At 40.6% G+C, this 144,179-nt stretch overlaps 1 protein-coding gene across 5 annotated transcripts; it reads right to left on the reverse strand.

Moving 5' to 3' along the window:
* Positions 1–24,083: 24,083 nt before the first annotated feature.
* On the reverse strand, positions 24,084–104,387 carry SHCBP1 (SHC binding and spindle associated 1). Of its 5 annotated transcripts, XR_006211952.1 has the most exons (20): positions 104,261–104,387; positions 101,473–101,640; positions 101,176–101,291; positions 99,549–99,757; positions 94,438–94,530; positions 91,245–91,478; positions 90,986–91,154; positions 90,557–90,677; positions 87,679–87,810; positions 86,921–87,039; positions 81,283–81,369; positions 80,762–80,903; positions 52,305–52,415; positions 51,998–52,197; positions 51,038–51,092; positions 40,048–40,101; positions 35,648–35,803; positions 27,327–27,410; positions 25,078–25,327; positions 24,084–24,418 (listed from the first exon to the last, which is right to left on the reverse strand). XR_006211952.1 is itself a non-coding variant. In XM_042969706.1 (16 exons), the coding sequence occupies exons 1-16, from the start codon at positions 104,367–104,369 to the stop codon at positions 35,785–35,787; spliced, it is 1,938 nt and encodes a 645-aa protein (XP_042825640.1). In that variant the 5' UTR covers positions 104,370–104,387; the 3' UTR covers positions 35,663–35,784. The 5 variants fall into 5 exon arrangements, 4 of the variants coding, with proteins under 4 accessions (XP_042825640.1, XP_042825639.1, XP_042825641.1 ...); XM_042969706.1 differs by lacking the exons at positions 24,084–24,418; positions 25,078–25,327; positions 27,327–27,410; positions 51,998–52,197 and having other exon boundaries at positions 35,663–35,803; XM_042969705.1 differs by lacking the exons at positions 24,084–24,418; positions 25,078–25,327; positions 27,327–27,410; positions 35,648–35,803; positions 40,048–40,101 and adding an exon at positions 48,877–49,292.
* Between the last annotated feature and the right edge of the window lie 39,792 nt (positions 104,388–144,179).

A 144,179-nucleotide genomic window follows, 5' to 3' on the forward strand; every position in this document is an offset into this window, starting at 1 on the left:
AGTGTCTATTCATGTTTTCTGCCCATTTCTTCACTGGGTTATTTGTTTTTCAGGTGTGGAGTTTGGTGAGCTCTTTATAGATTTTGGATACTAGCCCTTTGTCCGATATGTCATTTGCAAATATCTTTTCCCATTCCGTTGGTTGCCTTTTAGTTTTGTTGATTGTCTCCTTTGCAGTGCAGAAGCTTTTTATCTTCATGAGGTCCCAATCGTTCATTTTTGCTTTTAATTCACCTGTCTTTGGAGATGTGTCAAGTAAAAAATTGCTGTGGCTGAGGTCAGAGAGGTTTTTTTCCTGTTTCTCCTCTAGGGTTTTGATGGTTTCCTGTCTCACATTCCTGTCTCACATCCTTTATCCATTTTGAGTTTATTTTTGTGAATGGTGTGAGAAGGTGGTCTAGTTTCAACCTTCTGCATGTTGCTGTCCAGTTCTCCCAGCACCATTTGTTAAAGAGACTGTCTTTTTTCCATTGGATGTTCTTTCCGGCTTTGTCAAAGATGAGTTGGCCATGCGGTTGTGGGTCTAGTTCTGGGGTTTCTATTCTATCCCATTGGTCTATGTGTCTGTTTTGTGCCACCATGCTGTCTTGATGACAGCTTTGTAGTAGAGGGTAAAGTCTGGGATTGTGATGCCTCCTGCTTTGGTCTTCTTCTTCAAAATTACTTTGGCTATTCGGGGCCTTTTGTGGTTCCATATGAATTTTAGGATTGCTTGTTCTAGTTTCGAGAAGAATGCTGGTGCAATTTTGATTGGGATTGCATTGAATGTGTAGATAGCTTTGGGTAGTATTGACATTTTGACATATTTATTCTTCCAATCCATGAGCACGGAATGTTTTTCCATTTCTTTATATCTTCTTCAAATACATTCATAAGCTTTGTATAGTTTTCAGCATACAGATCTTTTACATCTTTGGTTAGATTTATTCCTAGGTATTTTATGCTTCTTGGTGCAATTGTGAATGGCATCAGTTTCTTTATTTGTCTTTCTGTTGCTTCATTGTTAGTGTATAAGAATGCAACTGATTTCTGTACATTGATTTTGTATCCTGCAACTTTGCTGAATTCATGTATCATTTATAGCAGACTTTTGGTGGAGTCTATCGGATTTTCCATGTATAGTATCATGTCATCTGCAAAAAGTGAAAGCTTGACTTCATCTTTGCCAATTTTGATGCCTTTGATTTCCTTTTGTTGTCTGATTGCTGATGCTAGAACTTCCAACACTATGTTAAACAACAGCAGTGAGAGTCGGCATCCCTGTCGTGTTCCTGATCTCAGGGGGAAAGCACTCAGTTTTTCCCCACTGAGGATGATGTTAGCTGTGGGCTTTTCATAAATGGCTTTTATTATGTTTAAGTATGTTCCTTCTATCCCAACTTTCTCAAGGGTTTTTATTAAGAAAGGGTGCTGGATTTTGTCAAAGGCCTTTTCTGCATCGATTGACAGGATCATATGGTTCTTATCTTTTCTTTTATTAATGTGATGTATCACGTTGATTGATTTGCGAATGTTGAACCAGCCCTGCATCCCAGGAATGAATCCCACTTGATCATGGTGAATAATTCTTTTTATATGCCGTTGAATTCGATTTGCTAGTACCTTATGGAGAATTTTTGCATCCATATTCATCAGGGATATTGGCCTGTAGTTTGCTTTTTTTTTCTGGGTTTCTGTCTGGTTTGGGAATCAAAATAATACTGGCTTCATAGAATGAGTCTGGAAGTTTTCCTTCCCTTTCTATTTCTTGGAAGAGCTTGAGAAGGAAAGGTATTATCTCTGCTTTAAACGTCTGGTAGAACTCCCCTGGGAAGCCATCTGGTCCTGGACTCTTGTTTGTTGGGAGATTTTTGATGACTGATTCAATTTTTTCCCTGGTTATGGGTCTGTTCAAGCTTTCTATTTCCTCCTGATTGAGTTTTGGAAGCGTATGGGTGTTTAGGAATTTGTCCATTTCTTCCAGGTTGTCCAGTTGGTGGCATATAATTTTTCATAGTATTCCCTGATAATTGCTTGCATTTCTGAGGGATTGGTTGTAATAATTCCATTTTCATTCATGATTTTATCCATTTGGGTCATCTCCCTTTTCTTTTTGAGAAGCCTGGCTGGAGGTTTGTCAATTTTGTTTATTTTTTCAAAAAACCAACTCCTGGTTTCATTGATCTGCTCTACAGCTTTTTTAGATTCTATATTGTTTATTTCTGCTCTGATCTTTATTATTTCTCTTCTTCTGCTGGGTTTGGGGTGTCTTTGCTGTTCTGCTTCTATTTCCTTTAGGTGTGCTGTTAGATTTTGTATTTGGAATTATTCTTGTTTCTTGAGATAGGCCTGGATTGCAATGTATTTTCCTCTCAGGACTGCCTTCACTGCATCCCAAAGCTTTTGGATTCTTGTATTTTCATTTTCATTTGTTTCCATATAATTTTTAATTTCTTCTCTAATTGCCTGGTTGACCCATTCATTCTTTAGTAGGGTGTTCTTTCATGGCCATGCTTTTGGAGGTTTTCCAAACTTTTTCCTGTGGTTGATTTCAAGCTTCATAGCATGTGGTCCGAAAGTATGCATGGTATGGTCTCAATTCTTGTATACTTATGAAGGGCTGTTTTGTGATCCAGTATGTGATCTATCTTGGAGAATGTTCCATGTGCACTTGAGAAGAAAGTATATTCTGTTGCTTTGGGATGCAGAGTTCTAAATATATCTGTCAAGTCCGTCTGATCCAATGTATCATTCAGGGTCCTTGTTTCTATATTGACCATGTGTCTAGATGATCTATCCATTGTTTTAAGTGGGGTATTAAAGTCCCCTGAAATTACCACATTCTTGTCAATAAGGTTGCTTATGTTTGTGAGTTGAGTGAGTTGGGTGTTTTATATATTTGGGGGCTCCCGTATTTGGCGCATAGACATTTATAATTGTTATTTCTTCTTGATGGATAGACCCTGTAATTATTTTATATTGCCCTTCTTCATCTCTTGTTACAACTTTTAATTTAAAGTCTAGTTTGTCTGATATAAGTATGGCTACTCCAGCTTTCTTTTGACTTCCAGTAGCATGATAAAAAGTTCTCCTTCCCTTCACTCTCAATCTAAGGTGTCCCCAGGCCTAAAATGAGTCTCTTGTAGACAGCAAATAGATGGGTCCTGTTTTTTTATCCATTCTTATACCCTATGTCTTTTGGTTGGCGCATTTAGTCCATTTACATTCAGTTTTATTATAGAAAGATATGGGTTTAGAATCACTGTGATGTCTGTAGGTTTCATGCTTGTAGCAATGTCTCAGGTACTTTGTCTCACAGGATCCCCCTTAGGATCTCTTGTAGGGCTTGTTTAGTGCTGAATTCCTTCAGTTTTTGTTTGGGAAGACCTTTATCTCTCCTTCTATTCTAAATGACAGACTTGCTGGATAAAGGATTCTCGGCTGCATATTTTTTCTGTTCATCCCATTGAAGATCTCCTGCCATTCCTTTCTGGCCTGCCAAGTTTCAGTAGAGAGATCGGTCACGAGTCATATAGGTCTCCCTTTATATGTTAGAGCACATTTATCTCTAGCTGCTTTCAGAATTTTCTCTTTATACTTTCTATTTTGCCAGTTTCACTACAATATGTCATGCGGAAGATCGATTCAAGTTGTGTCTGAAGGGAGTTCTCTGTGCCTCTTGGATTCCAATGCCTTTTTCCTTCCCCAGATCAGGGAAGTTCTCAGCTATTATTTCTTCAAGTACCCCTTCAGCACCTTTCCCTCTCTCTTCCTCCTCTGGAATACCAATTATGCGTAGATTATTTATCTTTAGTGCATCACTTAGTTCTCTAATTTTCCCCTCATACTCCTGGATTTTTTTATCTCTCTTTTTCTCAGCTTCTTCTTTTTCCATAATTTTATCTTCTAGCTCCCCTATTCTCTCCTCTGCCTCTTCAATCTGAGCTGTGGTCATCTCCATTTTATTTTGCAGTTCATTGATAGCATTTTTTAGCTCCTCCTGGCTGTTCCTTAGTCTCTTGATCTCTGTAGCAAGAGATTCTCTGCTGTACTTTATACTGTTTTCAAGCCCAGCGATTAATTTTATGACTATTATTCTAAATTCACTTTCTGTTATATTGTTTAAATCGTTTTTGATCAGTTCGTTAGCTGTTGTTATTTCCTGGAGGTTTTTTTGAGGGGAATTCTTCCGTTTCTTCATTTTGGATAGTCCCTGGAGTGATGCAGAACTGCAGGGCACTTACCCTGTGCTGTCTTGAATAACTTGTGTTGGTGGGCGGGGCTGCAGTCAGACCTGCTGTCTGCCCCCAGCCCACCGCTGGAGCCACAGTCAGACTGGTGTGTACCTTCTCTTCTCCTCTCCTAGGGCCGGGATTCACTGTGAGGTGGCGTGGACCATCTGGGCTGCTTGCACATTGCCAGGCTTGTGGTGCTGGGGATCTGGCATATTAGCTGGGGTGGATCAGAAAAGTGCACAGGGGTAGGAGGGGCAGGCTTAGCTCGCTTTTCCTTCAGAAGTCCACTTCGGGAGGGACTCTGCAGCACCGGGAGGGAGTCAGACCTGCCGCTGGAGGGTTGGATCCCCAGAAGCACAGCGTTGGGTGTTTGCACAGTGCAATTTCCCTCACAGGAACCGGTTCCCTTTGGGATTTTGGCTGGTGGATGGGCGAGGGAGATGGCGCTGGCAAGCGCCTTTGTTCCCCTCCAAGCTGTGTTCTGTTGTCCGGGGCTGAACTCTCCCTCCCATTTTCCTCCAGCCCTCCTGCTCGCTGAGCAGAGCTGTTAACTTATAACCTTCCAGATGTTAAGTCCCGCTTGCTGTCAGAACACATTCCGTCCAGCCCCTCCACTTTTGCAAGCCAGACTCCGGGGCTCTGCTTGGCCATCAGGCTGTCCCTCTGCCCCAGCTCCCTCCTGCCAGTCCGTTTAGCGTGCACCACATCTCACCCTTCCTACCCTCTTCTGTGGGCCTCTTGTCTATGCTTGGCTCCAGAGAATCCATTCTGCTAGTCTTTTGGTGGTTTTCTGGGTTATTTAGGCAGGTGTGGGTGGAATCTAAGTGATCAGCAGGACACGGTGAGCCCAGCGTCCTCCTACGCCACCATCTTCCTCAAGATTTTTTCTTTATCACTATTTTGCAAGTTTAATTACAGTATGCCTTGGGTGTCAGCCTGCTTTGCTGATTTTGATGGGAGTTCTCTGTGCCTTCTGGATGTCTATGTCCTTCCCCAGATTAGGGAGGTTTTCAGCTATTATTTCTTCAAATAAATTTTCTGCCTCCCTTTCTCTCTCTTCTCTTGGGACTCCTATGATATGAATGTTATTATGTTTGACAGACTCATTGAATTCCCTAAGTCTATTCTCTCTGCCAGTCCAGAGCTGACCCTCTTCTCCTTGCTTTTTCCCTAGTTACCAGTCTAGACTCTTTACTTCATGGGAGGTTATTTTAGAAAAATAATTCTATTTTCTCTCTTTTATTCAGCTTGATTACTTTCCTTTACTCTGTGTTCTAAGTTGCTAATTCGTTTGTCTGCTTCTAGCCTGCTGTTCATCATATCAAGCCTGTTTCCAATTTCATTTATTGCCTTCTCATTTCTGATTGATTCTTTTTTAACTTTTTTATTTCTGTGATGAGGGTCTAACTGATGTCTTCTATTCTTTTATCAAGCCCAGCAAGTATCCTTATGATTATTGCTTTAAATTCTCCATAAGGCATGCTACTTATATCTGTTTTGCTTAGATTTCTGGCCATGGCCATATCTTGTTCTTTCATTTGGGATAAATTCCTCTGTCTTGGCATTTTTTCTAAGTGTCTGCCTTCTTCTGTGTGCTAGAAAAGCCAGTTATGTCATGGAAGTAATGGCCTTATGAAGAAGAGGTCATGCAGTGTCCAGGGCATGGTGAATAAGAGGGAATTTGGATGCAGAGAAACACCTGAGTTGTGTGGGCACAGAGGGCAGACCTTTGAGGACACAGTGAGAAGGTGGCCACCTGGACTTCTTGGAGCTGCTCATGATGGCTAAAGATACATAAGAGGCAGGTGATGCCAATGGACACACCCTGTTAGCTCTTCCAGGAGGAGAATTAACAACTTTAAGTCAGTCCCTCAATGGGAAGGGTGAAGGATTCAGCTTTATTTTTTAAATTTCCAATGGTCTTTATTTTCATCTTTGACAATAATGGCAGTACTTTTGCACAGGGTGTTGAACGGATTAAATGAAATAATGTGCATGAAGCCCTAAGCACAGTGCCCCAAACAGGTAGGTCTTCTATAAGTGTTAGCTATAAGCCTGGAACATTGTAGGATCTCCAAAAATATGTATTGAATAAATGGAAGTACTTTTTTTGCACTTCACATGCATTATCTCATTTGAGTCTCAATTTAAAAAGTAATAATATAAACAGATTTTAAAGATAGGAAAATGGGTTCAGAAGTCAAAATGGCTTGCCCAAGATCACACATGTATCAGGTGCTGATCCAGGGTTCAAACCTGTATCTTCAGGCTCCACTTAACTTTGGAGGTAATCCCAAGAATCAATGAAGGGGTGGGGAAGTGAAACATGGAAGGGAGAAACCAAGTAGGTAACAGTGAGCTGATCACCACTACGGTGAAGGGGACCCTAGGAAGAACGCCATGGGACACAATTTGGAATTATCCTACCAAAGACCAAGGAATCTGGGGAATTCATTCCCCCTCATTTTGAACCCCTAAACGCCTAAGGGTTGCTTTGCTAAGATCTCAGCCTTTCTGCTTCCCTTTCCATGGGCTGAACCCCATACACCATAGGCTATGGGTATCTGGCCAGAGAAAGTGCTCAGAGATTCAAGTGTTCATGGTAGGTATGTATGGAAACTGTTCACCAACCATACATATGTCTTCTTTCATGGCCAGGGGATATAGGTAGGGAATTGGCATTATCTGATAAAATGTGAGCTCCTGAGGACAGAGCCTATATCCACCTCATCTAGCACAAGGGTGGTCATTAGCCCTAGATGTGTGTTTGAATGGATTGATAGAAAGAACTTAGTAGAAAACTGGATATGCAGAGATATCTGGGATTGAAGGAAGTTTAAAATGGAGACTCAAGGCCCAGACAGACAAAATTCACTGTCTTTATAATTTTGAGACAATTTGCTACACAGAGAGAGAGAGAGACCCTCCAAAGGTGAAGGGGAAACCAAGCCTCAACACAGAGAAAAACTCCATGCTGTTGCCACCTCCAAGACCATATTTTGATTAGGATTCTTTCATGGCATTGTTTGCATAAATCATATTAAATACATTCTTTGCTAAATGGCTGCTGTGTGCCAGGATGGCCAGCTGTGCCAAGACAGCTGCTAAATTAGAATGATCTTAAATCAATTGCAGATACTTAAATATTTGCAGCTCTGAAGTCCCCCAGCCACACCTCTTCTTTCCTCCTTCCACTAGCCTCATTTTAATACTGCTTTTTATTTATTTTTTTTAAAAATTGTAATATTTATTTATTTTTGAGAGACATAACATGAGTGGGAGAGGGGCAGAGAGAGAGGGGGAGACACAGAATCTGAGTCAGATTCCAGGCTCTGAGCTGTCAGCAGAGAGCCCAACACAGGGCTCAAACCCACGAACCGTGAGATCATGACCTGGGTCAAAGTTGGACACTTTGACTGAGCCACCCACGTGCCCCTATCCTGCTTTTTAAAACCAGTTTTGAGGGTGGGGGATGTTTGGACTTCAGAGCCCAGGGACAGAGAGCAGGGCTGTACATTTGGGGTCAGCCACACACTCAAAACAAGTTGGATCTTGGCTTGGGAAAGATGACAGGAAAATGAGCTAAAGGATTCTCTTGTGTGGGGTGTGGAATGTCACAGCAGCACAGGCCCTGGGGGTGGGGGAGGGACCCAGACCTGTAGATTTCCATTTTTTTTCTCACCTCAGGGCCCTGAGCTCAAACACAACCTTAAGCAAAACATAAACAAATGCACCAACATGCTGAAAAGGAAAAGTGATTATGTTTGTTTTCAAGAAAAGCTGCCAGCCAGCTTCTCAAGCTAATGAAAAAAAGTCTTTCTGTTTTTGAGAAGTCGCTTAAGTGGCCCCTTCAAGGGGAGGGAAGATGAGGCCCTGAGGAAACGTGTAATAGGATATTTGGCCCACTGTCTCCAGGGAAAAGGAGGTAGGGAGATGGAGGGCAAACTCACAAAAGGGCAAAGGGAGGAAAAGCATTAAGACTGACCTTCCATTTAGAGTTCTGACAGGATGAGGACCCTTGAGATAATTAAGATGTCCCTTCCTGAGCCTATGGGTGACAAAAGGCCTCTGGGTTCCAGAAAATAACTTCCCATGAAGTAAAGAGTCCAGACTGGTAACTATGGAAAAAGCAAGGAGAAGAGGGTCAGCTCTGGAATGGCAGGCAATGGAGGGCCACATGATTACTGTTTGCTCTCTAAGGGAAATAAGCAGTGACTAGCGAAGACTCTCATCTTCTTGGCCCTTGGACTCCAAAGCCAAGGCATCAGGGTAAGGGTGTCAGGGAGCCCTGGGTTTCCTGCTAGACAGATAATCAGAAAAGTTGGTGAAAGGGCTGCACCTGTATCTCAGGCTGGTGGGTATGCTAAACAGATGCAAGGTAAGTTGTTCCAGCAGAAGCAGACTTTGCCAAGGTTAAAGTTAATGGTGGACAACTTTGTTCTAAAGGTCAGGCAATGGCCGCTCCCTGGCTCTGACCATGTCACTGTCATAGCCCCTGAAATTACACTTTGTAGAAAAAGACTCTTCCTCTGGAGAAAAGCTGGAGAGGCTCCCCTATCCCAAGGTAGAATGCTTAATAGCTCCAATTCTTCCCCCTTGTTGTGTCCACCTTTGCAATTTAATCTGCTATGCACAGAAAGTAATTCCCCACCCAGCCTCAGTCATGTGATTTATTTTGGCTGAGATATTGGCAAACATGACCTACGTGAAAGCACTTGCAAAGTAGGGCTCTCTTTCTGGGCTCTGGTGTCCCTGTGAGAAGGGTGAGCACAGGCTAGCCTGCTGGTGCCAGGAGAAGGAACAGAGACACATGGAGCATAGATGCCCAGGCTAGAGCAAAGTGCCAGCAGTATGAATTACAGTAATAAATGACTTTTTTTTAGTCACTGACTTGTGTGGTGCTTCATTATGTAGAATTTCTGTTGCGATAGCTGATATGGAAATTCAAGAAAGAATAGGCAGACCAGTCAGTGCTCCTCAGAGAAGCTGCCACCTCTTTCCCAGTCTGAAATAATGAGCTATTCTCCCAGCAGTTGACAACCACTTCCAAGGTAAAAACATCAGAAGGGCATCTCCTGGGCTCCACCCTTACCTCCACTTCTCTCATTTCTTCCCCTCTTCCCCTACAAGGAGCCCAAGCCCCACCAGGATCCCATTGGGAATGTGCACATGCACACACACACACACACACACACACACTTACACTCACACAGTACACTTCTGTCCTTAAAGTCCCTGGCATCCCAAGGACTAGGCTGAAAACACAGCTTCTTCCTCAAGGACATTGCAGTGGAAGAAAATAGAAAAGATCCTAAGAGTCTGATTTCCTTGATTATGGGTATGTTAGTTGTTCTCCTGAAGGCAGAGCTGAGGCAAGGACTTGGGTATGGTAGGTTTCTTTAGGATTATATTCCAGGAAGCTGGAGTGAGGGAAGAGAGGGAGGCAGAAATGGAGAGAAACAGCTGGCAATGGTATTGGACTGGTTACCACTGTGGGCAACCGAGGCTTACCCTGCTGGGGACTCTCTGGGAAGCTGTAGGGTGTGCACTTCAGAATTGTCTCTCCAAAGAATGAAAGGCTGGGCATTTATCCAGGCACTGCTTCCCCACTGAGGACTGGTGTCCCTGGTCTATTAACAACCCTCCTCCTTACCCCCTGCAATCCCACCCTGCACTGCCTTCAAGGGTTGAGTAAGTGAAAAGTTTAGAGAAAGCTCTGAGGCAGAGCAGCTGAAGCACTAGATGAGAGGCAAGAAGGTTGTAGCCTATCGCCAAAGGCAGAGGGAGGGCAAGGAGACAGTGTGGGACCAACTGGGTCTGTTACACAGAAGCTCTATGATCCAGGTAGATTAGCTCTGCACATTGATCTCACTGGATCCTCATAAACCTGAAAGGAGGTCAGGGTCATGAACATCATCTTACACCCAAAGCCAGCAAGTTGGTAGAGATATCAGGATCCAAACTCCAGTTTGTTATGTTCCAAATCCATTGATCTTACCCTAGTCCTGGAGTAGCTTCCCCATTAGCTAATTAATTCATTTAACAAATATTTGTTATGGTCCATGGACCACTGGTAGGCGGTGGGGAGGGTTGCCAGGTACAGCTGCTCAGTTTGTGCACTGTGCAAGAACACTGTATCTAAGAGAACACCAGTCACATCATAAATAGCATATAGTATATTTGCTATAATAACTTTCTAGCAGATGGTAATAAAGTACCTTGTTCTAACAAATTAGTGTACTAAAATAATTTTCCTATAGATATATCAATCATCCTTACAAAGGGTACTTTGCACCCTTTGGGCTGTGGCAGCACTGTGTACAGGGAGTACCATGAAAGGTAAAACAGACAATGCCCCCCACCCTCATGGATCTTATAGATTAGCCAGAGAGACAGATGTCAAATAAATAAACACATCACAATTTGTATTCATGCATATATTTATAAATGCTGTAAGTGGAAAAACATATTGACAGACCTTGTTCAGAAAGGCTTTCCCTGAGGGCAGAGGAGCCAAGATGGTGGAAAAGCATGGAAGATTTTTTTGCAGCTAGCATCCATGAAATACAGTCAGATCAACACTAAACCATCCTACACACCTAGAAAACTGATTTGAGGATTAGCACAACAATCTGCACAACCTGAACCACAGAACTCAGCAGGTATGGGGCACATCCAGGTGAACTGGGAGACAGAGAAGCTGCAAGGCAGACTGTTTTTGCTTGTGGAGAGAGAACAGAGACCAGTGGGGGGGGAGTAATATGGGAAAAACACCCCTCCCCCAAAAAGAAGAGTAGCTGGAGAGACAGTGGAAAAGTGGGAACAGCTGCAGAGACTGAAAAAAAAAGGGAGAAGGAGAAAGGAGAGGGTTTAAATTCCATTAAGACTCTATAAACAGAGGGAGTGCACAGTCTGAAACTCCACAGCTCGATAACTGGCAGTGCTCTGGTGAGAAGGGCAAATCCCCAAGAGTAGAATGAAGTCCAGAGAGTTCTCAGGCCACATGGGGAGAGGCGGTTCCGCTGCTGGGAGGACATTTCGTAGAGTCCATGTGGCCACCCCAGCAGACCCCAGAGGTCCCAGCAGATCCCAGAGAATAACCACATTCGCTGGTGCTGGAACAAGGTCATTAAGGTTGAAGCCTGGTTCCAGATATGTGTTGTGATTTTCCATAATTCCTGAAATGCTTCTGCTACATGATTGTGTGAACTTTTTCTGGGGTGGGCTGGCACCCAGCCACAGTCTCTGGGCATCGGCAGTAGCACACAGTCCCTCAGAAGTGAGGGTCAGAAAACACAGCTGCATCTGAGATAAAACTCAGGAGGGAGGTGTCACCTGACAGCCTGATGGCTTGGTCACAGACAGTGTAGACTCAGGGAGTAGACAGAAGCCAGATACAGAGGACAGGTGCATGATTGTTGACTGAGAAGAACAGAGTTCCAATACTGGAGACTGGGTAGCTGGGTGACACCATTTTCACCCCTCTCATGCACGTGAATACACACCTACAAGCGCCACAATCCACCCCTGTAAGCTAAGCAGCACCATCTAGTGGAGAATGGAGCCGTTACACTAAGCCCTGCCCAACTGGGCCAAACTCGCTCTTCAGGAACACCACAAGTCTCTCTACCTGCTTATTTTATGGATTATAAAGTGCTTCATAGTTTGACTTTTAGGGGAACACAATGTAATTTCAATCATATTTCAGTCTGTTTGCTGGTCCATCTATTCAATTTCTTTTTTCTTTTTCTTTTTTGTTTCTTTTCTTGAATACAGAAAGAGAAAAAATTTATTTTTATTTCCTGTTTTTACTAAAACTATTTTTCTTTAATTTTTTTCTACTATATTTTTTACTTCTTTGTAAATTCTTCAAATTCTATTTTACTTCCACCATTTCATTTTATTCTATTTCATTGTATTCATTTTTTCAAAATTTAAAACGTTTTCCTCCCCCCCCCCACCTTTTTTCTCTAATCTATCAAGCCTCTTGCAACACCCAGACCAAAACATACCTAGGATCCAGCATCATTTATTTGATATTTGTGTGTGTGTGTATGTGTGTGTTGTTTTTAATTTTTTAATTTTAATTTTTTTACCTTATTAATTCCTTTTCTTCCTTCAAAATGATGAAATGAAGGAATTCACCCCAAAAGAACAGAGCAGAGGAAATGACATCCAGGAACTTAATCAACACATATACAAGCAAGATGTCTGAACCAGAATTTAGAATCACGATAATAAGAATACTACCTGGGGTTGAAAATAGATTAGAATCCCTTTCTGTGGAGATAAAAGAAGCAAAAGCTAGTCAGGATGAAATAAAAAATATTAACTGAGCTGCAATCTCGAATGGATGCCATGGCAGCAAGGATGGATGAGGCAGAGCAGTGAATCAGCGATATAGAGGACAAACTTATGGAGAATAACGAAGCAGAAAAAAAGAGGGAGACTAAGGCAAAGAGCACAATTTAAGAATTAGAGACATCAGTGACTCATTAAAAAGGAACACCAGAATCATAGGGGTCCCAGAATATGAAGTGAGAGAAAAGGAGGCAGAAGGGTAATTTGAGCAAATCATAGCAGAAAACTTTACTAACCTGGGGAAAGACACAGACATCAAATCCAGGAAGCACAGAGGACTCCCATTAGGTTCAACAAAAACCGGCCATCAACAAGGCATATCATAGTCAAATTCACAAAATACTCAGGCAAGGAAAGAATCATGAAAGCAGCAAGGGGGGGAAAAAAGTCCTTAACCTACAAGGGAAGACAGATCAGGTTTGCAGAAAACCTAGCCACAGAAACTTGGCAGGTGAGAAAGGAGTAGCAGGATATATATATATTCAATGTGCTGAATTGGAAAAATATGCAGCCAAGAATTCTTTATCCAGCAAGGTTGTCATTCAAAATAGAAGAAATTAAAAAAAGTTTCCCAAACAAAAATTAAAGGAGTTTATGACCACTAAACAACCCCTGCAAGAAATTTTAAGGGGGACTCTCTACGGGGAGAAAAGAAGAGGGAAAAAAAAAGACCAAAAGCAACAAAGACAAGAAAGGACCAGAGAACACCACCAGAAACTCCAACTCTACAAGAAATATAATGGCAATAAACTCATACCTTTCAGTACTCACTCTAAAGGTCAATGGACTAAATACACCAATCAAAAGACATAGGGTAATAGAATGGATAAGAAAACAAGATCCATCTATATGCTGTTTACAAGAGACCCACTTTAGACCTAAAGACACCTTCAGATTGAAAGTAAGGGGATGGAGAACCACTTATCATGCCAACAAAAGAGAGCTGGAGTAGCCATACTTATATCAGACAATCTAGACTTTAAAATAAAGACTGCAACAAGACATGAAAAAGATATTATATCATATTTAAAGGGTCTATCCACCAAGAAGACCTAACAATTGCAAACATTTATGCTCCAAATGTGATAGCAGCTAAATATATAAATCAATTAATCACAAATATAAAGAAACTCATCAATAGTAATACCATAATAGTAGGAGACTTCAACACCCCACTCACAGCAATGGACAGATCATCTAATCAAAAAATCAACAAGGAAACAATGGCTTTGAATGAAACACCAGACCTGATGGACTTAACAGATATATTGAGAACATTTCATCCTAAAGCAGCGGGATACATATTCTTCTCCAGTGCACATGGAACGTTCTCCAGAACAGATCACATACTGGGACACAAATCAGCCCTCAACAAGTACAAAAGGTTCGAGATCATAACATTCATATTTTCAGACCACAACGCTATGAAACTTGAAATCAACCACAAGAAAAAATATGGAAAGATAACAAATACTTGGAGACTAAAGGACATCCTAACAAAGAATGAATGGGCTAACCAAGAAGTTAAAGAGGAAATTAAAAAGTACATGGAAGCTAATGAAATGATAACACAACAGCCCAAAACCTCTGGGACACAGCAAAGACAGGCATAAGAAGGAAGTATATAGCAATCCAGGCCTTTCTAAAGCAGGAAAAAATGCCTCAGATACACAACCTAACCTTACACCGTAAAGAGCTGGAAAAAGAACAGCAAATAAAACCCAAAAACAACAGAATACAGTAAATAATAAAGATTAGAGCAGAAATCAATGCTATTGAAACCAAAAACCAAAAACAAACAAACAAAAAACAGTAGAACAGATCAATGAAACCAGAAGCTGGTTCTGTGAAAGAATTAACAAAATTGATAAACCACAAGCCAGTTTAATCAAAAAGAAAAAGGAAAGGACCCAAATAAATAAAATCACGAAAGAAAGGGGAGAGATCACAACCAATATAGCAAAAATACGAACAATAATAAGAGAATATTATGAGCATTTATATGCCAATAAAATGGGATATCTGGAAGAAATGGAAAAATTCTTAGAAACATATACACTACCAAAACTGAAACACAATGAAATAGAACATTTGAACAGATCCATAACCAGTAAAGAAATCGAATTAGTAATAAAAAAAAATCTCCCAAAAAAACAAGAGTCCAGGGCCACATGGCTTTCCAGGGGAATTCTACCAAACATTCAAGGAAGAGTTAACACCTATTCTCTTGAAGTTGTTCCAAAAAATAGAAATGGAAGGAAAACTTCCAAACTCTATGAAGCCCACATTACCTTAATTCCAAAATCAGACAAAGACCCCACTAAAAAAGAGAACCATAGACCAGTTTCCCTGATGAGCATGGATGTGAAAATCCTCAACAACATATTAGCCAACTGGATCCAACAATACATTTAAAAAAAATTATTCACCATGACCAAGTGGGATTTGTACCTGGGATGCAGGGCTGGTTCAATATCTACAAAACAATCAATGTGATTCATCACATCAATAAAAGAAAGGACAAGAACCATATGATCCTCTCAATAGATGCAGAGAAAGCATTTGACAAAACGCAACATCCTTTCTTGATAAAAACCCTCAAGAAAATAGGGATAGAAAGAACATACCTCAAGATCATAAAAGCCATATATGAAAGACCCAATGCTAATATCACCCTCAATGGGGAAAAACTGAGAGCTTTCCCGCTAAGGTCATGAAGAAGACAGGGTTGTCCACTCTCACCACTGTTATTTAATATAGTATTGGAAGTCTTAGCCTCTGCAATCAGACAACACAAAGAAATAAAAGGCACCCAAATCTGCAAGGAGGAGGTCAAACTTTCACTCTTCGCAGATGACATGATATTCTATATGGAAAACCCAAAAGATTCCACGAAAAAACTGCTAGAACTGATCCATGAATTCAGCAAAGTTGCAGGATATAAAATCAATGCACAGAAATCGGTTGCATTCCTGTACACCAATAATGAAGCAATGGAAAGGGAAATCAAGGAATCAATCACATTTAGAATTGCAACAAAAACCATAAAATACCTAGGAATAAATCTAACGAAAGAGGTGAAAATCTATACACTGAAAACTATAGAAAGCTTATGAAAGCAATTGAAGAAGACACAAAAAAACGGAAAAAGATTCCATGTTCCTGGATAAGAAGAAAAAATATTGTTAAAATGTTGATACTATCCAAAGTAATCTACATATTCAATGCAATACCTATCAAAATAACACCATCATTCTTCACATATCTGTAACAAACAATCCTAAAATTTGTATGGAACCAGAAAAGACCCCGCATAGCCAAAGCAATCTTGAAAAAAAAAAAAAAAACAAAAAAACAAAACAAAGCAGGAAGCATCAGAATCCCAGACTTCAAGATGTATTACAAAGCTTTAATCATCAAGACAGTTTGGTACTGGCACAAAAAACAGACACATATATCAATGGAACAGAATAGAAAACCCAGAAATGGACCAACAAACGTATAGCCAACTAATCTTTGACAAAGCAGGAAAGAATATCCAATGGAATAGGGGCGCCTGGGTGGCTCAGTCGGTTATGTGTCCGACTTCAGCTCAAGTCATGATCTCACAGTCCATGGGTTCGAGCCCCGCATCAGGTTCTGTGCTGACAGCTCAGAGTCTGGAGCCTGCTTTGGATTCTGTGTCTCTCTCTCTGCTCCACCCCTGCTCTCTCGCTCTCTCGCTCTCTCTCTCTCAAAAATAAATGAACATTAAATTTTTCTAAAAAAAGAATATCCAATGGAATAAAGTCTTTTCAGCAAGTGGTGCTGGGAAAACTGGACAGAGACATACAGAAGAATGAACCTGGACCACTTTTTTACACCATACACAAAAATAAACTCAAAATGGATGAAAGACCTCAATGTAAGACAGGAAGCCATCAAAATCCTTGAGGAGAAAGCAGGCAAAAACCTCTTTGATCATGGCTGCAGCAAATTCTTACTCAACACATCTCCAGAGGCAAGGGAAACCAAAGCAAAAATGAACTATTGGGACCTCGACAAAATAAAAAGCTTCTGCACAGTGAAGGAAACAATCAACAAAACTAAAAGGCAACCGATGAAATGAGAGAAGATATTTACAAACGACATACCAGATAAAGGGTTAGTATCCAAAATCTATAAAGAACTTATCAAACTCAACACGTAAACAACAAATAATCCAGTGAAGAAATGGGCAAAAGACATGAATAGACATTTCTCCAAAGAAGACATCCAAATGGTAGAGGCGCCTGGGAGGCTCAGTTGGTTGAGCATCCGACTTCAGCTCAGGTCATGATCTCACAGTTTGTGAGTTTGAGCCCCGCGTCGGGCTCTTTGCTGATGGCTCAGAGCCTGGAGCCTGCTTCGGATTCTGTGTCTCCCTCTCTCTCTGCCCCTCCCCCACTTGTGCTCTGTCTCTCAAAAATAAATAAATGTAAAAAAATTTTAAAAATTAAAAATAAATTTAAAGAAGACATCCAGATGGCCAACTGATGCATGAAAAAATGCTCAATATCACTCATCATCAAGGAAATACAAATCAAAACCACAATGAGATACCACCTCACACCTTTCAGAATGGCTAACATTAACAACTCAGGCAACAACAGACGTTAGCGAGGATGAGGAGAAAGAGGATCTCTTTTGCACTGCTGGTGGGAATGCAAACTGGTGCAGCCACTCTGGAAAACAGTACGGAGGTTCCTGAAAAAGTTAAAAATAGAACTACCCTATGACCCAGCAATTACACTACTAGGTATTTATCCAAGGGATACAGGTATGCTGTTTCAAAGGAGCACATGTACCCCCATGTTTATAGCAGCACTATCAACAATAGCCAAAGTATAGAAAGAGCCCAAATGTCCATCGATGGATGAATGGATGAATGGATAATATGTGGCATATATATATACAATGGAATATTACTCGGCAATCAAAAAGAATGAAATCTTGCCAATTGAAACTACTTGGATGGAACTAGAGGGTATTTTGCTAAGCGAAATCAGTCAGTCAGAGAAAGACAAATATCATATGACTTCACCCAAGGACTGTAAGACACAGAACAGATGAACATAAGGGAAGGGAAACAAAAATAATATAAAAACAGAGAGGGGGACAAAACGTAAGAGACTCTTCAATATGGAGAACAAACAGAGTGTTACTGGAGAGGTTGTGGGAGGGGGGATGGGATAAATGGGTAAGGGGCATTAAGGAATCTACTCCTGAAATCTTTGTTGCACTATATGCTGACTAACTTGGATGTAAATTTTTAAAAATAAACAAAATTGAAAAGAAAAGAAAGACAGTCTTGCCAACTGTGGTGTCAGCTTTCCGGAACATGCTGAAGGCTGTAAAACCATTGAATCACAACATGGTGAGAAACTCAACCAGGGAGACCACATCCTCAGGTGATAAATCTACTTCCAGCCCTGGATTTTTTGGGGGGTTTTGTTTTTAACATTTATTTATTTTTGAGAGACAGTGAAAGTGTGTGAGCAGGGGAGGGGCAGAGAGAGAGGGAGATGCAAAATCCAAAGCAGACTCCAGGCTCTGAGCTGTCAGCACAGAGCTGGACACATGGCTCAAACCCAAAACCGTGAGATCATGACCTGAGCTGCAGTCGGACACTTAACTTACTGAGCCACCCAGGCACCCCTGGATTTTTTGTTTTTTGAGAACACTGTATTCAGAGTTGAGTCTGGAAAACTCCCCTTGCAATACTGAGATGCACTGCATGCCCAAATAACACCAGTAGCAGAGCACCAGGTACATACCATTCCTCAATCACTAGTGGCCAGTTCCATGACAGGTCTTACATTTCTCAAGCTCAGAACCAATGAGAGAAGGGAGGTTTGGGAGGCTGAGTAATTTTCTAGGATTACACAGTGAGCTAGGGTTCAAGGTGAAATGTTCACTTCGTAGGCTCTGTCCAGCAGGTAAACTCTTAGGTAAGCACTGTGTCCCTTCATGCCTCTCCTAAATTCAGACATACTGAACTCCTCCTGCTTCATATTGCAGGTCCTGTCTCATTCTTCTCTTTATTCCATCCTAAATCCTTCCTATTATCCTTGATGGTGGCTTTTTCACCTCATCACATGCATGTAATGATGGCCTCCCCTTCTTCTCTCATAATTTGCCCCCCTCTCTTCAGTGCAAAGGTCTCTACTAAGAAATATTCCCTGATCTTATGGGATTGGACTGTCAATTTAGCTCCACATGTGACTGTGTGTACATGCATATACATCTGAAGTAACATGCCCCTTTTTCATGAAATCAAACTCAAAGAAGTCACACAAATGCAAATCCAGTGAGGATCACAAAGAAATCTCCATGAAATCAGAAAATGCAATTATTACTTAGATGGAGTATTCCTAAGACATTAGGACCTTAGGCCTGATTTCCACTCTCCTACCTTATGGATGTTTGAGACATCAATCCTAATGAGATAAATGTAGGACACTATCATTATGGAACATAGAATCTCCTTGAGACTTTGAGACCAAATAGCAGCTGACAAAGTCAGTAGCTAATACTAATTATTGCAGAGAACAGCAGTAACAGACAAAGGAACTGTGATACTCATAAAGAAATATTCCTTATGAATATTCAAGGCCTTCTTTTAAGAAGAATTAGACACATGGTGCCTGATTGAATGAAAAGGCAACCAGTGTTTTCAGCAGATCAGAATGTACAAATATGGCAGCTGATATTGACATTGAGGCCACATGGCAAAAAACAGCATGGCAAAACCTTTCCTAGGAAGACTAGGAAGCTCCAAAAGAGCACTTGGATTTGGAAATTGGTTGGACTCATCTAGGTGAAATTTCCCAGTTTGACAAGAGTAAAGACTCTATAGCCAGATGGCCTGAGTTTGAATCCTGCCCCACCACTGACAAACTATGTGACATTTAGCAATCACTCAACTTCTCTATGCCTCAGGTTTTTTTTTTATCTCTTAAAAGGGGAATAATCATCGTGTGTGTCTCAAGATCTTTATGAGGATTAAATAAGGTAATATAAAATGTGCTTACATAGTCACAGAACATAGGAAACATTCTATACATAATTTATGCCCATTGTTTCATTTCATTCTTACAAGGACCCTATGAGGTTGATATTGTTATTAGTCTCCCAGTTTCCTCATCTCCAGAGTAGGATGAGAAGTAAACTATAAGTAGTAGAGCTGGGATTTCAACCTAGATCACACCACATCTGTTCCTGGAGCTAATGGTTGCCAAGCCTCATTAAATTGGCAGATTTTTGGCTTGTTCCCTAAAGTCAACCCTCCACCATTGTGTGTGTGTGTGTGTGTGTGTGTGTGTGTGCATGTGCATGTGTGTGCTCATGCATGCATGCACTTGTTTGCATGTGCTATTGACTTCACTTCCTTCAACAAATGTTAACTGGACATCTACTATTTGCCAGCACTGTTCTAGGTACTTAGAATCTACCAGTGAAAAAAACACGAATAAAGAATCCAACCTTTACATTGGTGCTTACATTCTAGCAGTGAAATAATCAATAAATATAATAAATTAATATTAGATGACAAATACAGGGTTGGGGACTGCCAATGAGACTTCACCAATTGCCACTTCCCCAAATCAAAAGAGTCCCCACAATATGTGGCAACACCAAGCAGTCATTTTCATGTCTGTCCATAACAAGGTAAGGAGTATCAACCAAAGTGATCGAAGGTGACAGCAGATGGTGTGTGAGGGAGGCAGCTTGATGATGTGGCAGGAGCCAGCAGGCCTGAGTTTAAGCATTGCCTCTGCCAAAACTCCTTTCCATTGCCCTCATTTCTAAAGTCGATGCCGGCTCTGACACTCCACCACCTATCACTCTCCTGTAACTGTTACAGCCTCTGAGTGTTTTCTGTGTGCCAGATGTCAAACTGAATGCTAGACCCTTAGACTCTAACTCAGTGTAGAAGATGCAATCCCACTGTCTTATTTGATCTGGACATCAAGCAACAAGTCTATTTTCAGAAATTAACATTCATGGGACTTGCTATTCAAATTGAATGGAGTAAACCCTGCAGGATAAACATCCATGTCCATGGCCCTGGAGCAACCTGATGCCTCTTGAGAAAGTATGGTCACACAGCTGTGTCTCCACTGTCCTCAGTGCCTTCAGCATGGTGTGCCCAGGAAGTACTCCACAGTGCTGCACATACAAAGCCCTGTGCACTCCACTGGGCCAGCATGTAAGGGACTTTTCAAAGCCAGTTTTAGCAATAAGCATCATGGCATTGTGTGCATTTCATACAGTATCAGGGTCTGTAAACACCTTCATGTGCACCCAATGTGTACCCACTGGTAGACTTGGAGAGGCACAGCTGTGACTGCTTCCCCTTTATGAAACAATGCCAACAATGGTGTGCATGGGGACACCACTCCCCAAAACCTTGACCTTACACACATGCATGTGTACAGTTGCTCACACTTGCATATACATGTGGCACACATCTTCTTTGAGGGAAATTCTCAACAAATCCCTACTACCTCCTACCATCAATGAAATATAGCCCTCACTACTAAGAGTTGTGGAATCTCAGTATGCTGTGAAACATGGGGAAATGTGTAGAAATTGAATATTATTGTGGTGTGTAATTTAGAATGATCTTATGATTCATTAAGCCTTCAAAACTTAAAGAGATGTTTATTTTCAACCCCATGTAAAAATTAAGCAGTTAACACACCCTTCAACCACCCTTTTTCATGAGCAGGATGGCACTGCTAATCAGTGCACTTAGCTTTCACCTCTGGGGTGAATTAAATCCATCTTCAGTCATAATAGACTTAAGCTTAACGGCTTCAATCCAGTCACTTCGGAGATGGGCCTGCACACACAAGGAGGTCTCCATGAGGTGGCAGGGAGGTTACCACAGGAAGGAATTAGGGTGCGGGGATGAAGGGGCCCTCTGGGGCTGGCACCAAGCCCTCAAGTGGCCTTGATCTAGACAGGACAACAACTGTTAGGGCTTATAGGGGCACTGACTGGGCTCTCCACCATGTCATCATTACATTAATGCCCTTCTTTTGAGCTAGAGGTCTCTTCAAAAACCCAGCACTCCTGTAGCTTCCTCAATTTTCCTCCTCTTGCTTCCTAGACTGGCAGCCACTGAAGATTTGGCTTATTTGTCTAGTTTGTAGTGTCTTGGTCACCTTTGAGGGAAGGCATTTCTGGACAACACAGATGCCATCCCTGGGTGGGGAGCTGGGAGGTCCACATGGATAAGCTTCCCTGTTGCAGCGCAGTCAAGCACTGCTTTAAAAGAAGGAGGCGTTATCCAATTTTCATGATGAAAACGCAGTTTCCGGTGACTATGGCTGCCTCTTAACCCACATCAGTACATTTGTGTCTGAAAGGCCTAGGTCATTACAGGCAGCATGCTGCCCTGTTTATGGAAGACCTGGAACCACCAGCTCAGGGGCTTCAGCTGCTGGAAGAGACAATGGTCCCATAAGTGGATCATGGGACTGGAGAGTGGGTGGGAGCAAGGTTCTGAGCCACTGGTTCAAACGCAGAATCTCTGGGGGAGAGGAAGCCACACAGGGAAACTTTCAGCCATGAACATGACTCTGACCTATCTCTGCCCTACTGCTCCAGGTTCTCTGTCCTCATCCCTCAGCTCCCTCATCAGCTTCCTGAATGTTGCCCTTGTCTCAGTCTCTTTCCACACCCCAGAGCATTCTTCCTAAAACACTTTTTCACCTAGCACTGCCTGACTAAAAACTTCTGTGGCTTTCCTTGCCACTCAGACTAACCCCACAGTCCTTGGCTCCCACTCCCTTATGCTCATGGGACTTCCAGCCTCCGTGAACTTACCAGTGCTCCTACTTAAAACATTCTGCCATTTGCTCTCCACCTGGTCATGGCCCAGATCCAGGTCCACCTTCTCCATGAAGCCTTCTGTATCTCCCTTCATATCTCCTGTTCACAGCAATGGCCACCTGCACCATTCCCTTTTTCCTATATCTTGATAACACTTCTTCTGGTAACATGCTGTGTTATCATCTTCCTTTAACTCTAAAACTATCTGAAAATGGGGTGTGGCTTAACCACCACAGTGGGCCAGGCAGAATTGTGACCCAGTTGTGATTGCCTATCTACAGACATCAAAATTGAAGAAAAGGTGACCATGCTTGGAAGAAAATCCCAGACATGCTGCTCACTGAGGCTGTTCATAGCACCCAGCACAAGAATGTGTAGAAAAACACAGATATCAAAGACTCTCATCAAAATACAACTCAGAAATTTCAGGTTCTGAACACAAAGAAGTTTGTGAAGTATTTTAACCAATTTATTTTGCTTATATTTTCTTATCTGTGTGTGTGAAAAATAGCACAGGATGAAAAATATCTATATCTAAATAAATCTCTTCTCAATAATGTAAGAACTCTTCCCAATATGGGCACAAGAAAAATTCCAAGTGATAACAAAGCATTATGTCACAGGTTAAATGTATTCTTTCTTCCACAAAATAATGGTGCATTCTACAATCTCAGGAGTTCTCTGAAGAGAGCTGTAGGTTTCAGCACTTCTGAGCTGGTCTGAAAGGGACCCTACAGACCATCAGCCACTGGAGGAACAGCAGTAAGACACTGGCTATTTCTCTTCTTCCCATCCTCTATTGTTTCTGGAGACAAAAGAAGCCCCTGAAATTTCCTCAAATAAAGCAATGTCATTTAATTCTTCAAGCCCAGGGTGAAAGGAAGAAAGAGTTTGGACACCTTTACCAGAGTTGTTCCCTGGGCCTTCTTCCAGGGACTTTCCAAGAGACGCTCTCAGAGAAGAAAAAAGTAGACAATGCGTCTGACCCCTCACTAATAGAAGAGGACCCGTCTGCTTTCTTCTGCCGCTGACATGTTGGGGATTCTGACAGCTCATCACTAGGGAGGAGATGGATTCAGGCTGCCATGGTGCCCCACACCACAGATGTGTCCAGATGTGTCTCTGCTAATTAGTGTCATGAGCAGGCAGGGATGTGAGCACCTCTGGAGACAAGCCTCTCCCTCCTACATGTATCACACTTTTCTGCCATGCAGAGGAGCAGCTAGACACCAGTTCCAGCAAAATGAGCCAAGTGGTCAGGCCCAGGGACACCACAGGAAGGTGGGGATCTGGTTGCTAGAGGAGATCACTGGCATGCCTCAGATACAAGAGCTTCAGTGGGAGGCTATGCAGGGCAGGGCCAAGATTATTACTCAGGTCTCCCCTGTCCTTAAAACAGGGCCACCCAGCCCTTCACTCCATGTCAGGAAAGTCTTATGGGGAAAAGGAGACCAAAGGAAGACAGCATTCTGGAGCTGGAGCTGGAGCCTGCTGTTCACAGAAGACCACAAGTCATGCCTCAGGTAATGGCACCAGCCCCCTAGGACAGCACACAGTTCATTCCAACACCAGATAAACAGAAACCAATGTTGTTAGAGAAGAACAAAGGGAGGCAACATCCACTTTTACTTGGGATAGTCAGGGAGGAATTTCGATGTGAAGAGAACAGGATGAGGAGACAGGGTTTTCCAAGTGAATCACACAGCACAGTCAAGGCCAGCAGTAGGTAGCCTCACAGAGGTTTCCTCCAGCCCAGTGCCACCTGAGGGAGTCCTACAGATGCACTAGGTCTTTGGGAAAACAGTAAGATGGGGAGACCAAATGGAGACCATGTTTATTTAGCAGCTACAGGTCATCTCAAAGCCTTCTGCTGGAATGCTTCCCATGACACACATCATTCTTCCAGAAAGTTCTCCTTCATGTGGATTGGCAAAAATGTTAAGTCTTGCCTCCAGGAGTTGTCAGACACATGGGGCCATTTCCTAGAATAAAAACAGAATAAGTACAAAACATAGTGGTATATTTGTTTATTTTATTTTAACCTTTTATATGAAATATTTTCAAATATATAAATATCAAATAGAATAATGAACCCCTGGGTACCCATTACTTGGCTGTAATAATTATCAACATTTTCCCAGCCCTGTTTCATCTATTTTTCCCACTTCACCACCTTGAGGTATATTTAAAATACAGCCAACAAAGAGATTTTTTAGGATCAAAAACTGTAATAAAGCTGGAGCTCACAAGCTAATTACAGAATTTGTTAAAATGCATATTAATTCACAGTGTGCCACAGGCAGTGCAATGTGAGAAAAGGACATAGATTTGAGTTGCTCAATAAACATATCTTCCTTCCCCACTAGAGTGTGCAAGCAGCTCAGCTGGAAAAGCTCTTCTGGGACATGACCCTCTTGGGGCTCAGAGTGGGCCCTGCTGGTATAGCCCCCGGGGTTAAGGAGAGGGTCTCAAGCACAGCCAGGACAATGCTAGGGCAGGAAGGACTGAGATATGGCCTAGTGGCTGTGGCAGCAGCAATGTTGAGAGAAAAGGAGCAGTGTCTGTCACAACATTAAGAAGGCTCATGGGCTGTCACTGAAAAACTTCTCACCTCTTCCCATCCCTCCCCACCCTGACCCACCTGTCTTAGTGGTTTGAAGCTTGGTTATTAGAATTAATGCATCAATGGAGTCCTTTCATCCAGAGGCCTGAAGACACTGGTGTAGCAACAAAAAAGAACTGTAACAGCCTCATTTGTTTTTCTTTCTTCTGTTTTGAAGGGAAATTTTTTTTTCTTTAGGAGTGATTATTACCAGCTTAGTGAAATATCTTCTTTAATCTTAAGATCTGACAAACTCCTGCAGGTGGGTATTTCCATGTTCTCTGTCTTCCTGGAAGCAATTAACGGTTTAAGCTAAGCTAATTTCCTACTTATTCTTTTCACTCTATCACTCTTCATGGATTCACACAGACCCAACATTGTCTAATTAGAGAATTTAAAATAGCATCAGAGGCTAATGAAACTAATATGTTGTAAAATGCAGGTGAAAAATCAGAGCAGCCTTCAGAGGTGGGGCTGGCTTTGAGGTGGGTTTTCAGGGCTCGTTGCCATCTTGTCCCTCCTAGAAGCAGCCAGTACCAAAGAAAACCAGCTCCAAACAGAAAGAGTAGATGATATGAGGCCTTGGAGCCAGATGTACATGGCACTCACCCCATGGCCTCCTCCTACAGACTCATCCAAGGCCCATTGTCCCTCCTCAGGCCCACTGCCCTTAGGGTAAAGTCCACACTCTCATCCTTGGTATCTTGGCCCTTCCTGCCAATGTAACCTCATTGCAATCTATCTTTGCCTTGTTTTCAAGGTTCCAACCATACTGGGCCTATCTCTGTGCCTTGAGCATGCCAAGCTCGTTGGTGCTTTGAGCATGCCTTTCCTCATCGCTTTTTTCAAGTTTTTCAATACACTCCCCCCACCCTTTGGTTGACTCCTTCTCTGTTAGGTCTTGGCTACAATGACACCCCTTGAACAGGCCATCTGCCAGCTGAGCTAAATCAACCTCCTCTTTGGTCATTCTCTATCTTACCTCATGTTTTTCTCATAGCACTCACCTCCATCTCAATATCTGTGTGTTCATACATGTTCTATGTCTTCCCACTAAAAGTGGAAGCTCCATCACAGAAGAAACATGTCAATCTCCTAGATGGTTTTTTAAAATTTTTATGTTTATTTATTTATTTTTGAGAGATAGAGAGAGGGAAGGGCAGGGAAAGAGGGACAGAATCCCAAGCAGGCTCTGCACTGTCAGCACAGAGCCCAATGCGGAACTTAAATTCATGAACTGTGAGATCATGACCTGAGCAGAAATCTAGAATTGGACTCTCAACTAGTTGAGCCACACAGGCACCCCACTCCCAGATGGTTTTAGCCCCAACACTGGTATGGAGAAGGCACTTGATGATAATGTGTCAACTGACTGACTGAATGAAAAGAACTAATAGGTAATGCCATTCTTCCAGGTGCTCAAGGAAGCCTTTCAGTCCCCCTTGACTCTTTCTTTTTGTCTCCATACAACCATCTCATTGGTTGTGTTAATAACATTTGGCTGTAGCTTTAAATTTCTTTTAATGTTTTTATTTATGTTTGAGACAGAGAAAGACAGAGCATGAGCAGAGGAGGGGCAGAGAGAGAGGGAGACATAGAATCTGAAGCAGGCTCCAGTCTCTGAGCTGTCAGCACAGAGCCCGACCTGGGGCTTGAACTCACAGAGTGTGAGATCATGACCTGAGCTGAAGTAGGACACTTAACCGACTGAGCCACCCAGGTGCCCCATTTGGCTCTAGCTTTAAAACTTACTCTGCGTCTGGCTACATTTATCCCCTCCAGATCTGTGGCCTAGGCCATGACCCTTGATCTATCATTTTGTTAATAATCCCTCACTGATCTCCCAGCCTTGGCAGTCATGGGGTCTCCACACAGCAGCTGCAGGGGAGCTCCTAGAACATAGACCACACCATGTCACTCCCTGCTCTCAACCCTCTGTTGGCTTCCCTTCATTCTTACATGGACATCCAAAGTCCTTAACCAGGCCTGGAGGCCCTGTATGATCCGACACCTGCCTGATGTTCTGATTCATTTCCTCCTCAGCTCACTGGCTCTGCTTCAGCCATGCTAGCCTCCCTGCTCCCCAGTGTCTTGTGCCTGTCATTCCCTCAGCCTCACAAAGCCTTGTCCAAGATAACCACACCTTCTTTCCAGTATCTGCTCAAATGTCAGCTTATTAGGCAGGCCTTCACTGGTTACCTTCTGTTAAAAGCAAACTCCCCATCACCCCCATTTTCAGCCAATTTATTCTGCCTCATCTTTCATCATCTGACATATTCTACACTTACTTGTTTATTTGTAGTACTTCTCCCAACAGCATGTGAGCTCTGTGAGAACAGACACTTTGTCTTGCACTGCTGTATCCCCAGTACCTAGAATAGTACATAGTAGGCACACAATAAACACATGTTGATGACCAGGCTTGTTTGCTTTGCATTCCTTGATTGACTACAACCTTCACAAGGCCATCAGTCAACATACTTACAATGTGCCTCAAGCCTGTCTCAGAGAAAACTCCTCCATCCAGTTACATGGTCCTCTCCAGTGTCATCCCAGTTTTGTCCCCACTTTTCCCCTAAAGGGTCAGCGGGAGGGGAGGCTTCTGGGTGTCATTTCTGGAGTTTGATCTATCTTTCTAATACCTCACAGTTTACAGCACTGTCCATTAATTCTGGACATGTTCAAGTATGCCAGGCTTTTCAGCACTTACCATAATTTATGCCTGACTCTGTGCCTTGAAGATTCCAAATTTCTCCAGTTTTATATATCAGATAGGAACTATAGAGTTCCTTAAGGCAGAGCCATAATCTATCAGTCAGAAAATGTAAGATGAGTAGAACAAGGGCTTACAAACTTATGCTCTGCTCCACAGTTAAGAATTCCATAGTCAGGCAAAACTGGGAAGTGCTGCATATAATAGACCCTTAAACAGGTGTGCATTTGTACAGTACACCCATATCAGACATCGACACACATGTGTTCAACTTACTGTTGAGACCTGTAAAGTGTTCATCACTGTCTTTTATGGCCATTCAGGTGGCTGGCACCCTTGGAATGTGCCAACTTATTTACTATGGTCTCTAGTTCTGCCATTACTCCATGATCCAATACACATATTTGACCCATATGGTTTATCAAAATGCAAGCAGGTAATGGTGTGCAAAAGATGTCAAATACAAGTTTTACAGATTCTAGAGGGCTTTCAGGGGATGGTCAATTCAACAAGATAACAGTCAGCAGGAAAGTAGGGATAGCCAGTCATTTCAATTTATGAAGGGTCACATGGCATAACATGACATGGCATATTAGGAAGGTCCAGGGGAGAAATTATGGCCAGAGCATGTCTGTTCCTCAGGGAATTTGGAAAGGAATTTAAAAAGGGAAGAGGGCAGAAGTCAAACTCATCTCTATAGGGACTGGACTATAATAACCCTTATGCTGGCAAGTTCTTTAAAGTTCACCTTTCAATGAATCCATCACCACTTCTAAAGGGAATTCCCCTCACATCTCCAACTTGCAGACCCACAGAACACATCTGACATCCCTTGACAGAGAAGCCTCTTTATCTCACCTAAGGAAGGAACCTTTTTTTATAGAACCCCCTATTCACCTCTCCTATCATGACCACAGAGGAGTTCCAAAACAGAGTTTGGCAAATTATGGCTCATTCACCAAATCCAACCTCTGTCTGTTTCCTAAATACAGTTTTATGGAACACAGACACACTCATTCCTTTATGTATTATCAGTGGCGGCTTCCATGCTACAACAGCAGAGTTGAGTAGACATACTATCTGGTCCATAAAGCCTAAAATATTTAACATTTAACCCTTTATAGAGAAAAATGTGCCAACCCTTATTCTAAAGCAACTAGCAACTCAGCAAAAGGATATAATACCATTGTGAAAAAACACAGAGCCAAACAGGGCTTCTGTCTAGTCCACTGTCTCCATAGCTGACATACCAAGAAGAGGGAGGAAAGCACTCAAAGGAGAGCATTGTTGTAGCACAGCATCCCCTGAGCCCCTGAGCACACACCTCTAGAATCCAAAGTTGCTTCTTTCAAATATTCTCTGCCAGCAGATTTTTATGGCCAAACAAGGCAAATTGAACATTTCCTCCAAGGCAGATCTCAAGCATAGATAGATGGGAAGTTGGTAAATAAGCTCCTTCAGTCCTCAGTCGGAGTACCTTGGAAGTGCTTCCAAAATATTCCCCTTTTGCTTAAACTAATTCAAGTTGGGTTCTATTCTTTGCAACTTAAGAATCCTGACTAATCTCAGTAGGCTGCTGTACAGCAACTTCTCCATGTAGGGACCTGGGGACCAAGATGACCAGGTATCCAGTAGAGAGTCACTGGGGGTTCAAGGGTTCTGCTGGGACAGAAACCCCAGGAAGGACCTTTGAGCACTCTGTAGTCAATATGCCATGGCTCAAGAGAGAGCAACACTAGCTTCCCCACTTCTGCCACTCGACCAGAAGACCCCAGTGTTCATGACTTCTGGAGGCCACCCCATAAATGACTTATCAAGTCCTTCAGGGCCCCACATGACCCGGCCTCTGCCTCTCTCCAAGTTCATCTCCTTGCCATCCTCTTCCCTTATAACTCTCTGGCCACACTGTCCTCCTTCCATTTCCTTGTCCAGTCAAGACTTTTCCCTCCTGGGTATCTTTGCAGTTGCTCTTCCCTCTACCTGCAACACTTCTCTGAGATTTTTGTGTGACTGACACCTCTGGCCATTCAATGCTCAACAAAAATACCACATTCTCAGAAAGGACTTCCCTGACTACTCCATCTAAAGTGGGCTTCTCCCTCCTGCCCCTTCACACTTGATCACATCACCCAGTTTTGTTTCCTACTTAGCACTTGCTACTGTGAAATTATCTTGTTTATATATTTATTTATATTATCAGTCTCTCTCTCTCTCTCTCTCTCTCTCTCTCTTTCTCTCTCTTTCTGAGCTTATGCCCCAGAAGAGAAGGGGCTTGTCTATTATTTACTACTGTTTTCCCAGCATCAGGAAAGCACATTGTATATGGTACATAAATATTTGTTGGGTAGATGTGTGAATGAATAAAAGGATGGAAGGAAGGAAGGAAGGAAGGAAGGAAGGAAGGAAGGAAGAAGAAAATAGGGTTAATTCCTCTCCAGAATTGCCCAGATCTTGCAGCTTGAGGCTTGGTCACCACTTGAGGCAGATATGTTTTCCCATGGAATAAGTACCAGTTAGAAATGTGTTAGGCTGCAAAGTCCAACTATAATAGCTAAAAGATAAGCAATTGTTTTTCTCAGTAATAAGAAATCTAATGATAGAAAATTACTGGCACTAGTTCAGCTATTTAATGATGACATCGGAGACCCAGGCTCATTTTCATTTCATCATCTTTAGAATGGTGGCTCTCTCCTATGTGTGTCTTGCCTCTTGGTGACAGGATGGCTGCTGTAGCAAAAACATCATACTCACATTAAGGCAAAAAGGGAGAGAAGGGGCAATACCAACCTTACTGTCTTATCCTTTCAGGAAAGCAAAAGTTTTTCCTGAAATTTCCCCCCAAACATCCACAGGATTTTCAATTATATCTCATTAGACAGAACCAGATCACATGACCTGGATGCAAGGGAGTTTGGAAAAGTGACTACATACCCCTTCAGCCTCTATAGCAGAGAAGCAGGTGAGCAGAGATAGGAACAGTTATTCTAATGAACCAAATTCTGGTGTTGCCCACTGAGCATTATCTCCAGGAGCCATGACAACTGAAAGAGGAAGGACAGGATGCACCCAGTACCCACAAGTATCAAGAAGTGTTAACCAGGCCACCAGAGAAAAGTTTCCTTCCCCTGTTCCAGCCAAATCAGCAACTCCCAATGCAATGAGTGTTGTTAAGACAATGATTTGGGAAAACGCATCCCTGGAGAACTGAAAGTGACTCACTCTCATGTTAATTTGTGGATTTCACAATTGAATTAAATGAGATAGAATAAGAATGATGTAAAAATGTCATTTTTTAAGAAAGTTTAAATAACTCACTACATTTAGTCATGAAGTTGTTTTAAGCTGTTAGATTATTTCCAGACTAGGCAAAAGAAACAAGCCTGGGAGATTTGCCTGGTGTGTTAACACATATTATTTACCCCGAGATGACATTTTAACAGCAAGGGAAACATGAGCAGCCTCCCAACCCTTGCACACGTTTTGCCACATGCTGCTCTGAACACATAAATCCTGGCTTTGTCAACAATAATGAGGCCCAGAGAGCAAGCACCTGCTGAGGTCCTTAAACTTTTCCTGAGAAAAATATACATAATTAAGGAATCGTGAGCACTCACCTCTGATTTATTATTAAAACAACACACCTTGGGCTGCATTTACACCCTCACTCATTGGAGTTAAACAGACAAATGATTAAATATCAACCTCACAGGGAGTCTCCCAACATGCTCTGCTTCAGTTTTCTGCTTTGATCCCACCTGTTCTCAGAGAAAGAAAGAGAGAAATTGAGCAGCACCACAGCACACACAGGGAGTGGCTTCCATGAAGCTGGATCCCTCTCTGCCTTCCATTGTCCCCAGCTTTTATGAAAAGAGTTCATAGTTAATAGTGCTGACCCTGGGGTCTAGACCTGGGTTCAAATACCATCTCTACTAGCTAAACCTGTGTGCTTTCCACTCTCTGAGGCCTGGGCTCCTTACTTGTAAAATGAGGTGGATAATGATTCCTGCCTCATAGGGTTGCAATGAGGATTTGGTATAACTCTGGACACAGTTTCTGGCATATAGTAATTGCTCATGGTCACAAGATGGCTGCCACCGTTCAAACATCACATCTACATTCGTGGCAGGAAAGGAGAGCAGAGGTGACATCAACCTCATCTATCTGATTGAAACCTCCCCCCATTAGCAGCAGAAACTGTGACTAGCTTTTCTATATGGGAATATAGTGTCAGGGATGACACACAGATGTCATCATCTACATCATCTTCTACATCATTTCTTCTGAATCACCCACTTTGAGGATCTTATTCCTCAACCTACTCCCTTTTGCAGGAAGCATTTCCTGATCATTGAGAACTCAGTACCACATCAGCTTCAGTGGGAACCAATGGAGAGCATCTTCAAATTATCATCTCTGTGGAAAGAGAGAGGCTGGAGGTAGCCAGCAGCACATAACCTTTTTCCCTAGGGCTTTTAAAGGAAATGTGTTCATATGATGTGTATTAGACTGTCATGAAAAGACACTAGGGGAACAGCATGAAAGCAAGCCCATGGAGGTGGCCGTCAAGGAGCAGTGCCTTTTCATGAGTCTCTCTTCATCGAGGAAGGAAGAAGGTCCTACTTTTCCCCTGATGTTAGAGGCAGGGTTGATGTTGGCAGCTAGAAAGCCTGGAAAAGCATCAGGAAAGCTGTAGACTACAGCACAGCTCCTGACAGAAAAGGCTCCGGTGATATATACTGCGGTGAGGATTCTTCATCAGAGGCTTCTTGATCACTCACTGGGGGCTCAGTATTGGTGGAAGACAGTGAAGAGGTTTGAGGCTGACCCTGGAAGGCTTGTTGCCTCTCCAGTGTGAGAGAAGGTAAGCAGTTTTAGAGTTGGCAGGGCCCAGGGTGGCCTCCATGGACTGGGAGTTAGTGAGGGCTGCTAGGAAAAGGAGGGCCTTGGCAGAAAAGCATTCAAAAGGTGGGGGGAGGGGCAAAAATACAGAGGTTAACATGAGCAGAGTGGGCTCATAACACTGTGTTTCCTCAATTCTAGGATGACATTAATTTTTGGATGAGCTTCCCGAATGTATATTAAATGAACATAACTATATGACACATCCTGATCTCCGCAACACCATGATGTGGGGGAAATGTGGGGCATAGAATTGCGAGCTGCCACCTTGCATCAGCTTCTTGTTCCCATGATTGGTGCAGATGTGTTCTAATGTCTTTCACCAGCATCCTACGAAGAAGGTGCTGTTGCCAATTCTGTTTTCCAGATGAGCAGGCTGGAGATCAGAGCCTCAGGGATTTGGCCAAGTTCTACCATAGGCCTTACTGCTGCAATGCCTGGCACAGCTTATGGGTGAGGTGCTGCAAATGGGGCAGGTCCAGGTGGGTGAAGGAGGGGAGTCACCATGGCCTAGGCCCCCATCATTGCTTGCCTGTTTTACCATCCTCCATTCAGCAATCAGAGTAATCTGCCTTCCCTTTGCCCTGGAATGGGTGTCTGGGCCACCCCTCCTCTCTTTCTCTTTCTCTCTCTCTCTCTATCTCTCCATCTCTGTTTCTCTCTCTGTCTCTCTCTCTTCCAGCTACACTGACCTCATTCTTGTTCCTTGGAACACCAGAAAACACCTAGTTCTTTCTTGCCCCAGGCCTCATCCCCTGCTCTTCTCCACCTGAAAAGGCACTTCTCTCCCAGATAGCCACAGTCTTAGCTCCTCTCATCACTCAACACTGGCCTCAGAAAGGCCTCTCACCTTCCAATCACAGTAACACCAGTCTGGTTTATTTCCTTTATAACACTCTGAGATTTTTTCACTTTATTTTTGTTTATTTGTTTCTTGTCTCCCCATTAGAATGTGAGCTCTCTGACAGCAGGACTTGTGTCTGTTTTGATCACTGGTATATCATTTGTGTTTCTGAATGAATGAATGCACCCCACCCATAGGGATGATGTGCCCTCCCTTTATTTTTTTTCGATATATGAAGTTTATTATCAAATTGATTTCCATACAACACCCAGTGCTCATCCCAAAAGGTGCCCTCCTCAATACCCATCACCCACCCTCTCCTCCCTCCCACCCTCCATCAACCCTCAGTTTGTTCTCAGCTTTTAAGAGTCTCTTATGCTTTGGCTTTCTTCCATTCTAACCTCTTTTTTTTCCTTCCCCTCCCCCATGGGTTTCTGTTAAGTTTCTCAGGATCCACATAAGAGTGAAACCATATGGTATCTGTCTTTCTCTGTATGGCTTATTTCACTTAGCATAACACTCTCCAGTTCCATCCATGTTGCACAAACGTATGGCCAACTAATCTTTGACAAAGCAGGAAAGAATATCCAATGGAAAAAAGACAGTCTCTTTAACAAATGGTGCTGGGAGAACTGGACAGCAACATGCAGAAGGTTGAAACTAGACCACTTTCTCACACCATTCACAAAAATAAACTCAAAATGGATAAAGGACCTGAATGTGAGACAGGAAACCATCAAAACCCTAGAGGAGAAAGCAGGAAAAGACCTCTCTGACCTCAGCCGCAGCAATTTCTTACTTGACACATCCCCAAAGGCAAGGGAATTAAAAGCAAAAATGAACTACTGGGATCTTATGAAGATAAAAGGCTTCTGCACAGCAAAGGAAACAACCAACAAAACTAAAAGGCAACCAACGGAATGGGAAAAGATATTTGCTGATGTGCCCTGCCTTTAAACAAGATGACCAAACCTGGGTGTCCGTTGGGAACTAAAGCAGAAGAACATAAGGCTGAGTGGTGTCTCAAGACTCTTTCCAGCCTGGGCAGGTTGCCCACCTCTAAGCTCCTCTTCCATCCAGAAACAAGCCACTTCCCCTCATGCTTCTTCCCATGCTCAGCTGCATTATCCCAGGGCTTTCTCACATTATCCTGGAGCTTCTTCTGCAGCTGTTCTGTTCTGCAACTTCAGACCTTATTGCACCTAATGCTTATCTCATCCTTGTCTTAATAAGGGTGAAGCTCAAGTGCCTCTCCATGTCCCTGTTTGTTTTCCCAGCCTGAAGTCAGATTATTGACATGCTTTGGCATCACAAGGTAGCTCCACCTTTCTGCCATTATTTCTAGCAGCAATACTTCCAGTACCTTTTTCAGTAGAAGGTCATTGGGAGGACTAGTGTCCATTTAGGCCATTGGTTAATATGTGCTTAGAGAGGCCTGGCCCTGCCTCACTGCGTAGAAGAGAAGATTCAGTCCTGTCTCAGAGAACTCCCAGTCTCCTTTAGAAAACCAAGACTTGTGCTTGCACAACCACAGGGATTCATCCAGAATCATGTCATTGTCAGGGCTAAATTGTGTATTTCAAACAGTAAGTGCCTAAAGAGTACAGAAGTCATTGTGGACTGGAATGGTCAAGGAGGGCTTCCTGGCAGAGGCAGGGGAACACTGAGCCTCACCCTTCATAGACACAGAGGGATAGCAATATTAGGAGGGGCAGAGCATAGCTTAAGTCTTACTGATATTGAGTTTTTTCCAACTTGCCTGTGGGATTTTTTTGTTTTATTATCTAAGAAATCTTGCAACTTCTACACTTGAACAATGTCTTAAGTAAGAGCTTACATTTTCAATTAATGTCTCTAGAATCAACTACTCTTGAAAGGACTGTCATGCTTCCATAAACCCTTCCCAGCTTTGAGGAGTTGGGGGAGATGGGCAGGAACATACCCCCACTCTTATGGTTTAACTGACCCCTGAGGATGGGTGGGGTTTGTATAAAAAGGAGGAGAGAGGAGTGCTTTCCAGGGAAAGGGAGTAAGTGAAATTCTGTAGATGGAAATGCATAAGAAATCTGTGAGAATCCTAGAGAAAATAAATGGAGGCAGCAATTCTTATCCATTAAGGAACAAATCAGAGGTGCCAGACAAGGGACCCTTACCAGTGCAGCTGCATTGTTCCGCAGCTTCTTTCTCTGCTTCCTCTGCATTCTCAGAGATTCTTCCCTGAGATTATTACTCACTGTGACTATAGACAAAAACTTTAATATGCATACGATACTTGGTAACTTTCATTTCATCATATCTTCATAATATCCCTATGAAGAAGCAGAACATGGTAGGTACATTAGTCCCCATCTCTAAGTGAGGAAACTGAGGCTTAGAAAAGTTAAATTAAATGATTTGCCTGATGTCACACAACCAGTGAAAGCACCAGAGCCCCCTGGCATTCTTATCTCCCAACCATCTTGCTATTTTCCCTGTGGAGACTTCATCCTGCTATTCCAACTTTAGTCATAATGAGTGTACACACTGAATTCAAGTGTCAGACTGATAATATAATCCTTTTATGTAGTGTTTTCCCATTACAGAGTGATATTACCTTGCCTTTTCATATTCCATTTTCCCCGAAAGTTGTATCATTAACTAAAGAATATGTTCTGACTTATCCAATAAAGTGTTTAACCTTTTTTAATGTTTTATTGATTCTCAAAGCTTTGGTTCCACCAGAAAATCCTGATTGCTACATTAACAACCTCATTGATATTCTTTTAACAGACCCTCTGCAATGTGAGAGGCAGTGTGAGAAAGATGGGGCTCCCAACGATCCGTTAATCAATGAGCTAATCTTGCATCCACCTTATGCACATTGCAGGAAAATGGGTAATGAGAAATAAGGGCTACACAAAGGTCCCATTGGGGGTGGTAACATCCAAGCCCAGACAGCCTGCTGCCAGAGCATGAAGCAAGGGTCCCTTTGGAGTCAGAGGAACAAGGAAAAATTTTTTCTTCAGCCTGCTCCCTTCAATCCCTTGTAACCAATGTGATCCTTGCAAAGCCAAATTGGACTCTTCAAGGGCAACCATGCACCACTGGACAGCTTTAAGCAGAATTGAGATATAAAGTCCAATTCTTTAGTGAGGCATACATTTCCTCCTGATCTGGCCTCTGCGCTATGCCAGTTTCATCTTTCACCTTGTGCCTCTCAGAAATCTATATTGCAGCTATGCCCAACTACTAGGACTAAGGTAAAGCAAGTGAGGCACTAGGCTCAGGGGCAAAATTGAAAGAAACAGCAAAAATCTCAGTAAATAAGAAAAATAATATTTTAATGCAATATGTTTAAAAATCAAAATTAATACAAGAAATTCATATTGAACAAAATATCAAAAGTTCAAATGAAGACAAAATCTTCCCTGTATTTGCATAACCCTGCCTTACTCACCCCCTCCTAATTCCAGACCCATCTTCTCCTTCTAGTTTTCCAAACACACTGTGCACTTTCTGACTTTCTGGACTTTGCCTGTGCCATTTTCTATACCAAGAAGACTCTTCCCTGTAAATAATCTTTCAGATATCAGCTTTGGTATCGGCTTTTCCAGGCAAGTTTTCTGTGATGTTCGTAATGATTGTACCATCCAGTCATACACACAAGCCTGGGACTGATACCCCCACAATGTGCCTCATGAACAACTTCCGTAGTATTTATCACACTCCACTATTATTGCCTGTCTCCCTGTCCAGCTTATAAGCTCCATGAAGGTGGAGGCTGGCTCATGGTCACCACTCTTCCCATGACTGGTGGTTGTGGTTGGGACTATGGCTGTGGTGGTTTCTCCTTTCCAGGCTGCCGGGAGATAGGCACCAAGCCAAGCTGAGTCAACATGCAAACATGTGTCCACATGCAAACATGTGTCCTGCTGAGGTGGGAAACTCACACTGGCTGCTGGTTCCCTCACCTGAAACCACATCTCTTCCAGGGATGCCATGAGGTGGAGGTCAATGGATCTGAAACACTAAAAGAAAAACTGCAAGAAACACCCAGGAAAATCAGGAAGGGTCAGGGTCCTGATTTTCAGGGGAAACAGCTGCCCAAATGTCCAAGAATCACTTTCAGGGGACAGTTGGAAGAAAGCTCTTTTTTCACCCCAGCATTTCACTGGACTGTCAATGCCTATCCCTTTGATCTGGCTAGGATGATTTTTGTCTTGCAGTTGTATGACAAGACAGTGACACCATTGGAGCCTGGCTGGGTAGTAGGAGATAAAACCAGATGTAGGTAGACCAACAGGCTTGTGTGTTCCCCACCTCTTCCTACTCCTCAGGTTTAGGTGATTAGAGCAAGGAAGACAGCTCTAGGAACAGAACAGGGCCCACAGCAAAAGTACTAAGACTGTTATCTAGGGAATGGAATAAGATGGGGGTCAGAGAAAGAATGGAGCTGCTGAGCCTGGACACTAACACCTGAATCTTGTTCCCACAGCACTGCCCCTCCCCCATCAATCCCCTTCTTCTGGTCCTTTTCTTCTCTCACTACTCTCCTTCCTAAATTCACCAGAAGGGACATGAACTAGGGCTTGGGATTTAGCCCAGTGTATACTCCTCGGTATACATTTAGCATCCAAAGTAGCTAATTACCCCAGGAGAATGTGAACTCTGAGTGGAAAAATAATGAGACATTTGAGGAGTCTCATTCTGTGAAAGAAGAACATCACACCCAACAACCTTTACTCTACAGAACAAAAATTTATAAGCATAATAAATTCAAAGATATATGAGAGGCAGTTGACAAAGCAATTATAAGTAATACCTAATTAGAAATACTGAAAATGAAAATTGTAATAATAGAAATATAGAGTTCCATAGATGAGTTATAGCAGAATGGATATAGCTAAAAAATAAATTAGTGAATTGGTAGGTCATATAGAATTTTTCTACTCAAAAAATATGATCCATTGACTAGCAGCAGCAACATCATCTAGGAACTTGTTAGAAATGCAAATTCTCAGACCTTTCCCAGATCTATCCAAATCTGAACGCACATGTTAACAAGATTCCTGGGTGATCTGTATGTTCGCCAAAGTCTGAGAAGTGCTGACATGGTTCTCAACACCGGCTGCACACTGGAGTTCTCTAAGAGATTTAAAAGTACCCACCACCAGGGGCACCTGCGTAGCTCAGCTGGTTAAGCATCTGTCTCTTGATTTTGGTTCAGATTACAATCTCACAGTTGTGAGATCAATTCCCACATTGGGCTCAGTGCTGCACATGGAACCCACCTAGGATTCTACCTCTCTCTCTTTGTCTCTCTCTCTCTCTTTCTGCCCTCCCTTTCTTGCACTCTCTCTCTCTCTCTCTCTAAAATAAATAAGCAATAACAACAAAAAAAGTACCCACCAGAGAGCTTCATTTGATTAGTTTGAGGCATGCATTTGTGAAAGCTCACAGAAGATTCTAATGTGTAGCCAAATTTGAGGAACATTGACTTAGAGAAGCCCTCTCAGGAAAAAGAGAGTATTAAAACAATGTAAAATGTGAGAGATATGGTACACAGAACCGGAAAGATCAACATGCATATAATTGAAGTCCTACATGGAAAGACACAAGAGAAAGGAAGAAATGGTTTTTGAAAATAATGAATGAGAAATTCCAAAATTAAAAGAAATATTCAGGACCTCAGGTTGATATGTTGAAAGAGTGCAAAAGGGATAGATTTTTTAAAAAAAGATTCCCATGCAAAAATATATTGATATTTGGGAACATTAGGGATAAAGAGCAGCCTTTAAAAGATGTAGCGTGAAAAGTAGATCATTCAAATATGAACAATAATAAGACAGTAACACTCAAATGTAATTCCAGTGTTTTCATCCACCCAAAGTGATGAAAGAAAAAAATTTTGAACTCAGAATTTTATATCTAGTTCAACTAGCACTTACACATGATAACAAAGTAAGATACCCACAGCCATACAAGCTGCAGACCAACTTTGAAATGCTGTGTCAGTTCAGGTTCATGGCTGAAACACACAAAGCAGAGCTGGATGCACAGGCCATGTACAGAAATACCCTGGAAAGGTGGAGGGGTGGTAGTAGGGAATGGAGGAGAAGCCCTACTGATTTTCCTTGTTGCCTCAGACCCCAGGCTGACAGCACAGTGCTATCACTGATCCTGACTTTGTGGAAATGTTTGATATTTTGTTCATCATGAATTTTTTTCATTAATTTTAATGCTTTAAATATCATATTAAAATATTATCTGTCCTTGCTGAGTTTTTTGAAACCCCTTTACATTTTGCAACCCCAGGTGAGTGACTCACTCCACCCAACTCACCCTAATCTGCTACTAACCTACTCCTACTACTATCCAGCTGTCTCAAAGCCTCCAGGTCTCTGGGAATGGGATATCTGCAAAACTGCCTCAGCTCATCAGTGCCTCCAGACCCAACCATCCAAGGTAAGGTGTTTCTTCCCGCATGAAATCAAAAACCAGGCCACCACTCACTTGGTAGCCCCATCCCCAGCCGGCCAGCAGAGCACCACAGAACGTGGGCTGGAATACTAACCACTCTGAAGATTGAAATTCAGCTTGAGAACTTTGTGGTTGGAGAGGGCTCCTGCTGCAAGAAGGGAATATGACAGATGGCATAAGATATTACAGTAATTTTACTGACAAAGCACTAAGAGTATCACAAAAGAAGTTCAAAATCAATTCATCTGCTTCCCAGCAGAAGCAAGTCTAACAGGCAGTGAAGCATAATCTTGATAATATAGTTGTTCCAAAAGAAGAAGGAATTAACCAGGCTACCCTAAATGTGTTTGTATGACATTTTTTTGTTTGTTTCTGTTACCCTGATAAGGACTTAAAATCCCATTTGTATGGAAATAAACTAAGCTCCAAAGTTATCTTCCTGTTCTGGGACATTAGCTCAGGAGGTTTGCCATGAACTCTTCTCTAGCTAAATAGGATCTTAGGCTTCGACCCTGCAGAGTTTCAGCTTTTGTTGTTAAAGAAAAAATGCACCCTTGTTCTGTTAAATAACAAAAATTCAATCAAGTAAATTTTAAAGATCCGGCTGACTTTATTAAGAAATTCACGAATTAGGCAACATCCCATGAGGGGAGCTCCAAAGGGCTACAGAAAGAGAAAGGTTTTTAAAGGCAGGAAAGTAAGTCATACACAGAAAAATGATTATTTCAGGTGTGGTCACTTATTTATGTTGGGAACAAAAGAGTCTTACTAGGTGGATTGCCCCATCTTCCTTTGGGGGATGGAGAAGCCATGCGAAAGATTACCTTACTGGTGCTGACCAGAAAATTCATAACTGGCTAGTTAAGTCTGCATTTCTGGGGGAGGTTGAAACTGCAGTTAAGTTAGGTATTAAGCCCCAGTTTGGTGACTTGGCCTAAGTGACCCCATTTTGGGCACAGGGTTTTCTTTTCAACAATTCCAACCACTGCAACTATGTCTCTTTTAGGGGCTGTATCCATTAAGGTTCTTTGATGGCAAACAAAGAAAACTGACTCTGAGCAACCCAACATCCTTCTTATAAGTTCTTTCTCTATTTGAATTAAAGAAAGAATCAGCTGAGCTAGAGAACCAGGTTTAATTGGAACAGGAACCATGCAGTGTGTTGCATAGATAGGAAAGGGCTGGGGTAGGTGGTATGGAATAGTTGACAGGTTTGTCAGAGTTCATTCATTCCAACAACAGACCCCCAACTGATTACTTCACTCAGGATTCAAAGTCTCCAAAAAACTAATCTAATTGTCCATGTTTGGGTCATGTGCCCACAATATTTGACAATCCCAAGACTGCACTCAGTGAGTGAGGAAAATTTCCCAGTAGAGATATGAAGGTGCTGTGACTGAAAGAAGGGGGAGTGGGTGCTTGGTGAGCAACCATAGAGGAGCAAAGTCTTCTCAGAAATCAAAGGCACACTGTTAAACACATTGAAGTTCCAGTGTTTCCCTAGCACTTTCTAACAATATATGAAAGGTTTGAAAAATGCACTTCACACAGTTCCTGATACATAATAAACAAATCATTATTATTACTTTCATCATCATCATCATCATCATCAACAACAACCAATATTTATTATTTGAGCTATCTGGCCAAGACTTCATAAAAGTGAGATTTTCTGGTGGACCAGGGAGGGCATCTGAAATGGCTTGGTTTTTTTTTTTTTTTTTTTTCAGTGGAAGAAATAAAGAGGTGGGTTATCACTGGCAAATGCTTCTGAAGAGTCCTGGCCTCCTGCTACAGCCCAAAATTCATTGTCTATGCTACTCCAGGTCCATGTTTCCATTAGGCACAGTGGGCACACTGTCCAGGGTCCACAAGACTGTTAATAGGCACACAAAATGTTTTTAAGTCAGAAGAAAAAAACATGAACTTTTAAGTTTAAGAAAATGTATAATATTATGTATATGTATAATACATAATATTGTCTCTTTATCTCAAGTTTTTATTTAAATTCTAGTTAGTACACATATATATTTGTCTTTGTACCAACATAGTTGTTAAATATAATAATGAAAGTCATAGAGCAGCTCTGAGTCACCCCCCACCACATCAAAATTTGTATGCTTTGTGGAGGAAATCTAGGGCCACTTTCTTTCCATTCATGACCAAGAATCTTCCTCCATCCCACACTAGATCTTTCTAAATCATTCTTAATACTTTACTGAGTATGGGGCTGAAAATGTTCATAGATCTCATATTCTTTATTTAATAAACAGATTCATTAACTATCTAGTACAGGCCAGATACTCTGAAAACTACTGGAACACAGTTGTGGCAAGGTAGACGTATTCTTTGTGTTCATGGGGATTAAAGTCTAATTGGAGAAATATGTAACCAAAGTGCTCATCTTACCTGGCTATAATTACCTGGTTACTAGGGGTATATATATCCATATCTAAGGGTTTTTTTATTTTATTTTTAGGTAATCTCTACACCCAATGTGGGGCTTGAATTTACAATCCTGAGATCAAGAGTCATATGTTCTACCAACTGAGCCAGTCAGGCACCCCGCTATATCGAAGATTTTTTTGTGATGCTCATCATAGCACACATAACCTACCCCCGAACTTCACAGTTCCCAAATCCTCACCTTAATGCCCCCATTAATTCCTTTTATAAGAATCTTCATTCCAACAGGTCTAGAATACAGTCTTTCTCATTAGGACATCATAAGTATAGAGGAAAGGATGGATGGATGGATGGATGGATGTTTGGATGAATAGGTGAAAGAAGGGAGGATAAAAAATGAAAGGCAACAAGAACAGATGATCAATGGAAGGACAGATGGATTGATAAATGTATGGAAGTTTGACTTCAGGGATGAATAAGTGGATGGAGAGAGGAAGGAAGGATTAAATTAAGGAAAAGAGGAATGGAGGGATAAGTGGACAGATGTGTTACTAAAAAATTATATAGAAATACAGGAAAAATGGATGCAGAGGGTTGAATGGGTGAGTGGTATAAGGATAAATGAATGTATGGATGAGTGGATATAGTGATTAGTGATATGCAAATAAATAAATGAGATTGAGGGATAGATAGAATAATTGAGGAAGAAAAAGATTGAAGTAGGAAAGTTTGAACAGATGTTTGGAAAGAAACATAGCTAGATGAATAGGTGGGTGAATGCAAAGTGGATACACTGATGACCAGGAACACAGATGAGTAGACAAATCAAGGCATGGCTAAAGTAGTAGAGGCAGGGATGTACGGAGCTTCATTTGATGGAGGGAATGATAGATTTGTGAGTGTATCAATTAATGAGTGGATTGCATGAATATCTGGATCAATGGATGATGAATTGATAAATTAAAATTCAAGTTACAAGTGGTAAGAGAGAATAAGCATATACTAAAAGACATTGTATGTAACTTAATACAATAGAATGTGGCACACAGAGTGTCATGTTACAGGCTAGCCTGATATTGCTTCTAACTGGGGATGTTAGTGTCAGAAGGCATCTGAGGTAACAAACTGTGTGAAACCTTGAAAGGTGACATCAGTTTGGACTGCAGTCACACATGAAGGCTTTATGGGGAGGTTGGCACATTCGTCAAAGTGAACAAAACATTGAGCTGAAATGGGGTGGGAAGGCCCCACCTCTTCCTCCTCAAGTGAGGAAGTGCCCCCCTCCTCTCTGCTTCTCTGAGACCATTTGTCTCTGCCATTTGTCCCTATCAGTGATAAATTATTTGTTGTTGTTGTTAATTAAATTAAAAAAAAAATGTGGAATGGGAAGACATTCTGCAAATTCTCAGGTACTCCTTTTAGCTGTGGCACTTCTGCATATATTCATTCAATTAGCTACATATTTTAGAAGGGCCTCCTCTGTGCCAGGCCCTTCCATGTGGGAGACAGAAAAGAATTGGAGAATTACTGTCCTCTATCAAGTCCCAGAGCCTCCACCACTTTCCAGGCACATGACCCTAGGCATGTTTCTTAACTCATGTAATCCCCACAGCAATGCTACAAAATAAGTACTGTTATTATCCCTATTTTAAAGATGAGGAAACTGAGGCACAATGAAGTTAATTCATATAAAGGACATATGTCAGGCACTGTTATAAGTATTCAAAACCATTATTCATTTTCCATACCCTGCGGTAGATTGCAAAAATGGCCACAGTTCTTCACCACTCCCTGCCCCCATGCCTTTGCAATGCCATTTAACAGCCACTTCCGTCAAAAGACATTCTATTTCCCCACCTCTTAAAGCTGGGCTGACTGGCAACTGCCATAGGACAACAGAATGTGGCAGACATGATGTGTCAGTTTTGAGCCTAGGCCTTAAGAGACAGTGCGAGTTTCCTGTGTCTTGGACCTTGATGCTGCCATGTGAACAAACCCAAGCTAGTCTGCTAGAGGATGAGGGACCATGTGGCACAGCTACCCCAGTCACTCCAGCTGAAGCTAGACAACTTTTGGACATGTGAGTGAAGCCACTCAGTCTCCAGATGACCCCCAACTGACCACAGAACCTGAGCAAGCCCAGGGGAGATTTGCTAAGCTTACCCCTGATCTGCAGAACTGCCCAGTTGACCCCTAGGCTCAAGCAAGAGTCATGGTTGTTGTTTCAAGTCACTGAGATTGGGGTGGTTTAAAGGGTATAGTAGGGACTCCCAAAGACCATATAAGTTTGAAAAGGACACATACTCAAAAAGGCCAAGATATAAAGATGTAGGAGCACAAAGAAGTAAGGATGGATCTCTTCTCACCAGAGCAGGGGGGCCAGTGCATTCCTGGTAGAGATAGTATTGGGATCAGGCCTTGAGGGAGAGTGGTGTCTGTAAGGCATCCCCACTCCTAATGGCACAGCAACTAAAGCCTAAATCCCAAAAGTCCACCCAAGAGCTTCAGACTCATGGGTGAGTCAGACTCCCTCCCAGTCACAGGCACCAAAAAGTCTCAAGAGGGTGTCAAGCTGGTCAGGACAAGGAGCACCACACCTCCACTTGGGTGGCCTTGAGACCAGATTACTGGACACCCAGACACAACCCAAAATGTCTAGCCAGGAGCCAAGTCCTCCTACCTCCCTGCTCCCCTGTGCAGACTTCGTGGCCCTCCCTTCCCATACTCCATTAGCATTCCTAATAGATCCTGTCAAGAGCCATGCAGCTCCAACTCAGGGAAATGTTCAAAACCATGTTCAATACCAAAATGAGACAAGAGAAACCATGATTAATTCACAAGGAAGCAACTGGCTTTAGAGACGAGATGAAGCAGGCAAGAAGACAAGGGGTGTCTGTCAGCAGCAGTTACTTCCAATGAGCAGCTTCACACATAGTACCTGCTGGCTCACAGGGGAAGCAGTGTGAACTGACCATCAGGCCAGCAACTACAGAGGGAACCAGGCATTATCTCCAAACTGGCTTTGATCAAAAAGTTATACATGCTCACAGTTTAAGACTCAGGAACTTTACAAGATTTACTAAAAAATAACAGCCTTATGCCTCTCTAACCCAAATACCCCCAACTCCCAGAAGCAACCACTCTCAACTGTTTCTACTGATCTATTTGATATTACCTAGATATCTCTGAAATATCAAGAAGGAGCCATACGTGTGCTTTTAGCTCTCGGCATCATTTATTTTCTTTCCAATGTAGTGAAAACAATGCTGTTTGCTTCCTATTAGAGGCTTTCCTGAGATATCTTCTGATCCCTACCTGTCAGGTCTATTTAAGGTCAAGGCACTAGCATGCTGATTGGAAGCTCAATCACATGGTAAGACTTACCAACTGTAGGACAACCAAGCAGTCAGTCCACTAAAGAACTTCCAATGTCAGTATCTCTGAAGAAGTGACAAAAAAGAGACCCTAAAGAAGTTTCCTTTAAACTCCTGCCCATAGCATTACAGGCCTGGCAGTCAGCAACCTGGAAGCTGAGTGGGAGAAGAAGCTATTATAGAAATATTCAAAATGATACCGTTTTTACTACAGCACACCTGTGTCTATAGTGCATGATATCTTCCCCATCTCAGGCCAGAGACCATCTGTTTTATCTTCTCTGAGAAAAAAAAATCTTCTCCTTCCCACCCGTGTGGGAAGACCAATCACCAACACCATGGAATGGAAGAGGATTTCCCATTCTAACTGCTTCTAAAATAGATTTTCTGCTTTTTCAAGCATTGTCTTTACCTCCACCTCCAGAGATACCTGAAAGTGACAATTTCTGAGCTTTTTCCTGGATCTTCAGTGTAATTCAGGCTGCTTCTGACCAGAGACTGCTTAAGCCAGCAGTCAGGAAACCCAAATCAGTTACCACTTGTCTCCGTGCTTTTCAAAATGTGTATATTTTTGTTTCATTTCCCTTTTACTTTGTTTTTCTAAACTTATATCTTTTTTTAACTCTTGCTTTTTGTTTACTCTCAAAACTTGACTAACATGCCAATGAATGTATATGTTCTGTCAGCCATCTCTACCTAGAACCTAAACTGACCTTCAACCCTAAGAAATCTCAGCCCTGAGTTAACAAGGAGACTCAGAGAACACCTTACTCCCCTGCTAGTCTCCTGAAACCAACCAAATATCCTCCCCCATGGAACTACAGACAGGAGGAAAGGTCCCACAGCACCAGGGACACAACACCTTTCCAACACATCACCTGTTGTGATTAACACATCAGCTATTGTTTCAGACTGGGCAGCCCCAGTCCCTTTCTGCAGTTGTGTATGTGACCCAGGCCTAACCAGTCGTAACATCTCATTACCCAGGGCAGTGATTGCCCCAGAAGTGGAGAGGTAATTCAACCTAGACCAATCAGAGTCCTTTCCTAGGTACAGAGTCAAAGAGAAGAAGTACTGGAGAAAAGAAAACTTCTGAGATGAAAAGATGTTGACTTGGAGCTGCCAGAGGCTACCTTTCCCACCACATAGAAACCATCTGTCTGTAGTGAGAAACAATCAAGCCACACTGAGATGTGTGTGAGAGACAGAGACTGAGCACAAGATGGAAACATCGAGAATGATGATAACAAACAGAATGGGAAGAGAAAGAGAAATGGGCATTTCTGGAATAAGATGGAAGGAATTCTGTAACATGGACATGCAAACTAGTAACTGATGTTTGTAGGTGAGAAGCAGTGGGAGAAGTGTCAAATGAGCTAAAGACAGTAGCGTCCCAATAACTGGCTCATGGGGGTGTCAGCACCAGTGAGGGAAAGAGAAATGGGAGGCCCAAGACTGTGGAGTTCACAGAGAAGCCATAGAACCAAAAAGGAAGAAAAGAATTATCTGAGCCCAGTGTAGGTGTCTTTCATCCCAGCATCTTTGTCTCCATTACCAAATTAAAAAAAACAAACAAACAAAAATCTGTCATGTGTTCATTGTAAGCTTAATTCAATCTTTCTCAAGAAAGGATGTAACAAGGAATAGAAAATATCCATGCTATGCGTGACTTTTCTAATGTGTTCACCTGGACAGTAGTGACAGTCTCACCTCCTGACTTTTCTGACAGTGTGGTCTATCAATTATCTCTGAAAAAGTTAGAGACAGAGGGAGGCAAACCATAAGAGACTCTTAAGAACTGAGAATAAACTGAGAGTTGATGGGGGATGGGAGGGAGGTGAAAGTGGGTGATGGGTATTGAGGAGAGCACCTGTTGGGATGAGCACTGGGTGTTGTATGGAAACAATTTGACAATAAATTTCATATTAAAAAAAATACATTCACATTTGAGCCAGATTTTTTTTAATTAAAAAAAAAACTATCTCTGCCATGCAGCAAAACCGTGCGCGCGCACATCCACCCACCCACACACACACACAGCACTTTCATAGATGTACATGCACACATATACACAGAAATGAACTTTCCTAGCATGAAACAATACCCTAACTTTCAAAATCACCAATTTTGCCTGTTGCCACAGTAACCAGGACCATTAAGTCCTGCTTCTAAAATTTCAAGAGCAGATGACATGAAGTATTTATGTGTAATTGTACTGTGTAAGCAGAAAGATCTTTTCTTTCATATAAAATATGAGTGTATCTCAGGTGAGATGGGTGTTTATATCATAATGCTGTCGGACAAATATAACCAAGTCCCTCTGCCTCCCTGGCTCTCCACCCCAGTGTGTATGTGTGACTTCCAGAAGAAAGTGGAAAGCAAGATGGCAAAGAGGGATCAGCCTCCACAGGAAGTCCCTGAACTGATTTGTGTTGTAGTCATTCCAAAGATCCTCAGGGGCTCAAGTCTATTTACTTCCCAAATTGAGTGGGTGGGATTACTCTTTATTTCAACTCTTAAAGCTGGAGTTCCTATTGTCCCCAGTGATTGGCTGGTTCCTGGGTGCCATTAGTCATCATGGTGTGTCAGCATGGAAGGGCCCAGGAATGAGGTCAGAACCCTTCATTTTGCAGGTGGAGATTGACAGGGGTCATAACTGGATGGTTCTGGACAAGAAGGGTATAGTCAGTGGAGGCCCCCCATGCTGCCTCCACCCCTAAAAGAGCCAGAGCCAGGTCTGGATTGGGCCATATTGATTTTTCCCTCATCCAGAGGCTTTCTGCAGATATTCTAATGTCATTTTCAGACCATTTTACTTCTGGAGACAAGGCTGTGCAGTTCCATAACTGGCAATGACCCCAAGTAACAAACACTGAGAATTGTTTCTGAGCACTATAACACAGGGCACCAAGTAAACTCTAAAAAGAAACCTTCAGTCATGTAGCATTCAAATCTCACATTCAGGACCAAGAGAAAGAACCTTATTCAATAAATAAGTAAAGTTTTGTGATTATTTCTGTAATCACATCTTTAATAAGCTTTCTGGGAAAGGTAGAGGTTTTAAATGTTAATCTACTCATCCAAATAATTCTGATCTCCTTGAGGGAAGAAATGATTTCAAAATGGTGGGTAATGTTTTTTGTTTTTTTTTTTTTTGGTGGGGGGGTAATGTTTTATTCAAGGGGTGGTTCCCATGCTGGGCACAGAGCCCCCACAGAAGTAGCCTTCCTCCAATGCCTGTGGGATAGAGGAAAAGATGGAAGTGGATGGATGAAAATTCTCTACCAGTAAAATACACAAGAATGAATGAATAAGTGAATGAACGAACGAACAAACACATGAATGAACAAACAAGTGAATGGTTTTAGAAAGGAGGGAAGGTTTGAGGGATAATCAGAGCCAGAAGATCCTGAAGGAAATGGGCAGGCTTTGGTTTCCAGGTCCAGGGAAAGACTAGCCTGCCTCTGCCTTAGCACATTCTGCAGGAAATCCCTTCTGGGCCACACCACATAGCACCATCTCCACTGCCTTCTGTTGCTGAAACTTGATTCAGCTGTGTCTGTTACCATGTCAGAAGGGAAAAAGAGAAGACAAATGAGAAATAAAATTATGATAATTTCCACTGCTTTAACAGTTGTGTTCATTTTCTGTGTGCCTAAGAAAGGAAGTTACGGTTCGCAGCTCAGTGACCAAGTCTTCTATGGTACAGCTGCTGGGCCATCTTGCTGTGACTGCATCCGAAGTCCGCAGGACATGGAGGGCTCTGCTGGCATTGGCCCTCCACCACAAGGGCCTGTGCCTGCCTCTTGTGGCAGCACCTGACCCACCCTCGACACTGCCATTTTTATCATAACAGCATCCTGTGTCTCAGATGACATCTGGTCATGAAACATTCCCAGGTTCTGTCTCCCTTCCCAGGGGCACCAGCATCTTCATGCACTGCTGGGTTTCTCTGAAGCTGCTCTCTATCCTGGTGGCCAGATTGTTTCTTACTTCTGCTGATAAACAAGGCAACAGGGCTTAATTAAAGAGTTCCCTCTTTGGGGGACAGAGCAACTACCTTCCCTTGATTAAAACGTTTGCCAGCTGTTTCCTGTTCTGGTCTCAGGTTGGCTTGAATGTTCAGGAAAGTCAGATACTTGACTCACTGGGTAATTATTTCTCCTTATTAAAAATCTCTTTTCCTCCATGTGATCAATATGCAATTACCCGTCATGATGTTGAGCTCTTCCCACCTCTTCCATCCATCTCCACTTCCATTTTGGTTTTGTGATCTGATCCCACCCCTTGAGATAAAGGAATGAGCCCTCTGTCTTTGGAGCATGAGCTCTCCAGGCTTGCCCTGGTTCCTCTGAGTGTCCGTGTCACCAGGGGAAAGCCAGCCAGGCTGTTTTCCAGGGCTCTCCTTCACCCTTACTCACAACACAAAACCCTCAGTTGTCTACACTTGGAGGACACCCTCGTAGCAAAGGCAGCACTAGGAGCCTCTCCACCTCAGAGATGAGTGTCTCCAGACACTCTGATGTCTCCCCTCCCCACCTCCTGCCCTACCTGCACAGATTTTCTGAGATGCTGGGATTGAGGGAAGATGAAGAGAGAAAACTTCAGAAAGCTGCACCCAGAAGGCAGAGCCCAGACATAAAATGTTTAAGAAGGCAAGAAAAATATCCATAACCTTAGAAATGTCTATGCCAGATTGCTTTTCATTTTGGAAAAGGCCAAGTCCACCCATCTCTGTTGGCATTCCTCAGCATACTTTTTACCTCTATGTCACTTTAGGACACAGAAAGTCAACAAAGAACAAAGCTACAATTGAAGGAATGGGTTTTATTCATCCTTTCAACAATGTATTGGTTGATTACTCTGTATCAGGTAAAGCTCTAGGTGCTGGGACTAGAACTTCTGTCTCATCTGAGTTTATGTTTTCAATGGATGAGAGCAGAAGTTCTGCTGACTGGGACACACTAAGAAGACAGAGTGTGACCTGGGTGACTGGAGCGGAAGGGCAGGTGACTCATGTAGTTTGGGTACAGGTAAAGAAAGCTCTCTGAAGAGGCTCCTCCCACCTGCCTGGTCCAAAAGTCTCTACCCCATCCCCCTCTGGAAATAACAATTTCAAGCTCAGGAAAGCTAGATGTAACCCTTGAGACCATTGCCAAAATCTAAGTAAAACCTCTAGTAAAGATTTTAATACCCGATAAAGCAGATCTTCATCCCCAGTAGGCAACAGGGGAAGCTATTTAGGTTAAATACCTGATTTCAAGTTGTTGTTATTGCTATTGCTGCATTTTTTTTCTGTTGTACCTGATAAAGGAGAGGAAAGCTGCAGTCTCTTGAAAACCATATGAGCAATAGTTTCCTGGAAGACAAAATCCCCAAAGACGTCTCTGAAACCGTCAGTCATATTCTGACTCATGTACATCTGCTGGGGGTGGGAGTTTGCTAAAAAGTTGTCAGGCAATTTAGTGATATGTATCCAAAGCCTTAAAAAAATACCTTTTCTTTGCATCTTTCCTTAATTATTTCCTTTAAATATATTCCTAGAAATGGAATTCAGCTTGCAGTGAGGTTCACTGTAGCACTGTTTGTAAAAGTGAAAGGCTAACCACGTGCTAACTGCCCATCACAGGGAATTAATTATGTCTGCTGGGGCCCTGCACACCATCCCACAAGGAGGTGGCATGACTGATGAGAAACCTAAAGTGGGGGAACAGCAGGAACCAGTCTGCCCCACTGTGATTGATTTTTAACTGTTCCTATAAACACAAATGAGTCCAGTCAGTTAAACATCAAAATGTTCAGAATGATTATCCCTGGAGGAGTGAGAATACAAGAGATTTTCATTTTCCCTTCAGTATTCTCTTAATTTTTAAACATCACATGATATTTGAATGACTTTTTTTCAGGTTAATTTTTAAAAGACAACAAAATAGTTGCCCAGAGAAACCCTCTCTCCTAAGTGCAGTCCCCACTCCAAAGTGGGTGGTAATTGCATTGCCGGGCACCCAGCAGGTGGCCCACCCTGTATTCAAGGGTCAGAGGTTACCTGGGGGTTAACTTGAGTCCATGGACCACAGTGAAGTCCTTGGGAAGGAGAGGGAGTCTCTCAGAGTACAGGCAAATGTGACTGTGAACTCCCCACACTGCAAGACTCCTGGGAGAAGCAGCGTTCTGTTCTGCTCCCCTTAGTCAAGGCCCCACCCCACCACCCAAGGTGTCCAAGGCCCCACCCTCAGTCCATTTATCCAGAGCCCCCTGACCCACCAGACAGTGGACTGTCCTCGAGCTATGAGTTGGGGAGGAGCGCCCTTGGGGTCCTCTGGGCCTGCTCCCTTCCACACCCCTGTCCTTGGTGTGGGGGCTGTTTCCTCCTCCAGCCCTCTCCTTCCCCCCATAGGAAGGATGTCCTGGTCCCTCCACCATTCCTCTGTGACTCTCCTTTCCACCACTCCCAGAGACCTGGCCTGGGGAAGGAGAAACAAATTGTTTTTTTTCAAGATTAGGCTTTCCCTCTTCTACCACTGCTATACTCCCAAACAGAAAAATAAGCTTTACAAAATTCAGTATTTACCTGCATATTTCCCATGTACTTCTCTCTCCCCCTGCCTCATCTCACTGGTCCATGGAGAGTCTGCTCCCAATTCACATTCACGCCACAGCTTCATCAGAGTCTCAGCTTTGCCTGCAAACAGTCACAGAAACACACAATTGCATGAATTAGGTAATATCTTCAAAGGGCCCATTAACATATAAAGGTTTAGAATCATCAGCTTAGACCATGCCTATGAAGATGAACTAAAGGATTTGAAATCTTCAGCCTTAAAAAAGAAAAACCTGAAAGTAAGGAAATTTTCAATAAGTTAAACTTCCATCTCTGGAATCAAGTGTAACTATGATTCAGCTCTGAATGATAAGGTCAACCAAATGGGTGTGTTGTGGAGTCCAGGAAGGACAGACACCCACACTTTCCCTGAACACATAGATGGGGTCTAGGCTCTGTCCCAGGGGGTTAAATCTTACATTTCCATGAAGCCTATCACTATCAGCAAATGTATTTTTATTTAAGCTCCAATCTTATATTGCATGTGTCCCTTTCCCTGGCTCTGAGCTCCTTGAGAGCAAGGCCTATGGTTTTTTCATCTCTATCTCCAGAGCCTTCTTTTAAAAGATGGGCATTCCACCATTTATTTGTGCACCTCGGCCCTCAGCATCCCTGACACACTGCCCTGCACCTGCATCAACATCCCAGATCCCCCACAAGGCTTGCATCTTTGCATCTGCCATGGCATCTTGCAGCCCTGGGCCCTGCACTCAGCAGACCAGTTTATGTGGCTCCATCTGTGTCTGACTCCTTCCTTGCACATGGCTCTAAAACCACCCCAGCCCTTCTTCCCAGCACAGACCTGGGGGAGCTGGGTTGCATATCTTTCCTGATATCCAGGTGCCTTCCATCCTTCTTTGCAGCTGTTTGCTCATTTTTCTGGATGCTTCTACACCTCCCAGGCCAGTCCTGTGATTCAGGTCATGCTCCTCTCACTCTGCCAGTGTGGGCAACAGAACTGCAGTGTTACATGGCTTTGGGCATTACTTCCACAAATGGAGCCATTGTGCACAGCTGTATCTGTGTAAAACAAGAGTTCCCTGCCCACAGGATGTGGGGGCCCTCTCTGTAATTCTCTTTCATCTCCCATTCTTTCAGAAGTTTCATTCTTGCCCATGAGGACTTTCCTCTCATCTGTGGACATTAAAAGCTGGTTAGAAAGTTCTATTCAGTGCTGCCTGCATGTTAATGCTTCTAAATGGTCTCATTCTGATTCCTCTTGTTGTGAAACAAATGCCCGGGTGTCCCCCTTGCCCAAATTAACTATGCAATCTGCTGGCCATGCCTCAACCTCCCCAGACAAGGCCTGTCCTATACCATAATTAAAATTTACTGTATTCTTGGCTTTGTCATCTGGACCTTTCCATGTGATAAGAAGCACACAATTCTGAATTGTCTTCAAAATTGCTGTAAAATTGTGAATTATGGCGATTACAGTCAAACTTCAATTATTCAGATGTGCTAGGGGAACAGGACAATTTTGAATGAATGAAGAGACTTTACAAAAAAGTAAGTAATGCATAAGGAGAGTGGTTAGATTTCAGAGTACCCCATTTCTGTCACAGGACACTCAGCCTCACACTGCAGTAGAGAATACAAGTAGCCCACCTTGTAGGAAATCAAGAAACACCCAGCATATCAGCTTCTTCATAGAGCAAGATGAAAACATTCTGCAGGGGGTGGCCCCTGTTTCTACTGTGAGCAAACCCCATAGTTATGCCCATGTGAACCACTGAACAGAAATCCCATCAGTCAGAGCAGTAATTTTCTGGGAGGCAAATTTAAATGCATGCTATCTTCTTTCTTACGAGATAACCAAACTAAAGGTTAACTTTCACTTACCAAAACCTTGCCACATCTCAGCCAGAGTGTCACCCTGTCTCTGCCTGCAACTCGCCTTCACTCTAGGCAAGGGTGCTTTTAAAAGCTTCTCCACTTAGAGATCAGAAGTATTAACATGCTCTGCAAGCCAAAATGAGCCCAAGAAACTACACACTTGCAAATATCTATTTTCAAAATGTTTACACCAAGGGAAATGTTAAGCCAGGTTCCCTAATTAGAACAAGTATCTGCATTGCGAGTAAGATGGGTTGTGACCACCAAGCAGAGAGGAAACCAAAGGCAAGATGACATGTGACAGGCTCCAGGTGAGCAAAGGGCAAGCCAGCCCACATCTCTTTTAGTTCTTTAGGCATTTAATCAACTGTAAAAGCTGCTGCCTGCTGCCTCTTCTCCCAGTGGTCTCTCTATTATCACTAAAATAATAATGACAAATTGGGAAAGGCACAGAAGACAGGCAAATGTGAAGCCAAGTGTTACAGATAGCAACAGGAGGTGACAGCCAGCAGCCCTCAGGCACCAGGAGGAGCCAGGATGGCACTGAGGGCCTCCTCCCCAGGGAAGCAAAATCAGCTACCTGCCTACCAGGAAGTGGGGATGAACCAAGGAGGCTGCAGGATGGTGCCAAAAGAATCCAACCCCAAGCTGAATCAGCCATAAAGGATCAGCCTTGCCTTGTTTCTAGTTGAGAAAGGACAAAGGCAAAGCCCTGCAATTACAGGGAAGGAGTTTTAAGATAGCAGCAGAGGCCTCCCACCTTGGGCTTCACTGGGACAGTTAAGGGAAACTGCCCTCTGCAGTCTGGCTCACCAGGATCACTTTTAGATACCACCACTGGACTAAGTATTCAGGCCTCAGCCCTCTGAAGCCATCCACCAGTCCCCTGACTTTGGGGTTGTAGATTCTTTCTAGCACCCAAATTCCAGAATCCTCTTTGTCTCATCAGCTCATAGGTTATCCTGCAGAAAATGATGCCAGAAAAAGACAAGTCCACCAAATGCTGGAACTCCCTGGGGCTCCAGCTTCTTAGGCACTGAATGTTTCATGTTTGCTTTTGTGACTTCATTCATTTCCATTGTTCTTAAAATTCCCCTCCCTGAAACTCTTTACCCAGACCACCAACTCCTGCTCATCTTTCATTTCTTCAGAGACCACCCTGCACACCATCCCTCCTCCCCCATCATGATTAGATGCCATACTGTGCACTCTGTTTCATCTTCATGACATTTATTCCTTCTATTCTTCAATAAATATTGAGCATCAACTAGTAACAGGTACAGAGGTAGGCACTGGGGATTCAGCCACAATCAAGAAAAAAATAGTCCATGCTATTGGTAGAGGGTATCATTGACATTGCATAACAGATATTTTATTACAATATTTGATATTTACATGCTAGGAAAGAAAAGTACCTTGAGCTATGAGGAAATGGTATGCAAAGAACCTGAGGTGAGGCAATTGGAGTTAAAGCACTACAAACAATTACACAAATGCTTTTTCTCCCCAGCTCCAACCCCTCCTGACAGTACACAGCCAAGGAGTCAGTGCCCTGGAACCTGCAGCTCACACCAGGGTGCAAGGGAGGAGGCAAGGGGGCCCCTGCAGAGGCCATCCTCAGCTAAGGAGGGGAGTCTAAACCTTGGCTTTCTCTGTCCTTCCTCCCCAACCATTCCACAATTCATTTCTCATAATTAATTTGACAAGTGAGAAAACTGTTTTCAAAGTAAACAAAATAAATCAAAATGGTGCTAACTTCTCTCAGTAATGTCCTCCATCAATCACAGATGACTCAGGCTTTTTAAACAGAAAGACAGAACGAAAGCTTTAAACTCAACAGCTCTCCCAACTCTGTAGTATTAAGGTGTTGGAATTGATTTGTCATTAAAGAGAAAGCTACAAGTACTTTATATGCCTAGAAGGAGGGGAAAAAAATCAATGTTAAACTGCATAACTGGGAGAAGGGTGAGACAGTAGAAGGGGGTAAATTCCTTATTGATTCAGGAAAAACAACAACAAAAATAAAAAAAAGAGTTGAACACTCATTTAATCCCTCCGTGCTGCACAAGGCAAGGTGACAACACAGGAGAGGAATGCAAGTCTGCATGCCAGAAGTGTGAATTCATCAGCCACACACCCCGCCCCACTCCCTCCTCACACCCAAGGGGTGTGGAGGGAGCCTGTCTGCACCTGACTCTCACCAAGCGCAAAGGACGGGCTGGAGCTGCATTGTTTGCTGCAGAACCAAAACTCACCGAGGGGAAGTGGGAAAGGGACGATAGCAAGTTAGGTCCCCCGAGGAACAAAACAGAGCAGCTTGAACCTTCCAAGTCAGGAGTCAGGTGCTTGCCTCCACAGTACCATGAATAAAGCTTTGCTAAGCAAATTTAAAGTAAATATGGGCTCCTTAGTCTTTCTATAATAATAAAAAAGACAGTAACAGAAGTTGGTAAGGATGTGGAGAAAATTGGAACCTTCATACATTGCTGCTGGGAATGTAAAATGGTGGAACTGCTTTGGAAAACCATTTGGCAGCTCCTTAGCTCTGAACAGAGATACCATATGACCCAGTATATGGTATATATCCAAGAGAATTGAAAATAATTGTTTATATAAATGTTTATATAAAAACTTACACATGAACGTTCATAGTAGCATTATTCATAACAGTCAAAAAGTGGAAACAAGTATCCATCAACTGATAAATAAACAAATTAAATGTGGCACTTCCATGTAATGGAATTTTATTCAGCATTAAAAAAAAAACCCACCGAAGTACTGACCCTTGTCACTGTGGTGACCCTTGAAAACATTATCCTCAGCGGAAGAAAGCAGATGCAAAAGACCACATATTGTATGGTTCCATTTATAGGAAAAGTCCAACACAGGCAAATCCAGAATGTAGAAAGTAGATTAGTCATTAGCAGGGCTGGGGAAGGAAGGGTGGAGAGTGACTACCTTTGGGTGGAGAGGGACCAAGGGTGACTACTAAGGAGTACAGTTTTCTTTTGGAGGTAATGAACATCTTGGGATTAAAGCCATGGTACAACTTTAAGAATGTACAACTTTAAGAATATACGAAAACCACTGAGTTGTACACTTTGAAAGAGTGAATTTTATTATATGTGAATTGTATCTCAATAAAAAGAAAGAATATCTGTGATAGGAGCGGTTACCCTATTTGGCAGATGTATTTTCTCATCATCTTAAATATAAATAATGCAGCAAATACAAATAAGAGATCTGTTTAATAAAGCAAGTCCAATTTAGCCCAATTTAGCAACACCTTGAGGTGGATAGTTTAAAGTTAACTAAATGGACTTGAAAGTGATAAAGGTGAATTGCTTTTGAAGATTTTCAAGTACCAACCTTTTTTTACATTCTATATGGCTTCTAATCACTGTCCACATTAGGAAGCGTGTGGGCTGAACTGTATCTCCCCCAAATTCTTCTGTTGGAGTCCTAATCCCTGTACCTGAGAATGTGACTGCATTTGAAGATAGGGTCTTTAATGAAGAGATAATGAAGGTAAAATGATGTCATATGAGAGGGCCCTAATCCAATATGACCAATGTCCTTACAAGAAGAGACTAGGGAACAGACAAGCAGAGAAGACCATATGAAGATACACAGAGAAGAAAATCATCTGTAAGTCAAAGAGAGAGAGGCCTCAGAAGAAATCAACCTTGTCAACATTTTGATCTTGGACTTCCAGCCTTCAGAAATGTGAAAAAATAAATATCTGCCGTTTAAGCCACCCATTCTGTGGTACTTTACGGCAGCCATAGTAAGCAAATATAGGAAGTATTAATGTATTAAATTCAGTATCTGACTCCCTTTAAATTATAATTATCATATGCTGAAGCATATAATAGAGAACTAGCAAAGAGTGAACCAACCACTACCAGGGTTTTTAATCCTATTTCCCTAAATCCTTAATGTAACATTGAACTCTACGGAGGCTTTTTTCTCCACAGAGGTAAAACTGAAATTCTTTCTAAAGCAATGGAATATTTTTTTAAAGCAGCTTGCAAATTCCACTGATGCACAGAAGGTAAACATTGGAAGATTACTGCCCAGAATTCTACAAACATGATGTCCGCAGGCTATTCTGCCTGGCGCCTTTGAGGAAATGAATTTTGTGAAACTTCAGTCATTGGGCTAATTCATGGGAGGATCATTTGCCTCATGACAGATGTTTAAGGCCAAGAGGTACAAAAGCAATAGCCTAATAACAAATCAAACTCAGAATTCTTGTCCCCCATGCAACTCCAGAGAATAAACTCCTTGAGGGTAAGGGCAGTGGGTGAGTAAAGTAATAAACACCTCTATGCTTCTTTTGAAAATCCCACCATTCCCAACACTTAACACAGGACCAGACCAAAAATAAATAAATAAATAAAATCTCAGCACATATTTTCACATTCACTTATTGATGACAAACATCAAAATAGCTGCCATTGTCCACACCAAGGAATCTGAATATTCTTAAACATATTTACTGGCCACTTATAACAAAGGCATTTAAAATATCTCAATGTTGTTTTTAACCTCTGTCAATCTGATAGGTTGAAAATGTTTAAATGTATGCACCTTGTAGCAGTATAATTCACAATAGCCAAAAAAATGTAAACAAACCAAATGACCATCAATGATGAATGGATAAACAAATTGTGATATATACATACAATGGAATATTATTCAGTCATAAAAAGAAGTAAAGTATGATACATGCTACAACTTAGAAGAACCTCAAAAATACTATGCTAAGTGAAAAAAGCCAGACACAAAAATCACATGTTGTGTGCTTTATTTATTTGGCAAAATAAATATTTGACAGAATTGGCAAATCCAGAGACAGAAAGTAGATAGGGCAAGGGAGAAACCTGGAGTGACTATTTAATGGGTATTTTTCTTGGAGTAATGAAAATATTTGAAACTAGAGAGAACTGATAGTTGCACAGCATTGTGAATGCACTAAATCTCATTGAACTGTACACTTTAAAATGGTAACTGTATGTTATGTAAACTTCAACTCAAATTAAAAAAAAACTATATCCCAGGTGCCTGGGTGGCTCAGTCGGTTGAACGTCCAACTTCGGCTCAGGTCATGATCTCACGGTTCGTTTCAGGAGTTCAAGCCCCACATTGGGCTCTGTGCTGACAGCTCAGAGCCTGGAGCCTGCCTTGGATGCTGTGTCTCCCTCTCTCTCTGACCCTTCCCTGCTCACACTCTATCTCTGTCTCTCAAAAATAAATAAACATTAAAAAAAATCCTTAAAAAAATTATACCCCCACCAGTGCAGGAGGATACCTGCTCCCCCACACCTTCATCAACAACAAGGTATAATCTCCCACAGCCTTTAATTTGGAGCACATAAACAAAACCTTGGAGTTGTACATCCCCTTTGATGCAATTTCTAGTTATTGGAATTTATTCTAAGGCAATGGCTCCCAATTGAAGGCAACTTTTTCTCCCAGGGAACATTTGGCAATGTCTAGAGACATTTTTGGTTGTCACAACTGGAGAGCTGCTACTGGCATCTAGTAGAAAGAGACCAGAAATGCTGCTAAACATCCTACCTTGCACAGGACAGCTCCCCTCAAGAGACTGTCCAGGCCAAAGTGGCAATAGTGCCAGGGTTAAAAACCCTGTTCTAAGAAAATAATCAGACAAGCACACAGTGATACATGGGTACAAGTGTTCACTTTAGCATGTTCACTATTATCTTCATATAATAGTGAAAATGTATAAATAACTTAAATGTCTACCAAGAGTAGCTAAATAGGTGCGCCTGAGTGGCTCAGTGCGTTAAGTGTATGACTCTTGATTTCCGCTCAGGTCGTGATCTCATGGTTCATGGGATTGAGCCCCACATTGGGCTCTGTGCTGACAGTGCAGAGCCTGCTGAGGATTCTTTCTCTCCCTCTCTCTCTTCCCCTCTCCTGTTCATTTGCGCACACTCATGCTCTCTCTCTCAAAATAAATAAATAAACCTTTATAAATAATAAATAATAAGAATAATTGCTTGGGTACCTGGATGGCTCAGTCAGTTAAGCCTCAGACTCCTGATTTCTGCTGAGGTCATGATCTCATGGTTCATGGGATTGAGCCCCACATCTGGTTCTGAGCTGACAGCACAAAGCCTGCTTGGGATTTTCTCTCCCTCTCTCTCTGCCCCTCCCATCCTGGCACACTTTCTCTGTCTCTCTCAAATAAAAAAAAAACAAAACATTTTTTTAAATAAATAAATATAATTGTTGACCAGTCAAAATGACACTACACATTTGACCACTCATTTCACATGTCAGTTGTGGGCAAAGTTGACTTGCTTTCTGTCTCAGCTGTATTCACAAATCTGTAGCTCCTAGAGCTCCTAGAGTCTGGCACATACCATGTGCTCAATGAATCTTGGATAGATGAATATATCTATGAACATCCATTAAATTTCAAAATTTCAAGAGGAAGTTTAGTACGATGAAACTACTTCCATTTCTAACAATTTTTCATAATGTTGCTTACAATATAATTTTGAAGACTGCTAACTGGACATGTTAGATGCTTTTATTGAACTGCTTTAGTTGTTCTGAAGGTCTAAATCCACTTAGCTCTTTGACATAAAGGACTTACCCAAATATATCCAAACCTACTTGTGAAATTCAAATGATAATGTTCAAGCACAGCCACAGGTGTTGGTGGGCCACTCCTGACCCAGTTATCGAGGATCTGTCTGCATTCAGGTATAATAAACAACAGGCTCTTTGATATCTATCCAGTAATTCTCCAGCGGCTGACATTGACTGGCTAAAGCCCCCGCGTGTGTGTCAGTAGGGGGAAGAAACAACCCAGTGTGTCAATGATTAATGGAAAAACAATCCACTAGCTTGCTATTTCCAAGCTACTGGAAAGCTACTTCTCTCTTAAAGGGTCTTAATAACAACAAACATCATTTTCTTTGACTCTCAGATTGGGAACAACAGAAGAGCAAACCCAGGAACAATTTTTCATTTGACACAACAGTTTCTTGTATATTGTTTTAGTTTCTCTATGTCACTTCTGTTCTCCATGACTCCTGCTTTGGAGCAGTTAAATAAGGAATGTCTACCAGAGTGCAGTCCTGTCTAGCCATACATAACATCGGCCTGGCAGGACTTGGATGAGAGGAAGACTGTGAAGGGAGAGGCTCCTCTCCCACCTGGCTGCCTCACCCGTCTCAGAGACACTGTGGGTGGGAGATCCTGTGCCAGACAGAGGGACCTGCAGCCTCTCAGCTCCGGGCATGCCAGACTTGGGGTCCCAGGGCCAGGTCTTCTAGGTTTTTACAAAAAAAAAAAATGGAAATTCTGATTTTTATGTAAACTCCCATTCTTTTTTTCTCTTAGTTGCTAATTAGATTTTTTAAACACTGTGTAGGCAAAAAACAAACAAAAAAAACATCTGTAGGCCACCAGTTTTCAGTCTCAGCGTTTTACCTTAAGTTTGATGTTGACTTCAGATCTTTCTACTCCTAACAAGTCACCTGAATAAATTGCTATCCTAGGACCTTTTGGGCTTGAATTCATTTTCATTTTTATCTCCTGAGTTTCTTAACACACTCCAGGGCAGGAAGTGGGCCAGGGGTTTCTTAAGACCAAGTCATCGTCTTCTCTGGATCACTTCTGGTTTTGAAAGTCACATTAATTACACTCCCGAAAACAATTTTCCCCTCTAGTCAACTGGATAATAGAATTCCAGGCCCTATTCCTAGAAGAGGTGCTTAAGAAACCATTAGTAGATTATCATGATGTGGATTCCCTTACCTCACGTTACCCCAGATTCCAACAAAGATGGGGCAGCCAGTGTAGATCTAAAACAGCTTGGCAGAGCAGGAAATAAATGACTTCTCCTCTGAGCTTGGCACAGAGGAATGATGTGTTGGTCTAATAGCCACTGCAGATGCTGGCTATTGCCCAGACTGTTGTCCCTCCCCCAAATGCCTGAGGCCCCTGCTGTCCCTTGAATTCCTCCCCACCCCAAAGTTTCTTATACCAAGCACACGGAGAATGCTTCAGACTCCCTCTCCATTCAGGAGAGACTTCCAGGGCACTAAGTAACAAAATGAACCTCCCTTTAAGCTGGAGGAATTTGATATGATCGTTATACACGGTACACAGGAGCCAGTTCCATTCCCTGGAACAAGGTGGAATAAAGACCCATGACATCTGTCTTAAGCCATTTCTACTTTCTAACTTGAAGCATCCAACAATGAAGCAGAATGCTTTACAAGTGGTGAGCTCCCCATCACCAAAGGTATTCAAACATTAACTGTCTGCGCAGAAGTCTTTTTGACAGCACAGCCAAGTGAGAGGCTGGACCTATGGCCACTTAACCATTACTTTCAACAACAAAGCCTTACACTTGTACCATGTTTGTTGGAAATAAGTCTGTGTGCACATGCCATCTTTCTTTTAATCCTTACAAAAATTCTAAGAAGTTTTATAGCCTTTTTTACAGAGGAGTCTGAGCCTCCTACCGTGTATCTTTCCAGGAGATTCCTTTATGTTCATTGCTTAAGGCAAAGCTGTCTGAAAGGACAGAAATAGAGTCATCCTGGAGACCCAGGAGCAGAAACCTGGATTCAGCATGACCCTTGGAATGAGCAAAATCCCATTTTCATTCTTCAGTCATCCTGCTCAAGAACCAAATTCTTGGGAGTTTGACTGAGTATCTGTAGCAATTCACAGATATATCTCTGGGAAGACCCTCCCAAGATCACAGGAAAGGAGCCAATGATATCCTGATTTTACAGAGGAAGATTAAGTGGTTGGGCCCACAACTTGGCAAGACCAGGAATAACATGGTCCCCAAGCTGTCCTAACTCAGAAAAGGAGAATTGCTACCTTACTGGCCTGGACCCTCAGGACAGTCCCACAGGCTCATGTAGAGCTGAACCTCCACAGTGGAAGTACTATGACTTCTTTCTGCATAAAACAGGATGAGCCTTTATACACAGTAAAACACTTATTATTTTGCATCTTCCTTTTACCTTGTTGCAATTTCATTTTTTGTTTCCAATGCCAATCTAGGACCACTTTTGGTCCTACAAGTCAGACACTTTAATTTATGCCCACCATCCACAATTTCATCCAAAGTAACAAATTAACAACCTTGAAATGATTTGAAATGTAGCTATAGCTTTATCTTTAAAATAATAATAATAATAATAATAATAATAATAATGTTAGAACCATGGAAAAAATATATATATCCAAGTTGTGTGTGATAGCCTGAGCTTACATCACTGGTCCACGTCTGGGCCAGGAGAGAAAAAGAAACCAGCAATGACCATCCCTCCAAAACTGCATCCAAGGAGAGAAGGAGCAACAGTTTGTCTTAGCAAAATCAGATGTTTCTCCAGTGACCTTAACCATCCATCCACAGATAGCCACACTGATTCTGGGGGAGGATATTTCATGGGAATACATGTATGACTCCTCATTTAAGAAAGCATATTATGATATGGAACCCAGACTGTGTGCCCTTCCCACCTTCTTCTCAAATCCCCACCTGCAGTGGGGAGACCAGATGCAGAGCAGACACTTAGAGATGAGTTTGGGGTCATGCTCAAAGTTCAGTGCAATGCTCAAGTAACTCATTAGTGATTGCCAAGTGAACAAGGAAACAACAAACCTTGAACTCAAAAATCCTCTTGGAGAATTTGAAAATATATCCCTTGAAAATGAGAGATTTCAAAAAGTCTTCAGAGTTGGGAACCCTGCTGACACACCCGCCCAGCACAGCTGTGGCCCAGGGTAATAAGGGGTGATCATCACCTAGGATCTAGGCTGCTTAATGGGGCTTGAGAGAGTGGCTTCCCAGTCAACGAGAGTGGGAGGCTTAATGAGTTAATGTTTCCAGAAGCTTTCCTGGTGCTCTAATGGGAGCAGCTTCACCACCTCCAAACAGCCTTTTATCTCCCAAAATAGTCTCTCTCTTCCTACCCCCTCCATCAGCTGGTCCTTCCAACCTCACCAAGACCACTGTCTCCAAGAGAAGAGGACCAGAGGCAGCGAGCTCACAGAACATGATGTATGAGCCTCCCAAGATCTCTGATCTTTTCTTCTTTTGCCTAATGTACCTTGGCTAATCTTGCCAAAAAGAATCATCAGTGGCACATGTGGCCCTGCTCTGATGCTATGCCATCTGAGGAGGCAGAGAAACCCTTCTGCTGGAAAATGAATGCAAATAAATTCTAATCATCACGAAGAGCTCAATTAGAGCCAAGTTCAGCACACTTCAGAGGTGTTGCTATTTTCTCCCTGGCTAACCCCACACAGCCTTTTCAAAGGGGTCTCTGACCTTGGGAGAAGCTTGGCAACAAGAGCTCCTCCAGGCAACTTTGTAACCAGACCGGCAAACTTCCACCCATCTTTGATGTCTCCTACAAGCCAGAAAAGGGGAAAGGCTCCCTGCTACTAAAGATGTTTGAGTTTAGAACCACGTTTCTTCTCTTACATGCCCACAGCAACTCCATCGGGGTTAGGGAAGAACAGGGCTTGGTGAAGATGTGAGCATGGCACTGGTCTGAGGGGACCTGGGACCTAACAGCCCAGGAACATGTGACCACCTACAGAATGTCAGCTGCTCTGCCAAGCTGCTAGGAACTGACTCCTGTTTAAGTGACCCCAAGTAATGAGGGGTTGGAGCCTGGGAACTGGGGAAGTGAGGCAGGACAGGAAAACAGCCCAAATGCCAGGCAACATTTTGGGGGTTCAGATATGGACACCCACTACTCATCAACTGTGTGATCTTGGGGAAATTTAACAATCCTGCAGGTAGCTGCTATTGCTATCTCCAGTTTGTAAAGGAAACAATCCTCACATTGAGAGGAAAGGGCTTAGCACAGTACCAGGTACAAAGTGCAGGGTAAATGTTGACTAGCAATACATGGTTTCTACTACTCTCAGTGACAGATATGCTAGAAAATGTGTGTAAAAGAGGTGACCAGAAATTTTAGGAAAAACTGCATACATCTTCCTCTGGGAGTCTGACAAGGGACTTTTTCTGTAGGACTTCTCAGAGTCTTTTACATGTTAAAGGCCTGACTTTGAGAAACACTGAGTTAAATAAATTAACTTACATATTTGTTGCTACAAAGAATGCCTGTAAACATCAAGATACAAAAATATCATGAAGATCAAATTGAGAAATGCTGAACTTGCACATCTCAGCTCATCGTCCTCTCCCTTCAGTAAAATCCTACCATACATACTTCCCCAGGCACATGGAGACCTCACATAGCAAGCAGTGTACAGGAAGTGGGCAGACAGTGGGCAGAAGGGTCTGTCCAGTTCACTGTTCAGGTATTGGCTTCCTGTGTAGTTCATTTCCCTTCTTCTAGATGAAATCATTCCAGGCTGGAGGCCATTATTCATTTATCTTGCATTTTGCTTTTAGACTTAATAAGTTTTTAGTTTTGTTTTTAAATATTTAACCACATCTCCTCTTTTTTAATAAAAAACAAAAACTTGGAAATTGGACTGAGATGATTGGGTGGTTCATTCCGTGAATTCCGTTTCTATAAACTTTAAAAAAAAAAAAATTAGGTCAGTCAGTTCACTCTCCCAATATCTGCAGCTTCAGTGGAGAGCCTGCCTTTTTATTACAAAATCTAAATTAGGAAGTGCTTCTCTCCAGGAAGGAATTTTTCAAGATATGGGAGCAGGGCAGAGTCACCCCAGTGCAAGGAAAGCCCTAACCCCCCCCCTAGAATGTCACTTGCACTGTTTCTTGTGCAAGAAGAGGCCTTTGAGCTTGCCAGCTGGACTCAATCACTTCTAATTCATCATTCCAGTCCTGTCTTTCTAAACTTCCATGCTGGCCCAAAGTCCTGCTCCACCTCACTCACCAAGGATTTGGGGGTTTTCCAGTGGTTTCAAAAAAGACCCTTGAAACTTGGGACCATACCCTAAAGATGAAAAGTGGCAAAGCAGCATTTCCTGCCCCAATCCCTTGGCCTTTTAAACTGTCGCCCCTAGCAGAAAATCAGATTTATGCCCACATATGACTTTCCTGAGGATGATCTAGTGACAGTGGTATGGTAAAGGAGTACCCGGGCACTTGGGTGGCTCAGTCAGTTAAGTGCCAGAGTCCTGATCTCAGCTCAGGTAAGGATCACACAGTTGTGAAATTCAGTCCCACATTCTGGCTCCACACTGAGCATAGAGCCTGCTTGAGATTCTTCCTCCCCCTCCCTCTCTCCCTCTGCCCCTCCCTTGCTCTCTCTCTCTCTCAAATAAATTAACATTAAAAAAAAAAAAAAGAAGAAGAAGAACAAGGAGCCAGTGACAGTGGTGTGGTAAAGAAGGAGTCTCTGGGCACCTGGGTGGCTCAGTTGGTTAAGTGTCCAACTTTGGCTCAGGTCATGATCTCATAGTCCATGAGTTTGAGCCTCACATCAAGCTCTGTGCTGACAGCTCAGAGCCTGGAGCCTGCTTCAGATTCTGTCTGTCTCTCTCTCTCTCTCAAAAATAAATAAAACATTTAAAAAATTAAAAAAAAAAAAGAGTCCCAATTGGCTTGTCCACTTTGTCCCAAGGTGGATAATATAGGGTCATTGTTTTATTTCCCTTATAGACCCCAGGATGCCTTCTTATAGTCAGGTCTGACCTAAGTGCAAGCCAATAAAAGGGTTAATAGTTCAGGCTTGAGAGTCTGTTTGAGAGTCTGGGCTTAATTTCCAGTTGTGTGACCCAAGGCAGGTGGCCTAACCTCACTGAGGCTCACTGGCCCAGGTTCTCAGACAAAGAAGCTAACAACTGCCTCACAAGCCAACATGACAGTTCTTAGCTCAGTTCCTGAAACATAATTACTTAGCCAACATTCATTGAGGACTGAGTATCATCATCATTAGTAACTAAGGGGCATTTAACTGCCCAAAAGAAGATGAGGAGAAATAAAAGGTTTAGAATCAATCAAGAGAGAAACTAACATAAAAAGCATGTTGCTTTCAGGCTGGAGAGCCCCCTCAGAGACATTGCCTACCTCTATTCCGGCAAATGTGTGAAAAGAGGCAGGACAGGCAGGATTATTCCCATATTCCCCCACCACAGGCAGGAAAACCTACTAGGGAAATGTGAAAGGATTTGCCCAAGCCACATGGTCAGACAGCAGAAAATCCAGGACTAGGGGTCCAGATCTTCCACCCAAATAGACTAAGTTATTTCCCACTAAAAACACTGAGCTCCATTCTTCAGAACCTTCTGAGAGGGCCAACTTTGTGACCAAGCAGCTCTGAAGGCAAGTTGACTAATGAAGAAAGACGTTGGGAAAGGCCAAAGGAATCTTGCACAAGTGGCCTTCAACCTAGCCCCATATCCTGGCCCCCAAAACTCTGCTGCTCATCAGTGTTAGAAGATTGGGGCACCTGGGTGGCTTGGTCGGTTAAGCATCCGACTTCAGCTCAGGTCATGATCTCACGGTCCGTGAGTTCGAGCCCTGCATCGGGCTCTGTGCTGACAGCTCAGAGCCTGGAGCCTGTTTCAGATTCTGTGTCTCCCTCTCTCTCTGCCCCTCCCCTGTTCATGCTCTGTCTCTTTCTGTCTCAAAAATAAATAAACGTTAAAAAAAATTTTTTTAAAAGAAAATGAAATAAGATTTGCCCCCAAAACTTCCTGGTACCCTTTCCATCCGCTACCCAGAGGATAGGAGATCTGGAGCCAGTTCAGAAGCCCATTTTGTAAGAAAACTGATGATTTTTGAGAATGGGTTAAAAGGTAATTAAAAAAAAAACTTCAAAAGACAAAACAAAAATCAATGGTAGTAACTTAATATATAACAAGGCCCGTGTGAGTTTTGAGATTAAAAATAAAACATTTCTTAGAAATTTACTTGATATCTGAGGTTCTCCAGTGCAATTGCTATGGATTGCACCCTCATTACAGCTACACTCTCCAGCATATCAGAATCTCCTGGAATGTTTTTAAAAATTACCTATGCCTAAACAAACTCTAGACCAATTAATTCAGAATCTCAGGAGGAGTGTGGGGGCCTAAGTATAGGGTCATTTTTTTTGTTTTTTTAAGTACATGAAGTGATTCTAATGTTCAGCCAAGTGCTGAGAAATATCACCTAATGCTCTAGCTTGGTATCATTTTATTAAGCTGGCATGGAAATGGAACATAAAGGGGCTGAAACAATGCCCCTACATGTGTGGTCTCTAAAAATAGCTAGAGCAATGATGAGAGATTCAAACTCACATGCATTCATAACCAACATAAGTGACAAACCTGAAAAAATTCTGCCTTCATGTTCTAAGGAAATTATCCCTAGACTCTCTAGAAGCAAAAGTGCTGGATAGACATGAGATATTCAGACATTTCCACCATCTCCAAAATAGGATCTTCTGAGAGACTCCTATATTCCCTGCCATTTCCATGCCCTTAAATCTTCAAAAATTGGATATGGAAGAAGATCCAATCTCTTTCCTTAAGCTAGTAGGTGCCCTAACACATGCTACAGAAAAATACATGTAGGCCAACATTTTTATTTTGGGGAAATGACTTAGCTTTACTACTGTCAATGTTTGCTTTAATATTCTCAGATCTTTCCTTATGAATTATGCAGTTAATTTCATAGTGTGGGCATATGTCTAACATTACTAGTTCCTATCAGTCTCCCCTTCAGAAAAGCTTTTCTGTATTGTGTTCTACAGAGCAGATTTCCACACTTCCCCTATGGCAGAATAACACCATCAGCAAATTAGTCATTACATTCCACAAAGTCAAGCAGAACCCTCCCCTGTCAACTGCTGAATAGTCAATTACAGTCTGGACATACACATTTTACACTGATTAAAAAAAGAATTACAGCCGTTGATTCTGCTTTTGAAATTAGGAGACAACACCTATTTAATATGGAATTACACAGACTTGGCTAAACAAAATGATTATTTAAAAGAAGAGAATATTGGATTTAGAGGAAAACTCTGTGACCAAAACAATGTGACTTCCCAAAAGTCTTCCCATACAAGGAGTATGAAATCCCTTAGCCTTTCTAAACCCATATGATTGAAAGACACCAGGGAACCATAAACTCTAACCTATTATCAATACTATGTTGAAAAGCCAAAATGTTAACTTCCTCCAGCACTGGAGATTTGTCTCACTAGCAAATTTTAGATCTAAACACGAAGTCAAAAATATTTCTCCAATGACTGTGAGCATTTTACCAATGACAACAGATTTAAATGCATTTTAGATGCAATGACAGGGAATTAAATAGATTTCTAGTGCTATTAAGCTTAATATTACTTTAGAAAGTGTTACACTGTCTGCTCATCTTCCTTGGCAGCTCATTTGGTACCTTGTAAGCACTGAAGAAAAGTTAAGTGCTGGAGCACTTTATTAACGTACCAAAAGCCACATCACTGTTAGCATGCCTAACACATTCAGAAAGTTTTTTAAGAGATCTAAAATAAAACAGCATGTGAGTTCCTAAAAGCCTTGATGAAAAATATCACCAGCTATCACTAGAGAGCTGCATCTAGCTCAAGGGCCAACTATAAATTAGGGATACTTGATTTTGCAAGAACATTCACAAGAAACTGCAATGTATTATGCTTCCCATGAAAATAATGCAAAGATTCTAATCTTTTTTAGTTTTTAATTGCTTGCTAAATTGGCCCAATTTCATTCAAAATGGATTTTAAAGAGCTACACACCAAGATTATTTCCAATATTTCAGTAAGAAAGCTGTCAGCCCACCTGGCCTGAAAGTAGTAAAAGCTAAACTCCCAAAGTATGTACACATGGTGAGCTCACACAGGCTCTTTAGTAAGGTAGGATATTATTTGTCAACCAGCCTTGACCTTACCCACACAAATAAGCCTAAATGCAGAATAAGTAAAGTTTAGCAATAAGTAAACCAAATTAGGCAATAAGTAAGTCTGGCAATAAGTAAACCAAATTAGGGTTGGCTGAGATTCTGGAATTTGTATGTTTTCAGTTGAAAGAGTTAATGCCCTGTGATATCACCCACCCATATTTCCCTTTAGTTAAATATTCCAAAAATATTTTTATGGTCAAATACCAACCATTCTAGTAAAGATTTCAACAGAAATGAGCTAAAGAAACTTGGAAATTTGAGCTGGTTACCAATTGGTTGCTAACAGAGTCCCTTACTTCCTTTAGAAATGGTTCCAACCGGTAAGATCCAAAAAGACTTCCAGTTTTAGTGAAGCTTGAATAACATGTATCAGATTTACCCTCCTGCCTTAACTGGGCAAAATAAATGAAACAATGGTTTTCTAGACATCAGACAACAGTCAAATCAGGACTGTGATACTTGAGAATGAAAACAAAAAAGGGGAGCTCTATAATTATATCAGCTTTCTGCCTAGAGGCAGTTTTCAGGCCTCAGTACATGGAGGAGAAACAGACCCCAGGTGATTCAGGAAGGTAAAGAAACAGAAATCAAAGTTAGGAGACTAAGCAACCAGAATTTTCCAAGGCAGAATACCAGAAGAAGGAGAGGCACAGAGAGCTCCAGAAACCTGCAGTGGATCCCCTTGAATATTGGTTGAGTACCAACCTGTGTATGTGTGAGAACTACCCAAGGCTGGGGAAAAGCTGCCAGAAAGGATAAGAGAAAAAAAATTAACTCTTAGCAGCTAGAATGAAAAGATCTCATAATACACGGGGCACCAGATAGAATTCTAAAAATGGGGAGAAGTGGGGATAATTTAGCTCTAGAATGAAAGTTGCTCTTGTCCTGCCCAAAGCTTAAAAGCAAACACTGAAAGAATCCAACTGATTCCAAATAACTGTATTCCAGAAAAACATCCAACACTACTTAAAGGAACAAAACAAATTACTGCAATAACATAAAATTCATAATGTCTAGCATCTAATCAGAAATAATGAGACAGAGAAGAAGCTGGAAACTATGATCCATAACCAAGAGAGAAACCAATCAATAGAAACAGAGATTATAGCAGGATTCATGCACAGAATCATGACACCAAGACTTTTTAATTTCTGGGAAGCAACTTTATTCGTGCTGGCACTGCTCAGTTGGGTTCGTACCCAAAGAACTGAGCACTGAATGTCCCATGGCATAGATTTTTACACATTTTCTATTTCTTTGTCTCCCACGTATGGTAACACACACAAACATGTACTCTGATTAAGTAGTTTCAGTTTACAAGGTCATGAGGGATGTTGTCACGAAGGTGCATAGCCAGGTTCCCTTGAAGTTTTCTCTCCGTTTTTTTTTTTTTTCTCTCCTTAGGCAAGGGACCTTACCACAAGATGATAAAGCTAATAAATAAGGATCCTAAAATAGCTATTATAAATATGCTCTACATATTCAAGAAAGTAGAATATGATCATGATGAAAAGAGAAAGAAAAGATATTAAAAAGAGTCCTCCCAAAACACCCTCTTGGGATAAAAAATATAATATCTGAAATGAAAATTCACTGGATGGGATGAATAGCAGTTAAAACAGTGTAGAAGAAAAGATAAGTAAACTTAAAGACACAGCAATAAAAATTATCCAAAATGAAACACATTATTTTACCCATTGGACAAAACAAAACAGAGTAGCGTGCATGTGTTAAGAGTCAAGAAAAGAACTGAGACAAAATAATATCTGGAAAAAAAATTCTCACACAATGAAGAAGTACAATGAACTCCATGCAGAATAAACATAAAGAAGTCCACACAAAATACAGGATAATGAATTGCTGACAACCAATGATAAAAACTTTAAAACAGCCAGGAGAAAAAGACACATAACAGCAGTCTACTTGTCAGAAACTATGTAAGCCAACTGACAGTGGAACAACATCCTTAGATACTGAAATAAACTGTCAGTTTAGAATTCTCTAAGCAGCAAAACTCATCTTTCAAAATTGAAGACAAAATAACGGGATTTTCAGACAAGTGCTAGAAGAATTCCGTCAGCAGATCTGTACCAAAAGAAATGATAAGGGAAGTTATTCAAGTACAATATGACACCAAATAGAATTTTGGATCAACACAAAATAATGAAAAACACTAGAAATGGTATATATGTTAATAAATATAAGACATATTTTAAAAATCTTGTTGAATAATAGTTTAAGGCAAAAATAACAGCAAAATATTGAGGGGCTTATAACACACATATGAGTACAATATTTGATAGCAATAGCACAAAGGATAGAAGGGGGAAATTGACCTTACATATAAGGTGATAAAATATTATTTGAAGGTAGTACATGTATATTGTAAACAAACTCAAGCAAACTCAAGCCACAGGCCAAATCCAGCCTGCTACCTATTTTTGTACGGTTCAGAATGAAGAATGGTTTTTACAGTACCATTACAGTACCATTTCACAGAGTGGAGAGTGGAAAGGAGATATAAGACCATATATGTCAGGGCTCCTCAGTGGCTCAATCGGTTAAGCATCAGACTCTTGGTTTCGGCTCAGGTCATGATCTCCCAGTTTGTGGGTTCAAGCCCCACATTGGGCTCCATGCTGACAGCACAGAGCCTACTTGGAATTCTCTCTCTCCCTCTCTCTCTGCCCCTCTCCTACTCACTGTCTCTCTCTCAAAATAAATAAATAAACTTAAAAAAAAAAAAAAAAGACCATATATGTCATACAAAGCCTAAAGTATTCACTATCTGATTCTTTAGAGAATAAGTTGCTAATAAGCCTGGTCCTTAAGTAGGATTTCTCAACCTTGGTACATTTGACATTTTAGGCCAAAATGTCATTCCATGATGTGAGGATAGTCTTGTGCATTATGAGATATTTGGTAGCATCCCTGGCTTCTACCTAACAAATGCTATTAGCACCCCACTCCCAGCTGTGAAAACCAAAAATGTCCCTGGACTCTGGCAAATGTCCTTTTGGCAAACTTGCTTGTGGTTGATAACTATTGCCCTAGAGCACAACTTAAAAAAAAAAAAAAAAAAAAAGTATAGCTAATAAGCCAATAGTAAGGGTAGAATGGATCCATTAAAAAACTCTTTTTTAAACCCTTAATCCAAAAGAAGGCAACAAAAACAAAGATTGGTCAGATAAGACATAAAAAACACAAACCATGAAAGAAAATATTAATAAACTGACGTCATCAAAATTTAAATTTCTGCTACTCAAATTATACTGTTAAGAAAATGGAAACTCAAGCCACAGATAGAAAGAAAATATTTGCAAAATGTAATATTTGATAAAAACTTGTATCCAGAATAAAAAACAAACAAAACTTACAACTCAATAATACAAACAACCTGATTGGGGACAGCAGGGGGAGATGGGGGAGAATAGGCAAAAGATTTCAATACACACTTCACTGAAGATAAAGAAATGGCACATATGCACATTAAAAAGATGCCAAACATCATTAATCATAAGGGAAATGCAAACTGAAAGCACAATGAGATATCATAGCATACCCATTAGAAAACTTAAAATTTAAAGGATATATCAAATATCAAGTATTGGGCAAGGATGTAAAGCAACTAGAACTCTCATATACTGATGGTAGGGAAGCAAAATGGGATAGCCACTTCGGAAAACAATTTGGGATTTTCCAACAAAGTAATATGTGCACTAGCAATCCCACTCATAGGTATTTGTCCCCACAAAAATGAAAACATATGTTCAAAGACTTTTACCCAAATAGTCTTAGCAACTTTATCCATAATAACCAAACACTGCAAACAACCCATGTGGCCCATCAACTGGTGAGTGAATAGACAATACTCAATATCCACACAATGGAAAACTACTCAACAATAAAAAGAAACAAACTACTGACACATGAAACAATGCAGATGTATTATAAGCACATTATGCTAAACTGAAGAAGATGAGCACAAAAGATTACCTACTGAGTCATTCTTTTTATATGTAACTTTAGAAAAGGCAAAACTATAGTGACAGAAAGCAGACAGATAATCTCCAGTGTCCAAGGGTTGGGGGAGAGGATTGACTGCAAAGGAAAATGAGGGGAATTTTAGAGATGATAGAAACATTCAATACTGTGATTGTGGTGGTGGTTATACAACTAAGGACATTTGTCAAGACCCAGAGAATTGTATACCTAAAACTGATAATGTTTCGTATCAAAAAAGCTGATAAAAGCTGATTTAAAAAAAAAAAAAGTTCAATACCCAAGAAGGTTTTGAAAAATAAGAACAGAGTGGTAGTGAGACTACATTTTCCCTAAGTCATCTCACTAGGAAAACACCTTGATATATGGAGGGTAGTGTCAGAGAAAAGAGTTTTTCCAGTCACATTTGATTGAGTGCTAGTGATTTGGATCCTGGTAACAGAATATACATTTAGCTGGAGATTATTAGCCAGTAGTATTTAAGCAGAGTGTCAGAAGTAGACAAACAGGGGAACTTGGTATGCTTCCAAGTAAGTGGGAAAAGAATGAACCATTCAGTAGATGGTATAGATAGAACTCACTAACCATTTAGAGAAAAAGAGTTCAATGTCATACCACACACAAAACCAAATGGATTAGAAATATAAATTTAAACAAGATGAATTAACAAGATTAATTAAACAAGGTTATAAAAGTACTAAAATACAAAATATTTTTTTTAATCTGGTAAGATCTATGTAAACAGGACACAAGACCCAGAAGAGCAGATCTGACTGCAATTAAAACTTAAAAATTCAGTAAAACAAAATACCATAAATAAAGCTCAGATGGCTCAAGAGATCTATATATATATATATACTTATATATAACCATAAGTATGCTTATATGTAATATGTATACTATATATATGTATGTGTGTATATACATATACTTGCAATACAAAGGATTAAAACATACAGTATCTGGGGCACCTGGGGGGCTCAGTTGGTTAAGCATCTGCCTTCGGCCCAGGTCATGATCTCACAGTTCGTGAGTTAGAGCCCCGCATTGGGCTCTGTGCTGAGAGCTTGGAGCCTGAAGCCTGCTTCAGATTCTGTGTCTCTCTCCCTCTCTGCCCCTTCCTCCCTCCCTCCCTCCCTCCCTCTCTCTCTAAAATAAATAAATACTAAAAAAAAAATTCAGTATCTAAAACTCCTATTAATCAATGACAAAGTCAAACCACCCAACAGAACAATAGGCAAAGGATATGAACAGGCAATTTTCAGAAAAATAGATACATGAAAACATAGTTAATGATAAAATGTCAAACCAATAATAGTAATCAAATAAACACAAGTCCAAATATTTTTTTCACTCATGAATAAGCATTTTTTTTAACTGACAATATTTGCTATTATCAGAATATGGCAAAGTGTCACTCCCATACACTGTGGGCAGGAGTATAAACCAGTGCTCAATTTCTTGGAGAAGTCTGGCAATAGCGATCAAAATTTAAATCTATAACCTTCAACTGGAAGTCTTCTTTATCCAATAACTTAACCACAGAAAATCTTAGAGAAGTCCCAAGTGTTACACTGAGCATTCTTTTATGTGTGTCTATTTGTAATAATGAAAAACTGAAAGCCTGACTCCCCATCAATCCAGGGAAATAGGTTAAGTTATACCTCATCCATCTCTAGCCAGACATCTATGTTTTTGCCTAAAAAGCAGTCATTTCATCTGCTTCTAGTAACAGAACCCCTTTTCCTCTAGAAACTTCTCTTTCACCACCTGGAGAATGAGTTGATCACAAAGCTCCATCCCTCTTCATTAGGGTAGAAATGTGACTCAGTGAGAATAGAAGACACCATTTATAGTGACTGGTCAAAGGACAAGCAAATGCTGGCAGAACCAACCAGATGCTAAAAAGTCTCTCTGCCTTCTGGGACCATAAAAACTGGGGATACTGAAGGCCATCTTTGCCACCACATGGAAAAAGCCAACCTGAAGATGAAGCCAAGACCAGAAAAGTCAAAATTAAAAGGATAGAACAACCCAACTATGCCCCAAATCAGCTCTCGTTTTCAGACCTCCTGGCTCCAGGACCCAACCCTCTAAGCCTGTCTGAATTAGGTTTTTAATCACTTTAAATGAAAGAATTCTGACAATGGAGTATAACACAATCAATAAAAAGACTAAGATAGATCTGCATATACAGACATAGATTTCTATAATATGTTAAGAGAAAACAGCAAAAGTAATTTTCAGAACATTATATACTAGGTCTTTTGTATTGTTTTCAAAGGATATATACTTTTAACAGTGAGAACTGGGAAAAGAGAGTGTTCTCTTTAACACATATAAGACTGTAGAAATTTTGTACATATCATTTTTTTTAACGTTTATTTATTTTTGAGACAGAGAGAGACAGAGCATGAACAGGGGAGGGGTAGAGAGAGAGGGAGACACAGAATCTGAGAGCTGTCAGCACAGAGTCCGATGCGGGGCTCGAACTCACGGACCATGAGATCATGACCTGAGCCGAAGTCGGATGCTTAACCGACCGAGCCACCCAGGCGCCCCTGTACATATGATTTTTTAAATCACAGAATAAAATGTTATAAAATTAAATGCTATATATAAATTTACATCAAGGTCGAATCATCAATTTCCATAGAAGTCTATGGAATTTTTTGCCTAGAAAGTAATAGAACTAAAAAACAGCAAATTGAATTACAAAGCAACGTAAGTGGGATTACTCCTTAGGTGCTCATCAAAGTTTTATAGGTAAGTCTCTTCAACCTCCCTCTGAAGAGCTAAATCTGGAAAGTGGGTATTTCTTCAACCTCCTACAACTAGAAGTTGCAGAAGTTCTAAAAAAGTGGGGTAGACACACTTGAGAACAAATTACCTATGGCTGAATAAATGAAAATACATTCATGTATATATTTGTGGCATAATTACAGAATAAGAAACCAAAGGAGATACTTCTAGGGAATCTCCAAGAAAATACTCAAATCAAGGTACAGAACTTTGCTACCTGCCATGAATTCAAGGTTACACTAAGAGTAGACCAAAAAGGACATATAATTCATTCAACACTGAAGATAGTCCCTTTTCCATGTCAGTGTTTTCACCTCAAATGTTAAATCCACATCCTTCCAGAGCTCGCTCTCTTGACTCCCTGTACTAAGTCATCTAAGGTGTTCAACTCTTCACGACTGAGGCAAAATGTGGTCTACATAACTTAAATAAGAATGCATTAGGCCTACTCACTAATAACTTATCATGTGAATTAAAATGAATGTAAGTTTAGATTTAAACTGAGATAGAAATGAAATCTAAAAACTATCATGCTATAAAAAGGAACGAAGAAGGTATTAACTTTACTTACCCTGCTACTTGTCATTCTCTTGGCACTCTACCAAGTTACAAGAGAATATATGAAATCTAAACTCCAAGATAAAGAAATTTTATTGGAAAACCAATTTGATTTTTTTAAACATTGAATAAATGGTTTTTAAATCAGTATTTGGGTCAAGTTTATGCAGAATTAATTAGCATTACCACTGCAATAGGATTTAAAATGAGGAAAAGAAAAATGCCTTTCAATGGTCATTCCATTGTGTGCATTCCAAAAGGACCACAGATGCTACACAGCACTATGGCCCATAATGCATCTGGAAAAACAGAACAAGATTCAATTTATTATTTCATAATTTTAATTTTAATCAGTAAGCATATTAATGTCACATATACTTTTTAAAAATATAAATATCTTTAAAAGCTGTGTCTTACAATATGATATTCAAGAACACAGAGCTGATACAGGTTGTAAAAGAAACCACTATGTGTAAGATATTTGAAATCTGATCAGAATACTGTTATGGTCAAAGAAAAACACCTTCTTTTTAATCATTCATATTCAGCAACAGTGAAAGTGTTCTACATACGCATTGGCTCTGAATAACACATCTCATATCTGTTTCAAACCTGCCATGCTATCTATTACTGTTTTGATGATTACATTGTTCAACACAAAAATGCATCCCACTCAAATTCTCAATAGTAAGTCTGATTATGCAGATAACTTCCTAATAATAAAAACTTATTTTAAGACAAGTATTATGCAAATGTATCATGGAATTCAGACTTGCTGTAATTGGGAGAAAAATACAAGTGTAAAGAACACTGCACATTTGACATTTGATACCTACTGCATTTCTGTGCACTCATCTTGCATTCCCTTTCTTCTTTGAAGTGCTAGGTTAAAAGTGTATTTACACTAGAAAGTTACTGATAGGCTTAATAATATGAGAGAACTATGTGTTTGAGAAAGCAAGACTTTCTGGATAAGAAATCTTCAAATATTTTCTATTTTATGTTTTTATGACCTTCCTTATAAAAGGGAATGTTTCATGTGCAACACCTGCAGATAGAAATAGATGTACATTTCACTCAAACCCAATCAAATATATCAAATATAAAATACAGACATGAAGCAAACTATGATAGCAGCAGTGATTCTCAGGGCAGCATGTGCAAAATCCAATATTTTGCTATCTATTTATATCACGGTGGTCAGAAAAGAAATGTGCCAAAACTCCCTTTCCCATTCCACTTGAACTGGTTCCCCACAATTGAAACAAACATCTCCTGTGACATTAAGTTGTCATCAGCTTGCGTGATCCCCAGTTCACTCAACCTTTTCTTCTTCATCTGACCCTTCTGTGTGGAGGCAGCAACTAGTTCATTTACAATTTCATAGTTGCCTTCCACTTGCTCAGAAAGACTAGATCTTGCATAAAGCTCCATTTTGCCAGTTGTACATTGAATCAGCTCTTCTAGATCCACCCTTTCCGCTGTGTCTGCCTCCTCACTTGTCGGAATTTTAAGTGCTCTATTTTCTGAAGAAACAAACAAATTATAACAAATACAGTAAAATGTAAAAATAATGCAACAAAAAATATATATCTTTCTATATTCTAAAAAAAATTGTTTTAATGTTTATTTATTATTGAGAGAGAGAGAGAGACAGAGAGATAGACAGACAGAGAGACAGAGCATGAGCAGGGAAGGGGCAGAGAGAGGAGACGCAGGATCCAAAGCAGACTCCCGGCTCCGAGCTGTCAGCACAGAGCCTGATGCAGGACTCGAACTCACAAACCACGAGATCATGACCTGAGCCGAAGTCGGATGCTTAACCGACTGAGCCACCCAGGTGCCCCTATATTTCTACATTCTAATTAAAGCTTTTAAGTTTTTACTGCCAAGGATTCCTGCTGTCATCTGACTGGATTCCATGAACCCTTTGCCATAAGTATTTCAATAAGCAGTTGTCTTAGTCTTTGTACCAAGACTTTCTGACCCTCATACAGGATTACCAATTTTGAATTATTTTCTATTTTTATCCTAGAATCTCATTCACTCAACGGACCCTTTCTGGATATTGACTACCTACTATAAGCACAGTGTTAGGAGATAGACACAAAGATTAGTAAGAGTGCCACTATTCCCAAAGGAACTCTCCTTCTAGCAGCTAATGCCAGCATTAGAAGTGAGTGCTTACTGAGAGGCAGAATTCTAGATGGCCCCTATGATGCCCACCCCCCTGGTGTTACTTTCGGGATTGTTAAGTGGCAAAAGGATTTTGCACATGTAATTAAGGTTACTAATCAGCTTACTCTAAGGAAATAATTCAGGTGTCCCTAATCTAATCACTTGGACCTTTTAAAAGTTGGGGTTTTGTTCTGGCTAGATGAAGAAGAGGAAAGTATGAAGAAATTCAAAACATGAGAGATTTGAAGCATGAACAAAATTTGCCTTAAGGAAGTTTCTCTTGAGGACAGTTGCTGAGATAGAGGAGGTTATGGGGGCAAGGACTGGACAGTGGCCTCTAGAAGCTGAAGCAATCCTCAGGCAATTGCAAAAAAAAAAAAAAAAAAATGGAGACCTCAGTCCTACAACCTAAAGGAAATGGATTTTGCCAACAATATGAATGAGCTCAGAAGCAGATTTCCCCCTCAGAGCTCTCAGATCAAAGCCCACTCCCCTTAACTTCACCCTTCTGAGACCCTAAGCACATAATGCAGCCAAGCCCACCTGGACTTCTGACCTACATAACTGTGAGAAGAAAAAGAACTCACAGATAACTAGACTGTATCCTGATGGATGACGAGGACTACTTTCCTCATCCATGCCAATGCATAATCCCTAAGATTTCACAGTAATCTGGGTCATGGCTTAAAAGTCACAAATTTCCTACTGAGCTCAGTTTTCCTGCCAAGAAAGATAGTTAACAGGGAGGCATTTACTTCTGCCAATAAAAAATAGAGACAAACTCCACAATCCCCTCCAGTAAATGCAGCCTTCAATCTGGCACATGCATTTCTCTGCCTCCATCCTTAACAAATGTCAGTAGGAGCTACCATTTCTATCATATGCTCAGCTTTATTCTATAAATGCACAGAAAGCCAAGCATGATAAGAAGAGAACTGCAGGACCACAGAAACCACACACCAGGGTTTTGAATGAATAGGTGAACTAGTTGACCTTGAAAGTTTCTTTCACCCTGAGAGTCTACAATGTTACAGCCTTCCCAAGTTTCTCTATCTCAGAGTCCAAGCATATGCCAGTTATCTTTGTTAAGGAGAGGAAGACTCAGATCCTTAATAAGAGCTTTATGCTGAAATAAAGTAAACTAGGATCACATTTTTATTTTTAAAAATCACTAAATAAAACATACCTTCAGTTTCATCTTGGACATTTTCTTGCAGGTCAGAGAAGATTGTAGGTTTCACCAAGACAACACCATAACCTTCATTATTATGTATGACATTATTCACCATGGATATTTTGGGAATGTCATAATGCTCATCTAAGAAGTCCTGTGACATTGAAAACAAATGTTTTAAGGAACTGTCACATTCAACACTGCCTGCTTTAAAAATCTTCTCACTGTTTTCAGGCTATTCTAAAAATAAAGTAGAAAGCTATGCTTATTAATATGTTGTAGCACAGTCTGAGCTCTGAATGACACAGCATTCCTCTGTCATTTCTGCAGATCTATAGATAGCAAAGTATTCTCACAAAAGACCCTCAGTCACCAACTACTGATATCAAGATGATTATTAAGATGTATGTACTGTTTGTGCTTTTCAAAACCAAACAATAGAACTCAACTTGGGAATTTAACAAAACACAATTATTTCTTAGATGAAACCATTCTAACCTTTGGAAAGAGGGTGTTTTACCAGGTACACTCACCTTAATGAGTATCCCTTCCTTGCAGTGATGGATCCCATTGTCACTCAAGGTGCACTTGCTCCCGGGATATATTTCTATACCAGCACCCTACAAGTTACATTTCAAGGTATCACAATCAGTATTTTAAGGCAGGACTACAAGAGAAGATTTATTACAATCATTTCTTAAACCTTAACACAGTGTAAATATAAAGTGTTTTACAGAAAGTTTTATTAGATATTTCTAATCAACATTTCTATTTGCTCCATTTCCAGCAAGTTGTCTATCATTTATCACTTTCAAAAACCACATGCAGAGACACACACAAAACACTGGCTAAGATGATCAACACTTGATTATTGTTCCACTCCCTTTCATTCTGGATAAGTCAGTTTTCTGATTCTGCCAAATAAAAAAAACAAAATATTTAACAATTTTGCATTTATTCAAAATGATCATCCTGAGATACTAAATTAGTTGGAGAATCGTATTTGAGTCTAGTAAAATATTGCAATTTAAGTATAGAAAGAAGACCTGATATTTTTAAAAACACACTAGTTTTAAAACATCCCAACATAACCTAAAAATCACTTCTATGAGCTAAACAATTAATAGCCTCCACTACTACACACATGTTAAAATTAGCAACCAATTCAAGTGACTCAATAAAACAAAGTAACCAGAAAGATCCATGCATGGCACAATTCTTTCACAGTGTCCCTTGAGACCACATGGTACCAATTAAGTAACAGTAACAGGAATAATTTACTTCCTAAAACTATACTAAGCACTTTGGGAAGTAAAAATAATTTACTCAAACCTCTATAGTTATTTAAGAAATCACTTTGGGAATAATTTAATATACAATATCATACATGAAGAAGAGCTGCTATTAACCATTTATAAGACACCTACCACATATATGTTAAGTTTTTTTCTAAGAGTAGTAGTGAACCATGAGAAAATATTTATTATTAATTGCCCTTTTGGGGATACAAGAACACATATGGCTAGATGGCTAATCTAACTCTCTACTAGGTAAAAAAAAAATCTTCCAATTGGGCTTTCTTCCCCAGACATGAAGCTGAAGAATCTGGCAATCCATAAACACAAGACACAGACCAGTAAAGCCTTCCAAAAAGCCTGAACTCTCTAGCCAAAGGACCAGGCAGTTTAGAAAGACAGAAGACTTTCAGATAATTATAGCTCTATGCCAGTCAAACGCCACAGACAAAAATAGTGGCCCATCCCCACGTTGGCAAATGCTAAGAGGAGAGAATAGACTTTCACCTTCTCGAGGCTGTAACCAGGCACCCCAACTCTCCCAATGGGGTGGTGTCAGAGAAAGCCAAGCAGGAAGCCAGGATTTGCATCCCCACCAGCCAATAACAAGGCCCTAGCAGCATCACTGGAGACTACACACTCCCACCCAACAGTCACAAGATGCCACTCCCTCTCACCACTAGAGCAGTATCAGAGCAGGCCTGGTAGAAAGTCTGGACTTTCACCATTGCTCAGTGGTAACAAGGCCACTGTCATGGGCCACAGTGTCAGTGGGCACCATGCTGGAAACCAGAATTTCCATCCCCTCCCAGCAGTAACAAAGAGCTATCCCACTGAAACAGGTATCAATGGAGGCTAAAATAGGGAACCTGGGCTTCTACCTCCTTCCACCAGCAGTACCCTTCATCCTATCCCCTCCTGTAAGGGTGTCACTTAAACTAAAACAGAAGATCCAGACTCTCATAATGTAGTACAAAATGTCCAGGTTTTGATGGAAAATCACCTGTCATACCAAGAACCAGGAAGATGTCAAACTGAATAAGATGGTCAATAGATGCCAAAACCAAGATGTCAGAGATGTTAGAATTAGCTGACAATGATTTTAAAGCATCCACGATAAATAGGCTTTAAGAAGCAATTATGAACATACTTAAATGAAAAATTAAAGGCGCACATAGAAAGTCTCAGTGAAAAAAACAGAAGATATGAAAGACCAAATGGAAATTTCAGAACTCAAAAATAACTGAAATAAAAAGCTCTGTGGATGGACTCAACAGCAAAAAGGAAAACAAGGAGGAAAGAATCAGTGAACTAGTAAGATAGAACAGTAGAAATTACCCAACCTAAACAACACAGAGAAAATTCACTGAAAAAGAAAAGTGAACAGAGCCTCAGGGACCAGTAGGACTATAACAAACTACCAATATCAAGAATGAAATGAGATACCAGCACTGACCCTGCAGACATCAAAAGGTTAAAGACTAAGGGAATACCACAAATAACTATACCTGTAAATTTGACAACTTAGCAGAAGAAATGGTCACCTGCCCCCCCAGGCTGGTGTGAGGCCTAACGGGCTAGGTGGGAGGTGGTACATATAACACCTGGTGCTCCAGGAGTCACTGATGCCACTGCCACCAAACAGGAAAGCCCTTCACCACTGACCTGGCACCCATCCACAGGAGCTCTGTAACCTATCAGCATATCTGTTAACTCACTCAGTATGAAATAAGTCATTTGAACAGCCCTATAACTGTTAAGGAAATTGAATTCATAATTTTAAAATTTCCAAAAAAGAAATCTCCAGGCCCAGATGGTTTCACTGGAAAAATCTACCAAACATTTAAAGAATTAATACAAATTAGTGAAGGGAATACTTCCAAATTCATTTTATGACGCTAATATTATCCTGATAACAAAACTTGACAAAGATAGTGCAAATAAAGAAAACTTCAGACCAATATCTCTCATGAATACAGATGTAAAAATTCCTCACAAAACATTGGCAAATATATTACAGCAATATATTAAAAAATATACACTATGACTAAATTGTGTTATTCCAGGGGTGCAAAACTGGTTCAAAATTTGAAAATCAATTAATGTAACCCACCATTTTGTTTCTTCCAAAAAAGAAAAATCATGTAATCATATGAAATGATGAAGGAAAAACATCTAACAAACATCAACACACAGTGATTACAAAAATTATCACAAAACAGAAATAGAGAACTTACTCAACTTGATAAAGATTATCTACAAAAAGCCTATAATTAACCTTATACTTAATGGTATAATACTGAATACATTCTCCCTGATATCAAGAAGAACAAGTAAGGATGTCCACCCTCACCACTCTTATTCAGCATAGTGCTGGAAGTTCTAGTCAGTGCCATAAAGCAAAAAAAAAAAAAAAAAAAAAAGGAAACAAAACCATACAGATCAGAAGGGAAGAAATAAAACTGTCCCTATTTGCAAATGATATGTAGAAAATCCCAAGAAATCTACAAAAACATTCCTAGAACTAATAAGAAAAGTCAGCAAGGTCACAGGATATGTGACAAACAATAGTCAATTGTATACTAGCAATGAACACATGGACATTGAAATTAAAAATATGAGATGACTTATAATCACTTAAAAATGAAATATTTACATACAAATCTAAGAAAACACATACAAGACTTGTATTCTAAAAATTATGGAATGCTGATGAAAGAAATCAAAGATGAAAATAAATGGGAGAGACAGAGTGTTCACAAGATTGGAAGACTCAACATAAAAAAGATGTCCATCCTTCCCAAATTGATGATATACAGTTTTATTAGAATTCCTATCAAAATCTCACCAAGATTTTTTGTAGACAGAGACCATATTTTTCTAAAACTTATATTGACAGGCAAAGGAACCAGAATAGTTGAAACCATTTTGGAAAAGACAAAGTGGGAGGAATCACTGTATCAGATTTCAAGACTCAACATACAGTAGCAGATATTGGTGGAGGGACAGGTACACAGATCAGTGGAATGGAATGGAGAACCTAGAAATGGACCTACACAAATTTTCCAGATGATTTTTGACAAAGGTAGAAAACCAATTTATCAAAGGAAGAACCGCCTTTTCAAGAAATGGTGTGGTTACAACTGGACATCTATGGGCAAAAAAATAAATTAACCTTAATCTAAAACTCATATTTACACCAAAATTTACTCAAAAAATGGATCATGACCTTAAATGTAAAATGTAAACTATGAAATTTTTAGGAAAAAAAATAAAAGAAAATCTTTCATATCTAAGGCTGGGCAAAGAGTTCTTACACTTAACACCAAAATCACTACCCCATAAAAGGGAAATCAGTAAATTGGACTTCACTGACACTTAAAGCTTTTCTTTGTAGAAGCCCAAGTGAAGAAAATGAAAAGACAAGCTACAGTTTAGCATACAAATCTGCAAACCAAATACCCACCAGAGGACTAGTATCTAGAATATAAAAAGAACTCTCCAAAATCTACAGTAAAAAAGAACAAATAATCCGATTAGAAAATGGGCAGAAGTCATGAACAGACATTTCACTGAAGAGAAGGATGGCACGTAAGAATATGAAAAAATGTTCAATATCATTAACCACTAGGTAAATGAAAAGTAAAACCACATACCTATCAGAATGGCTAAAATTTTAAAAACCAAATGCTGGTAAGGATATGGAGAAACTATACCACTCAAACACTGCTGATGGGAATGTAAAATGGTGTAACTACTCTGGAAAACAGTTTGGCCGTGTCTTTAAAAAAAAAAAGTAAACATGTAGCTACCATGTGCACTCCTGGGCATTTACGCCAGAGAAATGAAAAGTGCTCACACAGTAACCTGTACACAAATGTTCGCAACAGCTTTATTTACAATAGCCAAAACCTGGAAAAAAAAACAGATATCCTTCAACGGGTAAACAGTTAAACAAACTGGAATATGCTAGAATACCATTCAGCAGTAAAAAAAGAACAAACACTTTGCACCTGGAACAACTTGGATGAATCTCCAGAGAACTGTGCTGAGTGAAAAAAGCCAATCCCAGAAGGTTACATTCTGTATGATTATGTTTATGTAACATTCTTGAAATGACGAAATAATAGAAATGGAGAAGAGACTAAAGTTTGCCAGTGATTAAGGAAGAGGTCTGAAGGACCATGCAGGATGCAGGATCCTTGGAGTGATGGAAATACTCGACTGAATCATGTTATCCTGTTGTGCTACAGTTTTCCAAGATGTTACAATTATGGGGAAACTAGTACAGAGTATACATACAGGACCATTCTGTATAATTTCTTACAACAGTACGTTAGCTCAGCAATAATCTCAAAATAAAAAGTCTCATTTTAAAAAAGCAACTCAGGGCGCCTGGGTGGCTCAGTCAATTGGGTGTCCGACTTCGGCTCAGGTCACGATCTCGTGGCCTATGAGTTCGAGCCCCACATCGGGCTCTGTGCTGGCAGCTCAAAACCTGGAGCCTGCTTCAGAGATTCTGTGTCTCCCTCTCCTTCAGCCCCTCCCCAACTCATGCTCTGTCTCTGTCTCAAAAATAAATAAACATTAAAAAAAATTTTTTTAAAAAGAGCAACTGAGCTTCAATTGCTACAAAACTGTTTGTAAAATTAATAAATGTGAAGGGTCTAAATCTCAAAGCTATCCTAGAGAAACTGTCAGATTTCTTATTTTTCTTCCTTACACAATTGACTCTGGCTGATTTAGTGTATATAAGTGTCTGAACTTCTTTGAGGAAAGAGAACGGGAGTGTACATCTTTACATCTTGGTCCCACATTTTACTTATTTAGAACTTAAACCTAAACTTCTTTCCCAAAAGATAAGAGATTATCCTACCTTGGCACCATATAAATCTGAGTTCTTCATTAAAAATTCTGCTGATGTTCGCACCGTGACTCCTGTAGTTTCACACTGCAGCACACAGTTTTCCAATGTGGTCTTACCACGATGAATGACTAGAATGAAAACATGCAATCAAATGCTTTAAGTAATGTGTGTTTTCCAATATTAGAAATGGTCTAGAGCTGACATTAGGTGGTCTAAATATTTCACTAGCCACCATGTAAACTTTGTTATTGGAATTACAAATTCATAATTTACAAAACAATGACTAAAATCTAAAAGCAGCATTTTAAAAAAGAATGATCTCAGAAACGTAAAACCAAGTTAAAAAGCACTTTTCATTACCAAAAAAGTATCAGAAAGTAACTTTCATGAGTATCCTGGAAGGGAGAAGAAAAGGAGACCAATTCTAGAAAGGGAATACAGATCCTAGGAAACAAATACCAGCACAATGGGAAAATAGCTGCATTGAGTTTAGGGCTAATCGAAAACAAAGAACACAGACCACAATATTGGAATGTTTGAAAGAAAAAAATGATCACAAAGAAACCAATATTAAACTAACAAATTTTCAGAATAGACAACTATTTTTTACTTTAGAGTAAGCTTCCTAAGTCATCATGTTATGTGTACATAAATAATTAGTCAGTCTTCCATATACTCAAAAGTAAGTTTATTAAATTGCATTTTCCAGGGAAAGTAAAGTTTTCCTTCCTGGAACAAAATAATACATGAAATATTCAGATACTTACTCAAGATTCCTTCTACAGCATCATGCTGAATAAATTTTATGCTTGAGATCTTAATATCTGCACCTGTACAATCCACAAAAGTGTCTCCTTTGCCCCTCTTTTCTATCACAATATCATCTGGTAGACCATATCCTAAGGAAGAGAGCAAGACTGTTCAAGATGCTTGAGGGGAAATGTCTAAACACAAAATTGCTACAGTAGATTTCTCTATTTCAAATGACCACAAATGATATTTGAGACCAGTCAACCAAGTTGCATTTAAGTAAAATCTAATTATCTCCTCACATATCTTGTTTAATTTAAACCAGGGTATACAATTTTTAATTATAACAACTCCTCAGTTTGCTCCCATTATCAGGAAGACTACCCTATCAACCATCTCAGACCAGGTCAGCACTAAATTTGCTTACAAAACTGCTATATAAAAGTAAATAATCCTAAATACTCACAGCTGGTTCAAAAAGTTTTAAAAATGCATTTAACCCTTAAAAGTTTTTTTCCCCACTCTAAAATCCTATTATTCTAATACAAATTAGGTTTGAAAAGTCTTAGGCATTTCTCAAGATTTTTAAATTTTAGTATTCTCTTAAACAGGTTGACTTAGAACCTGACAGATGGACTTAAAACAATTTCACTTATTGAAAAAACAGGTCTACTCATGAACCAATAAAAAACAATGGAGCTCTACAAATTCCAAACTAATAATGCAGGCCAGACCTCTGAATGGGCTTACAAAACCTGGAGTGTCAGAAAACTAGAGAAGTTGTCTGACTTTCATCATAAAATGGAATCACATAGAAAAAGCTGTAAGAACTAAGTCTCAATGTCTAAGATGAGCCTTTGTTTGAGTAAATGAAAGCAGTCACTACATTAAACAGGCAAAACCAATAAAGTTTTCTGTACTCAAAGGACACAGACAAGCCTTTGGGGGCACTGAAGAAGAATACAAGAGGATTCCATACTTGGGGGTAATGCCAGTGGTGGACTCTGGATGATTGGGTTGTAAGTAATTTCTCTTTCTGATTTCTTTTGTGTCTGCCTGCAGTTGGAACATTTTCTACGATAACCATTATGTTTATCATCAAAAAAATTAAAAACTAAAAAAATTTGCCATATTGAGGAAAAAAATTAAGCTTATTACATTAACAAGCTACATATTCTTAGCAATTTAAAACATAAAACCATCATTTAAGCAAATGTACTAAACAAGAAAGAAAAACCCTACTATAGGTACTGTTAACACCCTGCACATAGTAGGTACTCAATTATATATCTCTTGTGATAAGTGTTAGCTATAGATCAGTCAGATAAGGTATCAGATAAGCCTTAATCTTCTTACGCATGAACAGGTACTCCATATATTCACACTAGATATACCACCTCATTCCCCAAATTCTCAGAAATGCCCCGTTAGTAAATCTATAGTCATTTTTACACTTAATCCTCAGATATCTATATGGTTATTTATGACACTTTGGCAATTTCATTATTAATTTCCTCACCAACCTAGGAAGAACTGCTATCCACCATACAATCTATAATATCAATGCTATTTTCACTATGCTAAAAAATAAAGTGTTTTTATTGCAGCGATTTATCCAGCAGATGTGTTATTTATATACACACATCTATTATATATCAAATATTTGGAGAAGAGAAAGAACAAAAATTACCTACATAAAACAAAAAAGGGGGTAAAGTGATGTACTAGTGAACAGCAGGAAATTAAACTCCCAGCCTTGCTTCCATTAAGAAGTTTTGACAAGATAAAGATAAAGAGCATAGCTTAAGCAGTTTGTGAACAGCTGCACAAGTCCCAAAATGATATATGATTTTTTGCATTACAAGCTTTATTGCTAACTTGAAGCTTTTTTGGTAAATAGTTGAACAGGTGCATCTAAATTTAATATGTTATGGAAATACACAGGACCATGAAGAACAACTGTAAAGTAACCTAAATTTAGGAATCACTCTAAATGTACAATAAGATTATGACAGCCTAAAAAGCTATTTTTAATAGAATCTTTCAACATTAATGTTCTCATAAGTATACTTTGGTCAAGATACGAAGTAGAATTTGACATTCAGCAAGTTTAAAGAATGAATAAGATAAAGATTTTTGGTCCACTTTCAAGTTGGACCTGCACCTATGCAGAAATACGTTAAATTTAAAACAAAAACCATGCATCAACACATCCATAACATATAAGAAATTAAGAGTAGGCAGGAAATAAAAAATACTAAACCTTAAAAAATATTCCTAGGGAAAATTTTTATTCTAGAAATGAAATTTCCTTTCCATAAACCACCTACATTCTGGAAAATATGCTTCTTCGTAATGGTCTTTTTTTCTCTATGTTCTTGTTTTCCCAACACATACAATGCCACAAAAAAATCATACCTCAAGTTGCTCAAACACTGAGTCAATGTCCCACACACTTTAAATATATATATATATATATATATTTATATATATAAAATATAAATATATATATATATATATAATATGTATACATATATATATATATTTTTTTTTTTTTTTTTTTTTTGAGAGACAGAGAGAGAGGACACATGTGGCAGGCAGGCACACGTGGGAAAAGGGCAGAGGGAGAGAGAGAATCTTAAGCAGCCAGCACAGAGCCAAGGCAGGACTCAATCTCACAACTGTGAAATCATGACTTGAGCCAAAATCAGGAGTTAGTAGCTTAACCAACTGAACCACCCAGGCTCTCCTAAACACTCAAAATATTTTAAGGAAATTCATTTGAAATCAAATAGAATTAATCATATTCTTGGAGTTTCAACAAGATCAGTGATTTACTGTTTTCTTAAGCATTATCATGCCAGAGAGTTTGGTCTCATGATATTCCGGACTCACCTTCCAACTCAATGGAGTCAGCAATGGCGAATGTGCCATGTACCATGTAATGGCCAGGACAAACAATCACAGTGTCACCTTCATAGCAGGCATTTATAGCAGACAATGGATCACTATGGAACTAGAAAACAACAACATATTGCAAATATACACCCCCAAAAGCAACCTACATATCACTCCAGGTACTCTCATGTTTCACTTTCAAAGTGCCAAAACCACATACTTAAAAAAAATATATCCTCAGCTACTGCACTGAACCCAACACGTGCTTGGTAAGTGACTAATGCTTATGAAAGGCAGGGCTCTCACTACTACCCATTTCACAAAAAATCAACTCTGGGAAGCTCCTATAAACGCTTTGTAGAATTCAGGAAAACCTGGCATGAATTAGAAGAGAAAAAGCCACCTGCAGCAAAAAACTCCTTTTACCTGAATTTCTGTTTCTTCCTTACAAGGCTCCTGACAAAGCCTGTCCCTGAGCAGAGACCGCAGCAGACCAGTCATCATGGTGGAGGAGACCACATGTGTGACCTTCTGACCATTTGGACGAATGCCCTTTGCTTGGATATTCGAATTCTTCTGATAACCAAACACGTATCTTAGAGAAACCAACAGACCTATCAGTTCTCAGTAAGATAGCTGGTTAGAAAAGATGCCAACTAGCTAAGAATAACAAAGACACACATACCTCAACAATGGATTCTCAATGAGTTTTAGCTTTTGTTTCAACTGTTCCATCTCTGAATATAATTTTAACCCTTCAACCATGGAGATGTTTTCCTGCTCGGAATCGGAGTTACAATTTGACAAACTGCTTCTCAGATTTAAAAATTTCCTGTAACTGTCCTCACATTGGGACAACAGGTTGCGGTAATCAACAATAAGTCCTGAAGGAACTCGATCTTCAAGGATGTCATAATGCCTGCAAGTTTAAAAGCAAATTGAAATCCACTGCCTTTCTGATATATTTTCCTATCATTAAAACAGCCCATTTAGTCCTTAAAGACCAGGAAGAAAAGCATTTTATAATACATAACTCAGTACATGTTAAGTCTTTCTGAATAGCACTCTATTATAAGTGGAAGCTATTGAAAGTTTTAAGGATCACTTTATTAAAGTCACTAGCTTTTCTTGCTTTGGGGAGTTGCTGGGTTTTATTCTTAGATCCAAGCATTTGTTATTTACAAACACTGAAAGTCCATGTTTCACAATTTGTAATCATTATTTAATAAAAATTATTTTCTCATATATTAGATTCAAAATCTTAAGTGAATGTCAGAGGGCAATCTGGGAGTGTGGATGGGAAAGGAAGTATCTCAAGTAGTTTCATAACAATGTCGAAGATGACCATATTTATAAGATTGAAAAATAAAAATGATTCAAGTCATCTAGTCCTTCCTCACATTTAAAGCCCTACAGCAAAAAATTATGCTGAATATTCCCTTAGGAAGATTATAACAGTATTTCAAAAACATAAGCCTTTGAGATTCTCAGAAAAAAATATAAAGCTGCCATTACTAAACTAGAGAGTGATTGAAACAAAATAACTTTGTACTGGACAACCTTACTGGTACTTAAAATTTATTATTAGTTTGTATATCTTCACAAATATATAGACAGAACAAAAAGTATTTCTAGATGCAATAAAATAATTTATGAATGTACAGTCAAGTTAATGGACATGAAATTAATGGATTTGAAAATAGACTGCAATATTACTGTCATTACCTAGTGTTTTAAAATAATTGCTTTATTTCTCACTGAAAAGTATATTGACTAGCTATGCCTGAGGCTAGAGTTTTTCAACCTTGGCTGCATATTAGAATCACGGGGGAGCTTTTAAAAATACAAATGCTCAGGTCCCCATTCGGACCAATTAAATTGGTCTCCAGAAGTAGAGAGGTTTTGTTTTTTTTTAAAAGTTCCTTGGGGATTCTAATGTGCAGTCAAGGTTGAAAACTATTGCCTTAGATGATGTTTTTCTAACTTAGTCATGCTCTAAATTATATAGGGGGGAAAAACAGAACCACATCCTAAACAAATTTACATGAAATTACAGTTAACATTCAAACAGTACTTAAAATGAATAAAAAATAATTTTTTCCACTTTTCAAGTAAATGAATTAGGTGAAGCTTGAAAAGCAAGGATTTTGTCTGCTTTGATTAATCCATACTCATTTAAAGATATTCTAGAAATCCACTTTGCAAACAAAAAATTGGGAACCAAACCACTGACTGCTTGATCAGGTCTATTAAGTTATGAATATTAAGACTCAAATTTTAAAATAAATTTCTTAGCATTTCCAATATCCATGCCAATCAGCTTATGTCTTCTCACTAAAGTGATACTTTGTGGTCTGGAAGCAATGAACCAACATCTGTGTCTCAGACCCATAAGCTTTGAAGTACAGCGTTTTGAATTAAAAAGGAAAAATATTTACCTCACAGTGCAAAATCAAGACAGTATGGTTTGATTCCCTTTAAATCCTGCATGTTCATAACGCTACTCCTCTCTTTGCCCAGGGACCTTTTTAAAGAGTCTGCCTATATTTGATAACATTCCAGTTTCCCCATCAAGTACCATAGTTTTCTTCTCCATAACTTAAAACAATTCCTCCCTTACACTTTCTTATCTGCCAGGGATGTAAAAGGTAAATATGTAAATCATCTCTTGTTGTTTGAACATGTAAAGCTGTCAAATCAGAATACAGTCTTTTCCAAGTAAAGATCAAATTTGCTAGATACACATTATTCACCTACCATTACATTTCACTTCAATCAAAACCAATCATTGCTCTCTAAGAGCAAGCATAACAAAACTAGAAAATATGCAAGCTTATTGAAATTCTGGCATTTTATTGAATACGTTATGGGAAAATAGGAAATGCATGATGGAAAAACTGGAAAGGCTAAATAGAAATCACACATAATTCTAAACCAGGAGGAACCATTAATCATACTTTTCACATGTTTTTTACTTATTATTTACTATGTAAATCAAGAGAAATTTACCAAATCTATTTGGGTTCCACGAAAATGTAAAGGGTTACTGCCTTACCTTATGTAGCAAAATCATCTTTCACACAGGGAAAAAAAATCACCTTCTATAATTTATTTTTTTAGTGCAAGTTCTAATTTTATTCTTACTGCAGCACTGCCTATTAAATTACCACTCATGAATACAAGAAAATTACCTGGTCTTAGAGTACCACCTAGTGGAAATCTGAATACTATGTGGGTTGCATAGTTAAGTTACATTTTTTGTAATGTGTTTTTCCCTATAAAAATATGACAATTCTTCTTCTTCTTAGAAGAAGATTGTGTTTCAGTAATTAGTAAATTTTTATGCACCACCAATATTAATTGTTTAGTATTTTTATCTATTTGTCAAATAAGATTTAAGGACAAGAACTTGACAAAACATCCTGAGATAATTCTGTTAGTTTAGCCCAGTGTCTTTTACTATAGGAACTTAGAATAAAGCCAAATATTTTTAAAAGTACTCTTTTAAAAAATTAAAGCAAAAGAAATATTTTATAATTCAACTAACTTCTTATTTCTCAAATAATTGTCTTTGAATTTAACACAGGGTTTCTTTTAAACACATTAGCTCAAACTGAGTTTTATTCAGACTTACAAAACAGTGAGATGTTTAATTTCAGTGTCCCTGAACTCAGCTTTTAGACTCAAGTATATAAACACTAAAAATAGGTTTCTCTGCATTCGTACAGGCTTCATTTAATAACTCGTCAATGGGTTATCCTATTTGTATAGCGGCCTGCTTCTGTGTGTGGGCCCTTGGAGTACCATACACCAGACAGGTAAAATAAACCATGGACAGCTCTTTTTCCAACATGGACAAGGTCACTACAAATACTTACAACCTCAATCGAGGTTCAACACATCTGACAAAATAATCATACTCATCCTCCTCTTCTTCATCCCAGCTCCTCCAAATGTTTTGATAGAAAAATCTGAAAAGGAAACTCATATCATTCAAATTAATCACTGGCTCAGTGTTAGGGTTTTGGAGAGTGCAAGCTAAAGAGTAAATCACAACAACTCTATCAGTGATGATAGAGAATGCTGCATAAATGCTAGACTTGATAGTTTTGAGTCATACAAGAACTTTTTTAGATTGACTAAAGAAGTTTTCTACAACACTGTTTCCATTACCACCTCTTTTTAATCAGAAGAACTATTTATTGACCATCTGTAATTGGGTAGATGGTAGTGTCATTTGTTAAGATAGGAAAGACTGGGAGAGAAAAAGGTTTGGGGTTGAAAACAGTTTGAACTGAGATGCCTATGTGACCTCCAAGTGGATGATGTCAAGAGCGAATATGAATATATATGCCCAAAGCCCAAGGGAAATATCAGAGCTAAAGACATAAATCTAGGAGTTGTCAGCATACTGATGACATTAAAGCAACAGATGAGATCATCTAGGGACATAATATAAAACAGCAGTTCTCAAACCTGATTCTGCATGTTAGAGTTCCCCAGGAAGCTTTTAAAAATTGATTCCCAAACCTATCCCAGACCTATAAATCAGAACCTTTGTAAAAGGCAGGAGGGGGACAGGGGTTGGGTGCAAGATCCATATTTTTTAACCCCCCCCCCAAGCGATTGAACAAATTTTTATTATGGAAAATTTCAAACATCCACAAGAGCAAGTAGTATCATGAACACCGTTTATGTATTAACCAGCTTCAACAATTATCAATGCATAGGCTATTTTATTTCATCTCTACCCTACCCACTTACTTCTCTGCTCCCCACCCCCACCATCTCAACAATGGATTTACTTTAAAGCAAATGTCAAACATACAACATTCACAAATTTTAGCATATAGCTCTAAAATAAATCTTTACACCAAGAAAGTGTTATAATTTCTTAATATCCAAATATCCAGTCAGTATTGAATTTTCCCTATCTGTCTCTTCTGCTATTGTTGCTGTTATTGTTTTATCATTGGCTTGTTCAAATCAGGATCCAAACAAGGGTCAGCTATTGCATTTAATTAAATCACAGTTATTCTATAGATTATCCCTCCCTCCTTTTCTCTTTGCAATTTATTTAAGTTTCCCACACTCTGAATTTTATTGATTGCATCCCCATGGGGTCATTTAACATGTTCTTCCGCTTCTTTTACTTCTGGTAAACAGAAAGTAAGATCTAAAGACTTGATCAGCTTTCGGAAAGATGTTTTGGCAAGGATACTTAAAGGCGGACACAATGTACTTCCATCAGGAAGCATAAGATACCTGGTCATCTCTTCTGATGATGAGGTTAAGAATAACCAGTGGATTCAGGTGTTGTCAACCGGATCCATCTACTAGAGAGTTCCCCATCAGTTTTTCACCAATGGTTGTAGCAGCCAACCACGATTATTGCCTAGAACCTTTATTTTATTACAATTTGCAAAATAGTGATATTCTGATCCTATCATTCTTTCTTCATGTATTAGTTGGACTACTCCTATAAAACACAATCCCCAGGGGCACCCGGAAGATCAGTCAGTTGAACGTCTGACTTTGGCTCAGGTCATGATCTTGCAGTTCATGAGTTCGAGCCCCACATTGGGCTTGCTGCTGTCAGCCTGTCAGTGCAGAGCCCACTTCAGATCCTCTGTACCCCCTCTCTGCCCCTCCTCTGCTTGCGCTCTCCCCAAAATAAGTATTTAAAAAAACAAAAACAAAAGCAATTCCCAGGTAATTCTAATGTGCTTCCAAGGCTGATTAAAGAGAGAGAAGGGTAGATAGTCTAGGACTGATCCCTGGGTAACTCTAACATTTTAAAGTTTTGAGCAAGAGAGGAAGAGCCAAGATGACTAAGAAGCTGGAAGAGTGTGTGTTACGAAGATGGGAGTGATCAGATAACTAGAATGTGACCAAGAGGGAAAGCAAGATGAGATCAGAAAAGAAATGACTGGGAAGGAGAACATGGAGGACTTTGGTGACCTTAAGCACAATTTCAGTGGTGCTGTGGGGCAGAAGCATTACTGGAATGCCAGGAGGTGCAGACTGTGACTACACAGAATTCTGTCAAGTTCTGCTGTGAGGGCACCTGGGTGGCACCTGGGTTAAGCAATCGACTTTGACTCAGGTTATAATCTCACGGTTCATGAGTCGAGACCCACATCAGGCTCTGTGCTGACCACTCACAGCCTGGAGCCTGCTTCAGATTCTGTGTCTCCCTCTGTCTCTGCCCCTCCCTCACTAGTGCTCTATCTCTCAAAAATAAATAAGCATTAAAAAAATTAAAAAAAAAAAAAGTTCTGCTATGAAAAGGAAGGAGCAGTGAAAATAAAGCCATCTCTTAATTCTTGTAGATTGGACTGCCGGTCTCTTCACCCTCTAGTCATCTCAAAAAAAAAAAAAAAAAAAAAAAAGAACCTGAGCATGCGTTTACTCAGTTAAAAAACTCTGCTGGCTGCTGCCCTCACAACGAAGTTCAAATTCCTGAGCTTGGCGGTATTACTTGGATTCACAATCTGGCTACAGAGCACCTCTCTTGTCAGACCTCCTGCATGCAAACTCCCATTTCACAAGGTCTTTCAAACTTCCATGTGAAATGCTGGTCAGGCTGTCCACCTTCTCCACCTGGTGAACTTATATTTACATTTCAAGACTTAGCTCAAGTATTATCCTCACCAGTACCATACTGGGCATTCACACACATCACTCACATCTGCACCTCCTCCAGTGTTTATTCTCTCAAGACCAAAACCTTAACTTCTGGCTTATCCACTCATATCTCCTCATCCCCCACATCCACTCGGCCACCAAGTCCCGGCCATCCTACCTTCTCAGTAAGCTTCCATGTGTCCTCTCCACACCCCACTCTAGCCCACTCTCTTGCCCGATCTTCTTATTCCATCTCCTTCCATTTGTTTTTCACACAGCAGCCAGAACAAATCTTTTAAAACACAAAGCTGATCCTATTCACCCTTGAATAAAAACCTTTTCAGTGCTTCCGCAGTGCTTTTACAGATAAAATGATTAATTGGCCGATGAAGTCCCACATCTTCTGACTCCTGACAACCTCTAAGCTAGTTTCATAAGTCTTCCCCATTACTGTCTGTGTTCCAGCTATAATGGCTTTCCAGTTCCTTAAATTCACTCAGCTCCTGAACCTGTTCCCTCCCCACCCTTGCCACAACCCCTTTCACGTAGCCAACCCTTCAGACCCAAGTTCAAATATCATTTCCTCAGGAAACAACCATGTAACAGCCACCTGACCTAGTCTTAGAACACTCTAATTCTTCATTGCACTCACTGCAGTTTCAATCACATTTATACCTTCATGTGATTAAGATTCATCTCTCACCTTTAGAATGAAGCCTGCTGGTGATGGTGATTGTGTCTGTTTCATGCACCAATCAAATCAGGACCCAGCACTTGAATACTCATTGAATAAAAAACAAACAAGAACCCTCATAACTTTTCTGGGCATTGACCAGAATCTAAGTCCGCAAAATGAAGAATAAATTTAGCCAGGCTCACCTTCAAATACCATTACTAATTCCAGATACTTGTCTTCTACCAACTTCAATACCCATAAAGATTCATTCCCTGATTCCTAATTTCCTAAACTCATCAATTATCCCTTTACCTTCAAAGGCTTCAGTTGACAGATTTTTTTTCAAGTGAAAGAAACTGGTTCTGAACAGAAGCCAGTTCTTTAGATTTATATTGCTTGGCCAAATACTGAATATCTAGGGTTAAAAGTTCGTGTACAATTAGAAATTTTCCATAAGATCTTGGAAGCTGGGCCCGAAACACTCTGCTTCTTTGTGGGACATCGAAATTAAGCTCAGCAAAACCAGGTTAACTCACTAATGGTATAAAAAGTGAAAACTACAAGACACTATGCTACTATTATCCAGTCTCCCAGCTCCTAGAGGAATAGAAGTCCATTTTTAAATAAACAAAGGTCAGCCTTCCTTAGTGAATATACTTATAATAAAGAAGATTCAAAAGAACTATCTGTATCAGGAACGATCTGACAAAAGATTTATCTGATGATGGTTAACAGAAAGGAGGTGAATGAGGGGATGGGTGAAATAGGTGATGGAGATTAAGGAGAGCACTTTTGATAGGCATTGGGTGATAAATGGAACTGCTGAATCACTATAAGTATCCCCTAAGTATCCTGGAAGCGGCCTGAGAAAATATCTTTGGTCAGATACATTCTTGGGAAAAAAAGTGTGTCTTATCGGTGTAGAAGACATAGTGTACCACCTCCTTCACTTTCTTTCCTTTCTTCAATTCAAGTACTTTAATCATAAGCCTTAGCCTCCAGAACTTTTAAGAGTTTCTAAACATATACAAACTGAAAGCGCGGGCCTACGGCGGCCAACTCCATCTTGTTCTGTGTCCTTCACCTTGACCACACCTCCTCCCCTTGAGTAACCCCCCCCCCCCTCACCTGCCTAACAGGACTCGGACCCTTCCCCAGCCAATCGGCTGAGGCCATAGCCATCACCTCACCAACTGCCCCTAGGCCCCAATAAAACCTTTGTCCTTTTGAAACTCGCTCTCTCTCCCTGGTATCTCACCGCTGCATCGGTGCAGGTAGGGGATTGAGCTCGAGCTAGCTCGAATAAAGGCTCTTTTGCTTTTACATCGGACTTGGCTCCCTGGCGGTATTTGGGGATCACGAATTCTGGGCATAACACAAACCAAATGAAGAATCCCGTATCTTTTGTTAACATTTGAGGACACTGAATGAAGGCCATACAGGAATTCTTTGGGTTTTTTTTTCAACTTTTCTATAAGTCTGAAATTATCTCAAAATGAAAACTTAAAATCCTTTTTAAATTTTTTTTAATTTAAAAAAGATTTCCCTATCTTTGAACATTTTAAAATACTGCAATGACCAACTTTATAATTTGAGTTTTAAATCTAGGTATATAATGCAGACCAGAATTACTGCATTTCATCCAGTCTCAGGCCACAAGGTTATTTTTATCAACTCTCTTCCTACCTGACATGTTCAACTGCAAGAGCTGTCTGGTCAAATACTCCAGAATCATCAAACACCACCCACAGCTCTTGCAGGGGCAACCGATGTTCCTTCAGATCGAGGAGCTCATTCATACACTCCAAGGTAAAAGTGCTCACTTGAGATTCACAGAGGTACGGGTTGGCAAGCCTCACTACTGCCTTCAAGGCTGCAAAGTCCACATCTGTGACCTGAAATTTAAAATATTACTTACATGGAAATAAAAATTAAGACAAATATAAAACACTACTTACAGCCTGATTTTTTAAAGCATGAAATGGGAACACAGAGCCTTCTTCCATAATATAAAAAATAAACAAGAAGGGCCTTGTTCTTACCCATATGGAGCTTACATTGTAATTGAGAATTGAGAAGACAAACAAGACTGTGATAAGCATTTGACAAAGCATAACTAGCAGGGGTGATGGTCTGGTTTTGCTGGGATGGTAGGGAAAAGTACAGGATGAAAGGGAAGCAGCCATCTGAAGATCAGGCAGGTGAAAAAGCCCTGTGGCAGACTGGCTGCTGGAGCAGGAGAAAGGCAGTGTTTCTTGCTGGAACCAAAGGGAAGAAATGGGCAAGGGAAGGGGCAGCAGTAGATGAAGTGTGAGAGAGGGGCAAGGAGATCAGGACAGAAAGGGCATTGGAAGGTACTTGGGTTTTGTGTTCTCTAGACAAAGAGAAACCACAAAGCCAACACCAAGCCTTTAGTAAATGCAATGCATTAGAGGTTTTAAGCAGAGGAATGGCACATTTCTCTTTTAAAACAATGACTCTGATAAATTTTAGAGAATAAGTCAGGGTGGAGGTGGGAGATTGAACATGGACAGAAGACATGGATTGTAACGACACTATCATAATCAAATTAATAGGCCTTTACTGCAACCAAAGATATTAGCATAACCCAAAATTCAAAAGTCCCCAGGAACAGCTGCCACCTACTGTCTCATACATAATCACTGCAGAAAGTGATGTCATTTTAAAAAGGAGCTGCAGCAACAACTTGTATTCTTACTCCCTGGTTTAACATTTTAGTTTAACAGGGTTTTTTGTGGTCTAGTTAACAAACACTGAGAAAAATTCACAGCTATAATTAGAGTGCAAATTTAGTGTAAAAGGCCCAGTCAGCTGAAAAATAAGATTGTTTTTACTTTTGACAATGGGACACATTATCAAAAGATTAACCACATATCTACAAATTTGTTAGGCAAAAAAATAGGCTAGTTTTTAAATGCCTGGTGGGTTTGAGCTACTTAATGGGCTACAACTAAGAAGGTAAAAAATTAATTGAAACTCGGTTGACTTCATAATGAGGCCTCTTTATTTCTTAAATGGTCTCAAATACCTCCTCCACTTCATAGATTTATAAACCATTTCCCCTTGTCAAAGGACACTGAAACTTACACCACCTCAATTCCCTGGTAACTCCTCCTTGGCTGCCTTTAAAATTTGCAGAACATTCCATACACCATGACAATTAGATGTGAAAAACATGCTATTTTCAATCAGCTCATAAACTTTAATTAAAAATAAGCACTTTGGCTGTAACAGTCTGAGGGAAAGTGCTTTTAGCAAGAGACAAATGCCTTAACAACAGAATTAAATTTACCTCAACCAGCACCTCAAACACATTAGTGTGCCAGACTGCCCGCCATCCAGATGGTTCAAGGACCTTCTCCAAGAACTCAGCTGTGAATTCTCTTACTTCAGAGGCCTTGCAGTCAGCTACAAACAAATTAAACACAATAAGAATTGAGACTGCATAAAGCAGAGAAAAGTTAACAAATCTACTTAAATCCACTTTCTCAGAATCAACTGGCAAGTCTGAGGGACTCAGATAAACAATCTACGTGTAAACTGAAAAGATAAAAGCAGTAAAAAAGAAAAAAAAAACAACCCTACTTACCTAAAATGTAATCTTGATAAGCTCTGAATCGCTCAAAGAACAAAAGTTGACTTGTCTGGAATATTTCTGGGAAATGAGTCTTTCCTTCAGGCACAAAACTTTGTAAACTAGTACCCCGCTTATCATGATTGCTACAATCACTGCATGAATCTTCATCTTGGAACAGAGCTACAAGAACAATGAAAATAAGCAGGCTTAGAAACTCCAAACAAAATATAAACAAGGATTTGGGAGCAATGCTTTATTTACCTTTATCACTGTCAGAAGAAACCAGTTTTCCAAACTTGAAAATATCACAAAAACCAAGTTCTACTTTGAAACAGTAAGAACTTAAAATGTTTCATAGGTTAGGTCTTTGTTGTTCTGTGAAGTTTTTCACAGAGGCAGAGGAAAAGGGTTGTTTTTGATTCACTGTAAGTTACCAAAGATCTCCTTTAAAGAATAAAGCTGTGATTCTTACTGTAGCTAGCAACTTATAATAATGGTCAAATATCTTACAGTATTTTTTTCCCCAAAACAATTCCATAAAGTTTCATTAAAGTTAGGAGCTGCTTTCCTATAGTCCTTCTCAAAATAAGTTGAAGCCTTTCTTTATTTTCTTCAATATCAGTCTGTCAATGGCCCCTCAATAAACAAGGATGAGAGATTCTTAATAATGCATAAGGTTTACTTCGCTAAAGCTACTAGGTTCCTCCTCACTAATTTCAGTAACTATGTCTAAGGAAAAGATTAGAAAATGCTAATCACATTAGGTTTGGGCTGTATGTAATTATGTTTTATAAGGCATGATTTGGCCAGTGGCATATCTAATTCTGTGTAATGCGATGTTTTTAATAGACAAAATGGCTACTAAATAAACAATGCAAAGGGTAGCATTTGAGCTGGCAAAATAATTTCCATAGGTTATCTGAGACTGTTATTAACAGCAGTCTTCCCACCCCACCCCCCAGCTCCATGTATTTTCTCCTTGCTTTGACTTCTTTGCTTCTGTTCAGGCCACCAGAGCTACTTGACCTCACAAATGACCCACAGTGTACTCAGAGGTCTACTGCTCACAAATGCCAATGCACATGAAACTAAAAGGGCATCAATACCTCACTAGCTGTGGGGCAATCTCTCTGTGCGTCATTTTCCTCTCCTATAAAGGAAAGGTGAAAATAGCATGCTTATTTCAATTAAATTAAGATAATTAAATTGTTAATCACAACAGTAATATATAAATAGTATATATAAATGTTAAAGAAATAATACCTTTGCCTCACACCCATTAGGATGGCAATTATCAAAAAACAACAAGAAAAACTATCAGGGAAACAAGTGTTAGTGAGGATATGGAGAAAGAGAAACTCTTGTAAACTGTTGTAGGCATGTAAAATGGTACGGCTGCTATGGAGAACAGTATGGTGGTCCCCCAAAGCCCTAAAAATAGAATTACCTTATGACCCAGCAATTTGACTTCTGAGTATATATCCAAAAGAACTGAAAGCAGGACCTCCAAAAGATATTTGTATACCCATGTTCATAGCAGCATTATTCACAATAGCTAAAAGGTGGGAGCAATCCAAGTGTCCATCAATGGATGAATGGAAGGAAATGAATGAAAAAGGAAGGAAATGCTGACATCTGCTACACCATGGATGAACTGTGAGGACATGATGCTAAATGAAATAAGCCAGTAACAGGAAGAGAAATACTGTATGATTTCACTGATAATGAGGTACTTAGTCAAAATCATAAAGACAGAAAGTATAATGATCATAGCCAGGGGATGAGGGAGAGGATGGGAAATTATTGTTCAATAGGAATAGAGTTTCAGTTTAGAAGATAACAGAGTTATGGGAATGGACGGTGGTGATGGCTGCATAACGGTCTGAATATATTTAATAACACTGAACTGTACAATTAAAAATTAAGACAGTAAATTTTGTTTTATGTGTATTTTAACACAATACAAAAAAGCAAAGGATACCTTACTTCAGCACAATTCTTTACCGCCACTGTGAAAGCATTACTTTTCACACATTATTTCACTTAATCTTCAACATTCTGTTAAGACCATTGGCTCTGTTTTCCAGAAAAGAAAACTGAGGCCAAGTGACTTTTACCAGGTCACAAGAGGGATAACTAGTGGAATTAAGTCATACATGTTTTCTCACTTTGCCAAGTCTCTTTCCACTACACAATCCAACTGCAAATGTTAAAGGAAAATTCTGAACAGCTTAAAAATATCAGGACAAATAATAATAACGGAAATCTCCACAAAGAGGTAGACAGGACTGAGAATTACACTTCGGTTCTATTTTTAGACTGTCCCACATTGGCTCCCCTAACTTTGGGCGTGTCACCTACTCTCGGTGCGCAGGGCTACCTAGGCCAAGGGTTCAAGTTTCTTCTCTTTCAGTTAAGGGAGAATGGTTCATGATCTACCTTGAGCTGGAGATGAAAAATAGGAGACGTCTCTCCACAGGTGAACACGCACAAAGCACCCGGAAGCCCACCCAGATATCCAGGTTGGAAATTCCTGGCCAGGCTCAACTCCCTCCAGTCTCGCGGAAGCTGAAGCCAGATGGGGCGGGGAGAAGGGGAGATGCCCAGGGTATCTCCCGACTTTGGCCTCCTGAGAGGCGGTCGGAGCCTCTCACTGTCACCACCGCCACCCTTGAGAGCTGGGTCCGGAAGCCCAAATAAAACCCAGGCGCCCTTTGAAAGTCCCGACGCCCCCAGGACCCCGCGGAAAGGGTCCGCCGCTAGAAGGCGGCTCCTCGGGCCCGGCATAACGGGTGCTCACCTTTCTCCAGAGGCACTGTCGACTCCTCGACCCCCCAGCCCGTGCGCTCCGGCTGGGGAACCATCTTCTGCGACCCCAGCCCGCCAGCCGCCAGCAACCCGTCAGCCATTTCAAATTTCCGCGGGCTGCCGCCTAGCCCAGTAACAGAATGACGCAGGCGTTTCTGATTGGATAGTGGGCCGAGGCTCTTGGGCCAATTAGAGGTAGGCTTACGTAGCCCCGTTTCCGAACAAGCTCCGCCCCCTCCAGCTTCCACTAACCCCGGAAACAGCGCCTTTGCGCCACCTACTGGGCGAGCGGACTGCTGTTCTTGTCCAAACTCTTGGTCTTTTGTTTACTGGGACAAAATTTAACTGGAACATAATTCGGGAAGATTTCTGAAACACTAACAAGCAATGCCTGGAAATGGGTATTAGAAAATGCACTGAATTGGGGATCAAAAAGCAGTATGTAGACTTGTTTTTGCCATTACTAGTGGTATTACCTTGAGCAAGTCACTTCACCTCTCAGGGCATCCTCAGTTGTAATAGTGTATCAGTCTAGGTGGCTGCGAACCTTTCACCACGACAAATCAGCCTCATTATCTCTCAACCCCTCCCCTCACCTCTCTCATTTACTATGTACACACAACACGCTCATGCACACACGCAATATTTTCAAAGAATGTCAAATTAAGTTTAGTAAGTAAAAGTATGCTTTACCCATATTTATTAATCAAAGGCAACTGTAATCTCCAATAATAACAGCTAACATTCATTAAGTATTGTGTGCAAGACACCCTCCTGCATGCTTTACCTTCACTCTTTTCTTTTTCCAGTTTTATTGAGAAATAATTGACCTACATCACTCTGTAAGTTTAAGGCACACAGAGTAACAACTTGATTTACATATATTGTGAAATGATTACCCCAGTAGGTCCAGCTAACATCCATCTTCAAATATAGATACAATAAAAATAAAAGCAGAAAAGAATAAAGGCAAAACATTTTTTCTCCTTGTGATGAGAAGATTTAGTCTCTTTTCTGTGGATGATACAGCAGTGTTAGCCATAGTCATCATGTTATACATTCATACCTGCATTATTTTTTATACAATCTTCAAAAAAATCCTATGAGACAGGAAATAATTTTCTTCTCATTTTACATTTGAGGAAACAGAGTCACCAAGAAGTAAAATAACTTGCCTAATTTAACCCAGCCCAGCCAACATTACAAACCAGCCAAACTCTAGAAGTCACTCCATTATGCTTCAGCGGGTGGTGACTAGTCAGAGCTGAGATCGGCCAGTTATAGCAGAGGTTACCAGAACACCAGCTGGGCTAAGTCCCACAGAAAGCCAACAGCCTGATTGTGACAGGCTACGCAGTCTTGTCATAGGGAAAATGTATCCACTTACTGCCTTGAAGGAAGACCTTGGGCTAAAGCCTCTCAGATCCCTTATGACTGAAATGAAATGGGGGTGGGGGGAGGCAAATGTGGAAACCTGCACTTAATTCCACTAGCTTTTCCAGAAAATGCAATTTCTTTAACTCTTGTGTACAGCATCTGACCTTACACTTATTCGTTCACGGAGAAGATATTTATTGAGTTCCACGAGGTGAAAACACACAAAACAATAAAATCAAGACAAGTACCAGGCCTTGAAGATTAAGCTAGCTTTCTCATTATTGTCCTTTTAACCCTCCCACCCACAAACCCTGAAAGTGGCAGGATTTCTCTCACCTTTCCCCCTCAGCCCTGGAGACAACATAGCTCTCATCTTGTTCAATTACCAAATACTTCATCAACCATCAAGATATTACCCAAACCAGTGCTTCTGGAAAAGCCTTGAAAGGAACAGGAGGCTGCAGAATCAAAGACAAAATACCTATGCTGCTTTAAACTCCATTAAGGACAAATTATTTATTAAACTGGTTGCATTTCCAAACCTACATTAATATTTATACATTACCTGTTTGATTATATCAAAAGTTTTTAGTTTTCCCCTAAAAGGAGACCTATAAGGAGCACACCTTTCTTGAGAATTTGCCTTCCCTGCCCCTTCCCCGTATCCTAAGGGAAGATTTTTTTCATTCTTCCTTTCCACCTGTAGCCCATCTTGACCTTCCACCTACCCTAAATTGGGATGGCACCCATTATTCCCACTCTTTTTTATATCTTTGCTCTCTTTCTCTCCACTAGGTCCTTATACTATGGTCTACGCAACGGCTCAAAACTAACTCCCCTCCCCCAAAAACTTCCTAAAGCCCAGTTGCAATCCTAAAATACAGCCCACATGCTTTCTTTCTCTATAGTGCCTTTCTCTCCTGCTTTCTTGAATGCCAATAGCTCCCTCCAACCTCACAAGCAGCACTGATGCCCACCACCCCACTTCTCTTCCCTTGGCCTCTGGGACCTTACTCTCCTAGTCTTCCTTCCTGCCCTTGTTCCTCTTCCCTCCCCTCAGATTTCCTAAACCTTAGGGTTTTCCCAAGGACATGTCCTGACTCCACCTTTCTCAGGAGGTAACTTAAGTGAGTGAAGAGGGCCAAGTGTGGACTGTGGCAATCACTGTGAGCACACAGGAAAGTTGATTTGCTAATTCACTCAACAAATAATTAACATATAGAGTATAAACTCTTTGCAAACAAGACAAGTAAGCAACCAGGTAAACAAGACAAGGCCCCTGTCTGCATGGAGTTCACCGCCTAGTGAAGATGCACAACAAACAAGAAAAATACAACTAACAAGCAAGAGTCTATTATGAAAAATACTAAAAAATAAAATAAAATTTAGTAATGTGATAGAGAATGATGAGTAAAGAAGACAAATTCGGGTTTTTATGTGAAAATGCTTGATTTTCAAGTAACATCTATTTTTTTTTAATGTAAACACTATGGAACCCAGAAAAGCTTATTTCCTAGGCCAAATCTGGCCCACAGCTCACTAGATTGCAGCCTGTGCTCTAAGCCCCAACAGCTCAAAGAGTAGCCCAGGGACCAGGAGCTTGTTAGAAATGCAGAGTCTCTCTCCCTTCCCCAGATGTGCTGGATGGAAATCTGCATTTCAAAAGGATCCCCGGTCCCCAAACAACAGCATTTGTATTTGACACAAAGGCCTTCAAACCTAACTTCTCTCCCAAATTTAGTTCAGTTTTCATCTTCCTGCTGGAACACTTGACCAGGAATTCCTGTCCATGATTCACATTCACTGTGCCGTGAAGCCAAACCCAAGTGCAGCTTACTTGCCAGCTTATATGACACTCATCTCATCCCACCTTCCCTGCCACAGCCTCATATGACCACTACCATCTCCCAATCAGGTTGTCAAGATGGCATCTGGGAAGTCACTCCATCTGAGAAGACTTTACCCACCCTCTCATTTGCTTCCAAAATTAATTGCTCCCCTCTTGCTGCTACTACAAGGGTCTCAAGGGTAAATGCCTGAATGACCAGCCAAGTGACATAAGAAGTGGGCACTGGTATAAGTCCCATGGGAAGTGGTGGGTATAGATCTAATGTTGCCATGTTGGTTTTCCAAGAGAAGCCAGAAATCCAGATTTTTATAAGAAATCTCCCATACTAAAAGGTTGGTAACTAATTTTTAAAAACTTAAACATTGTGCCAGCCAAATAAACATATCTGTAGACCATCAGTTTGCAACTTCTGAGATTAATCATGACATTGCTATGGGTTCTTTGAAGACAAGTACCTCATCATATTTATGTTTGTATTGCTGGCACTACTACTAAACTTCACTTATTAAAGGGACAAACTAAATGAATACCACTCCCTTTATATATAATGTGTTAAGAGAGAGACAGACAGACGGACAACACGCCCCAAACGGAGTCACTTGGGCTAAATCCACATCACCAAATTGAGACTTAATACCTAATTTAACTGCAGTTTCAACCTCCCCCAGGACTGTAATCTTAAACCATTAAATCTGGAACTTCCTGGTTAGCACTAGTGAGGTAATCCACCTGATAGACCCCTTCTGCCTCCAAAGAAAGATGAGGTAACCACTTTTTCCTTGTCTCTGTCCCCTTCTGCCTATAAAATCTCCCATTTTGTTCAGCTCTTTGGAGCTCCTCTCTGCTAGATAGGATGTTGCTCAATTCATGAATTGCTGAATAATGCCCATAAGACTTTAAATTTTTTTCAGTTGAATTTTGTTTTTTAACAAATGCAATATTACGATGCCATTAGCCAAAGGCTCGGTTTTAGAATCAAGTGGCCAGGGGTCTGGACCATTCCTGCTGCTGCTGCCCAGAGGCCTCCTAGAACCACAGATTCATCATTAACCTATTTCCTGAGGCAAGGTCACTGAAGGCTACCTGTACTGGGGGAACTTCTTCTCCCAAACCAGTCCACTAGCTTCCCCAAGGATAGAAACACCTCTGTGGCAGTGACTCATTGTATAGTTGAGGGGTTTGACCCTCTGGGAGTCAGGGACCCACTCTAGTCGCACTATCCCACTATAGAATGTAACTACACATCCACATGCATGAGTTTCTGGAAGCAGAGATAAATCAGGATAGAGAGGACCAATTCTGACCATCACAGAAAGGTAGGGAGAGCCCCCAGACCCTGGGAGGGATCCTTCTGGGGGAAGCTTGTCCCTCCATCTGCTGTTGTAGGGAGCTCCTTGTGGGCCCAGGGTAGGCAGGTATTCCACAATGTCCACTCTGCTGCAGGGAGAGACATGCTAGGTCCTGCTATTCTGATTTGAAAGTCTAGGGCCCCATTGACAAAAACAGAAACAAACCAAAGCCAGGGGCGAATTTTGGGTTGTATTTTCCACTAGAGGGCAGCTTAAACTTTCAAAAGAGAATGACTCTTCAGCTCTTGGTTAAACACTTGAGTTCTTTCAGCAAGTTTCCTCTTGAGCCTCTGGGTCCTGTGTGAGTCTCTGGAGATGAGAAGGGAACAAAGAAACCTAGCTCTTTCCTCATGGAACTCACAGTCTGGTGGGAGAGACACATATTAAACAAGACAACATCCAGTGAATGTAGAGTCAGAACCTAAAACAATTACGATCAAGGAGAGAGAAGCCCAGAGCAGGAAAATCTTTGCATTGGGAGGCATAAGAAGACCTCACTGAGGGGAGGATATTGGGCTGAAACCTTCAGGATAAGGCAAAGGCAGTCATGGTAGGAGGTGGCAGTATATTCAGAAAGACAGGGGAACCTAGGAAGGAGAATCAGGTGATGCAAGAAGAGGGCAGTCCCAGCTCTAGAGGCTCTGAGGCAGGAGAGAGTTTGGTGCGTTGCACAGACAGAAAATAGTCCTTGAGCCTTCAGCACAGAGTGTGAGGGAGGAAGTGGCTGGCAAGGAGACTGCTGGGGTAACAAAGCCTCAAAGACTAGCCCTCATAAATAGTTCAGATTTTATTCAACATGTAATAGGATGACATTGATGAGCTTCAAGGAAAAGAGGTGATTTGATTGGTGCTCTAGCAAGAGCATTCTGGCTGCTGTAATGAGAATGCATATAGAGGGACTTTGGCATTTGAGTACATCTGCTACCTGCCTACATAGATTGGGTAAAACTAACAGGAACATCACACATTTGCATAGTGTTCTCTAGTTTACAAGAGTGATTTCATTTGATCCTAGTCCTCTGCCCAATTTCTTTCCCCCTCTCCAACTTTACTATGAGATACTTACCTAGAGGAAGTTTGTTTGGTGAGTTCTCATGAGTTGCCCAAAGTCAGAGGGATCCATAAATGGGGTAGTCTGGACTCTACCAAGGTCTGCTGGACTTCCAATTCAGGGCTTTTTTAATCTTGACTTAAGCCATATAGCTCAAATACATATTACTTGATATATATAGATATATATAAATACATTTATACATATGTATTTTTATTTTATTATTTATTTATTTACATTTGTCTAACATATTAAGTAAAAGTGATGCCTATATCCTGATCTTCAAAACTCTGCAGAGAACAGGTCAGGCGTTTTGTTCTCCAAATGTTTGGACATATGTAGTCTAGAGAACTAGTGCAGGACAGCCCGTGATGAACTGGGTGATATTTGACCCACCAAGCCATGACATACACAGTAGTACTCCATCATCAAATGGAAACAGTATATACCTGAGCAGGCCCTGAATGCATAAGTAAGTTACATGAAGAAGTGACACAAATACCCACTCCTACAACACTGCCTTGTCTCTCCCAGCCTGAACCATGGCCTCATTGGGGAGTTCCCTATAATCAGTTCACACAGGAAGAAAAGACTTGGTTTTCAGATGGTTCTGCACAAAATATAAGCACCACATGAAAGTGAGCAGCTGCAGCAGGACAGCCCATCTCTGGGACATCCCTTAGGACGGTGGTGAAGAGAAGCCCTCCCACCTGTTTACTTTGTGATTATATACAGCTTCATGGTCTGTGGCCAATGGCTTAACTGGATAGTCAAATCTTGGAAGGAACATAATTGGAAAAATTTTAACAAAGAAATTTGGAGAAGAAATATGTGGATAGACCCCTCTGAATAGGCATAAAAATGTGAAGATATTTGTGTCCCAAGTGAATGTTCACAAAGGGGGACCTCAGCAGAGGATGATTTTAATAATCAAGCAGATAGGGTGACGTGTGGTGTGGATACCAGTTCTCTTCTTTCCCCAGCCACCTCATCATTGCCCAATGGGTTCATGAACAAAGTAGCCATGGTAGCAAAAATAGAAGTTATGCATGGACTTCCACTCACCAAAGCTGACCTGGCTTCAGTCACCACTGAGTTCCCAATCTACCAACAGCAAAAACCTACACTTGAGTCCCAGATATGGCACCATCCCCAGGGTGATAAGCCAGTTACTTGGTGGCAGGTTGATTACCTTAGACCACTTACATGAAAGAGGTAGTATCTTGTTCTTACTGGAAGAGGTACTTAGTCTGGGTATGGATTTGCCTTCTTTGTATGCAATGCGCTCCTGCCAAAACTACTATCTATGGACTGATACAATGCCTTATCCACCATTATGGTATTCCACACAGCATTTTTTCTGATCAAGGAACTTACTTTATAGCAAAAGAAATGTGGCAATTGGCCATGCTCATGAAATTTTTACCATGTTCTCTACCATCCTAAAGCAACTGGTTTAGAGAGCAGAATGGCCTTTTGAAGACTCTGTTAAGCACCAGCTAGTGGCAATACATTGCAGAGTTGGGGCAAAGCTTTCCAAAAGTCTGTATATACTCTGAACTAGCATCCAATATAGTGTACTGTTTCTTCCATAGCCAGGATTCATAAGTCCAGGAATCAAGAGGTAGAAATGAGAGTGGTACCACTTACTCTTACCCTTAATGACCCATTAGCAAAACTTTTGCTTCCTGTACCAGAACATTATTGTCTGCTAGCCTAGGGGTATTAGTTCCAGTGGGGGGATGCTTCCACCAGGAGACACAACAATGATTCCATTGAACTATAAGTTAAGACTGCTACCAGGCCACCCTGGGTTCCTCATACCTCTGAATCAACAGGCAAAGAAGGGAGTTATTGTGCCATCTGGAGTGATTGATCCTGATCAACAAAGGGAAATTTGACCAGGGAGGTAAAGAAGAGTCTGAAATACTGGAGATCCTTTAGGATATCTCTTATATTACCATGCCCTGTGATTAAAGTCAATGGAAGACAACAATAACTCTCCAGGCAGTACTATTTTTTTTAATTTTATTTTTTTATTTTTTAAAATTTACATCCAAATTTGTTAGTATATAGTGAAACAATGATTTCAGAAGTAGATTCTTTAATGCCCCTTACCCATTTAGCACATCCCCCCTCCCACAACCCCTCCAGCAACCCTCAGTTTGTTCTCCATGTTTGAGTCTCTGCTGTTTTGTCCCCCTCCCTGTTTTTATATTATTTTTGTTTCCTTTCTCTTATGTTCATCTGATTTGTCTCTTAAAGTCCTCATATGAGTGAAGTCATATGATTTTTGTCTTTCCCTGACCAATTTCACTTAGTGTAATACCCTCCAGTTCCATCCACATAGTTGCAAATGGCAAGATTTCATTCTTTTTGATTGCCGACTAATGCTCCATTGTGTGTGTGTATATATATATACATATATGTATATATATGTGTGGTGTATATATATACATATATGTATACATATATGTATATATGTGTGTGTGTGTGTATATATATATACACACCACATTTTCTTTACCATTCATCCATCAATGGACATTTGGGCTCTTTCCATACTTTGGCTATTGTTGATAGTGCTGCTATAAACATGGGGGTGCATGTGTCCCTTCAAAACAGTATGCTGTATCCCGTGGATAAATGCCTAGGAGTGCAATTTCTGGGTCATAGGGTAGTTCTATTTTTAGTTTTTTGAGGAACCTCCATACTGTTTTCCAGAGTGGCTGTACCAGCTTGCATTCCCACCAACAATGCAAAAGAGATCCTCTTTCTCTGCATCCTCGCCAACATCTGTTGTTGCCTGAGTTGTTAATGTTAGCCATTCTGACAGGTGTGAGGTGGTATCTCACTGTGGTTTTGGTTTGGATTTCCCTGATAATGAGTGATGTGGAGCATTTTTTCATGTGTCGGTTGGCCATCTGGAGGTCTTCCTTGGAGAAGTATCTATTCATGTCTTTTGCCCATTTCTTCACTGGATTATTTGTTTTTTGGGTGTTGAGTTTGATAAGTTTTTTATAGATTTTGGATACTAACCCTTTATCTGATATGTAGCTTGCAATTATCTTCTCCCATTCCATCGGTTGTCTTTTAGTTTTGTTGATTGTTTCCTTAACTGTGCAGAAGCTTTTTATTTTGATGAGGTCCCAGTAGTTCATTTTTGCTTTTGTTTACCTTGCCTCTGGAGATGTGTTGAGTAAGAAGTTTCTGCAGCCAAGATCAAAGAGGTTTTTGCCTGCTTTCTCCTCGAGGATTTTGATGGCTTCCTGTCTTACATTGAGGTCTTTCATCCATTTTGAGTTTATTTTAGTGTATGGTGTAAGCAAGTGTTCCAGGTTCATTTTTCTGCCTGTCGCTGTCCAGTTTTCCCAGCACCACTTGCTAAAGAGACTGTCTTTATTCCATTGGATATTCCTTCCTGCTTTGTCAAAGATTAGTTGGCCATACGTTTGTGGGTCCATTTCTGGGTTCTCTATTCTGTTCCATTGATCTGAGTGTCTGTTCTTGTGCCAACCAGGCAGGACTATTAATGACCCAGACTCTTCAGGGATGAAGATTTGGATCACCCACCAGGTAAAGAACAATGATGAGCTGAGGTGCTTGCTTAAAACAAAGGGAATCCAGAATGAAGAGTGAAAGAAAGTTGTTATAAATACCAGCCATGATCATGTGACCAGTTACAGAAACAAGAACTGTAATTGGCATGAGTCTTTCCTCCTTATTCTGTTATGAATGTATTGTGTACACTTACACACACACACACACACACACACACACACACACACACACACATGTTTTCTTTCTTCTACCACTCCATATCATGTATTATAAGATATGTTCACTTTAGGGACACCTGGTGGCTCAGTCAGTTGAGCGGCTGACTCTTGATTTCTGTTCAGGTTATGATCCCAGGGTCACGGCACTGAGCATAGATCCTGCTTAAGATTCTCCCTTTTTCTCCCTTTGCCCCTCTCCCCCGCTTGCATGTGCACTCCTTCTCAAATTAAAAAAACAAAAAGCATGTTGATTTTAGGGGCGCCTGGGTGGCTCAGTCACTTAAGCATCTGACTTCGACTCAGGTCATGACCTCACAGCTCATGAGTTCCAGCCCCACATCAGGCTGTGTGCTGACAGCTCAGAGCCTGGAGCCAGCTTCAGATTTCTGTGTGTGTGTGTCTCTCCCCCCTCCCCCACTCATTCTCTGTCACTCTCTCTGTCTCAAAAATAAATAAACATTAAAAAAAAGTATGCTGATTTTAAATCATTGTATTTAAGTTACAGGATATCAAGAAGAGTAAGCATCACTCACAGACTTTACCTCCTCTTCTGGGAAAGGGGCTAGTGTGTTTTTGGTTTTACACAGGATAGTTGTGTCATGGTAGGTGGAACTATGATCTTGTTATTGTCTTAATTTAGTGATTAGGTGTGGTTTAAGGAGATATGTATGGGTGTCATATTAACAAAGAGTGCACTTATGATTAATTTTATGGGTCAATTTTATGTGTTCAGATTTCTGGTTAAACATTATTTTGGGGTTTGTCTGTGAGGATGTTTATAGAATTAGTATTTGAATCACTATACTGAGGAGAGAGGATTGCCTTCCCCATGTGGACAGCTTCATCCAACCCACTGAAGGCCATAAAGGTAAAGGAAGGGAGGATTTAGAGGGAAAAAAGGTGAAGAGGTGGAAGATAATGTGGCACCTTTCTCTGCCTGAGTGCTGGGATGGGACATTGATCTTTTCCTACCCTTCACACCAAGACTAAAATCTATTGAAATCTATACCATCAGCTCTCTGGCTCTCAGGCCTTTATACGTGTGTGTGTGTGTGTGTGTGTGTGTGTATGAAGTACATATATATGTGTGTCAAATATATTTGTGTGTGTCAAATACATATATATATGAGTTTCAAATATATATATATATATGCACACACATATATGTGTATACACACACACACACACACACACACACACACAAACATACACAGTATGAATATATATTTCAAATGAAGACCAGTTGCCAGTCCTTGGATTCTCCCACTGACCCAAGACCACAGCATGCCTAGCCTGTATGCTTCTCCCTGCCCCCAAAGGTACCCCAAAGTACCTGGGGAGGAGGGTAATAGAGGTGCTCTCTCACCTTCATTTGGCTCAGCCCCAAGAAATCCCACTGCTCTGGGCCAACCCTAACATGGACAGAACTACCACAGCACCATATGAAATCTGAACACTCCAGAGCAGGGCAGACTCTCATGAATCATCTGATTTGGAGACAGACATATTTTTAACTGAATGTCTCTTCATTACTTCAAATGCTTGTAACTAAGGGGTATTGATAGTAAAATAAAGAAAGTAATTAAATGTTATAATTGACCCATGGCCCCAGTTAAAGTGACTCACATAATCCATATTTCTGTGTCCCATTCTGCAGAGCTCAGGGTCACCTTCTCTCTGACACCAGCCCTATTTCTTCCACTTGGTATTTATGAGCTATTCTCCATGTCTTTGCAAATCTTACCCAACTTTAAGGCACAGGGTGAGCCCACATCCTCCAGGGAGACTTCTTTGCTTGATTTCCTCTGAACTTTTTCTAGTCATTAATCCTACTTCTAAATCTCATTATTCGATGTGTTGAGAAAATAGCACATATATTGCTACATCAAAAATATTTTTAGGGGCGGCTGGGTGGCTCAGTCGGTTAAGCGTCCGACTTCAACTCAGGTCATGATCTCGCGGTTCGTGAGTTCAAGCCCCGCATCGGCCTGGAGCCTGTTTCAGATTCTGTGTCTCCCTCTCTCTCTCTGACCCTCCCCCATTCAAGCTCTGTCTCTCTCTGTCTCAAAAATAAATAAACGTTAAAAAAAATTTATAACAATTTCATAACTGCCTTTCATTATACTTGGTTTCCTTTGTAATCCTATATATTTTATTTTTGCACCTAAAAATATTCTGTAAAGAAGTCCAGAAGCTTCCCTCAGTAGGATCATGGCACAGAAAAGGTTAAGAATTTCTGCTTATGCTTTCATATTTCTGACTCTCCTATCGCCCAACTGAGGGAGGCCTGGGTCCTAGAGCAGCTAGAGGAGCAGCCATCAGGTGGCTCTGGAGAAAGTACCTTCCCCTCCTACCTGCCCACTGGAGAGTACTTCCAAGAAGGCCCCATGCTAATCAGACCAGCAAAGAGTCTTCTTTATGGCAGATGGAGGCTCTAGCACTTGTCAGGGACTGGGAATAGGAGTTGTCAGATGAAAAGAAAACTTTGGGCTTAGCCAGCTTGGGCCCCCCACCAAGACCAAATAGTTCTATCTATACTTAACAATGACACCAGGGCCACCAGGGCCATCACTGCTGCTTATTGGACTACAAGATGGGCTGAGAGAAGCTGCTACAAGACTTGCTTCTTAGTGGAAGCTTTAAGAAGAGACAGTGCAAAATTTGCCACTTTTTCCTTCTTCTCTTGGCTTCCATCAGCCTGATTCCGTCAGTGATGCCAATAAATAGATTAGATTAGATTAGATTTTGTAATTTAAAAAGCTACACAACAACATGGTATGCCCTATCATGTCTTCAACATGTTTTTTCTTGACTGGTAGCCAAGTAACTGCTGTCACAGGGTAAATACCATATCTTTGTTCATTCAACTTGCTCAGCACTGGGGTTCTGTGTCCTTTTTTTTTTTAATTTAAATTTAAGTTAGTCAATATACAGTGTAATCTTGGCTGCAGGAGTAGAACCCAGTGATTCATCTCTTACATATGACACCCAGTGATCATCCCGAAAAGTGTCCTCTTGTGGCCATCACCCATTTAACCCATCTTCCCACCCATCCCCCACTCCTGCAATCCTAAGTTTGTTCTCTGTATTTAAGAGTCTCTTATGGTTTGCTGGGGCTCTATGTTTCCTTGGGGCCACAAGTATTACCACTCACTGCAACAGAAAACCCTACTAATCACAGTAGCAAGTAGAGGTGTCTAACCAAATTGTGCAGGCCAAACAACTGCCTCAGCACTGGAGACAATAATGTTGACTTGGGTCCCTAGGAGAGGAATCTCAGGTTTAGGATGGATCAGAGAGTGAGGAAGGGCAGGAGTTCTTGCTGAACATGATATCAGTTATATAGTGGCTGTATGTTCCTGCATAGCATCTCTTAAGGGAACCACCTCTCACACTCGCTCAGTTCATCCACTTTAGAGATAGGGATAGGCATATCAACCAGGCCAGGCAAGTCAGGGAACCCCATTCCCCTGGCCATAGTGGTTGGCTCAGGGATGGGTGCATGACCAAAGCTGACCAGTCAGAATTCTCCCCAGGATTTTTGCTAGAACCAGAAAGAGGAGTTCCACCTTTCAGTAGGACCACCAGCTATGAGGATAATGTAACCTTAATACTGCCAGAGTCATCTTTGCCTGCCCATGGAAGAGTCTGCCTGAATAATATGTCACAGAATAAACCAGAGAAGAACTATGGAAAAAAGGAAGATTCCTGGGAACAATAATTCATTTTCTGGGTCCACCTGTGCCTAAGCCAGATTCACACAACACATGCACAAGCACACAGTGATCTTTCTAACTTTATGAGTCAGTGAGTTCCATTTTTCTATATTGTTTAAATTAATTGAATTGGCTTTCTGCCACTTGCAAACATAGGGGTCTGTCCTGATTCATGCCATGCTCCATCCTTTTGGAAGCTCCTTTGTAGTCCATGTGGTCCTCACACCATCACTATGGAGTGAATGCAACATAGATTCCTCCACCTATTTTACCAAAAGTGTTAATGAGGCCCAGAAAGAATCAATTTGCCCCAACCTTACAACACTTAGTGTTATTGCCAGGGCTGATGTCAGCATCTTGACTCCCTCATGCAACCACACTGCCCTTGGGTCCCTATTTACATTGTCTGCTGAGAGTCTCTTAGCTGCAGGTTGGTGGTGACAGGCAAGGGAACCACACTCTTCCAAGCTGGAAGTAGGACCAGTGCATCTTCCTCATATTAATCTCTCCATTCCAGAGACTTTGAGTTCACAGATACAATTAGGACAATCCCTCTCCTGGTAATTCAGTCTCTGCTGTTAATCATTAGGTCATTAACCTTCACTCTGATAACAAGCTCATGTTTAATTCAAACAGATCTGTTACCAAGGCAGTCTCCTTGGGAATCTCCATCCCCTTCTGGAAAGGTTTGAGGATGAGAGTGGTACAAGGAAAGGGAGGGAGGTTCTGGACCTTTCTCTGGCTTTCAGTGAGTTTTGTCTAATCTCAAAAAAATAACACTGCAAGCCTGAGACAAATAATTCTGGTGAATTCCTGGACCTCAATTTCTCCAAATGAAAAATGAAGAGTTTAAACTAAACTCAGCTCCAAAATATCAGAGCAGTTTCAAGAGTGGGCAAGGGGTGCACAGCCCTGAACCCTCCCTGTTCCTCCTCAACCAGGGCAGTTATATTTTTATTTGCCTTTTAAATTTTATTTTTACTATAATTTAATCAGAAACATAATGAATACATTTCTATTGTAAGATATCCAACCAACAAGTGTAAGTTCCCTTGGCTACCTCTCCTAAATCCAGTTCCCTTCTTCCTAGCCCCAGAGGTAACTTATTAGTTTGGAAGAGTTTTACCCTTCCAGGCATTAATATATATGGATAATATTCCTTTGTGTATGTGAGTTCTTTTAGTTTTATGAAATAAATATAATTTTGAAAACTTATTTTTTAACTTGTTATTTGAACAATATATCTTGAAGATAGCCCATCTTAGTTTCTACAATTCTACATTATTCTTTTTATAAGTCACTTTGTTGTTAAGGCTCTGAAAAAAATCAATAAAACACTTCCCACTTAGCTGTAGTTGGCCTGTTTTCTTTCATGGTTTTCCAAACCAGAAAACCACATAGAATCACATAATGGATTTAACAGATAATGAAAAGAATCATGTATTCAAGGTAAATGTCATTATTGCATACATTAGTCAGAATTGAAATTTCATCTTTTATGTGTGTCTCTCAAAAATACTGAAAAGAAAAAGGGAGGGTGTTTTAATGATCCCCAGAGGGCAATGTTGCCCTCAGTGGAGCAGACTCATTAGCTTCCCACCAGTTCTGTAAGGTCACTCTTGGGGAGACCTATGCTAATTGGCCCTTCATTTCCCTGGTGATGATACAACTTCTCCCCAGACTGGCAACTGCCTTGCCAGTTTACCTCTTAATATGGCCCTGACTCAAGTTTTCAGATAAAAAGACAGGAGGACAGATTACAGAACAAAGCTACTCACTGGCAATGTTATCACCCAAACTGCAACATTTTCCTAAATCTGGAAACAAGGCTACAGGACCTTTTTTGTTACTGGACATATTTCTGGCTTTCCATGGGTTTTGTCTGGTCTTAAGAAAATAACCCTGCAGGGGTGCCATGGTGGCTTAGTCCGTTAAGCTTCTGACTCTTGATTCTGCTCAGGTCATGGTCTCACCGGTCCATAAGATCCAGCTCCACATCAGCGCAAAGCCCTCTTGGGATTCTATCTCTCCCTTTTTTTCTTTTTTTTTTTTAATTTTAATTTTTTAATTTACATTCAAGTTAGCACATGGTGCAACAATGATTTCAGGAGTAGATTCCTTAATGCCCCTTACCCATTTAGTCCATCCCCCTCCCACAACCCCTCCAGCAACCCTCTGTTCTCCAATTTTAGGAGTCACTTATGTTTTGTCCCCCTCCTTGTTTTTATATTATTTTTGCTTCCCTTCCCTTATGTTCATCTGTTCTGTGTCTTAAAGTCCTCATATGGGTGAAGTCATATGATATTTGCCTTTCTCTGACTGACAAATTTCGCTTGGCAAAATACCCTCTAGTTCCATCCACGTAGTTTCAAATGGCAAGATTTCATTCTTATTGACTGCCGAGTAATATTCCATTGTATATATATACCACATCTTCTTTATCTGTTCATCCATCAATGGACATTTGGGCTCTTTTCATACTTTGGCTATTGTTGATAGTGCGGCTATAAACATTGGGGTGCATATGCCCCTTTGAAACAACATACCTGTATCCCTTGGATAAATACCTAGTAGCACAATTGCTGGGTCATAGGGTAGTTCTATTTTTAATTTTTTGAGGAACCTCCATACTGTTTTCCACAGTGGCTGCACCAGTTTGCATTCCCACCAGCAGTGCAAAAGACATCCTCTTTCTCCTCATCCTCACCAACATCTGTTGTTGCCTGAGTTGTTAATGTTAGCCATTCTGACAGGTGTGAGGTGGTATCTCATTGTGGTTTTGGTTTGGATTTCCCTGATAATGAGTGATGTGGAGCATTTTTTCACGTGTCGGTTGGCCATCTGGAGGTCTTCTTTGGAGAAGTGTCTATTCATGTCTTTTGCCCATTTCTTCACTGGATTATTTGTTTTTTGGGTGTTGAGTTTGATAAGTTCTTTATAGATCTTGGATACTAACCCTTTATCTGATATGTCGCTTGCAAATATCTTCTCCCATTCCATCGGTTGTCTTTTAGTTTTGCTGATTGTTTCCTTCACTGTGCAGAAGTTTTTATTTTGATGGGGTCCCAGTAGTTCCCTTTTGCTTTTGATTACCTTGCCTCCAGAGTCTCTCTCTCCCTTTCTCTCTGCTCCTGTCCTGCTCGTACTCTCCCTCTCAAAATAAACAAATAAACTTAAAAAAAATAACACTGAAATGTTCTGATATTACCCATACCCACAGTCTCAGATCTACACAGAGCTGACAATCTATTTTTTAAAAAAAAACTTGAAAGTATAGAAAAGCAGACATAGGAACACCCAGGTGGCTCAGTCAACTAACTTTCCAACTTCAGCTTAGGTCATGATCTCACGTTTTGTGAGTTCAAGCCCCACATCAGGCTCTCTGCTATCAGCACAGAGGCCCCTTCAGAGCCTCTGTCTCCGCCTCATTCTGCTCTTCTTCCACTAACTGTCTCTCTCTAAAAAAATAAACATGTTTTTAAAAAATAGAGAAAGCAGGCAGTAGAATATTTTAAAAGCCATAATGGTCTTCCTTTGTTTTTTGTTTGCAAAGATATAAAAATCACACAACATTGTTGGAATTATAAAATATACAAGTTTTGTGGCCTGAATTTCTCACAGTTTCCTGTCACAAAATTGTTCATAAACATAATTTTAGTGTCAATAAAATACTGCACTTTATAATGACATTATAATTCATTTAATTGTGAGTGGTTAACATCTTCAAGTATCTATTCAGAAAGACCTGGGTTGAAATCCCAGGTATGCCATTTACTTAGTGACCCAGGCATATTGCTCATCCTACAGGGATGTCAGTTTCATCTGTAACATGGAGATAATAAATAACCGCTCCCTCCTGGTTTGTCAGGAGGATTAAATAGGACACAGGTAAAGCTCTTGGCACAGGGATATCCAGGTAAGCATTTTCACTGGTATTATTAGTTTTTTCATGGTATTATTAGGGAATTTTTCTCCCCTTAAATTTTTGCAAATTTAAATAGCTCTATAATGAAAATCTCAGCACAGATTCCCAGAATTCGAATTCCTGGGAATGCACTTTTTCTAGGTTCTCAGTACAGTTTGCCAGACTGCCCTCTGAGAATGTCAGCCAGTACCCAGCCAACTTTCAATTATTGGCAACAAGGTCTGAGTTTGTCTCTCTGTGTCTCTTTGTGTGCCTCTCTCCTCTCTTTGTCTCTTTCTCTCTCTGTCCTTGTCTCCCTCTCCATCTTTCTCTCTCTTTCCCACAATGTTATCCAGAATCCTGTTTTGATGGTGCCCTGACCCTAGCCCTCAGGATGGGGCTCACTCATCCAAAATCCCAGAGGAGACCAGCACCTGGGGCCTGGTCACAGAAGAAGAGCCCCAGATTCAAATACCATTATTTCTTTGCAGTTTGGAGGCTGTTTCAATCAGCCTGCATAAAGTGCCTGCATTGTACCCCGCTTGTTATCTTCATGCTTTCCTCATTTATCCATCCAGCAAGGGGCAATTTCAGGAGCATTCCTTGCCATTCTGTGCATCATTTTAATTTAGTCTTTTTTTTTTTTTTTAATGTATGCCTGCCTGGCCCCAGTGGTATATTTTTCAGAAAGGTGGTTTTGTTTCTATGGCAACTGAGGGGTCTATTGTAATCAAATATTGAGCCCCATTCAATTGCAATCTTCTCATCCTCTCACAGTCTGCTCTGATTTTTATGCTGTGTATTGTGCTGCTTTTCTTCTGCATCCTCAATCAGGCAGTCACATTCATTTCACTGTATTGTGCAGAAGCTGCTCAGAATGCTACTCTAAATGGCCTAAGAATAGGCGCTAAAAACTTGATGTCCATCTCAAATGCTGACATCAAAATGCACGTGCCCAATTTCCTTTTTAAAGAACAAAAACCTGGCACAAAAACAGACACTCAGATCAATGGAACAGAATAGAGAACCCAGAAATGGACCCACAAACGTATGGCCAACTAATCTTTGACAAAGCAGGAAGGAATATCCAATGGAATAAAGACAGTCTCTTTAGCAAGTGGTGCTGGGAAAACTGGACAGCGACAGGCAGAAAAATGAACCTGGAACACTTGCTTACACCATACACTAAAATAAACTCAAAATGGATGAAAGACCTCAATGTAAGACAGGAAGCCATCAAAATCCTCGAGGAGAAAGCAGGTAAAAACCTCTTTGATCTTGGCTGCAGAAACTTCTTACTCAACACATCTCTGAAGGTAAGGTAATCAAAAGCAAAAGGGAACTACTGGGACCCCATCAAAATAAAAACTTCTGCACAGTGAAGGAAACAATCAGCAAAACTAAAAGACAACCGATGGAATGGGAGAAGATATTTGCAAGCGACATATCAGATAAAGGGTTAGTATCCAAGATCTATAAAGAACTTATCAAACTCAACACCCAAAAAACAAATAATCCAGTGAAGAAATGGGCAAAAGACATGAATAGACACTTCTCCAAAGAAGACCTCCAGATGGCCAACCGACACGTGAAAAAATGCTCCACATCACTCATTATCAGGGAAATCCAAACCAAAACCACAATGAGATACCACCTCACACCTGTCAGAATGGCTAACATTAACAACTCAGGCAACAACAGATGTTGGTGAGGATGAGGAGAAAGAGGATGTCTTTTGCACTGCTGGTGGGAATGCAAACTGGTGCAGCCACTGTGGAAAACAGTATGGAGGTTCCTCAAAAAATTAAAAATAGAACTACCCTATGACCCAGCAATTGTGCTACTAGGTATTTATCCAAGGGATACAGGTATGTTGTTTCAAAGGGGCATATGCACCCCAATGTTTATAGCCGCACTATCAACAATAGCCAAAGTATGAAAAGAGCCCAAATGTCCATTGATGGATGAACAGATAAAGAAGATGTGGTATATATATACAATGGAATATTACTCGGCAGTCAATAAGAATGAAATCTTGCCATTTGAAACTACGTGGATGGAACTAGAGGGTATTTTGCCAAGCGAAATTTGTCAGTCAGAGAAAGGCAAATATCATATGACTTCACCCATATGAGGACTTTAAGACACAGAACAGATGAACATAAGGGAAGGGAAGCAAAAATAATATAAAAACAAGGAGGGGGACAAAACATAAGTGACTCCTAAAATTGGAGAACAGAGGGTTGCTGGAGGGGTTGTGGGAGGGGGATGGACTAAATGGGTAAGGGGCATTAAGGAATCTACTCCTGAAATCATTGTTGCACCATGTGCTAACTAACTTGGATGTAAATTTTAAAAATAATAATAAAATTTTGAAAAACCGCCAAGAATGTTTCCCTCAACAATGTTCTCATATCATAACTGCCATTGATTTACATATCTGACTCTAAATTGTACTAGGTCTTTTCAACCCAACAAAAACAGCAACAATAATAATAAGCTACCATTTATTGAATTCATACTGTGTGCCAGACACTGTGCTGTCTTTTTTGTTATTATTTATAATTTAATTTTTGAATAAACAATAAACTTGAAGTTTCCAAAATTTGGACGTGTGGTGCATTTTTATCAAAAATATGCCTGCCCCCACTGTTCTCACTCAGTTTCCCTCCCCATAAACAACTAATTTTGCATGCTGCCAGAGATTTACTATGCAAGTGCAAGCAGATATATGTGTGTGTAACCTGCATCTGAAATCTCTTAGAAACCATTCCACATTAGTTCATAGAGAGCTTCCTTATTCTTTCCATGGCTATATGGAAATATATGTGATGGCTTCCATTACATGGAAGTACCATAGTTTATTTAAACATGTACATACTACTGAACATTTTGGTGGTTTTTAATCTTTTGAATAATCTTGTCCAGTTTTCATTTCATATGCGTGCAAGTATATACAGAGGAAAATTCTTAGCGATGTAATTCTTGGGTCATAGGGTGAGTCCATTTTAAATTTAAGTAGATATTGCAAAATTATCCCCAAAGATATTTTACCAATCCATACTAGCACCAGGAACATAGAAGAGTGTGTATTTCCCCATATCTTTTTGTAGAAGACCAAGAGAGAAATTTGTTTTGTTGAGGTGAGGCCGAGAAAAGGGAGAGAAGTTTCCTGTGAGACCAAGGAAGGTGGCAGGTGTCAAAGGAAAAAAGAATTCATTCTAAGTGGTAAAGAAAAAATCATTCAATGACATCTGTTAAAGCACAGTAAGGAAGACTTCAAGGTGGGGATGGACTATCATGTTAGGTGTAGAGACCACTGAGGTGGGAGTTTGCAGCAGTAAAGAGAGGTTGGTCTCAACTCTGATTTCAGCATGGGCATTGGGAATTTATATCCAAGGAGCAGGTGGAAGTCAGTGGACAGAAAAAGGAAACATCAGGGGTTGGGGGGATTCTGGTTAAACCTGTTACCAAAGTCAAACTTGCCCATGAACCTGTTGTGAAGTAAGCCAGTGGCTGGCACACAGGTTTTGAAGCAAAGAAAGCTTTATTTTCAAAAGGGCAGCCAACAAGAAGACAGAGGATTGTTCCTAAAGTTACCTTGCCTTGTTCATCCTAGGGGCAGTTTATACATGATTGGTCAGGGTTTATGGGATTCTTGAAAATTTAGTGGGAAGTCTTGAAACCATTTGAAGATATGCATTCTTCTGGACAGTGAGACACCATCTGGCACCTGGGACCTCTGATAGTTTTAAGACAAATGTCACCTTCTGTTTTCCATCAGATTCTTATAATCAATGTGCAAACAAGAGGTAGAATGAAAAGGGCAAAGCTAATAATTAACCATGCACAGAGCTTAAGGAAACCTAATTAAGTAAAGAACAGAACATGAGGCTAGATTAATAATAAAACTATAACACAGCTTATACCTTCAAAACAGGTCTAAGAACGAAGTGTTTGGCCTTAACCCCACCTAACAGGGTACTTGCTGAAGACAGAGCAAGGTGATCACACCTGATCAGGGATGGTGGGGGTGAGGAACCAGATTTGGAGGGTGATCAGACATTAAGGATGGTGGGGGAGGTGGGTTTCTGGTTAAACTGACTTAGCAGGGCTCTTGCTAAAATTGGACAATGCAGAGATGACTATAGAAATCCAAAATTCAGGCCTGGTTGAGGAAAGAGTTAAGGGAAGCCTGAGTGGATTTGGTCAATGGAAGAATCTTTGTAATAGGTTCCATGATGTGTCCCTACCTTGTGATCTTCAAATCTTCAGTAGAATGTATTAAATTCATAAAGTGCCTGGTGGAGATTATCCTGAAAGTTGATGGAAAGTTTCATTTTGTATCCAGCTGTTATGTGAAGCAGAGGCAGCCCTGGGGATCCAGGCATGAAAGCAGGAAGGACATAAGGACACACACAGAAATTGGACAGAGGGTTCTGGGCTTCCAGATACTGTTGTTTATGGAGCCCGGCAGAGCTGAGCTGCTCTCCAGGGACAGGGGGCTGCAGGGGACATTTAGGACACACACACATACAGCTATAGTTCCTTTGTAAATAAACCTGGCACTATCTGGAAAACATATTTGGGAGTGAAGAGACAGAGAGAAATCTGTCCCTCCCACTCACCCTCCCAAGTCCTCTCTAAAAAGATAACCCTGCCTTCTTCCTCGGAAATGCTCAGGCCAATGGCCTGATTGAGAAGCCGAAGAAAAGCAGCATAGCGCAATGTAAAAAGTCAGGGCAAGGAAAACTGTTGATCACTCCCTTTGGGAATCTTTAGGTCAAACATGACTTCATCTCTTTATTCCTAACAGCTGCCTTTGCTGGAGCTGCCATGCCATGCTAGCTGCTTTGCATGAGTTGTCACATATAATCCCCACAGCCAAACTCTATTACAGTGGTTCCCAAACTTTACTGCATGCCAGAATCACCTGGGGAGCTTTACAAACTCATACTTCATGCCAATTAAATCAGAATGTCTGGGGATGAAAATCAGTATTTTTTAAGACCCCTAGATGATTCATTGTGCAGCCAAATATGGGAACCATTGGTCTATTATTATCCTTCTTTATAGAAAAAGAAACTAAGACTCACTGTGGCTAAGGGCCCACAGCTGGTAGAAGATCCAGAGCTAAGCTTTCTAAACCCACACAGTAGCCACCAAGTGGAACTTCTTCAGAGCTTCTACAGGGTAGCATGAGAGATTCTTGGGCTAGACAAGACTTCTGAGTTCATCTTGCCATTTTACCTGTGACATTGTATTAGGGTTCTCCAGAGAAACAGAATCAATAGGATAATTATTTATTTATTTATTTATTTATTTATTATAAAGAATCAGCTCACGTGGTTATGGAGGCTGAAATGTCCCAAAATATTTAGTCAGCAAGCAGGAGGCCTGAGAACCAGGAGGGCAGATGGTGTGAGATACGGTCCAAGTCTGAGTCTGAAGGTAAGAGAAGACACATGTGCCATCTCAGTCAAGTAGAGAGAGAGAATTCTCTCTTATCTGCACTTTTGTTCTATTCATACCTCCAACAGACTGGATGAGACCCACCCACATAGAGGAGGGAAGTCTGTTTTAAGCAGTCTACAAGTCCAACTGTTAATCTGCTCCAGAAACACCTTCACAGACACACCCAGGATGATGTTTAACCAAATATCTGGGGACCCTGTGGCCCAGACAAGTTGAAACATAAAGTTAACCATAGGAAGACACATCTTTATCCAGCCTTGGCTTACACACACTTCTATTGGAGACATTTCTGCCTCTAGGGAAGCCCATTCCATCACTGGAAAACACTATCAGAAATCTTATTCTTATATTCAGTGGAAATTTTCTCCCCACTAATCTCTGCTCATCAGTCCTATTTATTGAATTTTCTTCAAATTCAATTTTCTTCAAATTACACAAATGTTTATTATTTCCAGAATCTCCAGCACCAGAGACATGTGTTCCAGAAAATGATGCCTCACCTTAATCCTACAAAGAGCCATCACTCTTTACAAGGCATGGCCAAATTGGAGTTATTGCTAGTAGGTCCTGACATTCCTAATGAAGATCCTACAGAATGAACACTTAATTTTTGGCTGTGCAGCATCTATTTGCCCCATTTTAACAGTGCCCTGATTTCCTATATGGAAATGATCTCTCCTCCATTATGGGGAGTCTTGGTGAAAGAGTAAATCTAGGGTCCTACCCTCCACTGAGGGAGGCCAGGCCTTTCCCCCTCTCTCCTGGCATAGCTAGGGGGTAGACATGTGGCTTATGCATGGCTTGGCCAACAGGTCCAGAAGTCCTACCAACAAATTACCTTTCATTTAGTTCATCTATATTTGGTTTATGTTGTTTGCAGACAAGAAAACTAAAATAAGGACCTAGTTCTGGGGTAGAGGGTAAGACAGTTTGGAAGTAGGATATATACCTGTGAAGTAAGAGGGTTTGAAAGCAGATTGTAACAGTCTCCAGGATATGCCAAGGTCCACACTGGGCCTGAAGAAATAGATAGGAACCATTAGCTTCTAGATGTAAAATCCCATCTCCCAAATATTTACAAATCATATATCTGCCTGAAAGACTGAAATCCAGAATATAGAAAGAATACTTGCTACTTAATAAAACAATACAAATTTTTAAATGGGCAAAAGATTTGAATATAAATTTCACCAGAGAAAGTGTACAATAACTAATAAGCACCTGACAAACTACTCAATATCATTAGTCATTAGAAAAATGCAAATTGGAACTGTAGTGAGATAGCACATCACACCCACTAGAATGTCTACAATCAAAAAGACAGAAGGTAACAAGTGTTGGGGAGAATGTGGACAAAATAGAATCCTCATGTAATGTTGGTGCAGCCACTTTGGAAAATAGTTTGGCAGTTTCTTAAAAAGTTAAATATAAAACTTACCATACAGCTCAGAAATTCTCCTTCTAAGTATTCACATAAAAGAAATGAAAACATATGGTTACACAAAGACCTGTATCTAAATGTACTTAGAAGCTTTATTCATAACAACCAAAAAATGAAAGCAATCCGTGTAAATAACTTGTGAAATACTACAACATGGATGAAACTCAAAAACATTAAGTGAAAGAAGCCACAGACAAAAGACCACATACTGTGTTATTCAATTTATATTAAATGCCCAGAAAAAGCAGATCTATAGATAAATAGATTAATGGTTGCCTAGGGTTGAGACAGGGATTGATTGCAAATGAACACAAGAAATATTTTTGGTTTAATGGAAATGTTCTAATAGTAGATTTTACAACTCTAAATGTGCTAAAAATCTTTGAATTGTACACTTAAAATGGGTTACTTTTATGGTATATAAATTATACATCAATAGTTATTTTTTAAATCCCATCTTCCATTTCTGAGAAGGCATTAGAGGAATAGCTGCTTTCTAACCCCTGTATCAGCAGATATTAAATGCAATGTTTCTGGTGTGAAGGACCTGTAAATTCCTAAAACAACAGAACTAAAAATGCTCTTACTGGAAGTATTAGAATTCTCATTGTTTCAAATGACAAAAATACAACTCAAAATGGTGTAGTCAAAAAAAAAAAAAAAAGTACCAATCGTCTCATATAACTGAAAAGTTCAGGGGCATGTTGTTTTCAGGCAGAGCTGCATCCAGGGGCTCAGTACTTTCTCCATCTCATTATCTCTTTTTCTCTGAATTTAGCTTTCCTCCTATATCAGCTTTTGTATTCCTTTCAAGGGATGGCTCTAGAAAGTTCTCCCAGTGTAATAATCCCAAAGGAAAAGGAGCTCCCCTTTGCCAATAGTTTCCACAAATATCCAAGGTTGACTTTTACTGACCCAACAAATCACATTTTTATCACTTACTCAATTATCCTAGGAGACATATTCACCCCAACTACATGAACTGAGGGTGAGGAAAATGCAGTTCCCAAAATAAAAGTCAAAGTGTGATTATCAGACGAGGACTGGATGTTTGGCACAGAAAAAAGGAGATGTTCAGTATAAAAATCATCCAGTTAGACCAAGGCCAATAAAAAGAGTACTGCAAAAGGCAGCAGAGAGGCACAAAGTGTGAGGATCACATGCTTCCCAGTATCCAAGAGACAAAAGCCTGCTTCAGCCTCCAGTGGGCAATGTGGGTCAGCACCATGAAGAGCAGGCTCTCCTACTTAACCTTCTCCCTTCTTGGTGCCCCGGCCTGGGCCACACAGAGCTCGTTGCCAGAACAAAGCTAAATCTCATTCCAGATCCCTTTCTGCTACCTTTTGCAGATTCCTATTCACTCTTCATTTTGTTTCTCAACCATCCTCTGTTGTAAAATGAGTGTCCCCTGATGATTCTCAAAAATAAAGCACTAGGAGGCATGTTGCCAGTTTTCAGGCAAAGTACACTGGACTAGAATTGGTAGTGGCCATGAAATCTGAAAGGAAGTTTGGCCCCAGCCCAGAAGGAGCCCAGAGACCCAGAAAGCAAGAATGGAAGTCAGACATTCACTCCCTTTGGTATTGAAATCAGCCAAGGGACCAACTTTAAGCTCCAACACAGGGAGAGAGGCGTGGGAATGTGGTTCTACTCAGTATTACCACTTCCTCACCACCCACTGACTCAATCCACTAAAATATGACATCCTATCTGGTACTCCACCAAAGAAGTCTCACCAAGATTACCAAAGACCCCCATCTTGCTGAACCAATGAATCTGTGGTTTTCACATTACCTTTCACAGCAGCAGCATTTGACCTTTTGCCCCCTCCCATACACTTAGAGGACCCTCTTCACAGACTCCCATGACACCTTGCTCCCCAGACTTCCTTCTCTCAACTTGATGTCTCATGCTCAGTATGCTGGTAAACCTACTGTTCTCTACTGGACCATTAAATGATGGAATTCCTCAAGACTCAGTCCTAAAATCTTTCTTAAAACACAAATTTAGGGGCGTCTGGGTGGCTCAATTGATTAAGTGTCCGACTCTTGATTTCGGCTTAGGTTGTGATCTCAGTTTGTGGGTTTGAGCCCCATGTTAGGCTCTGTGCTGACAGTGCAGAGCCTACTTGGGATTCTCTCTCTCTCAAAATAAATAAGTAAAATTAAAAAAAACAAATTTATTAAGACATATAAAATCCATGAAACAAAATTTTACATTTTTTAGTATATGATTCAATAGCATTAATTACATTCACATTGTTTTACCATCATCACCACAATCTATTTCCAAAGCCTTTTCATCACTCCAAACAGGAACTCTGTAACCATTAAACAACACTTCCCCATTTCCTCCTTCCTCCAGCCTCTGGTAACTTCTCTCTTTTCTGTCTCTATGAAATTGCCTATTTCACCTCAGATAAGTGGAATTATACAAAATTTGTCCTTTTGTGTCTGCCTTATTTCACTTAGCATAATGTTTTCAAGGTTCATTCATGTTGTAACATGTATTGGAACATCTTTCCTTTTTATGACTGAAAAAAATCCATTGTATATGTATGCCACATTTGGTTTATCCACTCAATCTCTTGATGGATACTTGAGTTGTTTTCACCTTTCAGCTATTGTAAATAGTGCTGCAATGAACTTTGGCATACAAATATCTGTTGGAGTCCCTACTTTCAATTCCTTTGAGCATACAGCTTATCTTTTTTTATTTTTTTAAATTTTTTAACGTTTATTTATTTTTGAGAGACAGAGAGATAGAACATGAGTATGGGAGGGACAGAGAGAGAGGGAGACACAGAATCCAAAGCAGGCTGGAGCCTGTTTCTGAGCTGGTTCTGAGCTGTCAGCACAGAGCCCAATGCGGAGCTCCAACCCACGAACCACGAGATCATGAGCTGAGCCAAAGTCAAACCCTTAACCGACTGAGCCACCCAGGTGCCCCAAGCGTATAGTTTATCTAAGAGCAGAATTGTGTCATACACTAAGTTTATGTTTAGCTTTTTGAGGAACTGCCATACTGTTTTCCACAGGGGCTGCACCATTTTATATTCCCACTAGCAATGCACAAGAGTTCCAACTTCTCACCAACACCTATGTTCCATGTTTTTCATTATAGCTATACCAATAGGTATGAAGTAGTATCTCATTGTGGTTTTGACCTGCATTTCCATAATGACTAATGATGTTGAACATCTTCTCGTGTGGTTATTGTCCATTTGTATTTCTTCTTTAGAGAAATGTCTATTGAAGTCCTTTGCCCTTTTTTGAAACTCAGTTGTTCTTTTTTGTTGTTGTTGAATTGTAGGAGTTCTTTATATCTTCTGGATATTTAACCTTTATCAAATATATGGTTACCAAAAATTTTCTCCCATCTTGTAGGTTGTCTTTTTACTTTGATAATGCCTTTTGATACACAAGTTTTAATTTTGATGAATTCCATTTTATCTATTTTTTCTTCTGTTGCTCATGTTCTTGATATCATATATAAGAATCCATTGCCACATCCAAGGTCATAAAGATCCTAAAACCTTGTTTTCTCTAATTTTTTTCTCTTGCCCCAAGAAATCTCATTCATGCCTCTATATGTACAAATGGCACCAAAATGTCTATCTCCACCCTAGTCGTCTCCTCTGTTGATTGCTTAGACCTGGGCTCAGTTGCTTACTTATCTCCCTACTTGGCAATCTCAATGGCACCTCAAAATTCAGCATGTCCAAGATCAAACTCATGATCTCCCCACCCAGAAAGTTAATTGTCTTTCAGTGTACAGTACCTCATTAAACAGCACCTACATCCTACATTCAAGGATATAAGCCAAAGTCGAGGAGTCATTCTTTTCATCCCCCTTTTCCTAAACCCCAGTATCCAATCCACCTCCTAATCTCCACTATCACTGTCACCTTCCTGGTCCAAGCTGCTGCCATTTCTCATCTGGACTATACAAATAGCCTTCTAACTAGTCTCCCTACATCCGCTCCACACCCACCCCAAATCTATTCTTCACAATACAACCATATCATCTTTATAATGTGCAAGTGTGATATTATTACCTCTGCCTAAAATTCTTCAAAAAAAATTTTTTTATGATGCTTTTCAGATACAAACCCAAGTCATTTTGTATTTCTCTCCCCTGGTCCTCCTCCACCAACCTGCCCCTCACACATCAGGCCAATGCACAGACTATACTATCCTCTGTGCCTAGAGTACAGTATCAGTCAGAGTTCTGGTGGAAACAAGTTCAAAAGGGGTAAACTGTCTACGTCAGTTCAGGCTGCTATAACAGAGCCAGAGACTGGGTGTCCTAGAGGTAAGATAAATTCATTTCTCACAGTTCTAGAGGCTGGAAAGTCCAAGATCAAGGCACTGGCAGATTCTGTGTCCAGTCAGGCCCTGTCTCCTTGTTCATAGACTGCTGTCTTTTCCCTATTATCTCATTTGGCAAGAAGGATGAGGGATCATTTCTCTGGGGTCTCTTTTACAAAGGCACAAACTGCATTTTTGAGGGCTCTGCCATCATAACCTAATCATCCCAAAGGCTCCTTCTCCAGGTACCATCACATTGAGGATTAGGTTTCAACATATGAATTTTGGTGGGAAACAAACATTCAGTCTATAGCAGTAACTTCATAGAGTTTAATGGTGGGGTGTTTTGAAAAGTTGCAGGCAGGACTAGGGGAAATACCACACAGAGACTAGCAACAGTGAGAATCACAGCCAGGCCTAAAGTAGAAAGAGTAGCTCCTGGGAACCAGTGAGCTTGAGGTTACAGGCAAAGGGCCTCTCAACAAAAGCAAGATGTCCAGAAAGCAGAAGCCAAGTTGAGATTAAGCATGCAAAGATTTTATTAGGGAAAATTTTTATGAGAGAAAATGGGTAGGGAACACAGAAAGGCTGGGAGAGCCATCAGACATGATATAAATCTGACCCCAAATGAAGAATAGAGGGAAAGACGGATGGGTAGGAGCATCCTAAACTGTGCAGACTAAAGGAGTTTTGTAAACATTATCAGGGAGCCCTCAAGACAAAATCAGCCAGCAGAGAAGTCCTGTATCTCCCAGGAATGCTTTAATACCCCACTCCACAGCCACAGACTGGGAACAGCCCATGCAAAACATGGTCTTGGTGCAATGAGGGAGTGGGTTTCAGAGCATAGAAATTAGAGCCCACAGTTAATTATGCATTCTGCAGAGATCTGTCTTGTGGTTGCCACAGAAGCCACAAGTAGAGGAATGCCATCCCAGGCAGGGAGGGAGCCAGAGAAATAAACACCATGACCTCACTCTGCTTCTTCCCACTCATCTCTTCCTCTGGCCCAAACCTGCTGGAAGCAAGAGCCTGGTGAGGCAATCCCTGGAGGTCATCCACCTGAGCACAGAGCAGGATGGACAAAGATAGAAAGTGGATCCTGAGGGGCAAATACGTTACCTAATCATCTCCTACAAATCTCTCTGACTCCAGGTTATATAACACTTCTTCAGGAATTCTTGCCTGGACCCTTGGGCAGGACAAGTTCCACTGTTGATCCAATCTTTTCCTTAATTGCACTTCCTATAACTATAATTTCATATGTGTCCCTGTATGTGTCATATAATCTGATATATGTCCCTGTTTATTCTCTCACCATAAACTGCAAATGTGCAGGGGCCACTTCTGATATTTCTCACCATTGTATTCTAAACTTTTCCTACTGTGTCTGGCACAAAGTAGATGCCCAATAAATAGTGTTTGAGTGAAATAATAAACAAATAAGGATTCAGAGCCAAAAGTTCCCCAAAACCTCCAAACATGCTCACCATTTATCCACATGTGGAGAAACTGAGATCTGGAAAAGGAAAGTGGTTGCCCAAGATCACCTAGACCAGTGCTTCTCCCACTACATAGGCAGAAGTACCATGGTTCATTTTTATTTCCAATCTGTTGCAGACTGATACTTTTGTAATACACACAAAAAATGAATTTCTATAAAAATGAAATAACAATGCAAAAACCTACAAAGTACAAACCCATTTCTTTATTATTAGACTTAACAGAAATAAAATTGCTATGTCAAATTTATAATTTTTCTGAAGGTTAACTTAAGTTCTATGCTTATCTCTTCTCGGACCAGTAACATCTGACAGACACTGACAGAAACCGTCAATGTGGGACCCTGGGTAACCCTTACCCTAGGCTGCATCCCTGGGCAGTAGTTGACCTCCCAGGCCTTCCATGTAGGTGCAGGAGGGACCATCAGCAAGCCAGTTCTTCTCAGCCCTGGTCTCCCTGGAACTGAGTTTGAAGGAACCCAGCAGTCCCAGATGCAGTGCTCCAGGAGCTGTGAGGCACAGAAATGGAATTACAGAGCTGCCATCTGTGTACTGCTGCCTGCCTCTTTCATGCAAATTGCAACCCTCTTTCCCAGATGCAAGTGAGCAAAGGGGCCTCTTCTTGGTCCTGCAGAGACTCTTCTCCAGCCTCCCTTGCCATAGAAATACTGATCTGTTCCCAAGAAAGCAGATGCAGTGATCCCAAACTGGGGTACGAGAGCCTGAGGTGGCCTGACTATACAGACCAAAGTGCTCCTTTCCAATGGGGAGGCCCAGGTCTAGAGAGGGGAAAGCTGCCCACATTTCATGGGAGAGATAGGAGCCAGTGGACCACTCTTGCTTCTCTCTTCTCAGTGGTCCCATTAGCATCCCTGCTGCAACTGCCATGTACCTTCACCTCCAGAGGTTCCCATACTTTCTTTCTGGCTCTCTTCCAATCTATTCTCACAATGAAGCCAAAAGCATGGCCTCATCTGCTCAAACCCTTTTAAAGTCTTCTCATTGCTATTAAAATCAGGTACAATTGCCTCACCATAGCCAGCAAAGCTTGCAAACTTAGATTGATCCACTAAACCCACTAACAAAACCCCACTTAGATGTCTCAAATGGACTTCAAGCTCATTATATCATGTTGAACTTGAGCATCTTTATAGGCCTGTCCTCTCCGGAGTTCCTCATCTTACCAAGATCACCACCTTTCACATAGCTACAGAATCCAGAATCAAGGAGTTACTTCTGATACCTCCTTTTCCCTCACCCTCTGTAGCCAAATCAGTGCCAAATGGCTTTTCCTCCTATGTATATTTCAAGCCCATCCACCTCTCTCCATCCCTGCCCCACCAGTCTAGTCTCTGTACTGTCACCTATAGCTAATGACTGTGTTAACCTCCTATTCAGAACCACACATCCACTTGGGCTCTGCTCTATCCTTTTTCCTTGTGGCAGCCAAACTACAGGTCTAGTCATATTCCCTCTGCTCTAAGCCTTTCAGAGTTAGGTCTCACAAGCAGGTTCAGCATCCTCACCATGGCCAGCCAGACCCTGTGCATGCTACTTCCTGCCTCCTCCAGCCTATTTCCACTCACTTTTTTCAGGTGCTCAAACATCACACTCTCCCCTATCTCAGAGCCTCTGTGCATGCTATTCCCTCTGCCTGATGTGCTACTTTCCCTGTCCTCTCCCTTCAGCCCCAGTAAATGCCTGCTCCATCTGTAGGTCTGGACTAGAATAAAACTTTGACAAGGTAAAATTCCTAGCATATGCATTCCTAACAAAGACAGATGGCCTTACTCTTGATTTCACTGCAGATAAGGAGCCACCTGCCCACACACTTCCCTCTCCGCCACCTCTCAGACACCCCCCACGCAGAAGCAAAACTCCTCAGTGCAAATACCCACCTCCAGGGGGCTCCTGGCAGGCCATGGCTCTGACCCTTGGCATAGCAGATGAGGGCAGAGCCTACGCCCATGTTATCAGCCTAGGGAGGTGACACAGGGATTGTGCTCCCAGCTGGCACACACTGCAGACCCAAGCTCTGAGAACAGGAGTTTAAAATCCCCACATCTCACTGTTCAGACACTACCTCAGAGATGATATCATCCACCTACCTCATCATGGTCAGATAGTATTTGGAGCCCAGCAGGAAGCACGGGCTCATCCAAGGTCATTTTGTCAATGGCAGAGCCCAAATAGGAAGCAAATCTCTCTGCTCCCACTTCAGTGATCTTCTCATATCAACAAGGAAGCACAACAATGAGAAGATATACCATCAAGAGGCTTCACAAGAAGTGCATACAACAAAGGAGATGAAGCAGAAAAACATGGGACTGGCTCTTGAACTCACTTGAGACAGCCCGTAGACTATGAGAAATAGCTGGATGAGACTTTGTGGTGGATAAAAGGGGGAGGGTGACTACAGAAGGTGCTTCCCCATGCTGGTAGGGACAAGAAATGGTGAAAAACTAATAATTATTACCATTCGTAGGACTTCTCCCAGTCCACAGTTGAGTAAGGCCTAGGAAAACCCAGTTTCCATTTTAATAACAGCAACTGGTATGCAGGACTCTCATAAAAAGAATATGCAGGACTCTGAGACAAAATTGGAAATGTCTTTTAAGATACTTTTGGCTATTTCAGGTTTGGCAAGGAACGCTCAACTACAAATGCCTGAAACAAAAAAGGACATTTATTCACCCATTTTCCGAAAAATCTGGAAGAAGTTCAAGAGTTGGTTCAGTGGCTCAACTAGGTCATTAAGGTCCAGGCTCTCTTCATCTTTTCATCCTGCTGTCCTCACCAAGATGATGATGTTCCCCCTCATGGTTGCAAAGACAGCCAAAATATCTTCAAGGAATCACATCACCACACAGAGAATTTCTCCTCCCTTACACCTCTATTATCTTGGATTGGATTAAGTTCTTTCCTAGGAGCATCCATTCTCCCAAGGAAACTTCCCTTGGGAAGTCATTGCCCAGATCAGGTCACATACCCATGTTGCAAAGGACATCTAGAAAGCAGCCTCTGGATGTTTCCATCTATAATAGTGGAAGTGAGCTCTGGTGAGTAAAAAAGAATGGGGAGTGGGCTCTTTGGATAATCAACTGACAAGTTCTGCACCACTGGACTAAAGCAAGAACAATCTCACTGCTACGTCATGCCTGGATTCAGAAATTTGCTAGAAAGAACTGATTATCCCCTGACAAGGACTTTCCCAAAGATCAGTGAGTTGAAGACAGCCTTGACCTTGTGGGTTGACTCACCCCATGAGCAACCAGACATCTGTTCAAGATTTTCATCCTCCTCTAGCCCTCCTGCTGTTCATGGGGCTGTTTATGTCAAGTTTGTTAAAAGCAGTCTGTCCAAGACTGCGCAAAAGGATGACTAAGCCTCCTTATGTAAAGGACCAACCAATCAGTCATCAGTTTTTCCTTAACACGCACATAGAAAAAAATCCTCGCCTTCACCTTAAAGCATAGCATCAAGGAGGCACAATGACCACAGTGAACTGGATGTGATGACATATGAGCTCCAGGTCCACATCCACTAGGGATCAATTCTGTAACTTCAAGCAGATTCCTCCACCTCTCTAAGCCTCCTTTCCTTCACTTAGAAAATGAATTTCATAATCCATTCCCTTATTTTACTGAGATTATACAAATTCATGTATATGTAAAAGCTTTGTGAAGCAAAAAGTATTGATCAGTCATTCAACAAATATTAAGTACCTATTATGTGCCAGGTACAACACAGTGATGAATGTCCTTGTTCTGATGGAGCTCTCATTTTAGGTGGGGAAAACCACAATTAAACAACTGAACCAATAAAGAATGTACATCTGGGAAGATACTTGCAAATTATATGTCCAATAAATGGTTAATATCCAAAATTACAAAGAAATTATACAACTCAACACCCAGAAAACAAGTAATCCATTTAAAAATGGGCAGAAGACATGAAGAGACACTTTTCCAAAGAAGACACCCACATGGCCAACAGACACATGAAAAGATGCTCAACATAATTCATCATTTGCATTCAAAGAAATGCAAATCAAAACTACAATGAGATGTCACCTCACACCTGTCAGAATGGCTAAAATAATAAAAAAAAAAAAAAACAAGAAACAAGTGTTGGGATGTGGAAAAAAAAAGAACCCTCTTGCACCGTTAGTGGGAATGCAAACTGGTGCAGCCACTGTGGAAAACAGGATGGAGGTTCCTCAAAAAATTTAAAATAGAACTACCCTATGATCCATTAATCACACTAGTGGGTATTTACCCAAAGAATACAAAAACACCAATTCAAAGGGGTATACGCACCCTGATGTTTATAGCAGCATTATCTACACTAGCCAAATTATCAAATGAGCCCAAGCATCCATCAACAGATGAATAAAGAAGATGTGAGATGTATAGATGTATATATAATTTGTATATATAATTTCCCATATATATATACATATATATATATAAATATATATATATATATATATATATATATATAATTTCCCATATATATATGGGAAATTATTTAGCCATAAAAAAGAATAAAATCTTGCCATTTGCAACAACATGGATGGAGCTAAAGAGTATAATGTTAAGTGAAATAAATCAGTCAGAGACAGGCAAATACCATATGATTTCACTCATGTGGAATTTAAGAAACAAAACAAACTAGCAAAGGGGAAAAAAAGAGAGAAATCAAGAAAGAGATCCTTAATTATAGAGAACAAACTGCTGGTTACCAGGAGCAGTTTGGAGAGGCGGGTGAGTGAAAGAGATGATGGGGATTAAGGAAGGCACTTGTCATGATGAGCACCAAGTGATGTATGAAATTATTGAATCACTATATTGTATACCTGAAACTAATATAACACTGTATAACTATATTGGAATTAAAAATTTTTAAATACCCTACTAACAATCAAAAAAAAAAAAAGAGAAAAGAATGTATATCCAGGTAGTTACAAAGACTATAAAAAATAAGTTCTGTGATGTTAGAAAGTGACTAGGTGACAGAGAAAGAATTGGGCCTTCAACATTTGACTTAAGACCTAAAAGATTTGAAGAGCCAACCATGAACTGATGGGGCAGGGCAGGACAGTACTCCAGGGAGCAGGACAGCAGTTGTGCAAGTTGAGCAGGAGAGCAGTGAGCACAAGGCATAGAAAGAGGAGGTCAGAGGCAGGCAGGCCCAGGGTCATGCACGTTCTTTAAGGCCTAGCCTTCAAACTTTGGGTCACAATCAGTGGAATCATGAAGGGCTTTTCAGCTTCTTTATAGTTTTCTGTGCTTTCTCTTATAATAAGCATATTTAACTTTTATAGTCATAAAAATAAGTTTAAACACTGGAAACTGATGCCCACAGAAACCTAGAGGAGCTGGGAAGTCATGAAGAAAAAGGAATTGTTCAGGAAAAGCCCTCTGCCTTTCCTCCAGCCTGGCCCGCTTAAGGCTCTGCAGGCACCATCAGCCCCTCCCCACTCCCCTGCCCTTGCTTCTTGCTCATCTCCCTCCCTCTCTCCCTTCCACATCTCCTTCTCTCCCTTCCCTTACTTTTCCTTTCTCTCTTCCCTTCTTTCTTCTGATCTTCCTTCCTTGCTTCCTTCCTTCCTTTCTTCCCTCCCTCCCTTCTTTCCTTTATCCATCAGTAGGATTGTCTTTTCCATCAAATGGAAAGCCGAAAGTCCTTCCTTTACAGATAAGAATTCATGAGCCCTACCAACTTTAGCCAGTGGTTAGATGAAGGCATCCAATTCAGTTCCATCTGTGTTTACTAAGTATGGCCCTAATGTGTGTCTTCTATCCACCTCCCAAAATAAGAAGTTATCTTTCATATTCCCAGAACCCTCATTTTCCGGTGAGAGAAGGAAAGGAATTGGCTAGAACCAGTGTTCAGGGAACAAGGCAGAGGTTGGACTGACAGCCCCTTTCTTCCTGACTCTAAATCTAATTATGGATCTCAAACTCACAGGCCTAAGTCCCTGGCAAATCTCATCAGTCAGCAAAGGCCTGCATAAGTGGTGAGGACTGTGGAAATTCTCACTGTTTAGTGAGAATATTTATTAATTCATATCCCTTCTTCTGATAAGAGTCAAAGCAGAAAATGTATGGAAGATGGAAAGAAGTAGATCTTGATAGTGTGTTGGAACCACTGGATCCATCCCTGCCTAGACCTAAAATCCCCATGGATATTTATGGATATTTCACTTATGCAAATACACAAATTCCTCTTTTGCTTTAGCTGTGTCAGGGTGGGTTTCTGCCTCCTGGAAGTGAGAGGGCCTGGGCTGATACCTACAGATGCAGTGCTCTGTCCTTCACAATACACTTTCACCTCCATTAGTATATCTGAGCACTAGAATGCCCCTGTGATAGGGACACTATTACCACCCTCATTTTATGGACAAACTAAACAGCCTGAGGCACAGCCTGGTCCAGTGACTGGTAAAACTCCCAACCCAGTGCTCCAAGTCCTTGTACCTCTCTGATAATAACTTCTCTACCAATGCCATGCTAGCCAAGAAGTGACTTACCCCCAAATCCAATTCTTTCACCAAGTTTGTCTAGGGCAGTATGTGAATTGGGTCTATTTTCTAAAACAGATCACCTTGCCCTGATATGTGGTACATTGGATAAATGGGTAATTATGTACCCACATAATGAATAATATTAATGGGGAAAACTAGAGGAATGTTTTTTTAAAGCAGAGACCATTCTCTATTTACTTTTAATATAATGGGTTCCTGGCAACAAATTTGTAGAAATTGGGACAGCTGACACAGCACCACACACAAATGAGAAAGGCTTCCAGAAAAATGACAGATGGAAATGGTAGAATCCTTAGAGCCATATTCATTTGTCACAAGAACAAATAGGACAGTTTCTCAGAGTGTATTATACAGACCATTAATCTCTTGGGATATTAGGGCAAGGTGGGAAGGGTTTTGATATCAAAAAACAATGAGACAGCTGCATTCACAACCTCTTTTGAAAGGATTTACTGACAAATCCTGAAGTAAGAAAAATATTTCACATAGTGTTTTCCAAACTTATTTTACCAGGAACATCTATGAATAAAACCATCTGGCTACAAACAACAGAAATAAACAATGGCTAACTTGAGGGGAAAAAAAGGGAATTTATTGGAAGACTATAGGATAGCTTGTAGAATTACAAGGTCTTTGGTTTTTTCTTAATAATTTGTCTCAGCAAGCTTTCCATGTCAGTACACTATGACACATATATTCACCTCATTCTTTCAGATTGCTCCATGGTATTTCATTGTATGGATTAGTATCAGTATCTATTGCTACAAAACAAACCACCCCAAAACCTAGTAGTTTAAAAAGACCAGCTGCACAATTCTTCTGGTTTGATCCAGTTTTATTTCTGATGAGTTTTCTCATGCATCTGTGGTTAGCAGGCAGATCTTTTACAGGCTGGATGGTCTAGGATGGCCTCATCCATATTCTGGAGGGAGGCAGCCAGTGTGCCTGGGTTCTCCACATGGCCTCTCACCCACCAGAAGGCTGGCTCAGGTTCATTCACACAGCAGTGTCAGGGTCCCAAGTGCAGCAAGAGAACAGGCTACAATATACAAGCACCTATCAAGCCTCTGAGTGCGTCATGTGTACAGTCCCATTGGCCAAGAGAAGTTACATTGCTAAACTAGATTCAAAGAATGGAGAAATAGATTCCCTCTTTTGTCAGGGCCATTGGCAACATTTAAGGGCATAGATGTATTATTTATTCACTTCTTTTTTTAATTTTTTTATGTTTATTTATTTTTGAGAGAGAGAGAGAGAGAGAGAGAGAGAACACGAGTAGGGGAGGAGCAGAGAAAGAGGGAGACAAAGCAGGCTCCAGGCTCCAGGCTCCAAGCTGTCAGCACAAAGCCCAACGCACGGGTCAAACTCACAAACGGTGAGATCATGACTTGAGCCAAAGTCGGATACTTAACTGGCTGAGCCACCAGGCACCCCTATTTATTCATTTCTATATCGATGGACATTTAGGTCTCTTCCAACACTTGATCATTACAAGAAGTGTTGCAACAGACATCTTTTTGCATACATCTTTATACATGTGTGATTATTTTTGATAGACTCTAGAAGTGAAATTCCTGGGTTAAAAAGTACAAGAATTTTTCCCTTTGACACTAATTTATACTGCCACCCATAAGTGAGTGCCCATTTTCATGCATATTTGTCAATCACAGCTATTATCAACCATTTTAAATGATTCCAATCATCATGGGCTATAAAAGCTGTCTTGTTCTCATTTGCATTTAATTTGATTGCTAGTGATGGTGACATCATTTTGTATGTTTATAAGTCATGTGTAGGTCTCCTTTAAATAACTTACTCATATTCTTTGGACATTTGTGTTTCTTTCCTATTGATTTGTAAAAGTGCTCTATATATTCTAGATATTAATTCTTTGAAAAATATTTTTATGACTGTGATTAGCATCTGTCATTTTATAGAAGTTTTGAACTATACAGTTTTGACTAAGGTCAAATTTGTCCATTTGTTTCTTTATAGCTTCTGGATAGGTCTTCCCCATCTCAAGATGATTTTTTTTTAAGTATTTTAAAGTTTTGTTCATTTTTACATTTAGTTTCTTAATTCATCTGGAATATTTTTCTCCCTTGTATAAGATTCAGGATTTCACATTATTTTTCCTAAATTTCAGCCCTTTGTTTAAAACAAATGTGTTGTATGATCCTTTTTCACTAAGAAATGTCATCTTGATCATAAACTACATTCCAGGGGCGCCTGGGTGGCTCAGTCAGTTAAGTGTCCGACTTTGGCTCAGGTCATGATCTCGCGGTCCGTGGGTTCGAGCCCCGCGTTGGGTTCTGTGCTGACAGCTCAGAGCCTGGAGCCTGTTTCAGATTCTGTGTCTCCCTCTCTCTGACCCTCCCCCGTTCATGCTCTGTCTCTCTCTGTCTCAAAAATAAATAAACGTTAAAAAAATTAAAAAATAATAATAATAAATAAATAAACTACATTCCATATATACATGCTTCTGAATTCTGCATTTTTGCATTATATTCTTTTATTCTTGAACCATCTTTTCTTTTTTCTTAAAGTTTATTTATTTGGGGGGGGGGAGGGTAGGAGCAGAGAGAGAAAGGGAGAGAGAGAATCCCAAGCAGGCTCCACACTGTCAGAGCAGAGTCCTACAGGGGGCTCAAACCCTCAAACTGTGAAATCATGACCTGAGCCAAAATCAGGTCAGTCGCTTAACTGACTGAGGCACCAAGGTGCCCCATGATTCCTGAACCATCTTAATCACTATAGGGTTATAATATTTTAATATGCACTAGGACAATTTTCTTCTATCTTTTTTTAAAAATGTCTTGGCTATTTTTGTGCATTTTTCTTCCCATGTAAACTTTGCTCAACTAACTTGTTGGGATTTAGTTGGGATTGAAATAAATTTATAGATTAATTGAAGAATATATATTTACACTGTTGGGTCTTAAAAATGAGGAAACATTTGTCTCTACCTTTATTTGGTGGTTTTTCTAAGTCTTTCAATAAAGTTAACATTTTTCTTCACACTATTGCACAATTACTTGTTAGGTTTATTCATAAGTATTTGTGGCTTGTGTTGCCATGGCAAATGGGATTTTTTTTGCAACAAATTTCTAAATGGTTATTGCTAGTGTATAACAGAGCTATTGATTTCCATTCATATAGTTGAATCCATCCACTCTACTGAGCTCATATTACTATTAATAGATTTTTAAATGAATCACTTGGATTTTCTGGGTCTACAAAAAGAATTTTGTGTTTTATCCTGTAATAAAATTTAAATAAGAAACAGTAATAATGCAGGAGAGGGGAGTATAAATTTCAGTTGCCCCTGGGGTAGGGATGGTTTTTGATCCATAAATGGCTTGATAATCTTTTTGAGCAAGAAGTATTGGCAGAAACCTAGAAAGTGGAAAGAGATAGCTAGTCTGATAATCATGAGAAAAGGGAAAATATATTTTGCTCTCAGAAAAGGGAGTATAGAGAGGGGAGCCAGGGAGACAGTGTGATGTTGGGACACTGTGGGAGCAAAGAAGTCCAAAAACATCCTGGTGGAGGTAGCTGACAGACATTTTCAGAACAGGAAGTCCTAATGTTCCATTTGAAGCTGCTAA

This window comes from Panthera tigris, chromosome E2 (assembly GCF_018350195.1).
Source record: "Panthera tigris isolate Pti1 chromosome E2, P.tigris_Pti1_mat1.1, whole genome shotgun sequence".
Classification (NCBI taxonomy): domain Eukaryota; kingdom Metazoa; phylum Chordata; class Mammalia; order Carnivora; family Felidae; genus Panthera; species Panthera tigris.

Bases quoted from the DNA above. Each gene is read 5' to 3' on its own strand.
- SHCBP1 (XM_042969705.1), bottom strand. From the start codon at position 104,369: ATGGCTGACGGGTTGCTGGCGGCTGGCGGGCTGGGGTCGCAGAAGATG. The intron at 99,758-101,175 runs GTAAATTTAATT...TTTAAATTTCAG, and splicing joins TGTTTGAGGTGCTGGTTGAG to GTCACAGATGTGGACTTTGC. The intron at 87,811-90,556 runs GTGAGTCCGGAA...TCTCTTCCTTAG, and splicing joins TGACTCCATTGAGTTGGAAG to GATATGGTCTACCAGATGAT.